The 144179-nt window shown below is 39.0% G+C and overlaps 2 protein-coding genes across 11 annotated transcripts in view; both read right to left on the bottom strand.

The window, feature by feature from the left end:
• The window catches only part of BICC1 (BicC family RNA binding protein 1), a 266280-nt gene extending 231776 nt beyond the window's left edge, over positions 1-34504 (bottom strand). For 4 of the 5 annotated variants that reach the window (XM_070262741.1, XM_023643462.2, XM_070262742.1 and 1 more), the window contains exon 1: positions 34060-34504. In XM_070262741.1, coding sequence (XP_070118842.1) covers positions 34060-34249 — 190 coding nt within the window. In that variant the 5' untranslated portion in view covers positions 34250-34504. Of the gene's footprint in view, positions 1-33722; positions 33862-34059 lie in introns of those variants that run through there. The other variant, XM_070262753.1, reaches the window with a different exon arrangement.
• Positions 34505-48508: 14004 nt separating this feature from the next.
• On the bottom strand, positions 48509-141863 carry TFAM (transcription factor A, mitochondrial). 6 transcript variants are annotated; one of them, XR_011437229.1, is made up of 11 exons: positions 141349-141725; positions 140662-140780; positions 139324-139394; positions 138759-138908; positions 134995-135090; positions 129208-129264; positions 102801-102863; positions 75136-75208; positions 68083-68198; positions 48868-48949; positions 48509-48629 (listed from the first exon to the last, which is right to left on the bottom strand). XR_011437229.1 is itself a non-coding variant. In XM_070262733.1 (8 exons), exons 1-8 carry the CDS (start codon positions 141447-141449, stop codon positions 101952-101954), a joined length of 678 nt encoding a protein of 225 aa, XP_070118834.1. In that variant the 5' UTR covers positions 141450-141725; the 3' UTR covers positions 101540-101951. The 6 variants fall into 6 exon arrangements, 3 of the variants coding, with proteins under 3 accessions (XP_070118834.1, XP_070118827.1, XP_001503432.1); XR_011437227.1 differs by lacking the exons at positions 48509-48629; positions 48868-48949 and adding an exon at positions 65625-65811 and having other exon boundaries at positions 75121-75208; XR_011437235.1 differs by lacking the exons at positions 48509-48629; positions 48868-48949 and adding an exon at positions 65625-65811.
• Between the last annotated feature and the right edge of the window lie 2316 nt (positions 141864-144179).

The raw sequence follows: 144179 nt of genomic DNA, 5'->3' as shown, positions 1-144179 counted from the left end.
TTTTTGATCTTGATGATCAGAAGAGAAAATCTGCCTATTTACAGTGATGTTTTTAGGACTCCTGCCAGGATTACTGATTACTCTACTTTTTAACTAACTGGGTGAGCACCTCTCCCTGACACCACACAAAAGCAATGCTGTGAAGCAGGAATTAATTCAATCAAATTGGTGAAATATCTAGGACCATAAGTTGCAAACCTTTAATATGCTACTCATGTCCTGAGGCCAATTGCCTAATAAAAGCCCAACAGCCTCCATTCTCTTCAGCTGTAAAATAGAATTCTAACATCCATGAAGTTGTCACAACTACAGGAACCAAGAAAGTGCATTATAACAAGTCTCAGGAGTTTGTGGTTTCTCAAGGTAAATCAAGCAAAAATATGAAAAAAATCTTAAAAAGGTACTTTTCCCCCAAGTAATTATCCTAGATCTAATCAATTTTAACTAAAATAATTTTATTCTCCCCACTATGTGTGAGTTACTTATTAGTTCTTTTACTTTTTAAAGAAAGATGTAAGTATCACAAAACTGAACATGAAAACTGAATGAGTTCACAGTTTAAACATTTAGTTATGTTCTTGATCAGACACAAAGCCAGAAAAGAAACAAACATAACAGAGTTAAGCTCATGGGGAAATAAAACAGTATAATATTAACATGCATTATGGGAAAATAATTTATACCAAAAATTAAATATAATTCTAACAAAGGCTGGGGAAGCAAAAAGTTCACATGTAATTCATGTAAGAAGTTAAAAGTCAGATAGTTAAACCAACATTAATACTAAATTTTTAAATTAGGTCCTTCATTTTTGCAGCATCAAATGTTCCTAACATATGGGTCCAAACACAAAGTAATTCTTATCTCATATACTCTGTCCTAGCAAACAAACCAGCATTTTGTCTAATTCTTGCCATTTCTTTATACTTTCAAAACTACTGCTATTTAGGATTGCATCACAGGAAAAACAAACAAAAGTAGGAAATTCAGAAACAACAATAAAATAAGAATGCCTGTTTGTCTAAGACGTTTATAATGAATGGTGCATTTAAAAGAGAATCTATATACTGCAGGCTCTTTATAAAAAAGTACACAACTACATAATTGGCTAAAGCAATGAAGTTCCACTTAAATAGCTTAAAACTTTCCAATTTTCACCTTACCTTTGTGTGCAGCAAGACAGGAAAAGACGAGATTTAAAGCCCAGAGACCTAATTCTGCTCAGGCTTCTACAGTAAACCAGGTACGATAACTTGAGCTAATCCTTTAAACCACCCTCTCTGAACCCTGGCTTTCAGCAACTATGGAATTAGTATAACCTCTACAAATCTTCATAGCTCCTTCTGATTCTAATAAGGGACTGGCAACTCTGAATTTAATCAATTCCTGCCTTCTACTTGGCGCCCAATAAGAAACCTGTCCATTTAAAATGTTGAGAAAATATAATTCTTTTTAATATTAACTATTTTTAATACACATAGTAAAAATTAAAATCATTTTAAAAACCCTTGTTCTAAGCCATCCAACATAGTCCAAATGCAAATTATTCAATGTTTTTAATTCTATAGGTAACCATTCGCCTCAAATATAGTAGGTAACCTAGAAGCTAAAGCTCTTCTCACACGAGGAGGACTCCCTCTCATCCAGACCCAGTAGACTGCCACCTTTAACTTTCTGACAATTTTTGTACTTTATTGGCAAAACTTCTAAAAAGCTAACCTCGAAAATGACACAAGAAGTTTTAGCATACAAAATGAGCATTAAACCTTGCTGTCCATTAAAGAAAGCTAAAATAGGGGGCCCCACATCCAAAAAATAATTTGTCTTGATACATTTTATAAATGTTTTCAGAACATTAATTTCTGAAATTAATCCACACAGTGCTCTTTGCACTAGTCATCTGTACTTGTATAAATTTCCTATTGCTGCTATAACAAACTACCACAAACTTAACGGCTACACAAATTTATTATCTTACAGTTTTCAAGGTCACAAGTTCAAAATGGTTTTTTTCTGGGCTAAAATTAAGGATTTGGCAGGACTGCATTCCTTCTGGAAGCTCTAGTGGAGAATGTGCGTCCTTGCCTTTTCCAACTTCTAGAGCTCTCCTGCATTCCTTGGCTCGTGGCCCCTTCCATCATTAAAGCCAACAACGGTCAGTCAAGTTCTTCTCACGTTGTATCCCTCTGACTCTCCTGCCTCCCTCTTTGACGAATCACCCTTGTGATTACACTGGGCTCACCTGGATAATCCCATTTTAAGGTCAGCTGATTAGCAAACTTAATTCTCCCTGCAACTTTAATTCCCTCCTGCCAGGGTAACATAGTCACAGGTTCCGGGGATCAGGAGGTGCAAAACTTTAGGAGGCCTTTATTCCACCTACCACAACATCTGTTACATATTTATTGAGAGAGCGTACTAACAGAGTGCAGAGACAGACAAGCCCCGCGGGAGTCAATTTAATGAGGATGACAAAAAAAAAATAAAACTACAATTCAAGGGAAAAAACAAAGAGATAAAAACAGGAACCTTTAGCAACAGAAGGCAGACGGATGGGGGAGTTTTTAAAATTATAGTTAAAAATACAGCTATTGAAGCCACATGCTATTAGAGATAATAGTTTTACACACATGAATATCATCTTGAGGAGAAGCACCTAGTATAAACTACCATAAGGAAAGAGGTCAATATCGATCAGAATTTTAGAGACTGCTGGGATTTTAAGAGATCATCTAGTCACTGAAACTAGTGGTCAACTGAGACCCAGAGAAATTATAACTTTTCTAAGATCACTTGGCTATGTAATTTCAGAAATAGGTCTTTAAACCCAATTTCTTGATTTCTGGTCAAAATATTATATGAGATAGCAGAAAGAATAAATTAAGTTCAGTACAGAGTGTTTAAGAAATAAGAGTAACATGTAATTACACTTTGACAATACCAAACACAGATTTTTCTAATTATAAGTCCCGTGGCTTAAATGGTTATAATGTTTAGCTATTTGGCAAATTCACTTTTGTACAATACCCTATTGCTCAAGAATGTTATAAACATGAGACACCATATTTCATTCATCTAGTTTACATTACTAACATGAGTTAGATACATCTAGTTTACATTACTAGATACATTACCAATGCGTCACTTAACGACTGGAATATGTTCTGAGAGAAGTGTTGTTAGGCGATTTTGTCATAGTGCAAACATCATAGTGTACTTACACAAACCTAGACGTTACAGCCTACTACACACCTAGGCTATGTGGTACTAATCTTTTGGGACCACCATCGTATACGCTGTCCGATGTTGACTGAAACGTCGTTATGTGGCACATGGTGGCATATCATTGAAATCTTACTATATGCCAGGCAAGTCCTAGGTGAAAGGGATACAGCAGTGAACAACAACCAAAAAAGTCCTCTTATGGATCCTCAATTCTAGTGAAGGATCAGGGGAACAGACAGAAAACAAGTGAAAAAGCATATCATATGTCAGAAAGAGGATTGCATTTACTATTACAAGGATATGAAGGAAGACTAGAAACGTGCATTCTGAGTGTCACTTGAAAACAAACATGATGTGGAATATTAAGAGTTTATGACAAGATGAAAGACCTAAAAATTAATACCAATTAAAATCAAAATCAAGACAGTGTGGAACTGGCAAAAGAACAAATACATAGATTAATGGAACAGAATAGGAAGCCCAGAAATAAACCCATACAAAGGCATTGATTTTTGAAAAAGGCACAAAGGCAATTCAATGGAAAAACGATAGTCTTTTCAATAAATCGTGCTAGAACAATTGGATACCCATGTGCAAAAAAAAACCAAACCCAGACCTAGACCTTACACTTTACAAAAAAAATTAACACAAAATGGATCATAGACCTAAATGCAAAATGCCAAACTATAAAATTTCCAGAAGAAAACATAGGAGAAAATCTATATGACATTGAGTTGGGTGATGAGTTTTTAGATGCAATACCAAAAACATTATCTATGGAAAGAAAAGATAAGCGGGACTTGATAAAATTTAAAACTTCTCTGTGAAAGATACTATTAAGAGAACAAAGTACAAGCCAAATATTGGGAGAAAATATTTGCAAAACACAACTGATAAAGGAGTTGTATAAATAATATATAAAGTATTTTTAAAACTCAACAGTAACAATCCAATTTAAAAATTGACCAAAGATCTGAATAAATACCTCACCAAAGAAGATTTATTACGTAGATGGAAAATAAGCATATGAAAAGATGCTCAACATCATAGATCATTAGAGAAATACAAATTAAAATAACAATGAGATACCAGTACACATCTACTAGAATGGCTAAAATTCAAAACACCGACAATACCAAATGCTGGGGGAAATGCAGAGCAACAGGAACTCTCATTCATTGTTGGTGGGAGGGCAAAATGGTACACAGCCACTTTGGAATACAGTTTGGCAGTGTCATAAAGCTAAATGTAGTCTTATCACACAATCCAGTATCGCATTCCCAGGTATTTACCCAACTCATTTGAAAATTTATGTCCACACTAACACTTGCATGAGAATGCTTATCACAGCTTTATTCATAATGGCCAAAAAATGGAAACAATCTCAATAGGCAAATGTACAAACAAATGGTAGTCTTTCATACAATGGAATACTATACAGAAAAAAAAGAACAAACTATACAAAGCCATGCAAAAAACATAGATGAATCTTAAATGCATATAGCTAAGTAAAAAAAGCCAGTCTGAAAAGGCTACGTACTATATGATTACATTTATGTGACATTCTAAAAAACGCAAAATATAAAGATAGTAAACAGGTGAGTCATTGCCAAGGGGTTGGGAACAGGTGAGGGTTGAAGAGGTAAATAAAGTACATGGGATTTTTAGGACGGTAAAACTATTCTGTTATGATATTATAATGGTAGATACATGACATCGTGCATTTGTCAAAACCCATAGAACTTTACAGCATACAGAGCAGTCCTTAACGTATGCAAATTTTAAATTATTTAGGAGGTTGAGGAATCCCAGGATGGAACACAGACTGTGACAAAGGAATCTAACAAATGTATGAAACAAACTCACTGAAGAGGGAAGAAGGAAGGTGCTGACCTGAGTATCCTCATAAATAAGTGCACTATGTAAAGCTAAAGGCAAAAGGAACTGCACATGAGCTCTGCTGATAAAACTATTTCTCACAGGGGATATCAGTAAACAATTCTAACCACTACATACTGTATACTGGAGTTGAACAATTAAGTAAATGAATGGTGGATCCTAAGACCCAGATTTCTCTCTGTAGGAGAGAGAGTCTACACACAGGCAAGGGGAGAAAGCTCCACCAATCCATGTGGTAATAGATTAGAGTTGGTGCAATCAGTATGAACTCATGTTTAGCTTAATATAGATACATACGGATACAAAGAGAAATATTTATAAATATGTGTCTATACATGCATTACCATAAACAATATAGCTACTTGCTCTGTCAGCTGGAAAGCCCTAGAAGCAACACATCTCAACAACAAGCACACCAGATCTTCATTTCTAACACCATTCTCCAATAAATGAAACCAGGGGTGACCAGCCCTGTCGCCGAGTGGTTAAGTTCTCGTGCTCTGCTTCAGCGGTCCAGGGTTTCACTGGTTTGGATCCTGGGCTCGGACATGGCACCGCTCATCAAGCCACCCTGAGGCGGCGTCCCACATAGCACAACCAGAGGGACCTACAACTAGAATAAACAATTATGTACTGGGGGGCTTTGGGGAGAACAAGAAGAAGGGAAAAAAAAAAAAAGACTGGCAGTAGATATTAGGCCAGGTGCCAATATCTAAAAAAAAAAAGAAGCCAGGAGTCCTTGAAGCAATGGCTGATTCTAGGGCTGGAGCAAGGAATATAAAAGATGAGCATGAGTATCTTTAGTGCCAGAAAGTAAAAAGTGCTCAAAAAAAAAAAAAGGCACAATGATGAGCGTATGTCAGAGACACAGGAACCAACTAAAAAAGCTCCCAGTGACCAAAGCTGGAACAATCTGAGGAATAAAATAAAGAAGTATTGCATAATAACACAAAGTATAAAATAAATATCCATGGTCCATACTGATATAAATGATTAAATAAAGAAATAAAAGTAGGAGAAGAGACCAGTTTCCCATGCAGAAGAATTCCAAAATATTATGTAGATGTTCTTCTCTCAGGGAGACGCAGCATAACTCCCCACTCAAGTGTAGAGTGCACGCAATGACTTCCTTCCAAAGTGTCCAGTACGGAAAGGGGAAAATTGAAAAAGAATAATGTTACAATGGACAAACCTGACAAACACTATGTCAGCCAGGTGATCAGCATGAGTAATGGGTCATACTGATAGTGTACACCCTTGATATGATGTAATGAGAATGGTACTTCACCTCATTGATCATCCTCCCCAAAACACATAACCCAAGTCAAATCATAAGAAAAACATCAGGGGGCCGGCCCGGTGGCGCAGCGGTTAAGTTCGCACGTTCTGCTTCTCGGCGGCCCGGGGTTCGCCAGTTCAGATCCCAGGTGCGGACATGGCACCACTTGGCACGCCATGCTGTGGTAGGCATCCCACATATAAAGTAGAGGAAGATGGGCATGGATGTTAGCTCAGGGCCAGTCTTCCTCACCAAAAAGAGGAGGATTGGCAGCAGTTAGCTCAGGGCTGATCTTCCTCAAAAAAAAAAAAAAAGAAAGAAAAAAGAAAAACATCAGATAAACTCCAACTAAGGAACACTCTACAAAATACCTAACCAAAAAAAAAAAAGAAAGAAAAAAGAAAAACATCAGATAAACTCCAACTAAGGAACACTCTACAAAATACCTAACCAATACTCCTCAAAATTGTCAGAATCATCAAAAACATGGGAAGTCTGAGAAACTGTCAGCCAAGAGGAGCCTAAGGAGACATGACAATTAATGTCATATGGTCTCCTACATGGGATTCTTTAACAGAAAAAGGATATTAGGTAAAAACTAAGGGAATATGAATAAAATATGGACTTCGGGTCATAATAATGCATCATTACTGGTTCATTAATTGCGCAAATGTACCATACCAATGTAAGACATTCATAAGAAGAAGAAACAGGGTGTGGGATATGTGGGAACTTTCTATACTATGTGTGCAACCATTCTGTAAATCTAAAACTGCTCTAAAATAAAAGGTTTACTTTTTAAAAATTCTACTAGAATGAATTACAAATTCTTACCAGTGAAGAAAACAAAAATCCTCCATTATTTCCCCAGGTACCAACTTAACACATCCAAACGTCTGATTCATTCCTTAAATATTAAAAATAAAAGCTGATACATTTACAAGGCAGGAGACCAAAATGTTATCATTTTTTAAAGTCTCTCATTAAAAAAAAAAAGGAAAAACATCCTCTGGATTGCAAAACTGATACTTTAATATTGACTTTTTCTTAAGCATTTGAAACTACTGATAAGATAACAGAGTAAGAAAATAAATTACAATAAGAAGACCATTCAATTAATTAGATAAAACTGTGGTCAACTGTGAGTGGCATTAGGATCTGGGTTTTTCCTGCAAGTGCAAGAGCCATTCAATACTGACAGCCCCAGAGCTGACCCCTACAGGACTGGTCACTTCAATGCCCTGGTGGAAGTGACGTTCTATAAACCAACTGCCACCTGGAAGAGCATCGAGCTGGCTTCAGAGACCCTAGAGTGGAGGCTGAAAACAGGTGGTATTTTATTTTGGCCTGTAAATTTTTTTTAATCTGAACTTATTGTCAATAATAAAAATTGGAAGACTGCATGTAAAAATTCAAATTTCTACCCTTTGATTTGAACAATGGGAAAACCTGGCCACACCCGGCCTGCATTCCCATAGACAACAAGCTGATGCACCAGAGTAGAGGCCCTTAGGCCACGCACAGCCTCTCCAGTTTGCCTTAACCCTCACCACTCCCCATTCTTAGTATTCCAGCTTCACATATTACTTACTTTCAGCTCTACAACCTTTCACCCTAACACTCCTGGAATCTGAAAAACAACAAACTTGGAGACACAGCCACAATATCCGTAAGCTATTACAAATAATAGTATTTTTATTTCATGACCCAGAAGTATTCTGAATTATACAGGAAATAATGGGCAACATACCAAAAACACCAAAACAGTAATATTGGCTTAACTCTAGTTCAGGAAAGAAATCATGGATTCAGATGGATGTGTAATAGATAAAACAAAATACAAACAGACACACTCTGTTAACTCCCATCCACAGACCTTGAAGAATATGGAATAAATAATGGGACGGTCATGGGCTCATTAAGTGAGACAAAGAAGAAGAGGGCTGTGCACTCATTTGGACTTCTTCTCTTGGAACTGAAGTAACAGGCAGCCCAACTGGGTTGCTGCCTAGAGTGCTAACCTTTTGGAGGCTCTACAACCAAAACATCACTTCCTGCAATAAAACGGTATTCACCAGAACCTGACTCAGAGAGGATGCTGTATGTTTTGGAGAGAATAACTGGATAACCTTCTGGGATAGAAAGTGAACTCCACAAAGGACATCATCAAGAGGCTTCTAGAGAGAGCAGAGCTAGTTAAACAGGTGGTGGGTTTGCTTTGCTAGGCAGAGTATGCAAGTCTAGGCAGCAGCATAAAAACGCCTGGAGCTCCCACCAGAGGGCTAACTTCTCCACCCTTCTCCCACATAATGCCTTGCCTCTCTAGGCAATGTTTGTCCAGTAAATATCTAAAGAATATGAGCCAAGTCGTTAGCCTGAATGGAGCACCCACTTATCTTGACCATTTTCTATTTGCATTACATATCTCCAATAAATTTAAAGGAAAAATTTGAAGTCAAGCAAGTTCAAGCTAGTCACAAGTATTCAAATCTAAGAGACCAGATGGTGAGCAAATCTCAGATGCAGAAAAACAGTAAAACAGGTTAACATCAAACCTTGTATTTTCAAGCCTAATCAAGGAGTCACAAAATATCTAAACATCTCATGGCCACAGTGATATACACTCTAAGGATAAATCAAAGTCAAAAATTTTTTAAATTTTTAAGAATGAAATCATTCTTAAGAAATATATACACATTTAAAAGGATAATTTTTAAATCAACCTGCAAGAGCAGATTTATGAAAACGTAAACATACTTATTTAATTAAAAGCCAACAGTACACGAGCACACCTATACATCTTAAACTAAAAGATGACTAAACCTAATGCATATATAATATCCATTGGATAATTCACAGCCTAATTCACCGTAGGATTTCCTTAAATAGCTACATCATATAAGACATTCAAATTACAGCTTAATTTAGATATTTGTGGAACATGAGTTAATAAAATGTTTTCCAATGGACTGTTTTACAATTTTTTAATTTGTTTATTTTTAATTGTGGTAAAATACATGTAACAGACAATTTACCATTTTAACCATTTTTAGGTATATAGTTCAGTAGCATTAAGGACATTCATATGGTTGTGCAACCATCAGCACCTTCACCTCCAGGACTTTTTCATCTTTCCAGTCTGAAACTCTACCCACTAAACAAGAACACTCAACTTCCCCTTCCTCCCAACCTGGCAACCTCCATTCTACGTTCCGTCTCTATGAATTTGACTACTCTATGTACCTCATATAAGAGGAATTATACACTAATTCTCCTCTTGTGACTAGCTTATTTCACTTAGCCTAGTATCTTCAAGTTTCCTCCATGTTGCAGCATGTGTCAGACTCCAGGGTTCTAAAATAATTACCTTAGACAGATTCTGCCACTGTAATTGCTGTCTAGGTGGAGAGACAGGTTCCTGGTGCTTCCTACTGTGCTATCTTCCCCTCTCGCTCTTCTATTCCATTGTATTACACTTTGCAAGCTCTATGAGAACACAATCCATGTCTATCTAAATAGGAACACTATTTATAGCAAATCAACTGAAAAGGCAGATATTTTGATATTTAAGAAGTTACTATGAAAGAATATGCTTTTTAAACTTGTTGCCATAATTATATATCTAGACTATTTTAAAGTTCAATTCTAACCAAAATAGTTTTCTTTCAAAAAACATCAAGAAATAATACTGTAAAATGGAAACCATTAATATAAGTACAGCCCATTTTATGAGAAATTCCTTGAAAGCCAAGGAATAATTCATAACAAAAGAAAACCACAAAGTTCTAAATCAATCCCCTTAAAAGTTATTCCCTCTAAAAATTAATGACATGTTTTCCTCCATATCTTTAAAATTAAGATTAGAAAAACAGGAATCACTTGATGGAAAAAGAAAAAAAACCTGAGAAATTCCACTTCCAGTAATGATAGACCAAGTAATATGGACCCTCCCATTGTGGTTAACTAGAAAAGATGGCCATAATACAAAAAAAAAAAAAAACTGCTTAGAGGCAGTAGAGAATTAACAAGAGACTGAAGAACTGCCAAGCCAGGATATACTGGGGAACAGAAGACCAGGAAGGTGAGGGCAGCATGTGGGGCCTTTTCCCCAGGAACATGTGCTGATTCACAGTGGGGTTGGGCTGGGGGGCACATATGAGAACCCAAGTCATGCTCCTGACAACCTCTCAGCTAGAAGCTAGAGTCAGGCATTAGACTAATGTAACATTACACTATATGGAATACATGTGTCACCAGACTCCACAGTGAAATGCTGCTGCACACTCACCAGAATGACTACAATGAAAAAGACTGACAACACCTATTATTGGCAAGGTTAGCCAGCAACTTTGATTATAGATAGAGTGCAAGGTGGCAGGACCACTTTTGAAAACTAATTGGCAATATCTTCTAAAACTACACATACTCTTACTATATATCATTTTCATTCCTAGGTACACACCCAAGAGAAATTAGTCTGCCAAAGGACATGCACAACAACATTCACAGCAATTTTACTTACAATAGCCAAAAGATAAAAATAACAAAATGACTGTCAGTAGAATAGATAAATAAATTGTGATACATTCATATAATGGAATACTCCAGCGGAAAAAAAGAACAAACATGCAGCAAGAAACATGTTCAGATCAAACTTCAAAAACTGGGGGCTAGCCAAGTGGTTAAGTTTGCATGCTCTGCTTCGGGGCCAGGGGTTCACCAGGTCAGATCCTGGGCACAGACCTATGCACCTCTTATCAAGACAGGCTGTTTGCAGCATCCCACATAGAAGAACTAGAATGACTTACAACTAGGATATACAACTACGTACTCGGGCTTTGGGGAGGAAAAAAACAAAAAGAGGAAGATTGGCAAGAGATGTTAGCTCAGAGTCAATCTTCCTCACCAAAAAAAAAAAGCATACCCTAAAAAAAAACTGTGAAAACTGGTTTCTAGCAGAAATTGCATGACAAGTAATACTAAAGGAATTTTTTCAGAGTGAATGTAAATATTACATAGAAACTTGGATGTTCAGGAAGGAATGAAGAGCTCAAGAAATGGTAAATAGATTCACAAATTTTTCTTAATTTCTTTAAAATACATATGACTGTTTAAAACAAAAAAATTATAACATTGCACTCTGGGGTTTATAATGTAGGTAAACATAACACACATGGCAACTACATTGTAAAGGATGGAGGATGTGGTAAATGGATCTATATGATTGTAAAGCCTTTCCATTTACCTGAAGTGGTAGAATAATAACTCTAAATAGATTGTGACAATTTGAGGACGTATAGTGTAATCCTAGAGCAACCATAAAAAAAATAAGGAAAAGAGCTATTGCTAAAAATTAGCTACTAGATATCTGTTAAATGGAAATTTTACAAGTAACCAATTAACCAAAAGAAGGCCGACAGGAAAAACCAAAGAACAGGCCATTATATATTTATCCAAACCCACAGAATGGGTACCACCAAGAGTGAACCAGAATGTAAACTATGGGCTTTGGGTGATTATGACTCAGCAATAAAGGCTCAGCAATTGTAACAAACGGACCACTCTAGTGGGAGATGTTGGTAATGACTAAGCATATGTAGGAATAGGGAATATATGGGAAATTCTTCTCAACTTAGCTGTGAACCTAAAACTGCTGTAAAAACTAAAGTCTACTGAAAATAAAATAAAATAATAATATAAAAAACAGATGAGACAAAAAATAGTGTAAAATTTTACAGATGTAAATCCAACTATATCAATAATTACATTAAACATTTGTGGAACTAAACACTCCAACTAAAAGGCAAGGATTGTCAGAATGGAAAGGATAAATGATGGTATGTTCACACCATAGAAAACATTCAGCAACGAAAATCAATCAACTATAGCTATATACAATATGGATGAATTTAAAGTTTTGAGGGAGAAAAGTCAGATCCAACAGATTATATATTGTATAAGTGTATTTACATGAAGTTTAAAAGAAGGCAAAACCCAACAAGATATACAGGAATTCATATACGTATAGGTGACAAAATTATATGGTAAACTAAGACAAATACTACCATGCAAATGAGGAGAGCTGTGACCTTCAAGGGTGAGGAGGCGGGCATGAAGGGAGTGCCTCTGGGGGCTGACAAAATTTTCTTTCTTAACGTGAGTGATGTTAATAATTTATTATTCATTTTTGCTACATTTTCTGTATCTGTGTTATACTTCACAATTTAAAATGTTAAAAACAAAAAATTACTCTGAAGTGATTGACTAGATTATTTTATAACTAAAAACTGTGGGTTTGAAAACATTAGGATGGAAACAGCCACAATAAAAGCACCAAAAAAAACCCCATGCATTTATAAAGGGCACTCACAGTGATAATACACAGAACAATTCTATCCCCAAAATTCAGTGTCATAAAATTCTCAAATTTATAAACACAGTAAACCATATAATGTCCCTTGATTAGCTATTTTCTAAACATGAAATTCATTTTTGGAATAATAAAAGCTTATCAAAGTTTATAAATTTCTCCAAAAGGTTTGCATTCTTTATTATCCCAAAAACTTTATAACCTTATATTAAACAGTAGTGTAAGACTTTTTAAATGACATAGCTTGGTATATTATGAGTTACTGGAATACTGGACAACTTAAACAGCCAATAACACAACCGAAAGAATGCTAGTTTTATATAGTTTCTTGTTTTCTTAATTAAAAATTACTGTGAAAATCACTGGTCAGGGCAGTTTAACACCCTTCACTATCTTAGCCCACAAAATTCAAGTAGGTATAGAATTTTTTCATCCAAAGATTAACCTTTCCCAACCTCCAGAGCAACAAGAAAAATACCTAAGATTTTAAAATAGCTTTCTTCTCCTCTATCACTAACTCCAATATCCCCAGTCAGAGGTCTGAGTCAGCCAGGTATGTTCTCACGTTGGTTGGAGGTAGTAAACACGGACATCCATGGTATGCCATGGAATGTAGAGGGAAACCCAGAGGGATGCTTCATCCTCCACCCTTCCAAGCACTGACTCAAGTGTCTCTTCTACTGATGACAAAATGAGCACAATAAAAAGGCACTTACACCTTGGGGTAGTGGAAAAACTGGTCATTTGAACACATCTGTCTCTTATCTCGAGAAAATTTAACTCCAATATGTGTAATTTTGAGGTTTTTCGTTTTCATTTTTGTTTTTTGGTGCTGGACGAGAGTACTAGGTTCGTTTCTGATTCTGCCTTTCCCATCTATTAGGTTTCTGGTGGACTCTAGTGCTACAAATTCCACAAACTCATGAACTCCTGAATAAGAAAAGACCTGATCCGAATTTATGCAGAGGGGGATCAGAGGTCCTGGATCCGCTTCCAAATCTAACTGCTTCATCATCATGGCCAATCTTCATTTTTCCACTCGCAAAACTGAGAAACTAATTTCTTATGAGTGCTTACGAGATACTAAGAAACATTCAACTGTTTAAAGACTAATTAGATATTACAGCTAAAGAAGTATATCCTGACACAACATAATAGAGACATACACTGTACTAGTTTGTTAGTGCTGTGGTAACTAAGTACCAAAAACTGGCTGACTAAACAGAAATTTACTGTCTCACAGTTCTGGAGGCTAGAAGTCCAAAATCAAGGTGCTGCAGGGTTGGTTTCTTCTGACGGCTATAAAGTATGGCCGATTCTCCCTATGTGTCTTCACACTGTCTTCCGTTTATGCATGTGTCTGTGTCCAAATTTCCTCTTTTTTATAAGGACACCAGTCATACTGGATTACGATCCACTCTAATAACCTCACTTTAATTTGATTACCTATGTAAAGACCTATCTCCAAACAAGGTCACATTCGGAGATACTGGGGGTTAGAACATCAACATATGAATTTTGGATGGACACAACTCAATGTATAACACAGACATGTAAGTATGCGCGTGTGTGGGTATTACATATACGTGTGTATATACATTATGTATATGTATGTATATAGAACCATTCTTATCAATTATCAAGAATTGCACTGTTTTTCATACCATTTTTGAACTGCCTCATACCCCTCTTACTGTGTATTTGAAACGCTCACAGTGTTACACACTTCTACTTCTTTCCTTTCTAGATACATAACACAGATCACACATCCATGCTTCACTGCTAAATAGAGGTGTTTGAAGCCAAGTAGCCTGAAATAAACATTCAAAAGAAGGCATATTTTCCAATGGAGGTAAAGATTATAGTGTAACCAACAGGAATGTGCAAGCTAGCAATAATTTAATTTAGTAGCTGAGCCAAACCATGATAGTCCACTTTGAAAATACGGAAACTTGAGAAAGTGATACTGTTACAATTGTTAACTATGGAATGCAAGGACGTTTCTTTTAAACTTCGAGTTACACAAATCCATTTTGTATATTTACTTTTTAAAAGAAACGTCTATTCAGCACATTTGGGATTTGAGAACTTGAAAATAACTGAATCCTTTTTCCTGGTATGAGCATGTTAACACCAAATGTAAATGCTATTATGAGGGTCCAGTTACCGCAGGATTCTGCCTTCGTGCTGACTTATTTTTATGCATCTCTCAGAAGGAAATCCTCATGGTTCAGGTTTCAATGGATGAATGCTTTCACCCTCGTGAACTATAGAAAGTGCTCCCTTTTTAAACTATTAACAAAAGATAAAGAACCAGTTTGACTCTTCAAATGCCTTTGCTCCTTCATTTTTAAAACTTCTGAACAGTTTTTAAAAGATCATGCATGTTCATAAAGGTTTACCTAAAGCAAATCTGTCTTATCAGGAAAAAAATCAGATAACAGCACTCAGGATTTTTTCTTTTTTCAATTGTGGTCAAAACCACATAACATAAAATTTACCATATTAACCATTTTTAAGTATGCACTACAGTAGTGTTAACTATATGCACATTGTTGTGCAACAGACTTCTAGAAGTTTTCCGTCTTGCAAAACTGAAACTCTATATCCACTGAACAACTCCCTTCTTCCCCCTCCTCCCAGCCCTTGGCAAACACCATTCTACTTTCTGTTTCTGAGTCTGACTATTTTAGATACCTCAAGTAAGTGGAATCATGCAGTATTTGTCTTTTTCTGATGGCTTATTTCAGTTTCTGCTTAGCATAATGTCCTCAAGGTTCATCCACATTATAATATATGACAACATTTCCTTCTTCTCAAGGCTAAATTACATTCCATTGTATGTATATACCACATCTTTCTTCATTTATCTATTGACAGACATTTAGGTTACTTCCACCTCTCGGCTACTGTGAACGCTGCCGCAGTGAACATGTGTGTGCAGATAGCTCTTTGAGATGCTGTTTCAATTCTTTTGGATATACACCCAGAAATAGGATTGTTGGATCACGTAATTCCATTTTTAATTTTTCAAGCAAACTTCATACTGTTTCAGGGCAGCTGTACTATTTTATATTCCCACCAACAGTGCAGAAGGGTTCCAATTTGTCCTCACCAACGTTTGTTATATTATCTGGTTTTTTGAGAAGGGCTATCCTAACAGGTGTGAGGTGATATCTCATTGTGGTTTTGAATTGCATTTCCCTAATGATTATTCAATGCTGAGCATCTTTTCATATGTTTGTTTGCCATTTGAATATCCTCTTTGAAGAATGTCTATTCAAATTCTTTGCCCATTTTTAAATTATATTGTTTTTGTTACTGAGCCATAGGAGTTCTTTACATATTATGCACATTAATTGCTTATCAGATATGGTTTGCAAATACTTTCTCCCTCTCTGTAGGTTGGCTTTTCACTCTGTTGTTTCATTTGCTGCGCAGAAGTTTTTAAGTTTAATGTCACCTCATTTGTCTATTTTTGCTTTTCTTTTTTTTGAAGAAGATTAGCCCTGAGCTAACATTTGCCACCGAGTCTCCTCTTTTTGCTGAGGAAGAATGGCCCTGAGCTAACATCCGTGCCTACCTTCCTCTATTTTATATGTGAGACGCCTGTCACAGCATGGCTTGATAAGCGGTGCATAGGTCCACACCAGGGATCCGAACCAGTGAACCCCAGGCCACAGAAGTGGAACGTGCGAACTTAACTGCTGCACCACCAGTCTGGACCCTATTTTCGCTTTTGATGCTTGTGCTTTTCATGTTATAGCCAAGAAATAATGGCCAAAGCCAATGTTCTGAAGTTTTTCCCCTGTTTCCTTCTAGGAGTTTTATAGTTTCAGATCTTTCATTTATGTCTTTAATCCATTTTGAGTTAATTTTTGTATATGATGTAAGGTAAGGCTCCAGCTTAATTCTTTTGCATGTGGTTATCCAGGTTTTCTAACAGCATTTGTTGAAGACATTATCCTTTCCCCATTGTGCACCCTTGGCACCTTTGCAAAAGATCATCTGACCATATACGGGAAGGTTTATTTCCAGGTTCTCTATTGTGTTCCATTGGTCTATATGTCTGTCTGTATGCCCGTACCATACTGTCTTGATTACTGTACCTTGGTAATATGCTTTGAAGTCAGGAAGTGTGAGGCCTCAAACTCTGTTCTTCTCTCTCGAGATTATTTTCACTGTTCAGGATCCTTTGATATTCCATATGAATTGTAGAATAGTTTTTTTCTATGCAAAAAATGACAGTGATCTTTTGATGGAGTTTGCATTGAATCTGTCTATCACTTCGGTAGCACAGACATTTTGACAATATTAAGTCTTCCAACTGATGAACATGATGTCTTTCCATTTATTTGTATCTTCTTTAACTTCTTTCAGCAATATTTTATATTTCTCAACGTGTAAGTCTTTCGCCTCCATACTTGTTTATTTCTAAGTACTTTATTCTTTTTGATGCTACTATAAATGGGATGTTTTTCCTAATTTTCGTTTTGGCTTCATCATTGTTAACGTACAGAAACACAACTAATTTTGGCATATTGATTTTGTATCCTGCAACCTTGTTGAATTCAATTATTAGTTTTAACAGTTTTTTGGTGGAATCTCTCTATATACAAGATCATGTCATCTACAAACAGACACAATTTTACTTCAACCTTTCCCACTTGGATGCCTTTTCTTTCTTTTTCTTGTCTGATTGTTCTGGCTATAACTTTCAGTACTATGTTGAATATAAGTGGTAAGAGCGGTCATCCCTGCCTAGTCCCTGATCTTAGAGGAAAAGTTTTCCGTTTTTCACCATTAAGTGATGTTGGCTGTGGGCTTTTCTCAAATGGCCTTTATTACACTGAGGTAATTTCCTTCCATTTCCAGTTTGTTAAATGTTCTTATCATGAAAGTATGTTGACTTTGTCAAATGCTCTTTCTGCATCAATTGAGATGATCGTGTGGGTTTCGTCCTTCATCTCTTAATGTGATATATTACAGTGACTGATTTTCATAGGTTGAGCCATTCTTGCATTCTAAGAATAAATCAATCCCACTTGGACATGATGTATGATCCTTTTTAATTTGTTGTTAAATTTGGTTTCCTAATATTTTGTTGAGGATTTCTGTATCACTATTCATCAGGGATATTGGTCTGTAGTTTGCTTTTCTTGTAGTATCTTTGATTTTGGCATCAGGATAATGGGGTCCTCATAGAACGAGTCTGGAAATCATCTCTCCTCAACTTTTCAGAAGAGTTTGGGAAGAATTGCTGTCAATTCTTCTCTAAAGGTTTAGTAACATTCTCCAGTAAAGCCAACTGAATCTGGGCTTTTCTTGGTTGGGAGGTTTTTGATTACTGATTCAATCTCCTTACTAGTTATTGCTCTGTTCAGATTTTTTATTTCTTCAAGACCCAGTGTTGGTAGATTGTATGTTTCTAGAAATTTATCCATTTCTTCTAGGTTATCCAACTTGTTGGCATATTATTGTTCACAGTATCTTTTATGATCCTTTTTATTTCTGTGGCATTACTTGTAATGTTTCCTCATTTCTGATTTTTGTTGAGTGTTTTTTCTTTGTATAGCTAAAAATTTGTCAATTGTATTGATCTTTTCAAAGAACCAACTTTTATTTCATTGATTTTTCTATTCTCTATTTCATTGATTTCTGCTCTAATATTATTTCCTTCCTTTCACTAACTCTGGGTTTAGTTTGCTCTTCTTTTTCTAGTTCCCTAAGTTTCAAAGTTAGGTTGTTGATTTTAAATCTTTCTTCTTTTTTTAATGTAGGCATTTACCACTATAAACTTCCCTCTTTGTAGTACTTTTGCTGCATCCCATAGTTTTGATATGTTGTATTTTCATTTTCCATGTCGCAAGATATTTTCTAATTTTGCCTCAGTTTTCTTCTTTGATCCAGTGATGGTTCAGGAGCGTGTTATTTAATTTACACATATCTATGAATTTTCCAGTTTTCCTTTCGCTACTGATTTCTAGTTTCATTCTACTGTGGTCAGAAAAGATACCTGGTATGACAAGTATCTTCTTAAATTTGTTAAGACTAGTTTTATGGCCTAACATGAGATCTATCCTGGAGAATGTTCCATATGCATTTGATAAGAATATGTATTCTGTTATTGAGTGATGTGTTCTGTATACGTCTTTTAGGTCCAATGGGTCTATCATGTTGTTCAAGTCCTCTCTTTCCTTGTTACCTTCTGTCTGGTTGATTTATCCCTTATTGAAAGTGGGGTGTTGAAACCTCCTAATGTTATTGTATTACTGTCTATTCCTCCCATTAATTCTGTCAATATTTGCTTCATATAATTGGGTATTCTGCTGTTAGATGCATATATTTATAATTGTTCTATCTTCCTGGCAAAGTGAGCCTTTTATCATTATACAACGACCTTCTTTGTCTCCTGTGATAGTTTCTGACTTAAAGTTTATTTTGTCTGATGTGAGTATGGTCATCCCTGCTCTCTTTTGGTTACCATTTGCACAGAATCTTTTTCCATCCTTTCACTTTCAGCTTGTATATATCCTTATATCTAAAGTGAGTCTCTTGTAGATAGCATACAGTTGGATCATGATTTTTTAATCCATTCAGCCACTCTGTGTCTCTTGATTGGGGAGTTTAAATTGTTTACATTTAAAGTAATTACTGATAGGGAAAGACTTACTACTGCCATTTTGCTAACTGTTTTCTGCTTGTCCTGTAGGTATTTTGTCCCTCATTTCCTCTCTTGCTGCCTTCGTTTGTGTTTCATTGATTTTTTTTTTATAGTGACATGTTCTGATTCTTTTCTCATTTCTTCTACAGGTATTTTCTTTAGCAGAGAGCTTTATCTTTTCATATGCTTTTGTGTTGCTGTACACTGTCCTTTTGTTTCAACTTGAAGGACTCCCTTTAGCAATTCTTGTGAGGCATATTTAGTGGTGAGGAACTCCCTTGGCTTTTATTTATCCGGGAAGGTCTTTATTTCTCCTTCATTTCTGAAGGACAGTTTTGCTGAATATAGTACTCTTGGTTACAGTTTCTCTTTTTCTTTCAGTACTTTGAATATATCCTTCCACTCCCTTCTGGCCTATAATGTTTCTGCTGAGAAATCTGCTGATAATCTTATGAGAACTCCCTTTTAAATAATGAGTCATTTTTTTTCTTGCTGCTTTCAAGATTTTCTCTGTCTTTGACTTTTGACAAGTTGATTATTATAATGTGTCTCAGTGTGGACGTCTTTGGGTTCATCCTAGTTGGAGTCTTTTAAGCTTCTTGAATTTGGATGTCCATTTCCTTCCTTAGATTTGTGATGTTTCCTACCATTATTTCTTCAAACAATCTCTCTGCTTATCTCTCTCTTCTCTACTGGGACTCCTATATTGGGTATATTGGTCTGTTTAATAGCATCCCATAAGTCCCTTAAGCTTTTTACGCTTAATTTTCTTCTTTTCATTTCTCTGATTTGATAATTTCAAATGAATGTCTTCAAGTTCACTGATTCTTTCTTCTGGTTGATCAAGTCTGATATTGAGCCCCTCTAGTGAGTTTTTCAATTCAGTTATTATATTCTTCAGCTCCAGGATTTCTGTTTTATTCTTTTTTCTAGTTTATATCTCTTTGTTGATATTCTCATTTTGCTCAAGCTTTGTTTCCCTTATTTCATTTACTTGTTTATCTGCGTTCTCCTGAAGCACACTGAAGTTCTTCAAGACAATTATTTTGAATTCTTTGTCAGGTAATTCGTAGATCTCCATTTCTTTAGGGTCAATTTCTGAAAATTATTTTGTTCCTTTGATTGGGTCATGTTTCTCTGCTTTTTCATGTGCCTTGATTTTTGTTGTGATTTTTGCATTTAAAAAAAGACCCATTTCTCCCAGGCTTTACAGACTGGCTTTGCACAGTGGAAGACTTTGACCAATCAGTCTGGGTAGAGATTCTGGGGGCCCCTCAAATCTTTTATGAGGATGTGACTTCTCTGGGTTAGTCTACGTAATTTTTCAATTAAAGGGAACTGCTGGTTTCTTTCTCATGAGGCTTTAGTCTCTGACTACCTCTGGTGTCTGTCTGCAGTACTGTAGGTTCTCTGGCACTGCCACAGGCTGCTGAGCTATTTTGAGCTCAGTTGCCCCAAGGCAGCCAAAGTATGCCAGTTACCCATTAGTGCTCCAAGTTAGGTGAAATAGAAATCAATCCTTCAAATAGCCCCCCAAAAAGCTGGAATATTGGACCTATGTTCCACTATTCTCTTTCCCTTTCAAGGGAGAAGGAGAACATTGGGCTTTTCCTTCCAACTGCTAGCTTTGCTGGCTTGTGGGAGAGGCTGATGTAGATTAAGTGAAACCATTTTCCTTACCCATTTCAGTGCAGCTGTTCTTGGTTTTGAGTTTGCCTGGGCATTCTCATAACAGCTTTTTGGACTGAAGATTGTTGTTAAGTTGGTATTTCTGTTGGGGAAAGAGGTCTGGGGTTTCCTATTCCACCATCTTGCTGACCACAGACAGGTTTATTTCCATAATCTTATATTACTGCATACTCAACAGAAACACACACAAGAACACTCACCAAGAATCTACAGCAACGGCTTTTCTTTGATTTAGAACAAAGCATATGAAATATTTTAAACATCCACTTCTCTATCTCCTTTTCTGAATTTTTTTTGCATTTAAAGTATATAAAGATAATGTACTGTACACACTATCTTATACACCATCTCATCTCCACTATACTTCATCTATGATTCCAGTCAGACCACAGTAAACAGCTCTGTGCAGGTGTCAACCCACTTTGTGCTGACAGTGCTTCATCTCAAGCTTACACAAGATGCACTTCTCACTGCCTGCTCTGAGAGCTTGCTGGATGCCCACAGGGGCCAATAAGTCACACATATGTAACCCAGAAGGGCAAGGTAGACAATCGCCATGGGGCAACCCTCAATCCTCTTCAAAGAGAGACAGAAGCTGACAGACAAATGCTTCTTTTAGTCCTTTAGACAGATGATTTAGGGATGTAATCTCTGGGACTCACCAGAAACAGCAGTTGCCCTCAGAGGTAACTAGGTCAATAATGCCCTCAAAGGTAACCAGCTCATTATATCAGCTTTGCCTTCTTCCTCCCTGTTTAACTTTCCTTCTTCCCTCACCTCCTCCCCTTGAAAGTACTTCCCCAATAAACTAGCTGTCACAAGCCCTTATCTTGTGGGACAGAGGTAGGTGACCCAGGCTAAGATGCACATGGAGTAGGGCCTTACTCTATGGGATGATCTTTTCTGTTCTGTGAATAAGTAGAGGTAAGTTTCCGCTCTTCTACTAGACTGTATTCCTCATAAAGCTAAAAGGCCTCATTCACTTGTGCAGTCCCATAACATGACCTCACGATTTTTTTAAACACATACAATGATTTCCCATTGGGTTTTTCAGATGGCCTCACTATTCCCAAATGATTTATGAGACAATTTTCATAAGCTTGAAAGCTAATCACTTATGCAGAACATCCTTCAAATTCAAATCCATTTTTATCATATTTTGTTGCTCAAGCCTAGTTGTTTTGACTTGGTCAAATATAACTTTCCATAGATAATGCATCCCAGATGTCCATTCACTGATAGTAAATATATAGTTGAAGGCAACATTTCTGTTTAGGTAACAATATGACTGCCAGAAATGTTTTACTAAAATATAGATCCCAGTAAAAAAATAAAAACTCTACAGATCTATGCTAATCTTGGGTTTCCTTTTCCCATATAAAAAATATTTTAATTTAAGAAAAACATTCCCCCTGGCTTAAAATAAACATATTTTTATATGATTTCTTTTCCAACACTTAAGCTAAACTTATATTTTTCTGGCTCTTTAAATTAAATCATTATAATCAAGCAATTTAAAAGATAAAATCTTACCAAAATATTGACTCTGCTTTGGAACAGCACTTCAAAAGCTCAGAATATAATAAAGGGACCAACTCAAAACATAGATAATACAAGCTTCATTGATCGTCTATACAAGATAAGAGAAATATTGTGTTAGTTCTCAGTAATCAACAAGAAACTAAAACAATTCTGAAAATACTTAAAATTTGGACATACAGATGTCTTTTTAATTGAGATTTTAATCTAATGAACATTATTACATTTCCCTGCTATGTTTCTCTAGTGGTTTAAATGATGGGTATAAATCGTGGCACATGAGGCTTGATAACTGGACAAATTGGGAGAGGAGAAGGAAAATGTGACCGAAAGATGCCACTCAGGGAAGCACACAATCTCCTTTATTCATCTAACACAGTATCAACACCAACAAGTCTCAACTAGGGTTTAGGCACTGTTATCGCCGCTCAGTTACAGTAGAAAACCTGAAATTAGCTAACATCTAGCCCACAGAAGACAGGGCACTGCAAACCTGACTGCCAAGATGTCAGAAAGCAGAGCTTATGAGTTAGCTCTCTCATGAGTGCTTGCTCCTCCAGAGCCAAGACTCTCCAACGGTCCTCATTCCACTACTTTCCCCATTTGCTATGTATCTTCATGTGTGTGGTACAAATCAAGACAAATTCCTACCAAAACTACTCATGTATGTAGAGCTAAGTCAGCTTCCAACACCACACACCAAGTACTACTGGGCTTGTATACTGGGCTTGTATTTGTAGACTGTACAAAAGACTCAGAATATTGGACCTGGAAGGGATTTTAGGGGCATCTAATCAAAAACTCTGAGAGGTTAAATGACTTGTCCAAGGCAACAGTGTCAGTGGCAAGACTGGGTCATGAACTCAAGTCACCTGACTCCTGGTCACCCATTCTGCTGGGAGTGGCTTACTTCCCTCTAACGCAAAATACCTCAATGAGTATCCTGGTACAATGAGAAAACTAACATAAAAGACCACTCCTTTTAAGAAAGGATTAGTATCTGAGATGCTTTAAGATCATATTTAAACAAGTACCTGGAGATGTATTATTGTAAGAACAAGATAATTCAGCTTCTGCAACTAAATAAATTGAAAAATTATACTAACCTTGATAAATTTCAATGTATAAAACTAATCCAGATCAGACACAGATATAAATTATTCAACAGTAGCCTCACTTGAATTAACTTTTGCATATCCTCATTCAAAGCTCCACACTAATGTCCCATTGCTAAGAGTACAACATTTTACACAGCCCCTAGACTGAGGGTGAAGACAGACCACTTTGCATGTGGAGAATTACTCTGCCTTGCTTATGTAAGGCAGAACTGTTTGGTGTTTCTAGGTCAACCACATGTCCTAGCTTCAAAGTTCCATTCCATGAGGTCAATGCCAGGTCCACCAGGCCAAAATGGGACAGAGGTTCTAATCCAGACCCATCATGGGTCATTTATTCTCTAAACATAGCATGGCTACTTTCATAGCACTAGGCTAGATGTTGGAGAGGAACAGGAGATGAATTTGAAACATACAGACTATTTACAAGGGATCAACTGTGAGTCAACTTTACAAACATTACCATATAATCTTCACAATAACCTGAGAAAAGAGGCATTATTAGCTCCATTTGACAAAGAAGGAAACTGAGAAAACTTAACCTGAGCTAGTAAAAGGCAGAGCTTTGGAGCATTCTCCCTGGGAATTCTGACCCAGCTCTGTGCCTACCACCACACTCCTCTGCATTTCAGCAGGGACCCGGGGGAGCACTGTAACCTATTCTGGAGCACACTTCATCCTCCTGGGCTCAGATCTGACCTGTCACCACACTACACAAGAGTGTAGACTCCACAACAAACCACAGAGGAAAACTACAATCTAGATCCACTCGGAATTCCAAAAAGAAACAAGGGCTTACAGACTTTTTGTCTGTAAAATGCAAATCTCAACAGCATCTCTATCTCACAGGTTGTTGCATGAGAGGCTGACAAGACTGAACAGGCATAAAACATCAAGAACAATGTCTCACACACAGTAAGTGCTTAAAGTCAGCTGCTGCTTTTAAAATCACCACCATTCTTCAGTAACCATATTTCTCAATTTTTTTTCCTTAGAATAAAGTTCCAAAGGAGAATAAAGTTACACAATCATGTTCACAATAAGGTGGTCTATACCACATTTTACTATATTAGGTTAAAATGCTGAGGATAAAACAGTAGTTAATGCTACAATAGCAGCTACATAAACTCTGTCCAAATGGTCAAGGACGATATTTCAAGGTAGAAAAATAAAAATAGCTGTTAGGATGGGGACATCACTGATGATTATTTTTCTTTTTAAAATTTCCCTTCACATAGCTTTTTAAATTTCTATAGTAAAAAATGTGTGATTTTAAGTTATTTCATAATATATTAAATAGGTGTCTATTACATGTAAGTTAACAGGAGTCTGTAAGGAAATTAAATGCATTCTGAGCCTACTGCACAATAAGATACTATATCCCCTCCACAGGAATATATAGGTTTGTGTTCTTCCTTCAAGTCCCTTACAACAAGCCACTATAAACAACATCATGCCAGTTATAAATTATGCTCCTAGACTAGAATGCTTCAAGATGGTTCAAGAACATGGAGAAAGCACTAGCTTCAAGGGTAAAAGGAATCAAAGAAACAAAAGGATCTGAATCGTCTTAACTTTGATCATCATCCTCTAACTACCTCATGATGTTTCTCAAAGTGTGGTCCTGGGACCACCTACATTAGACTCACATGAGATTCTTTTCAAAATGCAGATTCCTACCACCACTACGACTCTCGAACCTACAGAATCAGAATCTCTGAGAGAGGCCCAGAGTTTGCTTTTTTGCACAATCTCTTCAGGTGATTTTTACGCACACAAATTTTAAGAACTATTGAGTCACAGACATGAAAATCAGGTAAGATAAACATCATTCAAACTTTTCAGTGAAAGAAACAAACAGAACTCTAACTCTGGATTGCTAACTCAATTACTTCCTAATTTCTCACAACCACCAGCTCAAACAAGCCAGGTTGTAGGATCATAGGCACAAGCAGCAGATATCCTGCGGATCTGTTGTCTCTTCTGCTTAACCTGTGAGTCTTTCTAGAAAATAATTCTGCAAACTTTATCAAAAGCCTTAAAATGTCTATGCTTTTTGCCTCAAAAATTTCACTAGTAAGAATTTTTCCTATGAGAAAAGTCAAGGATGTATGAAGCGTTTTTAGGCAAAAGTGTTTGGGGCAGTAGTAGTAATATTCCTCATCCGCCATTTCTTGACTGTGTGCACTGGATTCCGGCACTGTTGGGTGCTTTACATACGGTATTTCTAACCCTCACAACCTAGAAGATACTTTTATCTCCATTTTAGAGATGAGAAGACGGAGGTTCAGAGAACTTATTCCTTACCCCAGGCCACACAACCAATTGATAGAGGCAGGACCTGAATCTTGGGCAGTTTGAGTAGAAACATTAGGTTCTTCCCACTACCTGGCCACCTAAAAACATTATGAAATGTCATAAAGTGCAAGCAAAGTATGATATGTCGAGGGAATATTTTATAGCCATTTAAAAACGTGTTCTTTAAGAATCTTTAATGACCTGAAAAATATCCATGATACAACATTAAGTGAAAAAGAAGTGAAGTGTGATCCTAGTTCAGAATTTAGGGGACCCAAGTCACACAAGGGTAAGCATCCCCAAAGCCTTACACAGTATCTAACATATGGTAGGAACTCAATATCCGTTGCAAAAATAAATTACGTATGGGCAAAATTTTTAAGGATCAGCAAAAAAACCCAAAATATTATCAGTGGTTATTGCTGGATTCTGGACTTAGAGATGACTTTCGGTTTTTCTTTTTTTTACACCAGTTTTTACTTTCAAATATTCTATAATAAGTTTGTATTACTTTCATAATTAGGAAAGAAAACAGCAATGGCTAATTTTCAAATCCAATCATTTAAGCTTCTTCCTATACAAGAGATGTAGTTAAGCTCCAGATCAACTCAATATGCAGACTAACACATGGTTTATCTTATTCACTGTAACAGAGAAATGACTTTATAGCTAGAAAGTGAGCATTATCCGTTTTATATGCCAACATCATAAATGGTAACAGGATTTAATACCTGTTACAAACATAAATGTTTTCATCACCTACAGTTATTAGTAGCTTAGTAGGTAGGAAATGGATTTATAAATGTATAGCATCCACAAAATGCTTCTATTATTGGTGTGTGCATTTTGGATAATGCCATAAAGGCTAGCACCACACAGATTAAAAATCAACTGTGGTGGCTTTTGCAGCATAACAACGGTTTCTTGCCAAGCTCATCCCCCCACACTGCAAAAACCGTTATAAATTAGCACTAAAATTGTGCCTCATCCCGGCTAGTTTATTAAGCATTTTTTATTTTTATTTATTTTTTTTTTTTGAGGAAGATTAGCCCTGAGCTAACTACTGCCAGTCCTCCTCTTTTTGCTGAGGAGGGCTGGCCCTGAGCTAACATTGTGCCCATCTTCCTCTACTTTATATGTGGGACGCCTACCACAGCATGGCGTGCCAAGCGGTGCCATGTCCTCACCCAGGATCTGAACTGGCGAACCCCGGGCCGCCGAGAAGCGGAATATGCACACTTAACCACTGTGCCACTGGGCCAGCCCCTTAAGCATTTTTTAAAAAGGAATCTGTATGGTCACTATTATCCCATGTATTTTTTAAGAACTAAATTTTGAAATAAACAGAATAAACCAAGGATGAGACAACTGGTATATTTTATTAGCTCATCATTCTGTACAATCTCAAACAGCAAAACATGGCAAAAATCTGATGATAATCTTACTATCAAACTGCCTCCAAAATGACCTCATCTTCTGAACAGATTCTGGCTTTCTTGGCCAGATTATACTGCAATGACCAATCTACGAAAAGCCAAAAGGGCAGAGGAATGAACTACATTGAACCTGCCGATTCTAAAAGCAATTTGAGATGGGTGGTGGGCAGGAAGGAAGACAGAGAAAGGATATCTTGGAGTAATATAAGGTAAAATGGACATTTGTATTCCGTTGTGTAATTTTCAATTAAAAAAAGCACTTGACGGGGCCGGCCCGTGCCAGAGTGGTTAAGTTCGTGCACTCCACTTCAGTGGCCTGGGGGTCACAGGTTCGGATCCTAGGTGCAGACCTAGCACGGCTCATCAAGCCACACTGTGGTGGCATCCCACATAAAATAGAGGAAGACGGGCGGCAGATGTTAGCTCAGGGCCTCTCTTCCTCGCAAAAAAAAAAAAAAAAGGTCACTTGACATGGTGAAAACAGTGGAGGAAAAAAAAGATAGAGTACTCAGTGGCCCTAGGTCCTGCTTGTAAAAGGAGTAAGAAGTAACAAGATGAGAACAGTTTCACAAGATCAAAGGTATCTCCTCATTGGAATTTAGGTTTATTCCTGGATTATGCCAAGAAAGAAATTCCATCTACAAATAACATTACCAAATAATCTAGATTTCTAGGGATTATCAATGCATGCCCAAATCTCCAATACAGGTAGGCTTTTGCCTCAATTACAGCTTGGAATTTCTGTCACAGCGCCCTCGGCTCCACCCATTGTGGGGAAGTTACGGGCTGGATCTCTCAGTGTCCATTCAGACCCACTTCTTCCTTGCCACTTCTACTAGAGAGGCTGGAAAAGCAGTTACGTTCCCAGAATCTCTTGTAGCAAAGAACAGCCAAAGAAATACAAACGGAAGTTCCAGCACAGAGAATTCCTTGTCACATAAAAAGGCAAAATCTTGACTGGAAAACAATTTTTGTTCTCCTCCCTTTTCCCTGCACAGACCACTGATGTACCTCAAGGCACAGCCACAGCCAGACTAGGACAATGAGGCCAAAAGCCGGAGCCTAAGGATGGCAGAGGCAAGGAGGGAAGTCGCTGGGCTCCTTAAGGCCCCCTCAGCAGCTACTGGGGCCTGGACCTCTTAGCCCCAGATTTTTTGTTGGGTGAGAAAAATATACCCCCAGCTTGTTTAAGCCACTTTATGTTGGGATTTCTATTAGTCGCAGCCAAATACATTCCTGCCTGTTAAAATCATTGATATGACATTCCTTTCTGTGTTTTAACTTATCAATGATCAACTTAACCAAAACCCCACAAGTCTTCACAGAGATAAGATTTACCGAGCGTGTGTACACTTTCTGAGAGGGCTTATTCCATGCCCCCAAGCACAGCCTGTAATGTCCATCTCATTTCCTCCTCACAGGACTCTACGAGAGGCAAAGTCAGGACTCTAATCCATGCCAGTCTGATGGCAGTTCCTGAGCTCTTTAAAGCTGTCAAGCTATCCAACCTCTGAGGGATTTTTTCATTGAGTTTGTAAAGCAATCTTAACGTTCAGTTATGCTCTCTGACTCAACTACAACCGTCCTAACAAACTTTCTGACTGGAGGAAGACTTTCACTAAAAAGTAAATCACCCCCTTCCCCTAAAAGAAAGATTCACATGCAGTTTTTAAAAAAAACTGGCAAGCACTTGCTTCCTAGTGTTTTGGAATCACATGGCACAGCACTGCCGCGGCACGAACGGTTACTCAGCACCACGTGCCTGGCGCTGGGCGAAGTGTTTTACACGCATCGTCCCATTCAGCGCTCGCAACATCCCCAGAAGACTGCACTGCCATTGTCCCTATTTCACAAGTAAGCAAACAGAACATTCGCCCAGGCACAGCATTTGCTTTGAAAACGTCTCTTTCTAGATGCCCATAAATGACAAGTTCAGGGCAACATAAAACTAGAAGGGGGATTTTGCTGCCAGTCTTTAGGAAAAATATCAGAAGTGACTGGCTCAGGACCGTTCAAAGAATGAAACACATTCAAGGCAAGAACAATTATAATTAAGAGGATATAAACCCCTCTCATCCTGAGCAAAATCTAGAATTCCACACTCCTGTCTAATGTAGTTTTACTCGGTCTGTACTCACTCACCTTTACAAGGGGCTGATATACTCCGCACACTGTGAGCTACCAGGTGGGCCAATAATAATCTTTAGATAGCTGTGAATATTCATTTATTGTAAGAGCATCTAATTCATTTTCCAATATACTTGATTTTCATTTTCAATATAAGAATGTGCATTTTATGAACTATGGTTTACGACGAATATGGTTATTAATTTATTCAGCACTTCCTATGTGGCCAGCACTGTGATGTTTCACATACATCTTTTTTCTCTTAATCGTCACAACCACCTAAGGTTGCAGGCACTATTATTAACACCCCCTTTTAGAAATGGGGCTGCAGGTGACACACTTTCCCAAGCTCCCTATTAAAAGCTAACACATCCAGGTCTGCCCAGAGCCCTGTGCCTTTAACCACTAAGCTTCATAAAGTTATTTGACTGGTTCTCGTTGTTTATTAGCCTTAACCAAGCATTAACTAGAAAACCATATTAAGCTTAGCTCTCATTTATCTTCACTTCCATTACTCTCCCATTTTCATATATTTTTGCTTCCTATTTCTCCCTGCTCCCACAAAAACATCTAAGACAATCTTTACTAAAGTTTGCTGAATTAAAGAAATAACATAATTGCTGCTCTTATTTTAATCAATGATGTGTGATAACCTAGTTTCGTGGTTAGTTCTGCTACTCAAGCAAGCAGCAGCAAATGACCCCCATTGTGCCTATCATTGTAAAAACGCAACATGGTTTTTAAATCTTTAACAGCAATATCCTAAAAGCCCACCAGATGTCAAACTCGGTTCCTGACAATAGGCCATTTCTCCCCATGAAATATTTCCTCCTTTCTATGATGAAACACAAGGGATTCAGAACTTTGAAAATGCCCATGCTTCTAAATTTTATGTATGAATTTTTAATTGTATGACACACATACATGTTTTTCAACATAAAAAGAAAAGTCTAACAGTAAGACGTAAAACAACCAAAAAAGAAAGTATAAATATACAAATTCCACATTTGCCTCTCACAACTCTGGCAAACACCAAGACTGTATTTCTAACTCTTTTGACCCATTTATTTCCCTCTTTCTCCGTGACTTTCCTCTATACCACTCTCCTCCCTCTTTACATACCGTAAATCATATTTCATTGACTTAAATGAATCAACACTATTATCTCACATGAAGCACGAAATCTAAATTTTGAAGATCAGTATTAAATAAATTAAAAACTATTTTTCTTTATCATTAAACAATGCTGTCCATGGCATCCATTCCAATGCTGACCATACTCATCAAAAACCTAAACTTTAAAATAAATTCCCATTTAAAAAACCGCTGACCTATAAAATCAATAATCTTCATTTAGATTTGAACAAAACCGTCAAATGCTACGTGACTGTTCTAAAGCAGTTATTAGACAAAAATAAAAACTAGTGATTTCCCCCTACATTTTTGGCCTGGTGGTTTTCATGCGTATCAATTCTTTGGGTATTTAATGATCATCCAAGAATGGTATTTCATTTCTTTGACCACTACCCTACTGCCCATATTTCAACCTCACTGAATTTTTGGTCCATTGCGTAAAAGAATTTCTCTACTAACAAAAATACAACCCATTAAAGATTAACTTGCCCCCAGGACAGTCTCTCTGGAAAGAAATTCCAAGCATTATAAACACCAATCTGCACCACGCAGACTTAAAGGCAGATAATTTTATTTATCCTGATTTAAATTGGAAACCTGCACATATTTTAAGGCGATTATAAAAAGAAAAATGGCAAATCCAAATTCACAATAATCAGAAACCCAACCAGGCAAATACAGACTTTACTTACTTGGCACTTTTCAAATGAAAAAATTTCCACCCAAGAATATCTGACAATAATAGAATATTTGTTGATTTACCAAACTTCCTACCTTGGTCTCTATCTATTTTCCTTCTGTAATTACGAAACTGCAAAATTCTTTTGTTCCTGAAATATTTAAGTATATACTATATGTCAGAAATGGTGATAGGCACAGGAAATCTTTTGAACCCATGCTGTAATATTTATTATTAATAATAATAAAAGCAACTGATATATATATTAAGCTCTTATAATTTACCAGTGTGGCAAGTTTTAGCTTATTAGGCATTCTCGCTTTTAATTTCTCACAAAACTCTAGCGTCCCAAGGTCCCACAGGGATTTGAACCTGGGTCTGAGTGATTCCAGTGCCCACATTTGCTATAACCACCTGGTATAAAGCAATGAGGCACATGATTATGTTTGGTTCAGAAAATTAGTCTTCCTCCTTCAGACACGGTGGTTCTACATAATGCGACACCAGGAAATACGCATCACAAAACGCCTTGGTACACTGTGCTCTGGGTGCTACTGTCAAACGTGTTCCAACTTCACTTTCTTAGAAGGCATAATTCACTTACTGGTGATTTTGGAAAGTTAATCTAACCACTATGTTCAATCACTAAAGAATTCTTTGGGGTTGGATGTGAATATTTCATGATATACAGGTTGTTGAAGAAATGTTAACTCTGTCAAGGCTTTCTGTGAAAGAAACTTTACCACTGCTAAGCAATTTGAAACCACCTCATGTCAGAATATCACACCTCTAAAGGGGAGAGCCTTCAAATTTAAAAAAGGCCCCACTCATATTTCATTTTATTCTAAATGAAAATGAATTAATTCAAAAAAGAAATCCACCTCTAAAGCTCAGGTTATGCATGAGGGCTTCCTAGAAGCTAACGTCACTGGATGTGCACAGGTCTAACAGGTAAGGGAGAAGCAGTGCTAGAATATCCATCTTTCGCATCACTCCAAACCCACGTAGAAAACAAACTGGAAATCTGTTGAAAGGACGGGTCTGTGCTCTATCAGTTCAATCCAAACAATCTCACGACAATATTTTTGTGAGTAAATTTAATATTTTGTTTAATAATCAGAAATCAGGCAAAAAGAACCATAGAACAAATGAAACAACCAAAATGGGTTCCTGAAATGCAACTGGGGCTGTAATTCCCAAATCCACTTTGCATATTCTCACTTGAACAGTTTATCAACGAAGTGACTCTCCAGAAAGTTAAGTAATATAAGGGGGAAAAAAGGCAGAGGGACAGAAACATGACAAGCACTGGGGATGTTTATCAATAAAAATAAGCAACAAGGGAGATGAGTTTGAGGCTCATCCAAAAACGCCTGCCAAACACTCCTGCTATTTGTTTCCAGCAAGTTATTGTTTTGGAAAACATGTTGTTCTCTCTTAAAATAACCTGTTTAATTGTTCTAAAAAGCCACTGCAGTTCCACAGAGGCCTAAACAGCTCCCACACTGTGATGCATCGACTGATAAAGTCAAAGTAAGTTATGCTTAAAGCCACAAAAGAAAGTTCGAAAGCTCCAATCCTCCCTTGATATAAGGACACTAGCTACTGAATGAATCCACCACGGTGCCCTTAGTGAAATCAATGCCCGGTCCTCTACAGTATTTTAAGAATGACAGTCATTCAAACTACCTTATTTCTTTGGATGAAGGAAGTGAGCCACATTGGTGGTTCAAGGTAGGCTAGTAATTAGCATTTTTAAGGAAGGTCAGAATGACCTTGGACATTTTAACATTCTGAGAACTCCAATCATCTCATTAACAATCAGAATTTGTTTCCACTCGGATCTGGTTAAAGCCGTTATGCCTTGGAAAGTCCCAGAGAAACGAGAGGGTTAAAAAAAAAAAAGTCCCAAGTTGTGAAAGACAAAGTCAGACATCCATAGTACAGGAAGATTTTTATGAACTGAGCGTAACTCAAGATGTGTTTTATAAGCCTGTTAGGAGATGAACACACACTGTCCTCCAACCCAGCAGCACTGCCCTGACACAATCCCCACGCTTTGGCTGCTCACCCCCGTCCTGGCCCCTCTTAACGCCCGCGTGGAGGGTGGGGGGGCGGGAACTCCTGTCTTAAGCCATGACATCTGCAGAGCGTTTCCCAATAGCGAGACAAGGCCCCTCAGCTGGAGGAAGTGGATACTGACACGAGCAGAGAGGGACAGAGCTAGAACTCAGGGCTGCCAGGCAGTGGGAAGAGAGTCACGCATACTTTGTGCGGTCCCAGTGGCTCCGGATGGCACAGCCCAGGTGTCCGGACAAAAGTTGACATCTCCGAAGTCCAGAACGCAACTTGGGCGCGCCCGTACAAACTCGGCCTTCGGCTTCCCTGAAGCGGGTCAAGTCAGCACGGGGCTCCCGGTGCCTGTAGACCTGGGAGGCGTGGAAGGGTGGGGAGCCCCGCGAGGGCTCCACTCCCTGGGTGTCCTCCGGCCCCGCGGGGGAGGGGACCGGGGAACTACGTCGGCTGTGGCCCGGAGTGGCGGGCGCTGGGGCAGGGAGGAGCGGGGGGCTCGGGCGGGGATCCGAAAACGCGGGGGGATGCCTACCTTGTAACATGGCCTCGAGTTTCTTCCTGTCCACGCGGAAGCGCTCCTCGCTCCACTCGGGGCTGTGCAGGGGCGCCCCGGCCACCAGGTCGTCCTCGGAGCCGGGCACGGGCGAGTCGGTGCTGCGCTCGCTGTTGGAGCCCGGGTCCGACTGCGCCGCCAGGTAGCCGGGCTCGCCCTGGGCGGCCATGGTGGGCGCGCGGCGCTCGGGCTCCGGCCGCTCTGCCTGCGCCGCCGCCTCCGCTCGCCCGCCGGGCTCGACTGGCTCCCCGGGCCGCGGCGCTAGCTCGTCCCCACGCAGCCGCCGACGCCGCCGCCAACGCCGCCGCCACGGAGACCCCGGCGCATCCCAGCCCCGGGCGCCGCCCCCGCCGCCGGCCGCCCCGGCTCCCGGCCCCGGTCCCGGGCCAGTGGCTGCGCCGCCCCCCGGCAGCAGCGCCAGCGCGGACTGAGCGCGCCGCGCCTCCCGCGCCTCCATCCGCAGGGCTCCGGCGCCTCCTCCCCGCCCGTCGCCCGGCCGCCGCGCGCTCATTGGCCCGGCCGGCCCACGGGAGCCTCGGCGGGCGGGCGGCCCCTGGCGCTGGCACACTCGCGCGCGCACACTCACCACGTACACACTGCCGCTCCTTTGCACTTACACGGGTAAACCTTGTCCCGCACGCATCTTCTCAGAGTTCTTCAAACACGCTCGCCATGTTCAAGCACAGCACCCTCCCGAACGCGCAAGAAGTGCACGCACAATCCCCTTCTATTTCCATACACACGCTACCCCCTAAAACTCAGCCCCAGTCGGTCCCAAAAGTTGGAAACGGGACGGAGGAGAAAAGAGAAGGCTTGCGGAAGAAACAGTATCCACCTCTCTCAGGCATCACTGCGGTCATTGCTTACAAGCACTTCATTCCTCCACTAAAGGTTCAAACCAGACTGTTCCCCTCATCCCAGCCAAGCGGCTTACTCTTTTTATTGTGAGGGAAGGGATTTTTTTTTTCTTAAATGAGGTGAGAACGGAGTCATTTTGTGTGTGATTCTCAAGGAATAGATTCAGCTGACTTTAAAAAAAGAAAAGGAGGGGCGGACAGAGGCTCTGAGGTTGCAGTGTTGGTTAGCTGGATCCAGTGGGCAGCTGAGAGAGGGCTGGCTTGTCAGGGACTGAGGGCTCTTCTCTGTTCTCAAGGTTAGTCTCTCATAGATGACCAGCAAATGAACCTGTGATCCTACCTGCCCGGGGCCAGCCCACCCACTGCCACTCTCAAACTTGGACTTCAGGCACCAGGGAAGAAGAAACTGGCTTGCACTAGGAATGCCTTGGAACTCTATTTTCCCGGTTCACACTGATTCATACCCTCTTTTGTTTTGTAACCAAAAGCAGAAAGATTTTTTTTACTTTTTCTTTGCGGGGGTGGGGGGTGAGATAGCAGTTTGTCACTCTGCCACAGAGGGAGTCTTACTGGCTCGCAAGGGGCAAGCCTATCATTGGCGCGGACCCTGGATAATTCTGTACCATGCTTAAGGTTAATAAAAATTCTTATAGGTTCAGTTGCCTAGGTAACAAGAACTGACTGTGCTGGGTATTGTTGGGTAACAGATGGGGAAACTGGGACTGTGGGAAGTCAAGTGACATGACTAAGGTCACCCAGCAGCAGATAATGGAGCCAAGAATCGAACCCAGGTCTGTGTATCTGACACACAACACCACAAAACCCTGCTTTGTTGACTCTTGCTCAGAGTCGCCTCCTGGAGACCCGGAAGCAGAGGAACAGCTTAATTGCTTCCATCACTACCATGTGTTCCTTCTCTGAACGTATTAATTACTGTGCAAAGCACTAATTTAGCACCAAAATAGGTTATCAAGGAGCCTTCCATCAGGGATGTTTACCGTCTTTTTCTGTCAGCAAATATTTTGGGGGAGCCCATTATGTGCTGGGCACTGTGTTAAGCCCAAAAACTAGTTACCAAAACCAAATACCACCCCTAGGCTCCTGGAGCTGACATTCTAATGAGAAAGATAGAATGGTGACCAAAAATAAATAAATAAATCACTCAGACAAAAATATAAAATTGCACCTGCATTAAGCATTATGAATAAGAGACTCAAGATGTGAGAAAACTTAGAGTAATTGGATTCAGCCACAGAGGTCAGCAGAGGCTTCTCAGAGAAAGTGACTCTGGAGCGGAGAACAGAAGTTTGAGAAGAAATTAACTGGGAAAGAAAGGGGAGGGAAGAGCCTTCCCTGCAAATGAACTTTGGTCATAATAACATCCCTAAAGGTAGATATTACAATTAGCCTTGTTTTCTAGTTGAGGATACTGAGGCACAGGAGGTAAGATAACTTACCAAGCACGCACAACTAAGTAAGTTGTAGAATCAGGATTTGAACCCAGGAAGTCTCCCTCGAAAATCAGACTTCAGGGGCTCTATGCTTACCCACTAAACTATATTGGCTCTCAGTAGGATTGGCATAAGCAAAGATCCTGTGGTTGGAGGAGGCAGCATGCATTCCTCCACTGGAGAAACTAAAAGAAGACCAGCATAGCTGGTATAAGAAAACAAGGAGTTAGATGGTGCTAGCCCAGGCAGGAGAGGTAGGTAAGGAGTAGAGCATGTAAGCCCCACCAGCCAAGCTAAGGAGTTTTTGTCTTTATCCTCAGAACAGAAGGAAACCATGTAGAGGCTTTAAGTAAAGAATGATATACTTAGATTTGCATTTTAAAAAGATGAGTGTGGGGCTGGCCCAGTGGCATAGTGGTTAAGTTTGGCATGCTCCACTGTGGCAGCCCAGGTTCACGGGCTCAGATCCTGGGCAAGGACCTACACTATTCATCAAAGCTATGCTATGGCAGGGACCCACATACAAAATAGAGGAAGATTGGCACAGATGTTAGCCAATCTTCCTCAAGCAAAAAAAAAGAGCGAGAGAAGGATTGGCAACAGGTATTAGCTCAGGGCCAATCTTCCTCACCAACAAACAAAAAAAAGATGAATGTGGCTACAGTATGGCAAATAGATTGAGAGTCAAGGATAGAAGTAGTTAGACCAATTAAGAGACTATCTAGGAAGTTTAGATAATAAATGCTGGTAGCTTACCTAGAGTGGTGAAGATGTGAGAGGATTTGAGAAACACTTCGACAGTAAATATCACCAACTAGATTTGTGATGGATTGGATATCAGGTGATGGAGAGGGAAATGTCAGGAATGACTCTAGGGTTCTGGCTAACATAACTGAAGAGAGATAGGTACCATTAACTGAAATAGGAAACACTAGAAGAGGACGGACTACATTGGAGGGAAGATGAATTTGAATTGGGCATATTGAGTTTGAGGTGCCATTAAGACCCCCAAGAAAATATGTCAAGTAAGCAATTGGATATATAGGTCTAGAGTTCAGAAAAGAGTTCTTGGTTGGAGATAGAAATGTGTTATTTATTTGTTTATAGGTGGTAATTCCAGCCAGATGCATGGATAGGAATGTCTAGGAAAGAGAAGAGAATTAGAAGAAAAGAAAATAAAGAGCATTTCACAAATTCTATCATTTAGCGATCAAATAGATGACAGCATAATGGAAAAGGAGATAGAAGGAGTAGTAAGAGAAGAAGAAAAAAAACCAAAAAGTTTGTCATGTAAGCTAAGGAAAAAAAGTATTTCAAAAAGGAGAATGTGATCATCTTTATACAATACGGGAGGTCAAAATTTTAGATGGAGGTCACTGGGACCGTAGCAAGAAAGCCAGAATGGAGTGATGGAAGAGTGAATATAGCTAATGAAATGAGGAGTGAAGACAACAATTTGGGAAAACTCTGGCTGAGAGGGGAGGAGAGAGCAATAGTTGAAGGATAACGTGAGTAGAGGAAAGGCTGTTTGTTGTTTATTGGGTTGGTTGACTGGTAAGTTGGATGATTGATTTAATGGGTGAGGTTTAAGCATTGGAAAAACCACTGGAAATGATCCAGTTGACAGAACTAGAATATATAAGGAAAAAGAGAGGAGAGGTTGATATTATAGGGCTTTGAAAGTGTAAACAGACTAGATTCCAAGACACAAGCGGAGGAGAAACAGCTCATCAGAAGATGAACACATGGGTGTAAATGTAGGTTAGTTTGTAGGTCTCATTTCTAGAACACAAGGGAATCCCATCTGATGGCTTTTATTTTCCCAAAAGAGTACAAGTCAAAGTTATCTGTTGAGAGTGTGGGGGAAGTGTGTGTATGTGTATTTAGAGGTTTTAAAATAGCCTTTTGCATCTGTAAAAGAATGAATTGGTACTGTTGAAAGTCCAGTTGATGTTGGCAGTCATAAATTTATAATGGGATCAGTCTCCTTGTCCTGATTTTCTCCACCAGTGTTAAGCTTCTTGGGTGCAGGTACAGAGAAAACATAGGAGTCCTGACAAATGGATGAAATACCAGGAGCTGGAGGCAATGGAGCAGTGCCTGATGGAAGGTAGTTTCCAACGTGGAAAGTTATACCCAGCCAAACTATCAATCAAACATGAGGACAAATTCATTCTTAGCCATGAGAGGTCTCAAAAAAGACTATTTTCCTTATATTCTATCTTAACAATATACTGAAGATTGTGTGCCACCAAAACAAGGGAGTAAACCAAGATGAAGAAAAAAACAGAAAAACAGGAGATCCAGCACATGATAGAGGCAAAGGTGCTCCTCAGGATGATGGCAAAAGGAGAACAAAAATTGGAACAGGTCAGAAGTGTCAGGATCAAGATTTCTGCTAGATTAACTGGCTATAATTCTTGAAGAGTATGAACATATTCAGAGGAGATTAAGACAGTTGGAAGAGACTCTGGGGTTAAATTTGTGATTGGTTCATAGAAAGCTATGGTCCAAAAAAGAAAAAGATAATGACTCCAAGAATAACAGAACATTATGCAGAAAAGTCGAAGTAGTCAGAGTATGCTACATGGCTGAGCTGTAACTAGCATTTACATAGTTGTAATTATGTAAACCATGAATACTGATCTAAGCTAAATTATAAATATAACTAGGTTAGGAATTTGGGGGATTGGGAAGTGAACATGTGTGTAGTGGGGCTTTCAGGCAGCAGTGGTAAAAAAGCAAAACCTCCTCTGCTTTAGGGGAACATCAATACATAGATAATCACTGAAACTTTTCTAAAATCAAGAAATAGCAATTTAAGCATATGATTTGGAGATATGGAGGTAAAAATAGAATCAAGCTCCAAGTATCAGAAATGGTTGCCTGTAGGAAATGGGAAATGAGGGGAAAGCATATGGTCCTTCTGGTTGCTATACAAGTCTTCTAGAACAATTTGATGTTTTAAACCATATGGGTGCATAACTTTAATTTTAGGAAAGCTAATGAAGTAACACGTTTATAATACCATTATTGAAATGGTTAATAAATAAGAGAACCTTGAATTCACGACTTCTGAGTCCTGTGCTCTTCCTACAAAACTTGAACCAGAGTTAGAATAATTGACACTATTTTTGTTTTCATTAAGTATATTTGTTTTGTTTGTCTTCATCTTCCTACATCATTCGAGAAAAGAATAATTTTAAATTCACTCAGAGGTATAGGAGCAGATCGGATGCCAGGTCATCAATTGCGTAGATTTTTTTTTAATGTAGTAAGGCTCTCGAAAAGAAAAATCATGGAGAAAAAATCAGATAACTAAGATCACATTAAATCTTCAAGTTCACAAAATATGAAAATCCATAAGCGATTTCTTTTTAAAAACAGGAAGTAAGTATTATCTTACATTTACTTTAGAAATTCATGTCTAACTTTGATTAGTGGTCATCTGATGAAAAAACTCCTCTGGGAACATTTGAAAGTAAAATGGATTGGCGTTCTTTTCCAAGCACTCTTAATTAGTTTCCCTGAATTAGTTTTTTCTAAGGCCAAAACAAAACTATTGATCCTGAACTTATGTATTTTTGTGAGCGTTTCAGAAGTTTACATTAAAACTACTTTTCTATTTTAACTTAAAACTTGGCATTTCGATTATGTTTGAATAATCTCAATATGTGGCCAGATGTTATTCAATTAAATGGCATACAAAGCTAATGGCCGGCCCCTGTTTAACAATCCCACCTCATTCTGTTTGCCTTTCACACTCCAACAATACTGAAGAACTTGTAATTCCTGGTCTAGTCCTGCTCTCATATCTAGAGCTCTGTGCTTTGCAAACAGTATTCCTCCAGCCTCTCTCCTATTTTGTTCCCCTGGCCTTCACAAACACCCCACCACCAGGCCAATTTAGGTACTCTTTGTCCATTGTTTCCAGTGAATGCTATGCTTATTCCCATTAAAGCAATTATCTTTGCATTTATTATCATTATCATCATCATCATTATTATACATCTGTTGTCTGAGTTCCTGAAGACAGAAAATGTATCTTTTCACGTTGTGTCTCCAGAATCCAGCAATTGCCTAAAATAGGTTGACAAGCTTTTAACCATGTACCTAGAAACATATGTTTAGAAATTATTTTGTGATACAGTTTGGATAATTGTGTAACCAGAGAGTAACTAAGTCGATGAGGAGCATAAAAAGAGAAGTTAACCTCTAATGCTAGAGTTAAAGCAGCTGATACGTAGGAACATTCTCTCCATTTGCAGCTGAGGAAACAGAGGCCTAGAGAAGTGAGAAGAATTGATTAGAGCGCCACATCACTTGAAAGTAAACTTAGAATCATCGATACTGAGTCGCAAAAATTATCTGGTCCAGTCCTTTTATTTTGCAGTTCAGGAAACTGAGACTGAAAGATTCAAAGAAAAATAAAGTTGTACAAATATGTGCTTAAAATGTGTAAAAAAACTGATTTTCATCAAAGCATAATCCACAGAAACAATTTGTTTTATTAAAATATTTCTTTTTTCACAGCCAGCCCTAATGGCCTAGTAGTTAAAGTCCAGCACACTCCGCTTCAGCACCGGGGTTCGGTTCCCAGGGGCAGAACCACGCCACCTGTCTGTCAGTCGCCATGCTGTGGCAGTGGCTCACATGGAAGAAATAGAAGGACTTACAACCAGAATATGCAACTATGTACTGGGACTCTGGGGAGGGAAAAAAAAAGAGAGCGAGGAAGATTGGTAACAGATGTTAGCTCAGAGTGACTCTTTCCAAGCAAAAAAAAAAAAAAAGATTCTTCTCTTGAAAAAAAATTTTTTTTTTTTTTCATTTTAACTTTTTACTGAAACTTTTTGGCCAAAACTCTACGTAGCCATGGTATGGTGCAGTGTATTTTGGAGATTAGTTTGCTCTTAAGTGAACGTTTTAAAATCGTATAAATTTTCCCTGTAGTGTCAAGTTAAAAGCACAGTAAAGTGTTAGATATTCTATTTTAATGCCTTTAGAGTTGGTTCTAGGAGAAGGCTCATTTGAAATAAACATAAATGAAGTAATAAAGGAAGATAAACATACCACGTATAATGCCAATGTTCTTTCAGACTAATAATAATGCCTAACATTTTTTGAGTATTTATAATTTGCTGGACACTGCTAATTATCTCATTTGGTTCTCACCACACTCCTATGAGATTGGTACAACTACTGTCTCCATTTTTAAAGAAGAGAATAGCTAAGGCCTGGAGAGGATAACACACCCAAAGACCAACAGTATGGCATGGTTGTGATTCAAACACAGAAACATCCGACAGAAATAGTGTTCCTAACTACTACAGGAGGCTTTCTCTCCTATCTGTCTGGTTACATGTAGGTAATGTTAGAGGTGCAAGGAACCTAAGGTTCATTGAAGCTGGTAGTTTTCACAATTGAAAAATAGAAACTGTCTTTCAAATAAACTCTAATGCAGAATGCTCTTACAGAAAACTAGTAATAACAGAGTTGTCCAGTTGAAGAAGGACAGGAAATTCTCACTAGCTCAACCTTTTCCTCCCGTAATTTCAGGGTTCCCAAGGCTCAGAAAACTACTGATCTCATTCTCTCCACACACCCCCCACCATATTTATACCTGGGTACAAATGAAGTATATAGAGCCAAAGTGACCTCCCCAAATTTCACAGCTCAAAGCATCAAGTCATGTTCAGGTTTCTATCACTTTCCCATCAGAAGAGGAGTAGTTTTGTTTTCCAGAGGTCGAGGGCAAAGGATATGTGGTTGCCGGAGGGCATCCTAGGATTCTCTGACTATTCCAATAAAATAGACTTCTGATAAAAAATATTCTGAAAAGTAAAAATTTTCACTGGAGTTTCAACACCCCAATGCTTAAAAATAACAGTGAAAACGTGGGTCACTGAAAAGAGAATAGAATAGATCAAAATGGAAGAAGAAAGTTAAGCAACAGGCGGAAGAATAGAAGACGAAAATGAACTTTCCCAGTCACTTACCTGAATTTTTAACACTGCCCTACCCTCAACTCTGACAAAACGGAAAACAAGAAAAAAGCTAGCAGTCCTGTGTTGAAACTACCACCCATGGAGATATTTAAGCCTCAGCCCCACAGTCCTGCAGTTGTCCAAATTTCAAGGCACATGTTAATTGTGCTTTTGATCTACAGTACCAATATTTTACCCTGTCATCCAGGATACCTGCACTAACATTCACACGTAAATTTATTCTCAGACCCCCTGGGACTGAAGAAGATGGAATGTTTGCAAAAGACAGCAGAGCAAGCATGTGCAAAATTGTACCTTCCTGCATTGTTTTTTCTTTTGGACGGGCTGACACTCTCCAGGCAACATGACTTTTAGATATAGCCAGAAATGAAGCCTACAAAGCCATGAAAGCATCCAACCTTCAGGGATGTGAGAACTGGCTCTACTTCTAACAACACACACTCAGCTACAAGGTAAATTCCACCAATGCCACTTACGTGCTAAACCTCACATCCAATGAGCAGAAAAAGGTTCCAGAAATGAGGGCCAATGGAGCATTGAAAGCAAGCCTTCCTGGGCAGCTTGTGAGGCAAGAATGGTTCATAGCAGGAAGAGAGTGGGTCATTAAAGGAAGGATCAGGCCCCAAATCTGCAGAAATGCCAGTGGGCAAATACATGGCACATACTCCACCACACCCTCAACCTCCTGTCATGGCTGACATTGATCACAGCCGGCCTCCACTTCAGCTAAGGAAATGCTTTTCAATGCGCAGTCCAAAGAGCCAAAACAAATCATTTTGGAATTGGCTCTCGACATAAAACTCCATTGCCATGTTGGATCCAGTACTGTGGTTAAAGGATTGGAAGACAGATAGTCATTCAGTTGGACACAGGCTGTTGACCCCTCTTTCAGGGGAGGTGAGCCGAAGAGCAAAAGAAATAAGTATCCTACTCGTTATCCGTCAGCTGTTCCCTTTAGGATTCCTGTATTTTTGTACATCAAAAATGAATGGGAATCAAGTTGAATCTACTCCAGGCTCAGACTGTGGTAGTGAGTTGTGATCATGTAGAAATATAAGTATATACCTGCTCACAGTCCTAAACTGGACCTCAGGAGACTTAGGTTCTAATCCCCATTCTTTCACTGCTTCTGTCACTTTAAACAAGTCTCTTAATTTTGCTCAGCCTAATTTCGTCATCTGTAAAAATCAGGAACAGGTTGATTTGGACTATGTGAATTTTCAGGTTCCTTCTAACTCTAGATTTCCATGACCTAAAGAAATTGCTCACTTATTACTCAGTTCAGCAACAGGCAGTTTTTAGTTGAAAAAGTTTCCTTCAGAGAAGAATGAATAGAATCAAAGAAAAACTGGAAGACTGCCAAATTCAATGTGGTGGAAATAGTAACTTGTTACCGTATAGGCTGATCAAAGTCAGTGTCACACAGAGGTAAAGAATACACACACTGGAATCAGATCCCCTGGGTTCCAGGGCAACTGGGACACATTACTTTTATGACCTGCATATTAGTTATCTCTTGCTGTGTAACAAATTACCCCAAAATTAACAGTTTAAAACAACAAACATGATCTGTGGATTTCTGTGGATCAGGAATCCAAGTACAACTTAGCTGGGTGCCTCTGGCTCAAAATCTCTCACAAGACTACAGTCAAGGCATCACCTGCAGTTGTGGTCTCATTCAAAGGCTCAACTGAGGGACAGTCTACTTTGAAGTCACTCATGTAGCTGTCAGCAGGATCCAGTTCATCACAGGCTATTGGGCTGAGGGCCTGAGTTCCTTGCTGGCTATTGGCTGGGAGCCTCCCTCAGTTCCTTCTATGTGGGCCTCTCCTAGGGCTACACACAACATGGCAGCTGGCTGCCATCTTAATGAGCAAGCAAGAAAGCAAGAGTGAGTGCTCAAGCCACAGTCTTTTTGTGGGTCAGTCTCAGAAGTGACATGCCATCACGTTTTCCACACTCTATGCACTAGAAGCAAGTCACTTGGTCCAGCCCACACTTGAGAGGAAGGGATTGCACAAGAGCATGAATACCAGGAGGCAGGCATCATTAGCACCATCTTAGAAGCTGCCTACTGCAATCTGGGACTAAATATTTTACCTCTCTAAACCTCAGTTACCCCTTATTTAAAATTGGCGTAAAGGGGTCGGCCCTGTGGCCTAGCGGTTAATTTCAGCATACTCTGCTTCAGCAGCCCGGGTTCAGTTCCCAGGCACAGAGCTACACCACTCACTGGCAGCCATGGTGTGGCAGTGACCCATGTACAAAACAGACGAAGATTGGCACAGATGTTAGCTCAGGGCAAATCTTCCTCAGCAAAAATAAATAAATAAAATAAAATGGCCATAAAGTAGCTACTTCTAAAGGTTGTCGTAAAGATTAATGAACACATTCAGTACCTGGAATGTAGTAAGCTCTTAATAAATGATGGATAATTATTTTTAACAGTTGTTTTGTGCATAACTAGAAAAATTGAGAAACTTACTTGAAGAAAGAAGACATATTCATACATCTGAAAAGATAAATAAAGGAAGATTGAGATGGTGTTAGCCGTGTATTTTCTGAAACTTCCTGAATCCTCTCCCACTCCCAACCCCCAAAAACCCAGGCAGAACTAGTTTGCAAAACCAAAAACCCACCAAGAATATACACAAGAAACCTAGATGACTATGTATCCCCACAAACCTCAGAATAGAGGCTGTGGGGAAAGCATAAGGAGAACCCCAAAACTGCCACCAAATACTCAATGGAAAGCATAGAAAGCTAATCTGAAACTGGGTAGGAGTCCTGCAGGCTCCAAGTCGTAGGTGAGTGCAATGAGATGGCAAGAAGTTCTGCATGTTGGTGTTGAAGCCGTGTGGACCCTGTGAACTCTCAAAACTAAGAAGCCAAAGCTCTCTTCCAAGTTGAATCCCTATATAGAGGAGAAACTTCTGGAAATAGGATAAATTAAGTAGGAGAAAGAAATAGGGGCAAAGGAAGAGAAGGTCAAGACACAAGTGGAAGAAGGGAAGAGAGAATGCAAATTTTAGAAGTATGGGGCCATATATGTTTATCTAAAAGTGAGCAACAGGAGTGGATTGAGGTTGAATTATGAGGGAAAGAGGAATAATGCAGGAGACATCCCTCAAGATAATGAAAACATGCCAGAAAGACCTGCCCTCCAAAGAGGCGAAAACTGTAACTTGAAATTTCAAAACAAGTGAAAAGAAATGTTTTAAATAATAGAAGCTATAAAAGAAGACATAAGTCAAAATTGAAAAAACTCTAATATGAATGGAGAAAATGGAGATTTGAAAGAGAGGATAAAGAACTAAGGGGCCAGCCTTGTGGTGCAGTGGTTAAGTTCATGCGCTCTGCTCTGGTGGCCAGGAGTTCACAGATTTGGATCCCGGGTGCAGACCCACACACTGCTCATCAAGCCACACTGTGGCGGCATCCCACAAACAAAATAGAGGAAGGTTGGCACAGATATTAGCTCAGTGACAATCTTCTTCAAGCAAAAAGAGGAAGATTGGCAACAGATGTTACCTCAGGGCCAATCTTCCTCACCAAAAAAAAAAAAAAAAAAACTCAAGAAAGAATTAAAATAAACAAGTTTAAATTAAAGAAATTAACACTACAGTAGAAGAAGCTAAACAGCAAACAAACACAATGGATAATACCTGAATAGAAATAGAAAATGGAAGGAGAAAAGTATTTTAAGTCAAAAAGAAATAACGAAAAATATATTTTTAAAGAGATTGGAGAGACAGTGATAGAGATAGAACATGGAGGGAGAACTTCTACATAAATGGAGTCTCCGAAGAAGAAATCAAAGCAATTGGGTAGAACAAACACTAAAAACCGTAAGTTAAGAAAAGTTCTATGAAATAAAAGATGACATAAATCTATATATTTAAAGGAAATTTCCTGAACCTAGGAAAATCAACCTAGAATAGTCAACCCTGAGACATATTCTAGTAAAAGATATTAGATTTTAAATAAAAAGAAAAAGATGATTTGGGCTACCAGGCAGAAAGACCAAGTGATTTATAAGGAAAAATAATAATACTGTCATCAGACTTTTCAACAACAACACTTTATGCCACAAGACAAACGAATAATATATTTAAAGTATTCAAGAAGAGAAAAATTATGGTATTCACGAAAAAAAATAGGGAAACTCCCACATCAAGGATTTTACATCTAGCTAAACTTGTTTACTAGTATAAAAAGGCTACAGATAAAACTGTTATGAATGTACTTAAGAAATATTGCTCCCATGAACCCTTCTTACAGAATCTTCTAAAGAGTCTATGCTCTCAACACACAAAATGATTTGGGAGATATCCAACACATGGACTGAACATTAAATATATATCACTTGTAGAACTAAGCCTAAATGACGGTTATAAAGGAGAGAGTGTAGTATGTAACGTCCATATACTGACAATGTTGATACAGTATCACTGAAAGAAAGGCGGAAGAACCAGGAGAGTATATGAAAGAAAAATCTAAATAAAAAAGAGAGAGAGAAAGAAAAGAAAGGGAACAAGATAACTAAAAGACCATACACAATCATCGCCCTCATGCATACAGGCATTAATTGTTATGTCATCTTTCTTTAGCAGAAATCAGGCATAAGAATATCTATGAGAATTGTTCCAAGTCTTTTGCCTTTCAATAGCTCTGTATTCTGCATTATGAAGAAGAAATTTGGATATGAAAAATTCCAAAATGAAGACATCTCTATGGTCCCTTTCTTAAAAGTATAGTCCAAAGCCATCTATATTAGAATCACTTAGAGCACTTATTAAAAATGCAAATTTATGGGACTCTTCCCAAACCAGTTGAATCGGAATCTCACAGTGGGAGATGGAGGGAGAGTGCTTGAGAATCTACAGGTCTTCCTCAACTTACAATCGGTACATCCCGATAAAACCGTCATAAGTTGAAAATATCCTTGTTGAAAATGCGTTTAATACACCTGACTGACTGAACATCATAGCTTAGCCTAGCCTACTTTAAATGAGCGCACAACACTTATATTAGCCTACCGTTGGGCAAAATCATCTAACACAAAGCCTATTTTATACTAAAGTGTTGACTATCTCGTCTAATTTATTGAATACTGCACTGAAAGTGGAATACAGAATGGTTGGATGGGTACAGAATGGCTGTATGTGTATCGGTTGTTTACCCTCCTGATTGTAGGGCTGACTGGGAGCTGTGGCTCGCTGCCACTGCCCAGTATCAAGAAAGAGTATCTTACTGCATGTCACCAGCCCAGGAAAAGATCAAAATTCAAAATTAGAAGTATGGTTTCTACTAAATGTGTATCACTTCTGCACCATCGTAAAGTCAAAAAAATCTCTAAGTCAGGAAACATTTTTATATATTAACATGTTTTCCAGAAGGCCCAGAAGTCATTTGAAAATCACTATTCTAGATTTTTACTCCAACAAAACTTAATCTCTATGTCCAAATATAATCCCTTTCTCTAAAGCCAGGTCCTCTGGCTGGAGCTCCAGTTACAATGGCATATAGTCAGTGCCTGCAATATGTCTTTCATTGAAGTAATAAGGTATCCAATTACATATTCCTTTTTTTAATAAAAAGAGAAATTAAGCCCTTAAATGACATTTTTTCCTCTTGAAAATCAACAGGAAAATTCCCAGACCCATCCTTCGATCCATGCTAAAATACATTGTTCAAAAATCTAAACCACCCAAACCCCACATATTTGTGATTGAATCCCTCCCTCAAATATGTTTCAGTTACTGCCATATTTTAATTCTAAGCTAAATTCTACCATCAGTTATACAGCTCAGTGTTCCCTGATTATAGCACATACTTGGTGAAAACAAATGGAATCTGTATTTAATTCCTATATTAAAACTGCTTTTGCATAGTATAATTTGCATTTTATAAGGTCAAAGGCAAAACGGCTAAAATAACATTCAAAGGGAGCATGTGATTAGCTAAACTGAAGGGGAAATAGTGTATTGTATTGTATTTTGTGTATCTCAAGGTCAGACATATGAAAGCTTAGCCTATCCTTGGCTGATTTTTTCAGTGCCAACAAATTGAATACAGTAATTGCTCAAACCAACAGTAAAAAAACTTGCTCTTCTTGGCAAAGACCTTTATATTTCTGAATTCTTTCTTCTTTCTTTTGGCGCTGATACCACTGTGGTTTTGTTCTTACTCTTCCACTGTTACAATATCTCTGACGTTTTCAGCTACAATATCTGATCCACAAAAAAAAGGAGATGGAAGGAAGAAGAATCAATGGAGACTATTTATCTGTGTTCACTGTCTACTTGATAGATAAATTCTCATTTTTAAGATTCAAAAGACATTTCCTCCATGCATACTTTCGTAACCATCCCCATTCCAAAGGCAGAATTGCCCACCCTCTAACGTCTTCATGGCACTGTCTACCTGATTATATCATGGTATCTGACAATTCAGTTACTGTGTACTTACCCATCTTCATCTATCAGATCAGACGTCCCTGAGAGCAGAGTCTCTCTCTTTATATTCCCAGCACTTAACACATTTGACACATCTCAGGCACAAAAGAAAGTGAGTGAATTAATGTTCTACTTTAGAACAAAACTGAATAAAAAGTAGAAAAGATAAAACAATCACGTGTTCTGCTCAAGCACAAAATAACCGAGATGATTTCTTTCTTGCTTTTTTCTCAAGTGGCCTGGCTGTTTTGCCACCAAGACATGGTTTTGCATGATTATTTTCATGGACTTTAAAAGGAGAGTCACTCTAAGGAATGAATTAAATAACAGAAGTAGAAAAAGGGAAATAGCCCTTGGTACACGGCAGCTATTCACGTTTTACAGCCATGTGCTACCAGCTTGATGCTGCTTCTAAATACGTCTGAGAACGCGGAGTTGGGTTAAATGTTCAAATTCTTGAGTCAAATAATGCAAACTTTCCACCAACTTATTTAAAAATATTAAATTGATATATGAATTTCTTCAATTTTAAGCTGTTCTACCAAAAGAGTTTTTAAAATAATTTTGGAAACTATTGCTACTAATTTATTGACAAATCAATTGGATTTACGCACTAAGCATAGATTAATGGGGAACCCACTTACCATGAACTTATGCTTACTTACTTAGGCAACTTTCTCTTTCATAGGCTTCTTTGCTTGTGATTATGAATTAATAACTCATAACCAGAGAAACAGGAATGTCGAGATCTCCTCTAGCACTCTGTGACTACAAAATGGGAATCACATTTCTATCTAAGCATTCCCCGTGCTGGATAAACTGTTGTCTCTCAGCTACAAACCCACCCTGTTATATTCTACTCCATGAGGCTGGGACTGGGGCTCTGTAAATGCCATTTCTCTTTTTCACTTTCTGTTAGGTTCTGCAAATGGAAGCTATAGAGGGAGACAAGAACTCTGGAGGAGGAAGAAAGGATTTGCTCCTTCTGTTGTGCCTCCTCTTCCTCTCATTGCTGTCCCAGCAATGTCCTTTCACCCCAGCAGCAAAGTTTACTTCCAGTTTTGAGCTTCTTCCATCACTTCCAGAAGCAGCCTCATACTCAAAGTTCCCAACAGCAGGTGGGGGCACCCCCTCTGTGAAGGTCTTATCCCCAGCTTCTCAGGGCCCTTCCAAGCTTGCAGGTTTTGCTAATCTAACTCTTCTCTTTGTTCCCCCAGCCAGGGAGTCACAGCTGCTCCCCACAAGTATTCATTTGTATTACCATAATGTTCTCTTTTGCTTAACTCCAATACTGTTTAATCAATTTCCTGTATTGTAGTCTCTCTGTTAAAAATAACTAGTGTGTTTTTTGTTCTCTTGACTGGGCTCTGGTGCCTTGTTTGATTGTGGTTGTGAATGTACAATTCCTACATAAGAAAACAAAACTATACGGCACCCTTTCAGATGACTGTGACTGCAAAGGAGCGTCACATTTATATTTAACTAAGCACTTCCTCACCTGCTAAAGCAGGAGCTTAGTTCCACCTCAAAGGCTTCCTCCAAAAGGACATTATATATTGTCACACATCAATCTATTAGCACGATCCATCATAAGACATCCACAGTGTAATGTTCCAGCTCCCACTTATCCAGGTCCACTTCTGTAAAACTGCTTCGAAGACATCTCAATGTTCACGTCTATGCCAAACGTACAGTAACTGGATGGCTCCAAAACTGTCAATTCTTCCAGACTTGCAGTGTCCATAGATAAATAGGAAATGCCAAAACTTCCAAAGAGTGACATGGAACCATGTCTATACTGTATACTGTTAGGTTAAATAAGCAGATTTCGGAACAGTATTTACAGTATTGTGTTATAAATACATGCTATATTTTAAAATCTTTATTGTAAATAGTGGAGGAACAAGAGGTTGGATGTATCTGTGTTGAAGTTAAGAACAGTGATTATCTCTGGATAAATAAGTTCATAAATTAAAAACTTTTCTGCTTATTTGTGTTTTCTATTTTATCTTCTAAGAAAATATAAATTATCTTAAAATTAGGATTTTAAATATATATATATACTGAATTCCAGATGATCACACATTTCTCAAAATCAATTATTATGCATCTTCCTACCAAAGAGAATTAAATTGAACAAAATTTTTCTGCTGAGAAGTAAAAAACAAACCTCTCAAGATATCAATGTCATAATTCCCAAAGAGTGAGAAAACCAGCTCCCTACCCTGTTTTAGAAACTATACAGGGCCGGCCCCGGGGCCGAGTGGTTAAGTTCATGTGCTCCACTTCGGCGGCCCAGGGTTCGGATCCTAGGTGAGGACATGGCACCGCTCATTAGGCCATGTTGAGGCGGCGTCCCACATCCTATAACTAGAAGGACCCACAACTAAAATATACAACTATGTACTGGGGGAATTTGGGGAGGAAAAAAAAAGAAACTATACAGAGGTTAGCTTTCAGATGCTTGGTTTAAAGTTCTGAAATTAGTATCCCAAAGTATAGTCAATTTATTCTGTTAATCGTGTGACTACACTGTTTCATGGAATTAAATATCTGATGCTCACCCTTATGCTTCAATTTTGTTTTTTAATAAAAAGTTTGGATCTATCCATAAAGATAATAAAACTGAAAGTCAAAGAAACTGCTTTTTAAAAATCGGCTAAATTCATTTGTCTGGGAAGCTGTTTACCCAATACATGACTTCTGGTCTGGTTCACCCATTTTTCTGTTTTTGGCATCAACAGAACCCTTTATTGTATACCACATAATTACAACCATTTCTAGCCAGCCAACACATATTATTTGTGCCAAGGGAAAATAGTACCTTGGTTTTTCTGTCATAAATGTAACAAGGTTTTTTGTTACATTTAAGAGATTTTTACCCTAAACTTTCATCTTTTATTTTCTTAGGATTGATACTTTTGCTAATCACTAATTTCAGGGTGGTAAAATTTGCAACATTATCTACTTTTGAAATTTATTTTCTATATGACTTTTGATGGTGAAATGAACCTATCTGTAAGTATGTCCCTACTTTAAGACAAACTATCACTTGGAAATTAAAATTTGCAAGACGTAAATTGGGGGAGGAGGTTGATTATTGTAATTCAAAAGAGATGCCCGCATATCATGAACGTATTGACAGAGAAGAAGGAGAAGGTGTTGATAGGTGCAAATTAGGAGAAGGGAAGAAATACTTGAACCTTAAGTGTAGTGTCTTTAGAAAAGTAAAAAGCTAACGGAAATTATAAGTCTATGAAAAGGCAATATGATATAGATTCCATTTATTAAAAAATTAGTGAATAGCAGAATTTTTAGGAACAGATATAATAAGGAAATCGACTCTCTCCTGTAGTGGAAATCTGCCCTTCATTTAATAACACATTGAACAAATTGAGCGTCTGCCTTGCTTCAAGGCGCTTTACAAAATAGTCACTGATGATGAGCATGGGGCTATGGCCTAGCAGGCCTTAAAATGAAAAATCAGGAATCTACTAGCATCATACAAAAGAAATGTATCAAACCATTTAAAATTATTGGTGGCATCAGTGATACCCAAGTTTTATGGTTCTTAGGCAAAGCTAACACTGGGGGTGGTGGGGCTTTGATGGGTCCAGGAGGGTCTGCTGGGAGCCAACAGAATCTACTGTTTCTATGTGAGTCATCTTTTGTTTTTCCAGAGACATATCAAATGTCAGGAGAGCATCCCCAGATGTGGGGTCTAGCAAGTAGCATGGAATTTTACTATGCATATTGAATGCTCATACTCAGAAGTTGTCCCATTGCCAAATGGCCCAATCTATCTGCAATTTGGCAGGGAGAATTTGCACCAACTGTGAAGAAAAACTTGGAATCACTGAAATAAAAAAGAAAATTGCCATTGAGTTTGAAAATAATGAGTTGAAAAACCAAGTGATCACTAAATGGCAATGTTTATTTCTTAATTAAATGGTATCTGTATCAATCTTAATGTGATTTTAATGTAATTAATAGAAGACATTTATTGATAGTTTATAATGTGCCAGTCACTGTTCTGAACGCTTTATATTTATTGCCTGATTTATTGCTCACAACAATCTTTTGAAATAGGTTCTTTTATCATGGCCCCCTTATAAATGAGAAACCTGAAACAGAGAAAAGGGAAGCAATTTAACCAACCACACACGGGTAATAGGCCTCAAAGCCTACCCACTAAACAAGCAGCCTTAATAATTAGTTTGAATGCCCTGTGTTTCCACGCCATGGATGCTTTAAAGTTCAGCCATTTTTTAAAAAACTTGATTCAAGGGTTTTTTCCCCAGAACTTTAACAGATCCTATCTGCCAATTTTCCAGTTGATGAGTTTCTATATATAGGCCTTATCTTATGTGTACCTCTCACATAGTTTGAAAAGTTTACTCTTCTAAGCAAGTACAAAAGTAGCTATTTTCAAGACTGATTTGAGAAGAATTTTTTTCCATAAGCTACTTTTTGAGCAGATCATGAGATTCTCAAAATAGAATAAAAATAGCAAAGTTCAAACCCATTTTGGTAACAGGAGCTAGAAGTATGCATAACAGAGGATGGTTTAGCTTTTCCTCTATGTACACTTCAAAAACATCTGAAAAGATTTAACCTTCTCAAAAAAATACTCACCTTTGGGCTGAAACCAAGTAGAAAGAGCTTCAGTTCCAAAGGAAGCATTCTTTTTAAAAAATTCTGAGTGAATTAGACAAGGCAATTGCCTGGAATTTGGTTGCATACAAAGCTACATTTTGTGCCCACACGTGCTCTAGTGTTGATTTCCTGCTCAGTCAGCACTGATAGTTATTATTCTATAAAATAAATGTTTGCTTCTCAGGGCTATAAATCCTGAGACCACCTCGGAATCTTTAATGGACTTCATCTCTTACAGCAGAAAGGAATACAGTCCTTTTTCTTTCGGTGCAGGGTTTAAGGGGTGGTGGAAGAAAGATATTGCAATATTTTCCCATCTTCCAACCGAACCCCATATCTAGTGGCAGCTTTATTATATCCTCTATGGGAAGCAATCGATACCCTGTCGATAATATATGCCATATATCCTTGTTTTAAAATCTCACCAGTTCAATAATAGTTTTTGTCTGTGGGGGAGGAAGAAGAAGAAATACTCCAACATAAATCATCAAATGAACACTCTGTGAAGCATGACTAGATATCAGACATATTAAATTATGAAAAAAATATGTCTTAGCATGGAAGAGATTTAAGTAACTTGTTGAATTGAATTAAACTGAAATAAAAGCCATTCAAAGAAGAATTAGATCTAGAAGATACTAAGCCCCACTTTTTTCTCTTAAGTTATATAAAAGATGGCAGCCATCGCTGCCACAGCTTTTTCTAAGAGAATCTACTCCCACCCCAGCCCCTACTGCATCCCTCATCACAATTGATTGGACGGTGAATGGATATTTGACACAATCTGGGCCAATCAGATCTTTCCATCCTGGAAATTTGAAATTAGGATACTGAAAGACTGGCTCAATTAGCTGGGGAAGCCACGTTTCAAGACATTAAAATCTGGATCAGTGTCTCATGGCCAAAGTCATCACATGTAAGTCAAAGTTGTAGGGGAGCGGGGATAGCCAGTGTGCAGAGAGAAGCACAAGAATGCGAACCATGCTGCCGTTGGAAGTCAGTGGAATAGCCTCAGTTTCCAGGTTTTCACTTTCGTTGCCTGTTCAACTCAGCTGTTCTTAATTTGCTGCCCCTTGCTAGTTTTAGAAAAATCAATTCTTTTTTTCTAAAATGACTGGACATTTTTTTTTAACAAACGTCCCATTTTCCATTCTCAAGCCATTACTTGTTGCCTTCCTGGCAGCCACAATGTAATGGTCATGCATCCAGGTGCTATCCGCTACAATATTACATAGCAGGATCCAAACAACCAAGCAAAGGTGAGCGACGCCCAAGGTTTTATCATCTAAGCCAGAGCTGGGTCCTAAGCCAGCTTTTCTTTACCACCTAATGAAGTGAAATCCTCTCCAAATCTGGTCCTGTTCTGCATGCTTCTGACAATAAGCTACATTCGCTTGGAAGGAAATATTGACTGTTCCCAAATTATCTTCCCAAAGTTTGTCAGTACACATTTTCTTTCCGAAATAATATTTTTAACGTTGGCTGAGTTTCAAGATTAGGCCTGTTTTACCTATCATGAATCTGAAACCCACTTTGTTTATTAAGAAAACAGTGCAATACAATACTGTAGTAATGATAGTTATTAAACAAAACAGTAAGTTGAATAAGAACTCTTTTTATGTATTTTGAATGTTGGGTTTGAGGAAGAGCAGATTTTATCGGAGGTTTTGTGCTGATTCCTAGGAGCAAGTCTGGATATTTTCAAAGGCTTTTCAGAGTTTCAGGAAACCAGCTCTTCTCCATTATGCTTAATTACACCCCAAAAGTTAACACCACCAGAAAGAAACAACGTGAACCAAGATGCCGTAAACTGTTCTCAGTGGTTGCCTCTTGTGGGGGAGGCTACATGAGACTTTCTCTTTCTTCTTCATACATTTTAATATTGTTCAAACTTTTTAAGCCACCATGTATTAGTTTTATAATCTGAATAAAAGCAATAAAAATATAAAAACCTTTGTAGCCTCCTTTTCCTGCATACTGTTGTCTTATCACAGTGTCCTGTACTTATTATTTGTGATCAGAGTCATTTTGAGATTCACAGATAGAAGAAAGATGCACTTTATTGTGCAGAGGTGGAAAGAGAGAGAGAGAGCTAAAGAAGATTTGAGACAGCTGGCAGATTCATCTGAGGTGGAAATATCCAAGTTGTGTTCTGGCTGGGGTGCCATCACTGGGAGAAAGGAAGAAGGTGATAGAAAAAAAGGAAAATTCTCTGCCTTCAAATATCTAGGATGGTTTTCCGGAACAGAAGAGCTGGATGAGAGTGTCCTCCAGGAAGACAAGAGGTAGAACCAATGTACACAAGGCTGGGATTGCCACAAAGTGGGCATTTAGAACCAGAGGAAATACCTATGCAGACAATAGGATCAGCCTTAAATATGAAAATAGGAGAGAAAGTGGATTTGAAGACACTCTTCCCTACTCCACATCAATTTACCCCATGAAATGACTTTGCTCAACTTCTTTCAATGTAAGAAGGGTCTTTATGCTCTGCAAGAATAAATTGAAGAATGCAAACGCTCTTGGGAGAGTAACTGAAAATCATACAAATACCAGTAATTAATATTAAAAATTATATATTTATAGAGAATATATTTGCCGTAAGGGTGAAAAAACTGTAATATAGTGCTTGATGAAGGGAGGAGGGGCTACCACAAGAAAATGATAAAAATAGCTGTAATTTCTTGACTACTTGTTATGTGTCTGACAATGAAAAGACTTTGTGTGCATTATTCCATTTAATCTTCTCAATATCCCTGTGTTTGATGAGCAAACTGTGGTTCAAGATTCCCAAGGCCATGAGGCTAAAAAGACAGCACTAAGACTCAAAGAAGAGAGTCATGGGAAAAGAGATCCCGAGGGCACTATGCAGCTATGTCCCAATTTGACCTGAGGATGGTCAGGATATCATTTAATTTGAGAAAGAGAAAATTGTGGGGAAGCAAGGTTACAATATCAATTGTAGTAAGGGTGCTGAAAATGAGGTGGGACAATTTTAGGACCCGCAGGAGGGAAAAGGGTGACCATTCTGCCTCGTCCAGGCCCACCTGAACCCAAGGCTACCCTCAAGTACCAAGTGCAACTCTCACTTGTTCCCACAAGTGTAGGGAGAGAACACAGAACAACAGGTGTCTCTTCTGTGACCAAGAAGGCAGGAGACACCCTCCTTGTTCAAGGGGATAACTAAATTCACTATCTTATCATGCCTCACAGCCATTTCATGTGAAAGAAAGAGAGAGAAAGATGTCCAGGCAGCAACATTGAACCACACTAATGCTTACTGACTGCCCCAGGCCATGGTCAGTGTCTCCATCCTCCCTCCCATTCTGTGGCTTGGAGTTGTCATGGGGCACTTTTTCACAGGGCACAGCCCTTGTCATTTTTGGTCCTTCCAGCTCCAAACACATCCTATTGCTTCAGGCTCTCAACCCACTGTAACTTGTAAGTCATTTTTGGGAAATGATGACACATAGATATGCTCTGGATGCTCACTCAGACCCACTACTCCTCAAACACATGTGATGGGGACAAACACCTCAGTCCCATTTCCTCATCAGTAGAACGAAGACATTGGGCTCAGTGATCTCTAAGATCCTTTCTAAAAAAAAGAAAAGAAAAAAATGAATAAGTGAAAACCTTTCTAAAAAAAAGAAAAGAAAAAAATGAATAAGTGAAAAGTAAGAGAACAGTAACTATTAAGGAAAATCGAATAAGTAGTCAATATATATTCTTTCAGACATTTCCTGCGATGAGAAAGTATTCTCTCTCTCTCACACACACACACCAAGTTGAAGATATCATAGATTTTAATATGCACCGTTTCTTTATGTACCACTAAGAAAGGAGAAAAATGCTACCAACTAAACCATGACACATCATTGATTGTAAGATGCATCCCAGTTTCAGAGATGTTAAACTGCAAAACAATATGGGTCCTAGAATCGATGAAACGCAGTGTGTTTGTGTGCGTGTGCATTTGTGTGTGCGGGGGCGGGGGTTGAGAGACTCTCACTTCTTACAGTAAGTGCTGACACATTATTGGCATTTGCTACAACATACCTGTATGACTCTATTGCATAGTACAAAGTTCATTCTCATCTCTCTATTTTATTTATCCCACTTTCCATCTATTGATGGCTCTTCACACCTCCACTCCAGGCTCCCCGAAGCCTCAAGCTCCCACCTCATTCCCAAATGTCCCTGAAACTTCCTAGAAGCATCTCTTACTCCTAACCATGGTAATTTTGACTTTTCTAGCTCTTCCGTCCCTTCAAAAATAATTCAGTGCTACATCTCATTCTCTTAGGCCTTGCTAAATGTTGGAATAAAATTTATGAAGTAATTATAACTAGAGTTTTCATAGTGGGCAATTAAATTTTCAGATGTCAGATTTTCATCTTAATGTAGGCTTTCTTACAAAAGAAACCAATGTGCATTTATTGAGGAATAAAGAGGGTGGTATATGGAGAGGAAGAGTTTTGTTCCCTTCAAATCCTACTGCTTTGATCACTATTTATTGCCTCAAATATGTAAGTGTGGGTGGCCCAGCTGCCTTCTTACCACAGGGGTTACCAAAAGTCTGGGGAGAAACCTCACTTTCCTTTGTCTCTTGCAGGAATGCAGAGGCAAGTCTCAGAAATAAAGTAAATCTAAACAGCTACTATGACCACCACAGACGCACTGTGGGCTCACGCTCCTCCTCCCCCTCTTTTCCATCCTCCTTCACCTCCTCCTCTTGCTTCCCCCTTTGACTTGGCTCCTCAGAATGAAAGTAATTCCCTTTCTCCAGGATCTGTAGAGGAACCCTATGCTTACACTTTGAATACTAATCACATTTCAAGTTGTAACCTAATTTTGGACCCTTATTTATTTTTATTTCTATATTATTTTGCTGTAATAGATACAACTTGGAAAGGCATTTTACATTTTCTTTAAATAAGAAAAGTGTTAATTAATGAGCACTTTACACCTTTTTAGCACTTTTCTCCATTTAGAAAGTGCTTTTGTTGGTACCCAAACACACCACTCCTGGGAAAAAAATTTGATAAGATTTCTATGGTGGGCAATAAGTCAATATGCATCAAAAACCTTAATATTGCTCTTGAGCATTAAACCCAGAAATTTCACATCTAAGAAATTATTTTAAGGAGAAAATTTGAGATAGATACAAAAACTAACATTTAAGGCTATTCATTAAGTGCATTTTATAATTCAATCAATGTGAATTTGGTTAGATAAATGCTAGTGAATCCAAATGACGGACTCATTGGCAGCCATTATATGTCATATTGTTCAAGAATATTATTGACATAGGGATGTTCATAATAAGTTGCTAACCCAAAAACACATGCTACAAACAAAATGTTCACTGTTACACCACTTTCACATGGTGTAAAGTTTAACATGTTTGGAGTCAAAGACATCTTGGTTCAAACTTTGATTCCCACACCCAGTTCTGTTACTTGCTCCTTAAACAAATGTGAGTAGGTTATTCAGCCTTACAGAGCGTCAGTTTCCTCATACATCATTTAGAAACAATAATATCCACCTCTTAGGGTTTTTGTGAGGGTTTCTTTAAATAACATATGCAGAACCCTAAGTACATGGCCCGCCACATAATAAGTGCTCCATAAATCATTCTCTACAATGAAAATGGGTGTCATTTGGGGTTTTTGATTACAGGTAACAGAAATAAATTTTGGCCAACTTAAAGGAAGAGGAATTTATTGAAAATAATGAAGGAAGGTTGGAGAAGCAGGCTTGGAAATAGGCAGAAATCAATTCAGCTTCAGGGGCTAGAGAGCAGGAATTGTCAGATTGGTCTCGTAGTGGAGTCTGGTAAGGATGTTGCTGCCAGCAAAAAAGAATGCCAACCCCTTCACTCACCAATTTCACACGCTCAAAAGTCAAAGTCCCAGCAGAGAGCTTCCAAGGGCTGAGCTGAAGCCACTGCCCACCTTCTGGCTACAGGAGGCAGGAAAGGGACAGTCTGGGCCTTAGGGGCACAGGCAGCTGGATTTTCCATCACAGCAAGATTACACACAATGGTGGTAGGTTGACTCTCCCAAAGGAAATCAGGGTCCTGTACTGAAGGATGGTGCGTGCTGCTGCGTGGCCATAAAATGGTAAATGTTCTTGTATCACCTAAGCACGAGGTGATTTTAAAATGGGAAAAATATAAATCAAATATTTATTTTAAAAAGAAAATAAAAGAAAGCTCTTCCATGTACATGTGACCATCAAAAAGTCCTGTGAGGAAAGCAGGAAAGAATTATTTTCATTTAATAAAGAGAAAGCAAGACTCAGGGATGATAAAGGACTCGCCCAAGGACTCTGCGCTTGATTTGGGGAAGAGCTGAAACAGAGTCCTGATTCACGGTCTAAGACTCTTCCCCAGGTAGCCAGAGACACTGTCAAACATTTCCCAGCCTTCCCTGCTTCCCAACCCTAAACTTCAAAGGACACAGATCACCAGTTGGTGGCATTTCCTGTTCATATGACTTGCTGGTCCCCCTGCTGCTTGGAGTTCAGGCCCTGAGCCGGAGTCACTGCTGGAAACAGCGCAGTTGCCGCGGCTGAGGGTGGCTGGGAGACCTGGCAGCCGGCCTCCTTCACACTCGCAGAGGGAGAGGGTGCAGACCCGAGGGCTGAGAAACCACTGCAGAAAGGAGTCAGGCTGGAGGAAGACAAAAGGCAGGAGCCAACCTGGAGAGGAAGCGGTATGGAGAGCAGGCGGTGGGGAGACAGAAGGAATGATTTTTTTTTTTAAGCCAAAGAATTAGGAAAACTGTTAAATCAGCCAGGAAGGGGCCCAGTGATTACCAAGATCTCCTGCACCTGGGTGTAGAGAAAAACGTTAAAGCCTCACAAAACTGCCATCCGCCTCTCTGGAACGAATCACCTTTCATGCTTTCCCACATATTTGACATCGAAGTTACTGAGCACTGTTCTCTGCTTTTTCTCTCTCCTCACTGCTTATAGAAGAGCCCACCACCAGAAAGACAGAACCAACTGCAAACTCCCCGACTCCACAAGTTACGATGACAGCTGAAGAGTTCTTGAAAGATCCTATTTAGGAGTCATCTTACCTAATATATGCATTTTTCACTTAGAGAAACTGAGGCACAGAATTACAAATATGGCCACAACTATTTATTTACTTTTAAACGCTTAAAAGATGACTATCTAGACCAGGAATTGGCAAACTTTTTCTGTGAATGGCCATCTGGTAACTATTTTTGACTTTGAGGGCCTATGGTCTCTGCCACACCTACTCAGCTCTGCCATTGCAGAGCAATAGTGGCCATACACAATAAAGAAATAGGTATGGCTGTGTTCCAATAAAACTTCATTGACAAAAACAGGGTGTGGACCAGACTTGACCAGTAGGCTATAGTTTGTCGACACCTGATCTAGACCTAGTTATTTATTAAATTTCATGTGAACATCCCAGAAAGACATATGAACAAATGGTAGACATAAATTAAATTCTCATAGGAGTGATAATAATAATGGCTGCAATTTCTGAAGCACTTCCTTTGGGGCTTTCCACATTTAATTGCTCCACGAGTCCTATGAGATGGATACTATTGTGCTCTCCATTTTTTCACGTAAGAAAATGAAAGCACCTGCAGGTCAAATATCCTACCAACGGTCATACAACTAGAAGGTGGCAGTGTCAGTGCTTGAACCCAGATCTGTCTCACTTCAGGATTCAAGTGCCTAACAACTATACTAGATGAAAGAGTACAAATACCTGGAAGGCAGAAGAGAATCCTATGTCAGATTTCTCACAAAGCATTGAATGTTCTCATGTTATTCTGAAGGAGACTTCCAGCAGTTTAAATATTTAATAATGCATCCATATCAGCAACTTGGACGAAGCACGTGTCTGTATCTCTCCCTTTCTTCCTCTTTCTCCCTGACACATTCATTTTGTTACCTCTTTCTCACGATCTGTCTGTTGGGCTCTCTCTAGCACACATTCTAAGATTTAAGGAAGGATATTAGCTGGAGCCCACCCACCTCAGTCACTGGAACGTGAAAGGTCTCTAACACTGAGAGGAAGTCAAGCCTGAAGGGGAGAAGAGGACAGCTCTTGATGATTATCCTAAATTTTTGAGGCCAAACCAGGGAAGACTTGAGGAAATGACTCACTGAACCCAGGAGAAAGAAAAACAGCCGAGTGATGGCAGGAGAAAATGAGGATAATATAGCCTTACTGTTAAAGTGAGGGTTAGAAGTCCACAGAGACCCAGAAAGGAAACACTGAAATGGCTGAGTTACATTCCTGAAACTAACATGCAATATTGTTTTATCAGGCTTACTGCTGTTTGGGCCAAGAATGAGGCAGGAACAGATTTCTTCTTAACAAAGACATCATCTCATGTTCTTTACTGTCCCCAGATTGTCTCCTCTGCTGGAGCCCTAAGAGGAAGCCACAGCCATCTCTGTCCCTTCTATTCTGGAATCACAAAATTGGCTGTTTCTGACTCAGATGCTGAGATTGGTGTGACACATAGATGTACTACACTGCAGCCATTAAAAATCTCCTAACCTCTGTACTGAGCCCTAGAAAGGACTTGGAGCCATCAACACTCCAGCTAAAAAGCAGCCTGATAGGAAAAGTTGATGGATGTTTTCAAGCATGAATACAGTTGGCTTTCACTTAGTAGAATATTAGAAACAAAAACAAAACTGTGAGGTAAGTAAACTTTGTCCTTGGCCTTTTCCTAAGCATCTATCAAATTGTCACTGAATTAACTTTCTTAATGCAAAGCTCTGATCATGTCACTCCTGTATGCGCAAACCTGCAAAGTTAACACACAGCATTGGCAATGGGGCTGTGAAACAGGCACTTTCAAATGTTGTGGGGGGAAGTGTAAATTGGTACAGTCTCTAAGGAGAAGATTTTGGCAATGTCTCCAAAAATTAAGAATGCACATATCTTTGATCGAAGAATTTACCCTACAGCTGTGCTTGCTTTTGTATGAAATGAAGTATGTATAAGATTATTGGTTGCAATATTATTAGTAAGAATAACAGATTAGATACATTTCTGCTCCTGGATACAATGTAGGAGTTCACAGCAGGTCAAAGCTCTTGCTGCAACAACTAAAAACAAATGGATAAACTGAAAGAAACATGTTAAAGAAATCAAAGAGCTGTGGAGAATTAGATGTACCAGAAGTCCAGAAGGAAAAGCCCTTCTTAGGGCTGGGAAGACATAGACACACAGGCTTTCAATCAAAAGCCTGGAAAAACCATGTCTAAAGACAAGGACAAACCTGGGGTGGACAGGATCTTGCTAAAATTGTAAATCCAGCCCTACCTGAACTCAGTCTATGACTGAACTGAGGTAATTCACCTTGGGCTCTATCTGCCTAACAAAAAAAAAAAAAAAAAAAAAAAAAAAAAATCCCTCTCTGGTGAAAGATATCATAAATGTCCATTCTTTTATACACAATGCCCAGGATACAGTCAAAATGTTTTATTCATTCATAGAAGCAGGAATGGTGATCAACAATCACAAAGTAGAATAAAATAAACACAAACTCACAGAGGATTGGGATAATGAAGCTGCAATAAAAGCACAATACAATAATTATGCCTAATATATTAAAGAAAACAGAAAAAAATGATAAAGGATTAAACTGAGAATCAGAATCTACAAAATAAAACAAATTGATATTTTAGAACTGAAAAATACAATTTCTGTATTTAAAACTGATTGAGTTGAGTGTCCAAATGCATTACTGAGATGACCCAGAGTAGTAATTATGGAAAGACTGGCAGTGGTGGTAATTATGGGAAGACTGGAGCAGGGGTAGTAACAGGAGGTGTCTAGTAATAGTAATAGCAATTGTGGCTAAAAGATACTAAGCACTTACCTGTGGTACTCTGCAAAAAACTTTGCACATGCAATTTCACAGCACAGTTTTGTAGATGAGGAAACAGAAGTGTAGACATGAAGTAAAAGAGTGAAAGCACAGTGAGATGGAGTATCAAGTGGGATTATCTGGAGAACAGCTTTCTTCCCAGCCTACTGGCTGGTTGTGATTCTCATGCTCTGGGATAGAATGGGACTAAAACAATTGTCATTTTTTTCCCAACAAAAAGATCCTGCCAAGACAGGGGGTCAGCTTTCTGCTTCTCCCACCAGGACCTGCCTTTTTCAACAATTAGACCATAGATCCATCCATCATCTCTACTTGCCGAAGGCCCTCAGCACCTTCTGAAACATACACACCCACTCAGCCATGAGGGGTGAGTAGGTACAGAGCGCATGGGAGAGCTCCCAGTTTAATAGAAGGGACGTCTCAATGAGATGGCCAGTCTTCAAGCTCATATAACAAAAATCTTCAAAGAGAACATGGAAATTCACCTTGTTCACTTACTGATACACGACCCTGAAAGGATTACTATCCAGTGTTTAGCAATATGCCCATAAACCCTTGCTAATTTCAAATAACCATTTTCCATTGATCTCCTGGAAGTTGAAAGAAAAAATCACATGCAAGTGAACTGAAAAAACAAACAGATGAGCACCACTTGTTTCTACACTTTCTCCATTCTAATGAGGCATTGGTCCAAGAAACCACATTCCTGCCCTTAGAAATCAGCTGCCAACATGAATGTGATTCTTCAGCTATGAGAAAATGTCTTTTGAAGGGTACAGGTTGGTTAATATTGGAAATTCTTATGTACTTTGGGAGATAACAGTATTTGCTCTGATAAGGACCAGTACTTTTTTGCATTGATAAGGACCAGTGCTTTTTTTCTTCCTTTTTATCTGGACTTGTCAAGATTCAGTCATGTCATTTTGCATTTTTCCTTTTTCTCCCTCTTGCCTTTGACCTCTTTGGGAGTAATTCCAGTTACGTGTTTTCCTGATACAGTGGTAGATATAATCCAGTATTGACGTTCCCTATGTTAAATTAAATCTTGAGACTTAGAAAAAGTTCTCATTTAGGAACAGTAAACAAAAGTTACAATGTGGAGCAGCTACAAAGCAAGAATACACTAAGTGTCAATGCAAGTGTTCAGCTTGATGACTTTGAAATCTCTTATTGTAAATCAATTCACTGGTGTTAAGGTTTACACTTCAAATAGAAAGAAGATGGGTGGATAGAAAGAAAGAAGAGAGAGAAGGGAGGGAGGGAGAGAGGAAGGAAAGAAGAAAGGGAGGGAGGGAGGGAAGGGAGGGAGGGAGAGAGAAGGGGAGGGAGGGAAAGAAGATTAGGGAGGAACAGAAAGAAAGAGAGAAAAAGAGGGAGGGAGGAAGTAGGGGAGCGAGGGAGGAAGAAATTCAAGTTGGGATTCAGATACTTGGCAGAGTAAGTCAATTTTGAATGGCAAAAAGAAAATAAAGCCAACTCTGGAATTTCCAGCTACCTACTGGTTACTGTTTGGAGAGAATTGCTGGCTGACAGATGGAAATTTACTCTCAGCGAAAGGTCTTACTCTGTGAATTCAGTGAGCTTAATACTTAAGATATAGACAGTTCTCAGTAAATGTTTGGTAAATAAATAAATGAACAGGTAAATGTACCAGTTTCTTTTTGTATGTTAGTATAACTGAGAAATCCAAAATCACGTAGAAAATCTTAGGTGCCTAAAGCATATTAGATGGAAAATGTAAGAAAGATGACCAATGAGGACCTAAAAGATCTGGATGCTGGTTTGGGGCTTGCTTTGTCATTTCACTTCCTGGGTCTCTAGATTGCAGAAAGCAGGAACTCATCTATATTGTTTTCTGCTGTGCCTTTGATGCCTAGCTCAGCATCTAATACAAACTAGATAATCAATATTTACATGTCACTTCCTCATCTGTAAAACTTAGTCTCCCCACATGAAAAGTGAGGAGGTTGGCACCAAGGCTTTCTGAGTGCTCCTCCCAATTCTACGTCACTGTGAGAGAGGATATCTCCTCCCAGTCCTCATTTCGTCTCCCACTTGTTAACTTCCACTGCCCAAGTTGTATGGGAAGGCAAATACAGGTGGGTGAGGTTCCAACATCCTTCCTCTAATGTTACACCATCATCCCTCTGAGCTCTTATTTCCACAAGAAAAACCACAAAAATGCAATCTTAATTGAAAACAGTGAATCAATCAATTACTTCATTGTCTATTTTATAAAATGAGTTCCAGAATCACCACAGACCTCCCAATCTCCCAACCTCAGCAGCCGAAGATTCCCAAAACTTTCATATTAGGTGGTTCCAGCTACTCTTCCCTATTGAAGAAGCCAAGTGACATTCTTTCTCCCTGTCTTCTGAGGGAGCTTAACAGCAATAAACAGCCTGGAAAAAAACAGCAGCGACAATGATCCATGTACGAGAGGAGGGTGTCCTTGAAAGAGACTAATTCTCCACACTCCTAATGTGAGGCTTTCCCCCTCCTTTCATAACACATCCCCCAGCAAGAAAAATAGTAGCAAACTCTGAAGCATGGGCAAGAAAACCTGTGAAATTGACAGCAGAGATTCCTGTTCCTCCAGAGAGGGAGGGGACCCACCCACTCAGAAGACCCACGTTTCTCCTCTTTTGGGGACTCCTTTCCTGAGAAGGGATGGCTCCAGCAGTGGCTCACCCTAGGTGATTATGGGGTAATTTATAGTATCCTAAGGAGGGTCCTAGTTCAGCGAGCCAAGAACTCCGATTTGATCTCTGACAGACTGTGTGACTTTGGAAAATTCACTTTTCTCTCTGAGCTTCAGATTCCTCAATTTTTAAAACTTCTTTGTCCTTTTAAGTAGTTATGACATTCCTTTTTAAAAAATACTTATGTTGTATACCTGAAACTAAAATAATGTTATATTTCAATTATTCCTCGATGAAAAAGTACTTTTCTTACTCTAAAAATGATATATAATATTGTAGACATTTTTAAAAATACAGATAAAAAATAATTATTCATAATCCTACCCCCAACTGTAATCATTGTTAATATTTTTGTGTATTTCTTTTGGCGGGACTACTTGGGATTTTAGTATCACTGAATGTATATCTCCCGGTGTGGGTTGCTCCTACCATGCCTTTCTGAGGCTTGCACTTGTGCCAACAACACTATCCATATACTAGGCAGTTTGATAACTAACTCCCTGTAGACTGGGACATAGTCTTCTTTTTTTTTTCAATTGAGGTTGTAATAGTTTATAACATTGTGAAATTCCAGTTGTATGTTTTTATTTGTCAGTCACCCTATAAATGTGCCCCTCAAGGCTTGTGCCCACCCCAAACCCCTTCCTCTGGTAACCAATAAATTATTCTCTTTGTGTGTTAGTTTATCTTCCACATACGAGTGAATCATACAGTGTCTCTCTTTCTCTGTCTGGCTTATTTCACTTAAAATAATACCCTCAAGGTCCATTCACGCTGTTGCAAATGGGATGATTTTTGTCTTTTTTATGACTGAGTAGTATTCCACATCTTCTTTATTCATTCATCCGTTGATGGGCACTTGGGTTGCTTCCACTTCTTAGCTATTGTGAATAATGCTGCAATGAATACAGGCGTGCATAAGACTCTTTGAATTGTTGATTTCAAGTTCTTTGGATAAATACCCAGTAGTGGAATAGCTGGGTCATATGGTATTTCTGTTTTTAATTTTTTGAGAAATCTCCATGCTGTTTTCCATAGTGGCTGCACCAGTTTGCATTCCCACCAGCAGTGTATGAGGGTTCCCTTTTCTCCACAACCTCTCCAACATTTGTTGTTTTTTGTCTTGGTGATTATCGCCATTCTAATGAGTGTAAGATGATATCTTAGTGTAGTTTTGATTTGCATTTCATTGATGATTAGTGATGTTGAACATCTTTTCACGTGCCTATTGGCCATCTGTGTATCTTCTTTGGAAAAATGTCTGTTCATATCCTCTGCCCATTTTTTGATCAGGTTGTCTGTTTTTTTGTTGTTGAGTTGTGTGAGTTCTTTATATATTATGGAGATTAATCCCTTTTTGAATATATGATTTGCAAATATTTTCTCCTAGTTGGTGGGTTGTCTTTTTGTTTAGTTCCTGGTTTCCTTTGCCTCTTTACTCTGATGAAGTCCCACTTGCTTATTTTTTCTTTTGTTTCTCTTGTGCAAGTAGACACGGTATTCAAAAAGATCCTTCTAAGACCAATGTGTGACATAGTCTTTTGAATGCCCTTGGTGATATGTCATCTGAGACTGGTTGTAAATATTGGAAAGGTCACTTGAATACAAATCTGCATGATGAGAAGGATGATCAAGCTGGCTACCTCCATTTGGTGTTGCTTATTATTATTATCATCATCATCATCCTCACTATAAAGTTTAAAGACTGTTTTTCATCTTTCTCTGGAGTTTCCAAAATTTCTGATGCTTACATGTACAGGAGAAGAATAAATTTCATTATTTTAAAGCAATATTTCCCAAAATGTGTTCTGTGGCACTGCAGATACTGGAGAAGTTCCCCCCAAAAAAGAGTTCTGTGGTCGAAACAGTTTGGAGAAAGCTGCATACTTTATCTACTCCCTTAGGGCAAAGAAAACCCTTTAAATTTAATTAGCTGTGTTTCCTAAACTTACTTGAGTTCAAGACACTTACTTGGTAATGACACATCAGTTTGCCTGTCAATCAGTCACGACGGGCAGTATAGTTTGGTGGACAAGCAGACTTCTATGGGCACATAGCTTAATCTCTCTGAACCTCAGCCTCCTCTTCTGCAAAATAAAGATTAAAACTTTACCTCCACCACAGAACTACTCTAAAGGCTAAATCAAATAAAACATGTAAAGAATTTAGACCACTGACTAGCACGTAGCAAGTGTTCAAAGAAATGGGAGCTCTTATTATTTATTAGTTGGAGTAGAAGAGAGGGCGAGGAGAGGATGAGGATGGAATTTAAAATGTGTGGAGAAAGAGAAGGGTAATAAGGGCAGTGATTCCTCTTAACCGAGATAGCAAGTTGTTGCCCAAACACAGGACATCCATTTTTGGCACTGAGGCAATCTAGATTCCAGAGAATCCCTCCCAGTACAGAACATCTAAAAATGTTTTGTAAAATATAAAATTCATATTTTTAAATACATGGTAGAACTAGGGGGAAAGAAGAGGAAATAACAAGAAAGCGAAAATTCGAAGAAGAAAGCAAGCACAGGAGCCTCCCTCCACTGGGCTCATTCTCAAGTTTTTAGTAACTGACAGTTTGGGTTTAGTGACCTGTGCTCAAGTGGCAAAGGACAAATCCTGAGACCACCGCAATGTGGGAAGGTGTAGTATACATCACTGTATACATTTAGGAGCCCCTAAAAGATAACTAGGTCAGTGAATGAAATAGGAAGAAAAAAACCCAAAATATAAAGGGACGAGTGGTGGGAACACCTTCTGTCTCAGCTTTAGCTCTAGATGGAAGAGAATCTAAAGAAAAAATCTCTCCTGATAATTCCTAACTCACCATGAATCCATCCTCCCTCATATAAGCTAGAACCCATATCATAAGCAGTCTCAGGTTGATGGCGCCATACAACACCTGACAGGAGCAAAACCAACCCTCTCTTAAGAAACACACTTCAAGACAGGTCTCAAAGATGTCCCAGAGGAATCTGACTACGCAATTTAAAAACTCTCTAAAGCATATTTGGAAAGAAATTATCATCATCATGAAATAAATAAACTGCAGGTCATCCTCAAACAGACAGCAGACGCTGGAATTACCGGATACCAAATACAAAATAAGTTTAAAGGACTATCCAAAAGTATTTAGGGGACCAGCCCCATGGCCGTGTGGTTAAGTTGGCATGCTCCGCTTCAGCCCAGGGTTTCGCCACTTCAGATCCTGGGCGTGGACATGGCACCATTCATCAGGCCGTGCTGAGGCAGCGTCCCACACAGCACAATCAAAAGGATCTACAACTAGAATATACAACTATGTACTGGGGGGCTTTGGGGAGAAGAAGAAAAAAAGAACAACAACAACAAAAAGATTGGCAACAGATGTTAGCTTAGGTGCCAATCTTTAAAAAAAAATTTGAAGTATCAACCTTGATGAGCCAGAGTGAAAAGGACCAAAGAAAATGTCTGAAGATAAAAAATTTAATAATTAAAATTTGAACCTCAAAGGAAGGTTTAAACACTGGTTTAGGCAGAGACAAAGGGAAAATTAGTGATCTGGAAAATAGATCTGAAAAATTACACAGAATGAAGCACTTTATTTGAAGAAGAGACCACAAATCCACCACCATATAGTGAGAGATTTTAACATATGTCTCTCAGTAATTGATAAAGAAACAAATGAAAACTGGTAAGGCTGTGGGAGATTTCATCACATAACCCACTAGTTTGGATTTTGTGTGTGTTTGTGTGTGTGTGTGTGTTAATGAGGAAGATTGGCCCTGAGCTTACATCTATTTCCAATCTTCCTCTTTTCACTTGAGGAAGGTTGTTGCTGAGCTAACATCTGTGCCAAGCTTCCTCTATTTTCCATAGGATGCTGCCATGGCGTGGATTGACAAGTGGTGTGTAGGTCCACGCCTGGAATCCAAACCTGTGAACCCTGGACCACTGAAGTGGAACACACGAATGTAACCACCATGTCACTGGGCCAGCCTCTAGATTGGCTTTTTGATGGCTGGGAGGGATGGCCTCATCAGCTGCCAGTCCCTCAGCGCTTAGTGGGAACTATTTTACCTGGTTCTTCTGCCGCGATAGCTAGCTTAAAATGACTGAGGGAAGGATATTTTAAAGCTACCTCAAGCCTCACCTCCCAAGAAACCTTCCCACAAGACTCTCCTGAAACTAGACTTCAGTAAGGCTTACATTCCTGTGCCTCCTGGTTCTTAATGATTGACACTCCACATAATTCCAGTTGTTTTCTCTTTTATTTTTATTTGACTTTCAATGTAATACATATACATTATTAAAAATTTCCAAAATACAGATAAAACCCCCACCAAAAAAAAGAAGAAAATTAAAATGACCCATGATCCCGTTATTCATAGATAAGCGTTGTTACTGTTTTAATATATTGATTTCAGTTTTTTAATGTGTAATTTCATTCATTCGCTGTTTAAAAGACGTACCACATGCCTTACACTGTTTTAGCATTTGGGCACCAGTAGTGAAAAGTAAAGTCCCGGTTTCATGACACTTACATTTTTTCTATACTTTCATATGTGTAAATACGCATACATTTCATTTAAAAACAAATGAAGAGAAAAAGCCAAATGAGATCATCAGTTGGCGATTATTCATGTATCTGTAATTCCCTCAGTGAGGAACCAGATGGCAGTAATGACTACATTCTTCACATCACCTGGCAGGGTATCTGCTGCTAGAAGGCACTTAACAAAGATTTGTGGATCCAAAAGTTGAGAGTGAAAGGGAGCAGAGAAAAGGCAAGAAGCAATTGGGATCATGGGTCTCTCTTACCTTTGGGCTGACCCTAGTGTAGCTCTCAAGAGCTGGTACAAACCAGCTCCAGCACACCACTGCCCAGCCCTAGCCCTGTCCCTGACAGGACCCTTACATCCTTCTGCCTCCTAGTTCTGCTGGTGCCCTGAGGAACAGGACCTTCTCTCAGAAGGAAAGAGGAGTGCAGAGAGAGAAGGCTGGGATGCCAGAGACCAACCTCACCAATTCCTCCTTTTGATCTAACCCGCTTTCCTTTTCTTAATCCTGTTCTCATCTCTGGATAATCAGGGAGTTGCCTAGAACAAATGGAAGACCTACTATGCACAAGACTGTGGTGTGGATTCAGAAATCACAAAATTGTGATCCTCACTTTCCGCCAGCTCACCATGTAGTGGCGGAAGGGATCAGAAAGATTGCTAAGCAATCATAAAAAAAAAAAAATTGGTATGGAGCCAGCCCTGTGACCGAGTAGTTAATGTTCTGCACGCTCTGCTTCAGTGGCCTGGGTTCATGGGTTTGGGTCCTGGGCACAGACTTACTCCACTCGCCAGCCATGCTGTGGCAGCATCCCACATACGAAATAGAGGAAGATTGGCACAGATGGTTAGCTCAGCAACAATCTGCCTCAAGCAAAAAGAGGAAAATTGGCAATAGATGGCAGCTGAGGGCCAATCTTCCTCACAAAAAAGAAAGGGTGTGTGTGTGCACAGGACCTGGGCAATCCAGACTTTGCCTCCAGGAATCCTCCAGTGGCCTCATCCCAGGGATGATTTGCCTCTAAATCAGGCAGTGAGCATTTCCCCGAGCTATGCAAAGTCCTTCTTTCCCTTCTATCTTTGCTGTTTTTTGGCTCATAGAATCACTAAATATTAACAACCTTTAAAAAGATCCCAAACCAACTCATTCCAATGAGACTAAGAGTTATCTAGGAATCGAAGGGACACACTGAAGCTCATCAAGATAAGCCTGCTTCTATGTCACAGCCTGTAATTTCTTTGTCCAAGTTTTGGGGGTAACCAGGTCACTAACAATAGCTTTTCACATTTCTGATAATCTTATGTAAGAGGCAATGTTTTTTAAGTTTGTAGACACATGAAGCAAATAAGCTGTTGGAGAGGTTTGTTGCAAAACTGGAAACAAAACGTATCTCATAGTTTACAACGACTGGGAATCAAGGGTTGGGAGGTGGCCCAAAAATTCTCGCTTCCTGTCAAAAGCACATTCAGCTCAGTGGGATACATTTGTCTGGTTGTGATATGTTAATGATCTCTGTTGTGTATTTACGCTTGAAATTTTCACTGATTCCTGTTATTTCAGACCGCATACGCCCACACAACTATGGTTACTTGGAATCCTTGACTGGAATACATCAGGAGTAATTGGGCTGGTATGCCATCTTTTGTTGATAATTGGAAACTTTTGGACGCAACACAAGAAGTTAACAAATTCCCCTGAACTTAGCCATATGTTTGAGGAGTTATGGCAACAACAATTTTCTGCATGTTTCTAGCTGGAACTCAAGAAGGACTTTGTGACTACTGCACAGGTCTAACTCTAATGGTCTCCAGAATATTATTTCATAAGCAGAAACAAGATCCTTGCCTAATAAATTATTCATAGACCTGGTTGGGACCCCATATTGCACAAGATCTACTCAAAAGGCTTTTTTTTATTAAACTACAGTCAGACCGCAGGGCAAAGATAAAGGTTTCCATTGCAAGGCAAATTAAACACTCCATCCAATTTATCATGTGTACTGATTTAAACTGGAGGACTCAGTGAGATGTTAAATATTTTCCACATCTGATTATAAAAGTGAGAGAAGAAACACAGATGGAGATGATTGCGCTTTGGATGAATTTGGGAAACCAAGGAGACTTTATTTTTTAATATACCACATTTTCCTCTTAAATACCTAGTGAAAGAGATGTTTCTCTTGAAAAATCTATCAGATCAAAACTAATCAGTCAAGAGGAGGAGGCAAATCTGATTCCCAGGATATAAAAACAAAAATCTAATTAAACAGGAAAGGTAAACACAGTAAAAGTTTTTAAAAATATACCCCTAAGACTGGATATACATCAGAGAAAGCAAATTTATGTAAAGAAAACATGGTATAGGAATTGTTCAGATAATGTGAAGTAACAGCATTATCAATATCAGATGAAGTCAATAAAAACAAGATTGGTGAAAACTTTAGCTGGGCTTTTAGTAGGGTCATAGCTTGGTGGAAGGGAGGGGCTTGGTTAGTCTCGTGAGCTTGGGACTGAGAGCCAAAAGACAAAGCTCCCAATCTTGCTTTGCCACTAACAAGCTGTGTGATGTTGCATTACTCACTGATCCTTTCTAAACCTCAGTTTACTTCTCCATAAAATGGTGACGCCAGGATATATTATCTCTACTCTTTCTACCTATGTTAAAATTTAACTTCTTGCCCTTTCTCCTCTTCCTCACGTTTCTGGTCTTATATCAAAAGATATGTTTTTAAGAAAATGAAGAGTGTGTCATTAATAGGATTTTATATTGAAAGCTACCTGCAAACAAAAGGCTTCATTCGTTGGGCCATTTTTTTCAATCATTCAACAAAATTGATTTGAAAACCCAATGCCTGTTGTAAACCAGATACTGTACAAACCCACAGAAGTCTTCCATATAAGGTGTGAGAGTGAACTGGACAAATTATTTGCCCTCAAGGAGTTTATTGTCTGGTGGTGGGGACAGACACATAAATAGATAATGTTAATAAAAGGTATAAGTAAATGGTAGAGGTAAACACAGCAAGCCTTGGGAGGATGAGGAAAGGATATCCTCACATCTAGGATGGGGAAGGTTTCCTAAAAGAGGAGACACCTGAGCTAAAGAATGAGTGGGGCGTTACTGGGCTAGGTAGAGAAGAAAGATCGCCAAGTATAGAAGAGCAGAAGTGGAAAGAATTACAAGCTGTTAGGAGTTGCTAGAAGGTAAAGCACAAGGTAATGACAGCATAAAAAGTAAGCAAGCGCTACATAGTGGAAATCCTGATGTGCCTCGTAAAGGAGATTCATTTTACCCCATAGCTCAGTGCTTTGCTAAGAAATCTAGGATGCAAATGCACCAAAATTCTAATATGGTACTAATAAAAAGAAAATCTGAATTTTGGACTTAATCTAGATCTATTTATTCAGAACCTCTAGGGATGAGGTCGGGGGTTCTGTATTTTAAAAGAAGAATCCTAGTATTTCAGATATGACCTAAAGTTTGAGAATCATTTGTATTAGATATTTTTACACCCATTATTTTCACTTAATTTCCACCATAATACTATGAGTTATGGGAGTTGGGGCTCAAAAAAAGATTTCGTTTCCTAGGAGAGCAAATGAGAACAAGATAGATATTATGTGCTAAATAATATGGAGATAAATGGATGGTGATTATCTCAGGAACAGAGAATAAAACTGGGACTTGGGGGCCAGAAATAGGTTTCAAAATGGGGATTTCATCTCTATCACAAGGTAGAATATCCAGGCAACAGACTGAAGCATAAGATCAGATATAACAAATACTAGTAATTGAAAGCACTTCCTAAAGTCTCAGTTTTTATTCTGTAAAAGGGGAATCATAAAATCTTTCAAAGGACCATATAGAGTCTGAGGCAATACCCTACTTGCAAGCTACAAGGTTAGCCTGACACAGTTTCATGGATGCTAACAGAAGACACCAGGTTCCCGTGTCAGAGACAAAGGACAGTTTATGACTTATGTCAATAGCAGTAGCCAGAAGGTCAGCATTTCTGTGCTGGCCCCCCAAGGCCCATTTCCCACAGAGATATGCAAAAAGTGTTATGTTACAGAAGAGGAAACTTGAGTTTGAGGAACCTGAATCTTTTATAATGGTCAATAAACATGCCTATGCTTTGCTCTGACAGGAGACACTATCTCTATCTTCCAAGGCTGTTTGTTATACAAACATCCTTCAAAAACTAGTCTGGAACAAAGGGGAGCCAGTGCCTCACTCACAATATGTGCAGAAATGCAAGAGACCCACAGAGAATTATCTCCCCATCACATATACCTCATAGGCTGATACAGTAATTAAATGGAGTAAAGCACATAAATTATTTAACAAGGAGTTTAGAACATAGAAATTTCTGGGTAAAAGTAATTGCTATTATTACGGTTATAGTAATTGTCATTTGGGTTTTTGTCGCTGTTGTTAAATATCACTCAAATTAAAGCTGGTTTATGGTTTACCTACCAGCCTGCAACTTACCTTGAGCAAGAAGAGGATCAATCCAGAAGCTTGGAGTAGGGTGAATCTTGCAGGTGGGACTAGATGGCCATGGCTGGGGAAAAGAGAGTGAAAAGGGCAGAATGGTCACTGGAAATATGGCCCTTAGGAATCTCAGTGGGGACCACACGGTCAGGCCTCTGTTGTCAGAGGCTTCACCCTCTGCTATTTTGTTTCTTTCTCTATCCAAACAGAATCTGAAATTTCCTAACATGGCATCAGCCTACCTGGTATGCTTTGCAGCATAGAGAGGAAAGAACATAAGAAGTCTTGGATTTGAATCCAAGCTTTGCAACTTACCAAAATTCTTTTTTAAAATATAAAACAGAATAACTGACATTTAAATCTTTTGTATTTCCACTACCCAAGATGAGCTTTAGGCAAAGTGATGAGTTTGGACATAGGAATTCAGTCTCTTTGAGGTCCAGCCTCTGATGGCCACTGCCCAGGGGATGGTTGGCCTAGATCTGCTATTCATGGCCTAGAATATAGGTTTTACTTATCCTTTATCTCCCCAGGCCATTTGGAAGTTGTAGTCCTTGTTTAGCTTTTTCACAGGATTTAATCCTTTCCATCAAAATACTTAATGGTAATTTCAAGTAGCTCAGTACCTTGCTAAAGGCCAAAACTTTCAACCTACCCCAGAAGCACAGGCCAACTGCTTGAATGATGGGCTGGCCTATTTATAATTTAATGACTATCGCAATGTATTATTTTCAGAAGCTCTTCCTGGGCATGTAAGTCATTTCCCGGTGGAAATGGTCCTTTCTTCTTGCTCTTCTTGATTTGTCAGGAGATAATTGCTTGCCATGTCTTTGCAGACTTCAGGGCCTGTGCCTCTGATGTAGTATGACATTTTAGAATGGCCACTAGGCTTGGGGTCAGACAGTATGGGTCCAAGACCCAGCTTTATCACTTCCTAGTTCTCTGGGAGACAGCATCTAGAGGGGACGAACTCAGGCAACCCTGGGTCTGAATCCTAGCTGTTCACTAACTAGGTGACTCCTGGCTGACCACATAAACTTTCTGAGCCTCACTTTTCCCATTTGTAAACTAGACGTGATAATACCTACCTGGTAGAGTTTCCTGTGAATAGTTAACGTGGCATCCTGCCTAGCACAGTGCTTCTCATGTTACAGCAGTCACTCAACAAGTGTGACATCCACTCCAGCCTCAAGGGTCTCATCTTCCTCTGAACTTACAGCACTTGATAACCCCAACAGTAGTGAAAAACTCACATGCCTATGGGGCCCAGCACATAATTGAAGTCAGTGAGTACAAGAAAAATAACACTGCAATTTTCAGGATACAAGGCAATTGAGAGTTGGCCTCAGCAATGGGAAGAAAATAGGGAGGGCTGAGGACTGTGGAAAACTGGGGAATGTGTGTTTCATCTAAAACACCCACCACTCCAGCCCATAGTTACTCTATACAAGGACAAACCCATATTAATAGATCTGTTTTTTCAAAAGAAATCAGAAATCTGGATTTTTAGGTAAACAGTCTCAATTTTTAAATATTGGCTCACTAAAAAACAAACACACGCACAAATTTGGAGCCCAAACAAAATACTTCTATGAGCCTAGTCCAGCCCACCAACTAAGAGACTCTGTTTAATCCCATTTGCTTGCATCACTTAAACCCTGGACTTAAATTACTACTTAGCTCTTTTTATTTTATTGTATAATTTTCAGCGCTCAAGTTCTGTCTCCAATTACATCTTGTTAAGCTACTTGAATGAGATATCTGAGAGCAGAGTTGGTGTCTTACTCAGGAAATAGCCACAATTGGTAAACTCCCCTTTGGGCTATATCCTTTAAGCTCTTGAAATGGCTTGCTTCCCTCCAGAAGAACTTGTTGACTTCTTTCTGCCATGACACAGGAATACAACAGCTGGCTGCCTCTGGGAGGTTGAAAATAAACAGGTTCAGAAGCTCTGAGGACAGCAAATGGGCGTTGTAGGTAGAGAAACAGCCCAAAATAAATACAGCTGTTGAGGCGGAAAATTCTATTTACTTTGGCTCTTTTGAGGTCTGCACTGGGGGAGGGAGAGTTGCTCATCCTGAGACTTTTCATTTACTGATGATGGAGACCCCACTCAGGGGCTGGCCCCCAGAGCTAAGCACATTCGTACGAGCCATTCAGTATACACTTGATGATTAACAGATCGACTAGATAGATAACTCAAATGATAGAGAACATTCTAGCAAAATGAAGATGATGACTTAAAGGTCTCTGCACTGGAGGGCCTGTGTTAATATCCTTTCTAGTTTGAAATATAATTCACATCGAATGTTCTTTAACAACTAGCTTTTGTTTGTCATGTTGATGTAATAGAAAAGATACTAGTTTAGGAGGCAGAAAATCTTGGCTCTAGTCTTAGTTAGCTAAGCTGTGTGATCTTGGTAAATCATTGCAATATTCTGGGCCCCAGTTTCCTCAGCGATGAAGTGAAGGATTTGGAGAGAAGGTCTCCACTGGGAGCAGTGGAGACAGTGTGGGATGAGGAACCAGGAGGGCCACCTTCACAGCCTGGCTCTGACCATTCTTTCCTGTGAGAACTTGGATGGCAAAGAACGTAATCTCTGAATCTCTGTCTCCACCTCTGCCGGGCAGGACTAATCACAGTCTCCTTCCTGATGCTGCAACTGTGAATTAGTGAGTAGAATTTGCAGGAAAGTGCTTTGTAAATGGATATGCAAGCAGAGACATCAGTACCAGACAGACCTAGCTTTGAATCCTGATGACTTCCCTGTGCTGACGGAAAGGTGACTTAAGACTTTTAAGTATCATTTTCCTAATTTACAAAAGGGAAATAATAATACCTACTTCATAGGGTTGTTGTGATGTTTAAATTAAGTGAAGTGACGTCAGGAAAGTGCTAGACAGGACCTGGCACAAAGTGTCTTAAATAGTTATTATTATTGCTAGGAAACCATGAAAGACACTGATATAAGATCGCCATTTCAAAATTCTATGATTCTGATTGGCTGACTCCCAAACAAAACTTCTTTTTCACACTTTGATATGACGCAAAATTTGTTTCTCTCCCTTCCCAAAAAAAAAAAAAAGAGAGAGAGAGTATTAAACAACAAAACAAAACAGAAACAGTGATCCAGTTTAAACTGAGTGTGAACCTAGTTGTTTTCTGAAGTCTGGGAGAGACTAGAACCGAGACATTCAGACACCCAAGACCAAGCTTGGCTTTCCTTGCAAGGGCCTGCTGCCCTGAGGTAAAAGGTAATGGGAAGCTTTCCCTCAGAAAGAAAAGATCACACTCCCTTCTTCAGAGGGGGCCCCAGGGAAATACTTGGGTCTGCAGTGGTCCAGGAAGCAAAAGTAAAAATCCCAGACAGGTACTATTGCAAATGTGTTCTCAGGGCAACGTTCCAGGCTTCTGTAAAATCCAGGTCACAGGAATAACTCTTTATCTAAATGGCTCTCCAGACCTTGCCAATATCACAGGGTACACTTGACATCAAACGGCATCCAGATGGCAAGAAATGGGTTGAAACTCTCCTCACAAGACAACTGAATGAATCAGTCATTTATTCATTGATTTACTCACTTAAAACACAGCTATTATGAGTCTAATAATAGGCACCACGCTGGATGCTACAACCATACACAAAGCAAAGTCCCTTCTCTCAGTGATGATCTGAAATATAAAGAGTCTCACACATCACTCCGAGGGCTTTATAAGTCAGGGCCCAGAGAGGAAACATTAAGATACATGAAACAATATTAAATGTGTCTACTCTACCACAGATATCTTACTGCTGACACTTTATCCCCCACAAAAGGGAAAGACTAATTATACACATAAATATGTTCATGAAGTATTATTTATAGTGTTAGCAACAATATAAATGTCAAAAAAAATTGAATAATGGTTCATAAAGTTGGGGTGCATGAAATAACGGAATGCTATGCAGACATTAAAAAGGATATAATTATGCAGATTAGAAAGATGAAAATTGCTTATTCATGTGAGATGATAAAAATAATACAAAATTATGGCATATCAAAGACATTCAACATAGAGTTTGATTACATCTCTGAAAAATAAACATTTGTTTCTGAATAAGACCTGGAAAGGAATATAAAATATTTGTAGTTTTATAGGATATTGGAATTTTGGATGTTTTCTCCCCCTTTTTCTAGACTTTCTACAGCATTATTACATGTGTAAGCAAAATAAGAGGTTGACACATGTTGTGATTTGAATGATGGGAGAAAATGTTTCTTATCCTTTTAAATATCTCTTTCTGTACCATATCACTGGATACAAGGTTTATTAGTTAATTCTCTTTCACATCTGGTCCCTTTCTGCATTCTCATTGACACTGCTTTAGTTCAGCTTCTCAGTTCACTTGACTCCTACAGTAGCCACTAACTCACCCATGTCCCCATTTTCAGACTTCCCAGGTGTTTCTTCTTTCAATTAAAATACTTCTTTTCCTCAAATATTCTGTCCTGGTGATTAAATGACCTATCCCCAACACACCAGACCTGCACGTGTATATCATGTCTGAGCCTCAGTCTTCCACCATCCCTGACATTAGAGATGCAGGTACAAAGCATAAACAAACAGCTTCCTTTCCTATATTTCACATTTCTTCTCTTTGGCATGACTAATTCCGAAGTCTTTCCATTTATACCTGGGGAGCAGAAGAGGGTACTAGGTAAGACTTCAGAAGCTATTCTTCAGCACAAGAATAGCTAAGACATATCTGAAGAATTAGACTACAGTGAGGGGACTTGTTAAAAGCCAAAATAAATAAAATAGGGTGGGTACTCTCCTCCCAGTAAGGATTGAGTAGCTCCTTTCAGATTAATCCTTCAGGTATAACAACTAAAATTCTGGAAAAAATGTATAAAACAACTTCCTGGAAGAATCGGAAAGCAACTGAAAGCAGGAAGAAAATGGAGAGGAGTCTACACTTAGATGAAGATGATGGAACTGGGTGAATTTTCCACTTTTAAATGGATTTTTATTTGAGGGCAGTCATTAGCTGGTTAAACTCAAATAGAAGTCTGTAATCTTAGCGGCTTGAAAAACCAAAGAACAGAGTTTGGGGCCAATATAGTAGCTGAAAAGTTAGGGGAGAAATCCAAGGGAGCAGAGAGCCAGAAAAGGGAGAGTCCCAAATTCCACATACAAATTCTCCCCAAATCTCTGGCTGATCTCTGAACCACACAAGTGTGGAGCAGACTCTAAGCCGTCCTGCTAAGGCTTCAGGGGTTAAACAGAGATTTCATTGGCAGGGTAGACAGAGCTGGGAGTTTGAGGTGAGCAAAGTTAACTGCCTTCAAAGTCAACATTTGCAGAAGAATATAACAGAATTTAGAGACTGCAAAATATCATTTACAGTGTCTAGGATGTAATCCAAAATTACTAGACATGCAAAGAAATAGAATAATGTGAGGCATACTCAAGAAAAAGGGCAATCAGTGGAGAGCAACTGGCCAGATGTTAGAATTAGCAAAGATTTTATTACAACTATCCTCGAGAACACAGAAGAAAAGATGCTTATAATGAATGAAAAAGTAGAAAATCCTCCAGCAGAGAAACAGTAACTATTTTTTAAAATGGAAATTCTAGGATGAAAAGATGTCTGAAATTTAAAAATAAGAGATTTTCCCCAGAAATAGATGGAATGACAAATAAAACAGAATAAAAAGCTCAGAAGCAGACCTATGAAAGTGTGGAAACTTGGCACATAACTGAACTGACACTGAAGATCAGTAAGTAAAAAACAGACTATTCAACAAAGTATATGAGTTAAATGGACATCCATACTAAAAAAAACAAGAATGGATCACTTCCCCACACCATATTTGAAATCAACTCTAGATTGATTAAAGATTTAAATGTAAAAGGCAAAATTTCAATAATTTTAGAGGATAATATAGTAGAAAAGCTTCATGACCTCTGGGCAGGTAAGGGATTCTTAAATAAGAAACAAAAAGTACTAAACAAAAATTATAAATTGATAAATTTTAATACATTTTTAAGATTCTAAAGCTGGACACAATAGCACGTATATAGAGTAAGCTACTGTTTTTATAAGAAAAAAGAGAAAATGAGAATGTATATACAGTTATTGTTGAAAAGAAGCAGAGAAAAGATAACATTTACAATGGCTGTAAATGTTTATCTATATGGAATAGAGTAACTGGGAACCGGGTGGAGAGTGAAGAAACAGGGATCAGGACTTTCTGAGTAGATATATACATATATATTTGTATGGATTATTTAGTAAATGTGTATATAGATATAGATTATTTAGTAAATGTGTATATATTCACCTATGTTGGGCCTGGGCCTTGCTTGCTCAGCCAGAGCCCACAAGCCCATTGCAAACATGTGTCCCTCTGCTTCCCTTCCGGGCAGGATGCCCAGCTGCTAGGCTTTGTAAGGATCCAAGGCCTGGCCAGCCCAGATCCTACCTTATTTCACTCAAAGAACATCACGTCTCAAAGGAACACAGAGCCCCTCCACGTGAGCTGCTGTTCCGGGGAAGGCTGGCTGTACCAGGGACAGCCCCTCTTGGCAAGCGTATAGAACCTTGTATCCCCTGCCTATATAAGAAACTCCTTCCCCACCCATGGTAGCAGGTGCACATTTCCGTCCAGCCAGCTGCCACTGGACATCCCTGTAAGTAACTCAATGAATCTCTATGTCTCATTTGCCGTCTTTGGGTCTTTCCTTTGCTCTCTCCTCAACCTACCCTCCACTGCTCACCCAACTGGGTGTGCAGCCAGACAACCCATAAAATATGTAAATATTGGAAATATCTTTTAAAGTTAAATCAAAATGGATTTTAAAAAACCCAAACTCTAAAATTGAATACGAACAGAAACAAATGCTTCTACCTGTAAATCAAATTGATAGAACACTTACCGTACAGCGAAAATAATTTAAGTAACTTTTGAACACAAGACTTTCACTGTTCCCCCTTAGTGTGATACAGTCTAAGGATAAAAAAGAACTGCAAAGAAATTTTGAACTCTGTTTAGAGATTTTCTTTTAATAAGGGTACTGGTGGTGTTGCTCTAAAACTGTTTTGTGTGCATTGTAGGATAGAGAAAATGAGAAAATGTTGATTGTGGGGTTTGGGGGAAGCAGAGTTTTCACTACGAGAGAAAGGAGATACAAAAATGGAATGGGAGAAGATAAGAAATAACCCTGTGGTACTGGATTTGAATTAGAAGTAGCAGCAAGAACTTGGGATTTTTTTTTTTTAAAGGAATTTCCTAGCACTTTCCCCTGAAAAGAGCTAGAAACAATGAGGCACAGTAGCAATGAGCACATCTGGAGCAGAGATGTTGTATCCTAAATCTCATTCCCCACCACAAGGAACCAGAACTCTTTGGAGAACTGGCTGACACCAAATCAAGGACAAGGAATGTACAAAGTAAACCTGGAACATCACATGGTGCCAGAAAGCAAGTATGTGCTGAAAGATGAGTGGATTCATGTTGTTATCAGCAGCAGAGCTATTTTCCAAATAAAAAATTATTTGGAACACTAATAAGTAAAAGAGACAAGGTAAAACTATGAGAAGTGTTGGGGGCTCAGATCTCCGATCATTCACCCTCCGTCTCATCTCACATCCCCATTTGGTGGCAGCCCCTGAGACCCATAGGTTGAGAACCACTAGTCTATTGAAAATATCTTGGGTTTAGATATCTGGAGACCTGGATGCTAGCCCAAATTTGGCCAAACACTAGCCATATGGTCTTAGGTAAATATTTAGTCTCTCTGGGCCCTATTTACTTATGTGTAAAGCAAGGCTAAAACTACTAATTTACTTATTTCACAGTTGTTGTGGGGATCAAAGAAGAGGATAATTGTGAAAATGCTTTCGAAGGTTAAATAGAATGGTTCTATAATAGTGTAATTTATTATAGCCCATAGGGCGTTGAGACACATTCTTGTACACCATTTGGCTGCTGTCATTCTTAGCAGTTGCCAAATGGCAATGTAGTAGTAAGGGATTTTTAATACATATTAGGGGAAGACGTAGGTTCCTGACTAGCCTTCCTTTGATCACGAATTAACTAGTCACATACTGTGTCAGGCATCTGACAGCACAAAGACAAAGACACAAGATTAGGATCTCAAGGAGTTCACTGTCTAATACAGGAAAATTAGCGTAAATAAAATACTTGCAATGTGCTGTAAGCACAATGCTGGGAACATTCATATTACATTTGTAACCAGAAGACAATACAATTAGCAGTGCCAGGATTAAGGGTAGAGAAGGTGGAAGAGAATGCTGCATAGAAATAAAGTGCCAATGTAGTAAATCAGCTGGCAAAAATTAACGAGTAATGGGGACAACCTGATGGTGTAGTGGTTAAGTTCGGCACACTCCACTTGGGTGGCTCAGGTTCATGGGGTCAGGTCCTGAGCACAGACCTACACCACTCATCAACTCATGCTGTGGCAGCGTCCCACATACAAAATAGAGGAGAATGGGCACAGATGTAGCATGAGAAGAGTAGCTCAAGGCCACTCTTCCTCAAACAAAAAGAGGAAGATTGGCAACATGTGTTAGCTCAGGGCCAATCTTCCTCACCAAAAATAAAAAAATTTTAAAAATTAAATTAATGAGTACTAACTTGGAGTTAACGATGGCAGACTGAAAACATGCATCTACTTTCACCCACCCTTGAAACCCTCACTGACCCTAAAGTAGCATCCTAAATCTAGCAGCACAGCAAAAGGATATAATATAAACCAACATGGGTTTACACCAGCAATCTAAGATTGGTTTAACACTTAAAAAACAATCAGTCAATGGAACTTGCCATATTAACAAGTTAAAAAAGAAAAATCATTTGATCAATTCAACAGATACGGAAAACAATTGATAAAATTCAACATTCTTATGTGATTAAAAAGAAAAGGATCAGCAAACTAGAATGGAATGGATCTTCCTTATCTGAAAAAGAATAAAGAAAAATAGATTTGAAAAACCCATAACCATAATTTTTAATAAGGAGACACTGAAAATTATCCCTTTGATATCAACAACAAAATAAGGATATCACCATCCCACTTCTTGTCAACATTGACATAGGGGTCCTAGCCAAAACTACAAAGTGAGACAAAGAAATATGTGACATAAGGATCAAACACAAAATATAAACGTTATTATTTGCAGGTGATAAGATTGTATTCATAGAAATACAAAAATAATCTAGAGATTAAATTATTAATTCAGTTTGGCAAGGTTGTTAGATACAAAATCAATACAAAAATTTGTTATTTCTAGAAGATCCAAGATGGTGCCGTGAGTAGTCCTCTTTGTCTCTTCCCCTTCGAGTCTACAATTATTTGGACACTCATCGCTTAACAAAGGATATCCAGATAGCATCTCAGGACGTCTGAGAGACCCACACGACTATACATCGGAAGGCGTACAGATTTCCCTCTGGGATGAGGTGGAGATAGGTGAAAACTCTCCGATCCCAACTGAACAGCCTAGTACATGCAAGCAGCTTTCTTCCAACGGACGCCCCCAGAAGATCAACACACACCTAGGGCAGGAGCGAGCACACACCAGAGGAGCGACGGTGGAAACAGGTGACCAGAACCCTACCTAAACCCTCTGCAATTACTCCTAAACGTAGAGGGAAACTCTAGAGTTACACACTTGAGCCTGCGGGGAGAGTCTTGCCCCGCCATTGGCGGGGAGATCCCGCCTGGTGTCCACGGCGCCCGGAGGGTCCCAGAGAGAATCACAGAGGGCGTGGCGGCCCCCCAGCTGCCACTGCCTGCACAGCCGGACAAGGGATTGCCGGAGATCTCAGAGAGGACTGGGGCTGGGTGGAGCTCCAGAAGCCAGCTCCGCGGCCCAGGGGGGAAGCTCCAGAGTTCCGCCTGGGCAGCAGACAAAACTCTCTGTCTGCCATTAGCGGAGGGGCCACACCCAGCAATCACAACTCTGGGAAAGTCCCGGAGAGAATCCCAGAGGGCTAGGCGACCCCCAGCTGCCGTTGCCCACCCCGTGGGGCAAGGGATTGCCTGAGATCTCAGAGAGGACTGGGGCTGGGTGGAGCTCCAGAGGCCGGCTCCGCGGCCCGGGGGGGAAGCTCCAGAGTTCCACCCGGGCAGCAGACAAAACTCTCTGTCTGCCATTAGTGGAGGGGCAACGCCCAGCATCCACAACACCAGGAGGGTCCCGGAGAGGAGAATATCAGGCAGGGCAGCAGCTGACCAGCTACCACTGAAATCAGGATCTCTGGCTATCCCTCAGTCAGGGCAAAGGGCTCCCCGAGTTCCTGGGGAACAGAACTGGGGCAGGGTGGAGTTCCAGCGACCTGGCTCCGTAGCCCAGGGGGAAAACCTACAGGCTCACAGCAGCCTCAGTGAAAGCCTCTGCACAGCACTAGTAGAGAGCACCCATCCGGCAGCCACAAGGCTGGAAGACCCCGGGACAAAAGTAGCATAGCTAGGTGAGCTAACCACAGACTGTAGAAGATGCCAATAGCTCTGCTACGACCCATAGTGGACAAGTGAGATTTTGTGGTTGCTGACAGTGACGGAGTGGCAAATATAAGTGATCCTACCCCTGGCCGCTGGAAAAGCCCATAACACTGTTGCAGACCCCAAGGAGGGAGCATGTCTAGGTGGGCTGCAACAGTAGGCACCAGCAGCCTGAAGCCCCCCCGTGACGGCCCCCACGGCAGAAGAGGGAATCCAAAGGACCACTGTGACTACGAGGAGGGGCCCAGGCCCAGTTAACAACTGCGGATAGGGTTCCTGGTTGGTGCAGTATAAACAGCTGCTCCCCCACTACACCAGCAGAAACAAGTGGAAGGAGCAACTAATCTCTATCTCTATGCGGAGGCACAAATCTACAACATCAAGCAATATGAAAAAATACATTAAATCTCCAGAACAGAAGGAAAACAACAAATACACAGACAACAGTCCCAAAGAAAATGAAATATATAACCTAAATGACGATGACTTCAAAACAGCCATCATTAAAATACTCAATGAGTTAAGAGAGAATTCAGATAGACAACTCAACAAGTTCAGGAGCTATGTCACAAAAGAGTTTGATACGATAAAGAAGAACCAAACAGAAATACTGGAAATGAAGAACACAATAGAGGAGATTAAGAAAAATCTAGATGCACTGAACAGTAGGGCCGATAATATGGAGGAAAGAATTAGCAATTTGGAAGATGGGAATATAGAAATGCTGCAGGCAGAGGAGGAGAGAGAAGTAAGACTAAAAAGAAATGAAGAAACTCTCCGAGAATTATCAGACACAATTAGGAGATGCAACGTAAGGATTATAGGTATACCAGAGGGAGAAGAGAAGGAGAAAGGGGCAGAACACTTATTCAAAGAAATAATGGCTGAGAACTTCCCAAATCTGGTGAGAGAGATGGATCTTCAGGTGACAGAAGCCAATAGATCTCCAAACTTTATCAATGCAAGAAGACCAAGCCCACGGCATATAGTAGAGAAGCTAGCAAAAGTCAACGACAAGGAGAAAATACTAAGGACAGCCAGGCAAAAGAAACTAACCTACAAAGGAACCCCCATCAGGCTATCAGCAGATTTCTCAGCAGAAACTTTACAGGCTAGAAGAGAGAGGAATGATATATTCAAAAATCTGAAGGACAAAAACCTACAGCCGAGAATTCTCTACCCAGCGAAAATATCCTTCAAATACGGTGGAGAAATAAAAACTTTCCCAGATAAACAAAAATTAAGGGAGTTCATTGCCACAAAACCTCCTCTTCAGGAAATCCTCAGGAAAACCCTCATTCCTGAAAAATCAAAATAAGGAAAGGGGCTACAAAACCAAGAGCAGAGGAGATAAGTAGAAGGACAACAACAGACAGTAGCAGCTCTTCATCATAACAGATTAAACCATGGGACAAGAAACAAAGGAAGTTGAAGAAAACCAGAAAACAAGACATAAAATGGTAGTGGTAGGCCCCCACATCTCAATAATCACTCTAAATGTAAATGGATTGAACTCTCCAATCAAAAGACACAGAGTGGCAGGATGGATCAAAGAACAAGACCCAACAATATGCTGCCTCCAGGAAACACACCTCAGCCCCAAAGACAAACACAGACTCAGAGTGAAGGGATGGAGAACAATACTCCAAGCTAATAATGAACAAAAGAAAGCAGGTGTCGCTATACTAATATCAGACAAGGTAGACTTCAAAGCAAAACAGATAAAGAAAGACAAAGAGGGACAATACATAATGATAAAAGGGACTCTCCACCAAGAAGACATAACACTTATAAATATATATGCACCCAACAGAGGAGCACCAAAATTTGTAAAGCAACTCTTACCTAAAAGAAGACATCAACAACAATACAATAATAGTAGGAGACCTCAACACACCATTAACACCAATGGACAGAACATCCAGACAGAAAATCAACAAGGAAATAATAGAATTAAATGAAAAATTAGACCAGATGGACTTAATAGATATATATAGAACACTTCATCCAAAAACAGCAGGTTACACATTCTTCTCAAGCGCACATGGAACATTCTCAAGGATTGACCATATTTTGGGAAACAAAGCAAACATCAATAAATACAAGAGAGTTGAAATAATATCAAGCACCTTTTCTGATCATAATGCTATGAAACTAGAAATCAATTACAAGAAAAAAGCAGAGAAAGGTGCAAAAATGTGGAGACTAAACAACACGCTTCTGAACAAACAATGGATTATTGAAGAAATTAAAGAAGAAAGCAAATATTATCTGGAGACAAATGAAAATGAGAACACGACATACCAAATCATTTGGGATGCAGCAAAAGCAGTCCTAAGAGGGAAATTCATTGCAATACAGGCTCACCTCACTAAACAAGAAAAAGCTCACATAAGCAACCTCAAATGACACCTAATAGAACTAGAAAAAGAAGAACAAACAAGGCCCAGAGTCAGTAGAAGGAGGGAAATAATAAAAATAAGAGCAGAAATAAACGATATTGAAACAAAAAAGACAGTAGAAAGGATCAATGAAACAAAGAGTTGGTTCTTCGAAAAAATTAACAAAATCGACAAACCTTTAGCCAGACTCACCAAGAAAAGAAGAGAGAAATCTCAAATAAATAAAATTAGGAATGAGAGAGGAGAAATCACAACAGATACCAATGAAATACAAGGGATCATAAGAGAATACTATGAAAAACTATATGCCAACAAATTGAACAACCAGGAAGAAATGGACAACTTCCTAGACTCCTACAACCTCCCCAAACTGAATCAGGAAGAAATGGAGAATCTGAATAGGCCAATCACAAGTAAGGAAATAGAAACGGTAATCAAAAACCTCCCCAAAAATAAGAGTCCAGGACCAGACGGCTTCTCTGGAGAATTCTACCAAACATTCAAAGAAGACTTAATACCTATTCTTCTCAAACTGTTCCAGAAAATTGAGAAAGATGGAGTACTCCCTAACACATTCTATGAAGCCAACATTACTCTGATCCCCAAACCTGACAAGGACAACACAAAGGAGAACTACAGGCCGATATCACTGATGAGCATAGATGCAAAAATCCTCAACAAAATTTTGGCAAACCGAATACAGCAATACATCAAAAAGATTATACACCATGATCAAGTGGGATTTATACCAGGGACACAGGGATGGTTCAACATCCGCAAGTCAATCAACGTGATACACTACATCAACAAAATGAAAAACAAAAACCACATGATCATCTCAATAGATGCAGAGAAAGCATTCGACAAGATCCAACACCCATTTATGATAAAAACCCTCAGTAAAATGGGTATAGAAGGAAAGTACCTCAACATAATAAAGGCCATATATGACAGACCCACAGCCAACATCATACTCAATGGACAAAAACTGAAAGCCATCCCTCTGAGGACAGGAACAAGACAAGGGTGCCCACTTTCACCACTCCTATTCAACTTAGTACTGGAGGTGTTGGCCAGAGCAATTCGGCAGGAAAAAGAAATAAAAGGAATCCAAATAGGTAACGAAGAAGTAAAACTCTCGCTGTTTGCAGACGACATGCTCTTATATATAGAAAACCCCAAAGAATCCATAGAAAAACTATTAGAAATAATCAACAACTACAGCAAAGTAGCAGGGTATAAAATCAACATACATAAATCAGTAGCATTTCTATACACTAACAATGAACTAACAGAAAAAGAACTCAAGAACTCAATCCCATTCACAATCGCAACGAAAAGAATAAAATACCTTGGGATAAACTTAACCAAGGAAGTGAAGGATCTATACAATGAAAACTACAAGACTTTCTTGAAAGAAATTGACGACGACATAAAGAGATGGAAAGACATTCCATGCACATGGATTGGAAGAATAAACATAGTTAAAATGTCCATACTACCTAAAGCAATCTACAGATTAAATGCTATCCCAATCAGAATCCCAAGAACATTCTTCACAGAAATTGAACAAAGAATCCTAAAATTCATATGGGGCAACAAAAGACCACGAATTGCTAAAGCAATCCTGAGCAAGAAAAACAAAGCCGGCGGAATCACAATCCCCGATTTCAAAACATACTACAAAGCTACCGTGATCAAAACAGCATGGTACTGGTACAAAAACAGGTCCAGAGATCAATGGAACAGAATTGAAAGCCCAGAAATAAAACCACACATCTATGGACAGCTAATCTTCGACAAAGGAGCAGAGGGCCTACAATGGAGAAAAGAAAGTCTCTTCAACAAATGGTGCTGGGAAAACTGGACAGCCACATGCAAAAGATTGAAAATTGACCATTCTTTTTCACCACACACCAAAATAAACTCAAAATGGATCAAAGACCTAAAGATTAGGCCTGAAACAATAAGTCTTCTAGAAGAGAATATAGGCAGTACACTCTTTGACATCAGTTTCAAAAGAATCTTTTCAGACACTATAACTCCTCAGTTGAGGGAAACAATAGAAAGAATAAACAAATGGGACTTCATCAGACTAAAGAGCTTCTTCAAGGCAAGGGAAAACAGGATTGAAACAAAAAAACAGCTCACTAATTGGGAAAAAATATTTACAAGCCACTTATCCGACAAAGGGTTAATCTCCATAATATACAAAGAACTCACACTGCTTAACAACAAAAAAACAAACAACCCGATCAAAAAATGGGCAGAGGACATGAACAGACATTTCTCAAAAGAAGATATAAATATGGCCAATAGACACATGAAAAGATGTTCATCATCGCTAATCATCAGGGAAATGCAAATCAAAACTACACTAAGATATCACCTTACACCCGTTAGATTGGCAAAAACATCCAAAACCAAGAGCGACAAATGTTGGAGAGGTTGTGGAGAAAAAGGAACCCTCATACACTGTTGGTGGGAATGCAAACTGGTACAGCCACTATGGAAAACAGTATGGAGATTTCTCAAAAAATTAAAAATAGAAATACCCTATGACCCAGCCATCCCATTACTGGGTATCTATCCTAATAACCTGAAATCAGAAATCCCAAGAGTCCCTTGCACCCCTATGTTCATCACAGCATTATTTACAATAGCCAAGACGTGGAACCAACCTACATGCCCAGAAACTGATGATTGGATAAAGAAGATATGGTATATATACACAATGGAATACTACTCAGCCATAAAAAAAGACAAAATTGGCCCATTCGCAGCAACGTGGATGGACCTCGAGGGTATTATGTTAAGCGAAATAAGCCAGTCAGAGAAAGATGAACTCTATATGACTCCACTCATAGGTGGAAGTTAACATATTGACAAGGAGATCTGATCGGTGGTTACCAGGGGAAAGGGGGGGTGGGGGGAGGGCACAGAGGGGGAAGAGGTGTACCCACAACATGACTAACAGTAATGTACAACTGAAATCTCACAAGGTTGTAATCTATCATAACATTAATAAAAAAAATTTATTTCTATATATGAGCAACAAACATTTAGAAAACAAAAGTTAAAAGAATATGCCATTTATTATAATATCAAAAATATTAAGTAATTAGGAATAACTATAACCTAAGATTTGTAAGACTTATATGGCAAAGACTGCCAAATTTTAATTAAAAAAATTAAAGGAGACATAAGCAAACAGATATACTATGTATGTGGATTGGAAGACTTGACATTGTAAAGGTAGCAGTTCTCCACAAATTTATCTAGGATTTCAATGAAATCCATTCAAAATCTCAGTAGGTTCTTGGAGAGATATTGACAAGCAACTTCTAAAATATATATAAAACACAAAAAGCCTAGAATACACAAGAAAAAATTACAATAGGAAGAAATTAAGACACTAAAAAAATGAGGTAGTCATGCAAGGATATGCAAATAGATCAATAGAATAAAATATGTCTGCTCCAAAAACTGACCTATAAGTATATGGATACTTGATTTATGACCAAGGTAATACTGCAGATTAGTTAGAATGGGTGGACTTTTCAATACTTAATGATAGGAAAGTTGAGCATTATTTTGGGGAAAATGATATTGGAACGTTTACCATGAAACAAAATCAATTCCAGTTAGCTCAGGGCACTAAATAGGAAATGCCAAACAATAAATCCTTTCAGAAGGTAACATAGGAGAATATTTTTAGAACTTCAGGGTAAGAAAATATTCTCAAACAAGACACAAAAAAAGGATAAGTTTAATATTAAGAAAGATATTAATAAATTTGACAAAATGTAAATTAAGTACTTCTATTTATGACCATACACCGTTAAAAGAAACGATGACAATCCAGGAGTAATGAGTGCCCTTAGCATGTAGATTGTGATCTCTTCATATCATTTCTCCAAAAAGGGAACCAGGGCACCTTATAGAAATGGCAATTCTAAATTTGCAAGAGGAAACGTACAGGATGAATGTGAGACATCTTGTCCAGCCTGAAAGAAAGAAAGTTATCGATGGCTATTAGAGTCCAACCTAAAGAACACAGGAGCCAATTAGAAGCCTTCATACTGGCCAAAGACGGGATAACTCAAGCATCTAAAAAATAATGACTACACTGAATTGAGGTACATCAAATATATACAAACCCATGTATTCAGAATGATACTCCAAAAATAAAAACTCATTGATCCGTTTTAGAAATTGCTGGAGCATGAAATCTTTACTCTAAAAACGATAACTAAAGGGAAAAAATAAAGTTTTTGTACTACTGTCCCTGTACACTGTACTTCAGGTTAATAAAATTAGTGACCAAGGAAATTTCTTCTTTATAAATGAATCAGAGCTAGCAAATGCAAGAAGAATGACAGTATTAGAAAATCACCAGTTCACAACCCCGAATGAAATAATTCCTCAAGACAATGTTAGTGATCCAGAAATAAGTGAAAAGTTGATAGAGAACTTTTTAATGGACGGATCACATTGACATCATCTCAACTCAAATCTTAGCGTGATGAAGAGTGGGAAAACCGGGCATTTATCTGTCTCCAGGCATGACAGAGAGGAGCTACATAGAATTACATCTATATATTAGCAACAAAGACTTGTAAATTGAAATTGGAAAGCTTGCCATTTATAATAACAAAAAAAAATATGAAATACTTTGGTGACCATGGGTTAAGCAAAGATTTCTTAGATATGACACCAAAAAGACAATTCATAACAAGCAAATTCATAAATTGGACTTCATCAAAATTCAAAACTTTTGCTCTTTAAAAAATGCAGGGTTTTTAAATGAAAATTAAATTAAATTAAAAATGAGAATGAAAAGGCAAGCCACAAACTGGGAAAAATCTTTGCAAAGCACATATCTGATAAAGGACTTGTATTCAGAGTATATAAAGAACTTTCAAAACTCAACTATAAGACAAGAAACAACACAATTAAAAATCAGGCAAAAGATTTAATCAGATAATTCACCAAAGAAGATATACAGAGGGCATATGAAAATAAGGGAAACATTATTAGTCATTGGGGAAATGCAAATTAAAAGCATAATGAGGTACTGCTACATACCTATTAGAATGGCTAAAATTAAGAAGACTGACCTTACTGTGTTTGGGCAAGACTGTAGAAAATCTGAAACTTTCATGCACTGCTGATGGGAATGCAAAATTGTATAGCCATTTGGAAGAGATTTGGGTAGTTTCTTTAGAAGTTAAACATACACCTATAATAATATCCAGTTATTTTATTCCTAGGTATTTACCCAAGGGAAAAGGAGATACATATCCACACAAAGATTGCACCTGAATGTTTATAGCAGCTTTATTGTTAACAGCCAAAAAGTGGAAACCACTCAAATGTCTATCAACAGGTGAAGATAAACAAATTGTGGTATATCCACACAATGGGATACTGCTCGGCAATAACAAGGAGTGAACTAGTGACGCAACAACACGGATGAATCTTAAATTACGTATGCTGAATGAAAGAAGCTGAATAATACAGTACACACTGTATGATTTCATTTACACAAAACTCTAGAAAATTCAAACTAATCTACATAGAAAGAAGATCACTGGTTACTTAGGGAGGAGCAAAATAGAGGGATTACCAAGGGTCATGAAGCAGGTTCCTGACTGCTGGGAGAAAGGGAGTCAAAATGTGGGAAGAGAGAAAACTAGAACTATGTGGTGTTGAATTAAAATTAGAGTTATCAATGTGAACTCATAGCTTTTAACGCATAGATTGATAGTGAATAAATATAGATGTAAATATGTATTGTTATGTGTGAACATTATATATACATATGATATATATGTGCATACATATGCACATATGTACATATAAATATATGCATACACATACGTATATTCTTTAGCTATGTCCACTAAGACCTCCAACAGTAATGAGCACATCTCGTGCTCAGATCTTGTTCTCTAAATATCCACTAAACGGAAGCTTGGAGTTAAATTTCTTGGAGAAATAGCTGGTTCCAGAGTAGGGGAAGGGAAAATAGAAGATGACTCTGGAACATTCTTCTTGTGCCTGAAAAATAAGGAATTTCTCAAAGAATGATGGTGACATGGCAAAAGGGTAAAGAACCATCTTGAAGGGACTACTACTGGTCAAATCTGGGATGATTTGAGCAGCACAATAATAATATATTCAAGCACTATAACCTACTGAATAAAATTGGAAATCATGATTCAAAATTAATATAAATTTTAAAAGGAATAAACTGAAAGTTTTGTGGGGTATGTAAATGGGATACTTCAATATCTTCAAAGACTCTCCCCACAAAATATCTATTAATCATAAAAAGGAAAAAAGTACACTCTTTGACGTCAGTCTTAGCAGCATGTTTTCAAATATCATGTCTACCCAAGCAAGGGAAACAAAAGAAAAAATAAACAAATGGGACTACATCAAGATTAAAGAGCTTCTGCAAGGGAAAGGTAACCAGGAACAAAACAAAAAGGCAACCCACCAACTGGGAGAAAATATTTGCAAATCATATATTCAACAAGGGATTAATCTCCAAAATATATAAAGAACTCATACAATTCAGCAACAACAACAAAAACAACCCAATCAAAAAATGGGCAGAGGATCTGAACAGACATTTTTCCAAAGAAGATATATAGATGGCCAACAGGCACATGAAAAGATGTTCAACATTAATAATCATTAGGGAAATGCAAATCAAAACTACAATGAGATATCACCTTACACCTGTTAGAATGGCTATAATCACCAAGACAAAAAATAACAAATGTTGGAGAAAAGGGAACCCTCACATACTACTGGGGGGAATGCAAACTGGTGCAGTCACTATGGAAAACAGTAGGGAGATTTCTCAAAAAATTAAAAATAGAAATACCATATGACCCAAATATCCCACTACTGGATATTTATCCAAAGAACTTGAAATCAACAATTCAAAGAGACTTATGCACCCCTATGTTCATTGCAGCATTATTCACAATAGCCAAGACGTGGAAGCAACCCAAGTGCCCACCAAGTGATGAATGGATAATGACGATGTGGTATATATATACAATGGAATGCTACTCAGCCATAAAAAAGACAAAATTGTCCCATATGCAACAACATGGATGGACCTTGAGGGTATTATGGTAAGCAAAATAAGCCAGACAGAGAAAGACAAACATCTTATGATTTCACTCATATTTGGAAGATAAACACACGGACAAAGAGAAGAGTTTAGTGGTTACCAGAGGGGAAAGGTTAGGGGGTGGGCATAAGGGGTAAAAGGGTACATTTATATGGTGACTGACAAATAATAATGTACAACTGAAATTTCACTACATTACAAACTATTATGATTTCAATAAAATGAAAAAAACTAAAAAAAAAATTTAAAAAAAAGGAAAAGAGTAAATTTAAGTTGAGAAGCCTAGCAGACTTAACCACCTTAATCAAGTGATCGAAATGAACAACATCAACAATGGAACAAATAGAAATTATGTGCCACCTGGTAAAGTGATGTAACATCACTTTTATAGTTTTCCTGCCAAAGATGCATAAACTAAATCTAACCAAGAGGAAACAGCAGATAAACTCAAATTGAAGGACAACCTACAAAATAACTGAAATGTAATCTGTAAAAGTGTTATGGTCACATAAGTCAAGGAAAGATTGAGTAACTAGTCTGAAATAAAGGCCACGAAGGAGACAGGACAAATAAAGGCAACGTGTGATTCTGAACTGGATCCATTAGCTATACAGGACATTATTGGGACAATATGCAAAACCCAAATGGACTCTAACGATTAGATGGTACTGTACCAATGCTAATTTCCTGTCTTTGATGGTCATATTGAAGTTGTGCAACAGAATGTTCTTGTTTAGAAGAAATACGTACTTAACGATTACAGAATAATGGGGCATTATGTTAGCATCTACTCTCGAATAGCACAGAAAAAAATGTTTTGTACCATATTTTTAACTTTTCTAAAAATGTGCTTATTTCAAAAAATTTTTAAGTAGAAAAAAAGTAAGCCACAACAAAATCGGTAGTGTGTGATTTCACTTTTACAAAGTTCAAAAATAATAGGGATGCACAATTGGGTGGCAAAACTAAACTGAAAACCAAGGAAATGAATACATAAAAGTTAGGTTATTGGTGCCCACCAATGGTATGGGAGAGGGTTATGATTGGGAAGGGAAGTGCTGGGAGCTTCTTGGGTGCTAGCAATCTCGTATTGTTTGACCTGGGTGATGGCTAAACAAATGTTCCTTTTATAACCATTCATTAAATTGTTTTACGCACATTTACGTTTTATGTATTTTTCTGTTTGTTGTATTTCACAGTGTGAAAGTTTTGCAAAGGAAATTTTAAAAAGAGGGTAATAAACAAACAAATGAGACAATCACTTAACTGAAACCATTGGAGAGTAACGTATTTCAAATTTTAGATTCATTTGTTTTCCAGATTTTAGAAATATAATATGGTGCATATGATATGTATTATACAACTTCCCAAGTAGGTCACTCACTCTAATCAAACACATCAAAATTTCTGCACCAAAGCATCTAAATAATCGCACCAGGTAGCATAAATAAAAACTGTAAGTAGCCACAGCTACATTTGGGACAGAAGTCGCTGTGAAATGAGTTTGCTGCCAACATAAAATTTTGTTATATTTTATTTTGTTTTGGTTTTCAGAGTTTTTTAAATTTTGGAATTGCAATAAGGGATTGTGAACCTGTATTAACTTCAAAAAATGTGTAGAAAAGGAAAAGTAATCATTGTATTCTACACAGTTCAGCTGTGAAAAGCATTTATATAGCAATAATGACATAATGTATATTATTCAACTCAAAACAATGGTATAACCATCCTGGGAAGATTGTACTAGGAGTTAACATTGATAATAACTCATTTCCTGAAGACTAGAAGTTTCTATGTATATAAAGAGAGCTAAATCCTTATCTTCCCTAGATAGATATTGCCTAAAACTGAAAATCAAGAGGTAGCAATGCAAGAATATTATTTCGCAATATGGAGATAAATACAAAAATCATATTCTAAAAAAAGTTGTTTCTAGGTTTTTGGAAATGAGGAAAGTGGTAGGAGGGAGGAATAGGTCTGCTATTTTTCATAAACAAACCTCATGGATTTGACTTTCTAAATTGTGTGAAAGAAATGGTGTAAAAGTATTTTTCAAAGGTAATTGTTACGCACATGGTATGTGCAGGGTGCTGTACATATGTAAGATACAGAAACTAGTCTCACAGCATTCTATCTCGGGTGTCAGCCATGTACCCACAAATAAAATGACCAAGAATACCAGATATATATGACAACAGTCACTGGAGGTTTAGCCGGCAGGAGTTCAGAAGAGGGAGAAAGTGCTCCTAAAAGAGGAGGCAGAGAAAGGTTACTGGCGGGGGTGGGCTTGAGCTGAGCCTTAAAGATGACTAGAGTCAATACTTTTGCTCATACTACACTAAGCCCTTGCTGATGAAAGGGCTTTCTGCTCTGATCTGGGATTTGGATATCTGACATGAAGACTTCGGGGAAATGCTGTTTTTGATGGTGTCTTCTATTGGCAAAGGAATTCCATTAAATACAAGCCAAAGGAAAGTCAAGGAACCACAACAAAACAAAAATGCATCTTTCTAACCTATTAATTCCAAAATTAGATGGTTTCTACTACGGAGCAGTAGTTCTCAACTGGGGGCTACTTTGCTCCCCAAGGTGCTGTTGGCAGTGCCTGAATACGTTTTTGACTGGAGAAGTGCTACTGCCATCAAGTGGGTAGAGGCCAGGGATGCTGCTAAACATCCTACAAGGTACAGGATGGCCTCTAATGACAGAGAATTATTCCGTGCAAAATATCAGTAGTGCTGAGGTTGAGACACGCTGTGCTAGATCATCCAGTTCTGTTCCCTGTGCAGTGACGGCGTTAGGAAGAGGGGGAACAGGAACCAACACATACGCTGTATCTTCAAAGATTCCAGGAAAACCTCCCAAGCACGCTTGTGTCCACCAGCTGGTTACTGGTGCCCTACAGCTTCCCATAAAAAGCATTCCTTTGGGTTAAAACATTGCATCTCTAGAAGTTCTCAAGGAAGAGGTGACCCACTAAAGCAGCAATATCAAATGAGTTTCATCTTAATGCTGAATCTAATAAGTTGGAAGTAGCTGTCAAGAGTACTATGTTAAAAAGAATTCTGAATCTCATCTGGGTTCAGAATAGAAAAGGACCATGGTAGATTCATGCTATGTAAAGAGATGTAGGAGAAAAAGTGGGGACATATCCTACAAATTTGCCTTTGACATCTTCTATTGAGTTCAATTATCAGGTCTACTTTTAAGCTTAGTAGAGAGTCGTGGGAGAACGTAAAAGTAAGTTTTGTTTTGGTTTGGTTTTTTGGTGAGGAAGATTGGCCCTGGGCTAACATCTGTTGCCAATCTTCCTCTTTTTGCTTGATGAAGATTGTCGCTGAGCTAACATCTGTGCCAATTTTCCTCTATTTTTATGTGGGGCACTGCCATGTCATGGCTTGATGAACAGTAGGTAGGTCCGCACCCAGGATCTGAACCCACAAACCCTGGGCCACTGAAGCGGAGTGTGTGAACTTAACGATATACCACTGGGCCAGCCCCAAAAGTAAGTTTTTTTTTTTTTTTAAAGATTTTATTTTTTCCTTTTTCTCCCCAAAGCCCCCCGGTACATAGTTGTGTATTCTTCGTTGTGGGTTCCTCTAGTTGTGGCATGTGGGACGCTGCCTCAGCGTGGTCTGACGAGCAGTGCCATGTCCGTGCCCAGGATTCGAACCGACGAAACACTGGGCTGCCTGCAGCAGAGCGTGCAAACTTAACCACTCGGCCACGGGGCCAGCCCCCCCAAAAGTAAGTTTTGATAGTAGAATTGAAGGTGAGTGTGGTAGACAGACTAATGACCCCATAAAGATGTCCACGTCCTGATCCTCAGAACCTGTGAATATCTTATGTTATGTGGCAAGAGAGAATTAAGGTTGCCGATGGAATTAAGGTTGCTAATCAGCTGACCTTAAAATAGGGAAATTATCCTAAATTATTCAAGTAGGCCTAAAGTAATCACAGGGACAAGAAGTGAAAGTGGAAGCAGGAGAGTAAGAGTCAGAGTAAAATGTGATGACAAAAGTGAAGTCAGAGATGATACACGGTATGAGAAAGACTCAACCAAACATTGCTGGCTTTGAAAATGGAAGGGAGCCACAAGCTATGAGGGAATCTTCTAGAAACTAGAAAAGGCAAGAAAAGGGACTCCCCTACAGTCTCCAGAAAAGAATGCAGCCATGCTGAAACCTTGATTTTACCCCAATGAGACCATTTCAGACTTCTGACCTTCAGAACAGTAAAATAATAAATTTGTGTTTTAAGCCCTAAGTTTTCAATAACTTGTTTGCAACAACAGGAAACTAATATAGTAGGGAAGTACAAAATTTAGGGGAAAATATCAAAACAAGTAGCAATATTGGGTCAAGTAGGGCAGATCAAGGTAGGGCTCCATAGCGGTGAACTCTGGTCTCCCGGAGGAAAACAGGCAAGTACTGAGAACTGGAAGATGGGAGTGATAGATCCTTGAAGGAGAAAGAGGTCCTGGGAGAAAACAGTCTATGACAGACTTGACTTCTTTCACTGTGTTCCTAAACACAAACCCTGGACTTGAGTCCCCAGAGAAAGACAAGAGAGAGCAGGTTTTCCTTCTGGAGTTTGGCAGAAAGATTCCTGAGGACAGGTAGAGACTTGTTGAGGAGCCCAAGAGAATCAGTCACTTCATTGTTCCCATCAGGTACTCTCATTTTCCGAGCTTGAGCCCAGCCAGCGTCTTACCTGAATTAATGTGAGGGACAGCCTTCCCAACCAGCGCATGAGCTGCAAATCTGGGACATTTTTGAGGTTTGACTCCAAGCTTTCTGCAATCCTTGAATAATCGCCATCCACTCAAACCAATGCTAGTTTTATTTGTGTAAAAACTCTTAGCCAGAGTCCTTTATTACTCCCAGTTATATGATTGATTACTTTAAACCACACCAGCAGTAGGATAAGGCATCAAAAATAGAAAAATCTGCTTACGCAGTCTTTGGATCTGAAAACCAAATGGAAACGTTAATATCTTAAAGCTGAAAGCAGTTACTGGATAAAACTCCTGAGGAACCTTGAACAACCTATTGAACCAAAACAACATCCTGTCCCACAAATGCTTTCAATTCATGTTGTGAAATAAAACAGACATCATGTTTTTACCCTTAGAACATAAAACATAGCATTGAGCTTCCAGGGCCTTGAAATAGATATACAATTTCAGAAGGGGGGACAAATAAGTCTCTTCAGTTCTGTTGAAAAATAATTATGGTTTTGTATTTATTTTTTTTCAGGTTGAACCTATTGCCAGATAATCATTTCAAAATGAATCTCTTTCCCAATCCTCTGGAAAAGAATGCTTGGCATGTTTTGATTGGTCAGTGTGCCATCATGCATTTTATGAGCTCTTCGCTTAATCTGATGTTAATGTATTCTTTCCAGGCAAAGGAGAAAGACCATGTTCAGAGGTGACAGCAGTGGCACCTGAATTGCTCAACAGATATTGACAACCCTGTCCTCTTCTTTTTTTTAACCACATTCTTCCATAAAGCCTTCCTTGACTGACTGGCTTCAACAGCACCATGCACTTCTCCATCGTGGCCTCAATGCACACATTCAGTGTCTAAGTGAGTAATAACCTATTTGATGTCTGTCTTCCCTGTCATATTGTAAGCTCAAAGAGGGTAAGGACCATGTTGGTCTTATTCTAGGCCCTGTTCCTAGTGCCTAATACTGTGCTTGGTACATAGTAAATTCCAATAAATATATTTTGAGTTAATGAATGAATGAACAGGCAATTGCTTCCTTCCCTAAGGGCTGGGCAGTTTAATCCCAAGATACCTAGGTGCTTTCAAAATAGCTCTTTCTAGACAAACACAAATGACATGGAAATTTTCTAAATATACTATTAGTTAAGGAAACATTTCTTTGTTTGTTCTGCCACACTAAGAAAACACTCTTATCTGGCAGTCTCTTCAGCATGTTTACACTTAGTGTTTATTTAGTGTTTTTTGTTTCCTAACTTTTTGTTAATCTTATATCTTATTGAATCATACTATTTACATGTTTTTACCTTGCATGCTCTTAGACTCCCTCTCTGCCTGCTGTGGTTTTTAGGTGCTCCACATGAAGGACCTTAGCAGTCCTAGCTTCAAGTTAGCATTAAATGCTGGCATTGGCCCATCCCAGGCCCGGGTAAACAGAGGTCAGATAACTGTCTGATTTTAACAGAGAAATGGGATCCTCAAGAAGAATCTCTCTGGTATTAGACATGAGATAGCAGAGAAATGGCCAAATTTGACCTTGAAGGTCTGTTCTCTCCCTTTCAGAGTTCTTCTTGTGATCAAATAACCAACACAAAGTAGGTAAATTTCCAAGGAGATGGTTTATTGGTGCATGATCTCAGGTTTCGAGAAATAGGGCTTCCAGGGAGAAGGATCAGCGAGGGCAATGTCATCAGAAGAGGGGAAGAGGTCAATCTAGGCGGAATTATGTCTCTGCTCAAAGCTGTCGCTTATCTTATACCACAGTTCAACTCTTTCCCTCATCCCTTTCTCCACTCTTCAAAAATGTGAGTTTTGGTAACTCTGTTGGCCTTGCTTCTTATCGCAAAAAAAAAAAAAGTTTTGCTATTTAGTGACTGGAATACAGTTTGTTGTATGGATTATATTAACAAAAAATTATTGTGCAAGTGGGGCCAAAAGCATTACTATATAAGAGTTCACAACTTCACCCCTCTGTGACTGTGTGCCGGCCTCCAGGCCTTCTGAGAAGCTAATCAGGACAATGGTAGAAAGATCTGAAAATTGGAAGATAAAAGACAGACTGAGAACATGTATATTTTTAATCTCAGAAAGAGAAAAAAGAACTTACTGTGTTGTGGGAGAAAAAAAGGGGGAAAGACCAGAATTCTGAGTGCATGCAGGGATGAGAAAGAGATGCGGTGAGCTGACAGTCTTTGGGAAGAATTTAGCGTGGGTAGGGAATTGAACAAGAGATGAAGAAATAATTTTAAAGACTTCTGCTAGATATTCTTTTGATGTTCTTTTAAAGTCCCTGGTAAATATTTGAATTACCTTCTGATTAGTCTCGGCCGTCAAACTTGTGTTCATTGGAATGTGATGCATCACACAGACTGGACCACATGGGGCCCCATGTTTAAAGGGGCTCTCGCTCCCTTCCTTTATCCTTATATATAAAAGGAAACCAATACAAGTGGAACCCAACTAATCCAGAATTTCCTTAGCTAATTTAACTTTCATCTTCCCAGAGAACTCTTAGGAGAAACAAATAAATGAAAGGGAATTATACAAGAAATTCTGCTAGAACACACATACACAAACTGTTACAGGATATATACATTCCAATCTTGAATACTTTCTACATCTACAACTCTAATCTATAAACATGAACACTCAACTAATGTTCAGAATGATGACCTTGAGATACTTCTAAAATCTCACTTTTTGTACACACTAAAGAAAGAAAAATAACCAAAAGAGATTTTGGCATAAGACTCAATCCATTCTAGCCCTGAGCATTGTGGTTAAAGGCAGTTTGGCCACCTTAAAGACACAGCGTACAGTTCAAAAATGGATTAGAGACTGGTCACTTATGGCCACCTTACCTTGATACACAAATCATTTTTGTTGTTTCTTTTCTTTAAAAGATGGGACGTTTTGAGCAGCACCTGAAAGAAGCACATTGGAATCTCTCTGTATCTTGAGGAAACTCTAAAACACTGAAGGGCAAAGCAACTAGACTCTTCTCTTTCCCACTGGAAACTTTTTCCCAAAATGACCCATTTCTACCAGTTTTGTTTATACTTCCTAAACCAGGACATAGAGGCAGGCCCTCACACCCGCACAGCATTTATAGGCATTACTGTGGCCAGTTTTTTGGGTTTTGGTGGGGTTTTTTTTCCTCTTTTCATTTCTGTTGACAAGAAAGTCCTGAATCCCAACTTCTCTCAATGGCTTTCATCCCAGGCCACACAATAGGCAAAAGCCTGAGTCCCAGGACCTCCCGAAAACATAGAGATGCCTGGGAATCTGAAACAGGTACCACTGATTATGTTAGCAGTAGAGGCCTTTTGTTTTCATTTGCCACTGTTACTTAAACAATTCTGTAGACATGACTTTCAAGTCCCCTCTTGATCTTTTTTCCGCTGACATATTTACCCTGATTCTCTCCTCCTCTTCTCAGGCTTTGGCTCTTGACATCTCTGCTAGAATTGATATCAACACCATGGCTGTGTTTACGTCTCTCCCCAGGGCCAGGCTCACTGATGTGGGAAGTGGAGCTCTGGGAAGTGGAGCCGAGGAGGCTGAGTCATCGGTCATCATTCCCCACCTCCCCGGGTCTGACCAAAATGACAGAGGCTCCTCTCACTAAAGTGTCACTGGGAGACCACAGCAGAAAGGAGGTGGAGGACTGCTCCTGTTTGACTCTACCCACTTTAAGAAAGGACACATTTTCCGCAGAGCAGTGGGGAGATGTTAGGGTAGTAATCTCAGTGCAGCTTCCATTCCCTTTTGTCCTTCAGGCCACAGCTTAAATGTGAGCCTTTCTAAATGGGTAAACCCCTTTGGAGAGCTATGAAAGCTGAACATACACATACTCTGTGACCCAGTATTTCCACTTCTGATTACATATGTCTATGCATCTATACCATAGGTTCATATTATATACTCATATTATATACCATATATTCCATATATAATCTATGCATATAAATAATACAAATCCATTCATGTGTTCACCAAAAGACATGGACAAGAATGTTCATAGCAGCATTATGTATAATAACTAAAAACAGAAACTAAGTAGCTACCAACAGCAGGGGATAAATAAATTGTGGTATATTCACACTATAGAATATCACACAGCAATGAGAATGAAACTACTATAACAACACACGATAATATTGATGGATACCACAAATACAATACTGAGCAAAAGAAAGTAAAAGAGTAAGTAGTGTATGGTTTTGCTTATATAAAGTTAAAAACTAGGCAAAATTACTGTATGCTGTTAGAAGTCAGGATGGAGGTTATCATTGGTGGTCATGACTGGAAGGGAGCATGAGGAGGTCTTCTGTGCGCCGGTAAATTTGGATTTCTCGTCCATGTGCTGCTTACTCCCATGTGTTCACGCTGTGAACAAGTTATGCACTTTTCTCTTTGCATGTTATACTTCAAATAAAAGCTTTTTTAAAAGTCATCTTCTTATACATGCTACAACATGGATGAAACTTGAAGACATTATGTCAAAGGAAATAAGCCAGACACAGAAGGACAAATATTGTGTGATTCCACTGATATGAGGTACTTAGAATAGTCAAATTCATAGAGACAGAAAGTGGAATAGTGGTTACCAGGTGCTGAGGGGAGAGAGAAATGGGGAGTTATTGTTTAATGGGTGCAGAGTTTCCGTTTGTGATGATGAAAAGTTCTGGAGATGGATGGTGGTGATGGTTGTATGACAATGTGAATGTACTTAATACGACTGAATCACACATTTTAAAATGGTTAAATGGTGAATTTTATGTTATGCATCTTTTAACACAATAAAAAAAGTTTTCTTCTCATTGCAGACTTTCCTGATCATCTCAAGTAAAGAACTACACTTCCAATTATTCCTATCAAAAAATCATGTTTTATTTCCACCATAGCACTCTGACTACGTGCTGCTTTCTTGTTCCTCGTCTATTCTCAGCCTCCTTATTGTCAGCGTCTACTAGAATGTAAGCTCATGAGGCTAGGTATCTTGTCTGTGTCATTCAACTCTATCTCCCAGCTCCTAGACTACTACTTAACATAGTAGGTTTTCAGTAAATGTTTGATGAATCAGCAAGGTTTCTGGGTGATCTGAAGCAAGTTATGAAACACTATGGCAAATCCTTTATTTACTTATTTATTCATTCATCCTACAAATATTTATTAAGCATTTATGCACATATTGTGGGGGATTCAAAGTGAAATGAGGCAGCATGTTCTTACAGAAATGAAGCTTACTAGCTGTTGCAAGTAGCAATAAAATAAAACAAGTAAAATAAAATAAAACCCAGGCTTTGGCCAGCTCTTGGGTAGATGCTAGTTCAGAACAGCATACAGACTTCAACTGAATATGACAGATCAGATTGTCTAGTATTAGCTGCTTCCAGAGTTTGTTGAAAAGGATTCTGAGGCCCTGTCTGGACTCAGCAGAAAAAGAAATGCCATAAAAAATTAGTGATGTCTACCATGAGACCTTAAAATGGGGAATGGTGGTATTGATATCATGGATTTTGTCATTCTTGGGCTTGTTGACTTCTTATCAAGGGTGTTGTACGTGTGATTCAGGGACCAGATTGAACCTGAACTAACAGATGAATTCTGAGTCCTTTCCAACCTGGGAGTCTATGAGTCCAACAATTGGAGGATATGACTAGAGAGCGCCTGATCCATAGTCTTGAAATCCTACGCAATATAGCATCTGATCAGGGAACCTACTGAAGGTAGAGGAGAGAAGGTATGGAAGTGGGCCAAGATCATGAGATCCACTGGTCATATCACATACTGCTCCATCCACAAGCTACCAACCTGTTAGAGTAGTGAAATGACCTACTGAAGTACTAATTTCTAGGCAATACTCTGCAAGAATAGGATGCCACCCTGCAGAATGCCATGCACACACTTAATCAGAGACCTCTACATGGTGCTGTGCCCCCAATAGGAAGAATTCTTGAGTCCAAGAACCAAGGGGTGGAAGCAGGAGAGGCCCTACTTAACATCATTTGTAATGACCCACAGGGGACTTGGTGCTTTCTGTCCCCACAACTCTGGGCTCTGCAGGAATAGAGGTCCTGGTTCCAAAAGGAGGCCTACCCTTGCAAAGGAACATAGTAGCAAAGCTCCACTGGTCCATAAGACAGCTCCCAACGGGAACTTTGGGTTCCTTATATTTGGGACCAGCAAGAACAGGTATCATTGCCTTAACAGAAGTTATTGACCTTGATTAGTAGCAGGTAGGGTTGCTGTGACACAACTGGGACAGGGAGGAACATGTGTGGAACTCAGGTGATCCACTGGGGCACTTCCAGTTGCTCCCTTGTCAAATTGTAACTGTGAACCAACAAGAGCAGCCATCATGACCTGAGAAGAGTGTGATTCCCAGGGGGTCAGACTCCTTAGGAATTAGCATTTGGGTCAAACCAATAGATAAGCCATGGAGGCCAGAGAGGCAATAGCTGAGGGAGAGTGTAATTTAGAATGGATACTGGAAGAGGACAGATAATGAATACTAGTTGAACCCTATAACTCCCCCATTAGGAAGAAAGGCTCATTGGAACCCTGGAGGAGCTGCTGCCATGCAGCACAAGGGATGGACAATGGCAACCATTGAGATTTACCAGTCAGAACGCCTGTCAGGAAAGAACTTGCGGGCATTCTCGGCTATTAGTGCTTTCAGGATCTGCCTTAACTTTCAAGCGGAAGCCACTCTCTTCCAAGGCATCCCCCAACGAACGACAGCCCAACAGGGACAGTAGTGCCTGGCCATTTTTGCATATCTCTCTAATGAGCAATTTTTGCTCTGGAGCTCCCCATTGGATTGGCTGGGGTTTTGTCGGATCTGCATCGTGGTCTGAGGTCTCCCTCCTCAACATTGCTTCCTCCTCCTTTCTCCTTGCAGGCGTCAGAGCTACATCCCAGTCTGAAAGCTCTCCCTGCCAAACCCCACTTCTTTTCTCTTTTGTCTTTCACAGATACCTCCAAATAAACTTCTTACACTCCCAAATTTGTCTCAAGGTCAGCTTACTCTAGGACCCAAATGACACAAATGGTTTCAAGTATAAGATCCAAATTTAATGCCACAAGGGCCAACACTGCAAATTACAAGTGTTCGTTCGGAAACAACTTACTTATTACATCAACAACTATGTGTGGTGGGCTGCAGGATAACGGACAGCAGGACTTATCTACTTAATGATCATTAATAATCATTTTGAGAAATGCAGAGAAGGCCAGTTAGAAAGAAAATCATAGTTGAAATCTGCTGAATAGTTACTATGTACCAGACTCTTCACATGTAATTTCCCACTTACTCCTCACAATGCCTTAGGAAGTGTGTGGTGTTTTAATTATTCTCTTTTACATAGAACAAATGGAGATTAGTTTGATTGCCCAGTGACATGATTAGTAAGTTAAAGAGTCAGAATTTATATCCAGGAAAGCCTAAGCTATTAACTACTACATCATTCCACTCACCCAGAGTTGATTTCTATTGTTTACAACTGAAGAATCCTAACAGATACGAAAATTGGTTGCAAGGAGCAAGTTGTAGGGAGAAGACCATCAGGGAACTGTGCAGTCAGCGAGACAAATTGAGCCCCATCTCAAAGGCTCATCTATGCTTTTGCGCCAAGAGCCTCAATATCTATTCCTAAAAAGATTGCTTACCATTTTTGCCGGTATAAATTAACCAACTCCTGCAATGTTTTCAAAATACAAGCTTCCTTTTGCGATGTCTGGTTTTGCACATCATCCCAAGGAAAAATGGGATCTGGTCCTAGTCCCCGGCCTGCTGACAGTAGATTAACATAAGGGGATTATTAGCTTCCAACTGGAAGAGAGTGTCAGGATGGCAAAAAGAACAGTTTCTATTGACAAGGAAGTAGAACTGCTTCTGTATACAATGAAATTTCAATGGTGGGTTTTAAGAGAGATTGAGTATGTGGAAATCTCTCATTCCTTTTCCAGTTCTGACAGCACCCTCAGCCCTGCAGCTACAAGCGTTAGGGATCCTTGTAGCGTGCTGGTCATAGAAAATTGAGAGCTCTCAGTTTGTGACTCCATGAAAATCAAACTCAGAGGTTAATTTTGCAGGTTTTAGGTTTTATTTGCAGTCTTGTAGAGTATGTTACGTAAAAATCGGGACATTTATCATTAGAGTCCACTTACCAGAGACTCTGTATTCAATATAGTAGCTGGAGTAACAGTGTCATTCTACGAGTGGCTGGTATACTGGGGATTCACATAAAGGGCCTTCGGACTTTAAATACTCCAAGAGCAGCTGTTGAAAAGCATAAATAAGTAGAATGTGTCTTGTTTAGTATCTATCCTGTCAGGCCAAATGGGTTTAGCTGTTTCTCATGCTAGTGTGTGAAAAGTGTCAGGGAACACATCCCAGCTGTGCCTCATCCACAGGAAGGTATGGAGAATAGCTGAGGAAGTTGGCCGGCATCCTCGGATCTGTAGGTTCCTCAAGCCAGAGATATCAGAATGCGTCAGCCAGTGTGTCTCTGTGGGGCCAGGAAGCCACACTACACTAACGTCAGTATGGTTACTTTCTAATGAGACTTTGTAAACCATCTCCCTGTCATCTGCTGGGAAAATGCTTATTGAATGAATTATGGCTGTGAACTTGATCTCCAGCATGCAATCCAAGAGATCACCACCTCACATCCATTGTATTAAAGGCAGTGGTGGGATCACAGTTGCTTACTTTAGAAGTGGGGCAAGGCACACAGGAAGACGAAGCTTATTACTCCCGAGCTTTCACGGTGGTATTTCATGTCAGTTCACCTGAGGGTTACAAAGATCAAAGAGACACAGATCACAGTGCCATACGTGGGCTGCAGCTTTTGCTTACCTTCAGCCAATGTATTATTCAGGGGTCCGTTTTAGAAAACAGAAACTTTAGCTATTTTAAGCAGGAACATATTTAAGAAACAGAGAATTGAGTGTGTATATAATATTGGAAGTGCTGGAGAGGCAAATTTGAGGTGGGTCCTCCAGGAATGCCTCCCAGACAACAGAGCTGGCTTGCCATAATCAAGAAGGCGGAATCAGGAAACTACTCTGGAACTGTTAGCTCCAGAAATGCACAGCCTAAACAGCAATCTTGGAATCATGATGCCCCACTGCTGCAGCTGTTGCCTTCAAAGTCACACTGCTCCTGCCAGACTGGCATCAGCAACAACTGGATGTCCAGCATCCGATGCTTTGACCCACATCCAGCAAGTGACTGGACATTGTGATGCTACTACTCAAAGCCTAACCCCTCCACACCATGCTTGCCTGCAGGAAACAGAAGCAGCAACAGTGCTTCTCCATGTACATTTCTGTCTTCCAAATGTCCCACAAGTACATCTGATTGGCCCAACTTCAATTACATCTGGAACTTTAACTATAGGGAATGGGGAGATAGAGTTTTTGGCTTTCCAGCCTATGTGTCCCGACAGCATCCTAAAGGAGGGGGAAGGGATGCTGAGCACTAATCCACTATGAACCTCAGCCAGCTTGCTGTGTCCCTGGAGGAAGAAGGGGGCAGTGGGTAGTGAAAAGACACAGGTGAGGGCATTTCCTGGCTGGAAAACAGAACTGGAATCAGGAAAGAATAGAGAAAAGCTTAGCCCAATGGAGCATTCAGGCAGGTTTGGCGTGGAGAATTTTTTCAGTCTTTTTGGAATCCCTATCAAATGCTGCCCTCTGATGTTTATGGAATAAACTACTTTTGAGAAACGCTGAAACACAGCCTGATGAGAGAATGCCTCTAGCTGTAGTTTTCTGGGGTGAACAGCTATGGATGTCTGAACCTCATGGAAACCGGGAAAAATTCACTGAACTGGGCACCAAAACTACTTCCAAATGATGCGGCCAATTGGCATTCAGGTCAAGTTTTGCCAAGGAGTTATTGACTCTGACTCTAGAGGTAGGTTATTTTTTCCTGTACAATCAGAGCGGGAAAGTTTTAAGTATTCCTTGTGGTTCATGTGATGATCAGGAAAGCAGATAGCACCTAAATTATGAATCATTTATACAAATTATGGATCAAAGGGAAGATTTACATTTACTCCATGTTGACTCTTTTATGAGTTTAATTTATTGCCAGTATTGTTAATTGACTTTTCTTGGTTTGTAATCTGTCTTTAGAAGGTTCCCCCAACCATTCCACCATAGCAGATGGGGATTAGGAAAAGAGTAATATCACTGATTTTCAGAATTTCATATGCGAATAGGAATAAGTTTGTCAGCAGAACAAAACACAGTTATGAATAAAGTATTGCTCAATGCCACCAAGAAATGATGGCCGCTATGTTTACAGTTATTAAATCCACAGCTATTAATTGTGATCCAAAACACCTGTGAGAACGATGGATTAAATAATAAAATCTATGGATTAGGGCTTGTCCCTTGGACACACCAAGCATGCTCCTGCCTCAGTGCCTTGACCTTTTCCCTGCTTGGAGCATGCTTTCCCCGATATTGCATCCAAAGGAGTGTGGTTCTCTCTAGTTCGCCTTCCAAGCTACTAAAGTGGTAAGGTCCAGGGTCCATGCTCATCTCCTTTTTGTCGTAGTCATCACCTTTTCTTCCTTCTTCCTTCCTCATGAGACCATTTTGTGGTAAACCGGAGCTATGGTTTGGGATCTTCGGATGGGTGAAGTTGGGTTAGAATAGGCCCTGTCTAAAAGGAGCTTTAGTCAACTTTATGTGAGTTGTCTATATTGGGGTTGGGCAACAAAACCCTCCCATCTATCAATCAACTGTTACTTGGTTTTCCTTTGCTAATCTTCCTTGATTATATGCCTTTCTTGGTTACCCTTTGGTAGAATTTAAATATTAGTCTCTGGCCAAATAATTTCTAGTAGCATCTCAGTCTCACTCTAATCTCTAATTGGATCCAGGCTAGAGAAGCCAAGGAGATTAGTGAGAAAGGGCATCATGACTGGAGTTGTAGCACACTTTTCTGAGAACTGTCTCCACCCCAAGACCACCACCTCTGAGAACCTCTAAATATTTGGGGACTCTGACAAACAGTATGAAACTATCCAAGTTTGAGGTTAGAGCAGAATGAAAACATGACAAGCTGGAGATGCTCAGAAGAAACCACTTCTTACATTGCTTTATGCAGATAAACCTTCATTTTCCAGGTGCCTGAGCTGTCCCCATTCCCACTTCTCTCTTCAGTCCTCTGGCATTAAGGGAAAGGCATTTGCAAACAAGTCACTGCAGAGATCAGAGCGTTCCCCCTCTGCATAGCCTGGGGGACATGCATCACGCTCTTCTCACTCCACTGTTTACTTTCCCACTGGGGAAGAGATGGACTCATCTTCAGGATGCAGTGATGAAAGGCCTCAGAAAACAACAAGATTGAAGCTGTGTGGGGTCAGGGCTGTGTGTAATCAGTCATTAGGGGGCCCTGATCTGCTGATCTGCTTCAAAGCTTTGGAATTTGACTTAAGGGATGTCATCCTGCTGGGTTCACAGAAGAAATTCCCAGGGGCTAGAAGTGAGGTCTAGCCACAAAAGTGAGATCATAGATGGAGAAACACTTAGAAAAGAGTTTGCACTGCTGTTGTTATGATAATGACAACAAGAAGAAGTCAACCACAAGGAGCCTCCCAAGATTGTCAAATCCTCCATGTTGAGTAGTTTAGTCATAGTACAATCACATGAGATAGATATCCCCTCAAATGATCATTCATACAATTCTGTGTATTGTATACACTGTAGAGTTCATGTGCACAATACATGAGTATTGTAACATCATTGTTTTGTCATTTATCTTTATTTCATCATTAGTTTTCTTTCGCCATTTATTTTTCATTTATTTCTTTTGTTATTTTTAGATGTGATTCAGGAAAAACAGAAGTGCAAATACATGTGCAACATTTATACATTTTCCTATACCACTGGTTTATTATTCTTTTCATCAGCTCTGTGATATTTCTCAAACCCATCAATAGTCACAGTTTCATTTGCAATTTAAAAAGTTCAAATTACTCAGTAAACTTTCCCAATTTATATTTTATTCAGGAAAGAACAATGTAACCTTTATTATATACTAGATGGGTGAGAACTTGAGCACTGCATTTTCACAAAATTTTGTTCTGAGACACGTTTCCTGACATGTAGTGCTTACTGTATAAGGTACTGTTCTAAATGCTTTATAAATATTACTAATTTAATCTTCAAACAAGACTATCAGGTAGGTGCTCTTCTCACTACTCCATGTTGACTCTCAATATTGCTGTCAAAGTTAGACTTCTGACCCTAATTGAAATCCATCTTGAATTGAAATCTCCCTGTACTATCTAATTCCAAGAGCAAGGGGTCTCAAAATCCAAATGCTCTGTGGCCTCCCCAGGGCTCTCAGAAGACAGAGTTTTTCCTACACATCGTACTGCTCCAGGTCAGTCCCCACAACTGTATAGTGTCTTGACAGTTCCTGACGGAACTGGAGTCCTTCCTTGCACCCTGCCCTTCTTGACATGTTGCCCAGCCTTTGCCCTACAAACCCTCTCTTGGGTGTTGGTCTACCCTAGCCTCTGCCTGGCTTCCTGAGGCATTACTGTTGCTTCCACTTGTTTTTATTTTACCTATCATCTGCATTCCCTCTGAATACTGTACATCTTGACTTCACCCCACTCTTCACCCCATGGATGGGACCTCCTAGAGACTGTTGTCTACTTGATTTCTTCCAGAGTTCAGGAGGCCCTTTAAATGCTGACAGTAACCCCCCAACTGGCCCACTTCTGACTTTCTATCTCCATTTCTTGGGTCTGGGTGCTTAACACATGTAGTATAGAATCTACCTAAGCTATGACACTTTTGTGTCAAAGGTGGACATTCGTCTGATTTAGAAATGATAAAGGCTCTGAGAAACTAGATCTTAGTGATGTGACTGAAAGCATAAAGCTCTCATGTTATACAAAGAAGAAGTTGAAATGTAACAGAAGTCCCAGAGGAAGGTTAACACCCTCCCCCAACACCTCCTGCTTCAGAGTTATGTCCTATTCTGGTTCATACCTGGTCTACGTTTTCAGTTTATGTGAAGAATCATCTATTGAGAGCCTGTAGAATTTTGTTCCCTGAGATAATGGTAGTGTACTTCAAGTTGGGCAGCTCAACACATCCATACAACTATGCTAAATTTACTTTCCCTCAAACTTACTTTTCCTCTTAAGTCTGGCATTCTGATTGTAAGGAAGAAGAGTGAGTGCTTAGCTTTAGAGAATCCTGCCTCATATTCGAGACCCTGCATTATCACTGGAGCTGGTTCAACAAATGGCTGTATGAGCGTTCCTCAATTCCACAGTATTCATAACCTGCTGGTTTTGTCTCAAAAACACTGAATCAACCTCTTTGAAAGGAAAGGTTTCTGTTTTTGTTTCAGACAGGGTACCCTCCCAGAAGTCCCTAAAATGGTTTAACACGTTTACTGAGGGATCTCATTGACCCAAATAGACTCTAATGTGAAAAGTCTTCCGTTTCAAGTCTACTTTCATTCTTTCTTTTCTTCAACATTTACTAGTGCTGAGTATACGCGAGGCAAAATTCTATGTACAACAGAAAACAAAACAAAGATTTCTGTCCTCAAGGAGTTAAGATCCTAATGGCAATAAATACTAAACATAATGAGTAAATTACATAGTATCTAGAATGTGTTAAGGTCTATCAAATAAAGAAAAAGCAGAGTGGGCAGAAGAGATGGGAGTATGAAGATAGCGATACAAGTCTCCATTTTAAAGGGTATTCGTTGACTTAAAGGAAGGAAGCGAGAGTCATGCCCCAGAAGTGGGTGCACGGCCCGGTGGGGGAGAGGTGGGTGGAATGAGGTGAGTTAGGGGTAGACTAGAAAAGGAGCGCAGATAGCAGGATGGGGGTGAATCTACAGCAGCCCTATCAGCTTTGATTCAAAAATAAGAGACAGATTTTTACTGGCTTGAGTAGGGATTTATTTTTCTGCATATTTCTAATAAAATTTTACTTTTTAACATTTATAAAAACTTGGGACTATTTTTATTGACTTTATTGATGTATAATTTAAACTGTACCATTCAATGAATTTTGGTAAATGGTTACATCTGTGAACTCACCACAACACTCAAGCTACAGAACATTCCCACCATCCCTAAGAGTTTTCTCATAACCCTTTGCAGTCCATCCCTCCCTCCACTGCCAGCCCCAGTCAACTACCAGTCTGCTTTTTGTCATTGCAGATCAGTTTGCATTTTCCAGGATTTTTATATAAATGGAATCATACAGTATATACTCTTATATGTCTGGCTTTTTTCAGCATGATGCTTTTCAAATTCATCCATGCTAATGTATATATAAGTATTTCATTCCTTTTTAGTGCTGCACATTCCATTGTATAAATATACCATATTCATTTTATCATTTCACCTGTTGATGGAAATTTTGTTTTTTTCTCTCAAAACAGTAATATATTAATGTTGCTTTCATTAATTGTGTTCCAATAGTTATTATAACGATCTCACAATCCAGAAATTTTATGTACTTAAAGCCTGTGGACACAGGAAATTTTAAAAGTTCAATCCAAATTTATATACATATTTTCGCTTCAGAGAATTATTACAGGATAATAAATAAAAGACATTTAAGCATGAAAATATATTACATTAGTAGGATAACATTCTACGGCGGGAGTGGAATGGAAAGGAATGATGGGAAATTTCCCAGTGATCGGAAGTTTTGTTATATGTTACACTATTTACAGCCCATTATATATATTTAAAGAAGTGATGTGACGTTTATCTTTTTAAGTCAATATTTACAATATGCTAGAAATTTAATACTTTTCAACTCTTCAAACTTACAAAATTTTACATATCAATTTCTAAATGTGAATGTGAAAATTAAAGGAAAAAAGTTTCAAAGTGTGAGTACCCCTTCTCTCAGGTCCCATCCTACAGGCTGCTCTTTAATTGGTCTGGGGCGGGCAGGAATGTCATGATTTTTAAAGTTCCCCAGGTGATCCTAATGTGCAGCCAAAGTTGAGAACAGCTAGTCTAAAAATAGTAGACTCAATAGAATGACACCGGACAAGGAGTAGAAAAAATGAAAGCTGCATTGTTTACCATTTGCCTAAGAGTTAGCCATCCGGCAAGTAATTGTTTGCAAGGTTTGTAAAAATATCAAATCAACAGTCCTTACAAACTTAAGCACAAAAATGTTAACTGATAACCATGGCTGATGACTATGGTGCCTTCCAATGATAAAATGCCATTGTTCGTAAGGCACTATGCCAACCATTCTAAGTAAATGGAATTATCTCCACCGTAGATAGTGCCAGGCCTGCAACATTAAATCACAGGGAGGTAGGGTGACAAAGAAAAACTCCAGCAGGGAGTAATTACTTATTGACTGGCAACTGCCCCTGGCCTCATCCACTGGCCTTTTTTCACAGCAGTATTTCTTTTTGTTTGCTGTCCAAAATTTCATCGGCAATTGGATTTTGTGTTCTACTTCCCTATTTCTCCTCTATTCTCTTTTTGCGCCTTAGCTATTTTTTTCCTGCTCTTGTTTTTTGTTATGGTTTACAGTAGTGTTCAAAGATGGGGCTAGGATCTGAGCTCAAGGCTAAATTCCATAATTAACTAGCCATGTGACCTAGTAAAATAATGTAAGATGAGGGTCACTGCTGCCCTGTATAGTGGGGGGAATAGTAGCCTCCAGAAGGACATGGAGGGTCCCACGAATATTACCTTACCTGACAAAAGATGTGACTAAGTTAAGGGTCTTGAGAGGAGGACTTTATCCTGCATTATCTGAGCGGAATTTAGATGCAATCACACATGTGCTTCTGAGAGAAAGGCCGAGGGGGTTGAGACACATACACAGGAAAGAAGGTGATGAGAAGACAAAGCAGAGAGAGATATAGCCATCACACACCAAGGAATGGTGACAGCCACCAGAAGCTGGAAAGAGCAAAGAACAGATTCTCCCCTAGAGCCTTTGGAGGGATTGCGGCCCTGCTGAACCTGTGATTTCAGACTTCTTGCCTCCAGCACTATTAAGAGTAAATTTCTGTTGTTTCAAGTCGCCAAGTTTGTGGTAATTTGTTACAGCAGCCACAAGAACTAATAACACTCTGGTTTCCTCCCAATAAGATAAGGAATGTACAAGTGCTTTGTAAACAGAAATGCTATATAAATATAGGCTCTCCTTACTGGTCACTTTCCATGGGGACTATCCTGCCCATTGCACGTTTAGCAGCATCCCTGTCCTCCATCCACTGAATGCCAGTCGTGACAATAAAAACGTCTCCAAAGGCCAAATGCTCTGAGGGACAAAACTGCCAGCCCTCGCCTTACCCCAACCAGGTCAAGAACCACTTATTTAGAGGATGATCACACAGGACTGGCCAAAGATCTATCTGGCATGGCTCTACTACTGGTAGATAACCCCCAATCTCCATTCACACATTAAAATCTGTTCTAGACCTAGAGAGAAGACATATCTTGTAGTAGCCTGCTAATTCATCATTAAATTGGACTTTTTGATAGTTTCATCAGTGTTCCTCAAATTATGACCAATATTCAATTTGCAGCAGAATCATCTGAGCTTCTTGTTGACCTACTGAGAGACCCAGGAATTAGCATTTCACGTTTTGCAGATGATTCTTATTTTAATTTGTTAGTTAAAGACTGGTTTTGATGAGCTTCAGACTCCAGGTGGATGATGTTCTTTAGTCTACACTCTTGGTTCTGGAATCTGATCCTGGTTTACCCAACAAAGTCCTTCACACTTGCTGTCAGTTGAACACTTGATTTTAGATGGTACAGCCTAGCCTCTGCCTATACTGACATCTCAGATCCTACATCCTCACTCACAGTGCTGATGTACACCTGTCTGTCCCCAGTAGTACAGATCTCCTTGGGTGCACATATAAGACTCTGTGTTGAGAATTTAGCTAAACTACTCCATGATATTGCTGCCTCAACATCCATTTTGTGTGGCCAAGTGGCCTGTAGTGGCCTGGAACTGACACTAGCCCCTCCCTCAAGTACTTGCTCTGGTAACAGCCCAGAGTCACAAGTAAATGTAAGTTCCTGATGCGACCCCCCAACACCCTTGTAATAAGCACTCTCTCCCACCTCCCAGGGCCTTCCCCTTGTGCACCCCTTAGATAAGATCCCTTAAGAAGCTTACCAACATCTAGCTCTTTTTGGTTTGAGTTGGCCAATCTGACCTTAGCCTGGAACTTCAAAACACTCCACCCGAGGACCCTAATAAAAGCATTTGCCCCGGGTCCTGCCACTCTCTCTCTGCCTGCATGGCCCCTGTAGGCATGCTATGTATCTTCTCCAGGACATGTGAGCAATAAACTTCTCTATTTCACCTTCTCTTGTGATCTTTTGTTGAACTCTGGCTCACGGTCTGATACCCCAGGGGTTCTACTTAACAAATGTTAATTTAATAAAGTCACAACACTGTATTTATCTCTGTACAAATGAACCCTTAACTCTATCCAATGTAGCAACTCTCTTGACCCTCCTAGCTTCAACACTTTTGTGCATGTGCCTACATTCTAAATCTTGGCCTTGTCCTGCCTCTTTAACCCCAGAAACAAAGTCCTACAGGGGCCAGAAATCCACAGATCTAGGCAGAGAAGTGGTCAAGTTGAAGGAAATCAGCTCCTTCTTCAACATTCTCCATTTTGGTTGCCCAAAGAAACTTGGGAATAGGGGCCGGCCCTGTAGCTGAGTGGTTAAGTTTGCACACTCTGCTTCAGCGGCCCAGGCTTTCCCTGGTTCAAATCCTGGGCGCAGACATGGCACCGTTCATCAAGCCATGCTGAGGTGGCATCCCACAGAGCACAAACAGAAGGACCCACAACTGGAATACACAACTATGTACTGGGGAGCTTTGGGGAGAAGAAGAAAAGAAAAAAAAAAGATTGGTGACAGATGTTAGCTCAGGTGCCAATCTTTAAAATAAAACAACTTAGGAATAACCTTTTATATCTTTCTTTACCTTACTTCTCACACTCCATCAATTTTCAAGTCCTGTGGATTTGACCTCTTAAACACCTCTTGAATCAACCTAATTCTTGCCATCTCCAACATAAGGGCTTTGAATGTGCTGTTTCCTCTGCCTTTCCACAACTACAGAAGATTAACTGCATAGTGGCCACTTCACTCTTAGGTTAACCCACAACCACCCTTCAAAATTATGTCAAGGACAAATTTATATATCTGCCAAATTCAAGTTAATATGAAGATGCCATTGATGACACAGAATAACGGAAATTAATATCAAGGGCCGACCCGGCAGTGCAGTGGTTAAGTTTGTGTGCTCTGCTTCAGTGGCCCAGGGTTCAGTGGTTCAGATTGCACGCATGGACCTATGCATGACTTATCAAGCCATGCTGTGGTAGGCGTCCCACGTATAAAATAGAGGAAGATGCGGACAGATGGTAGCTCAGGGCCAGTCTTCCTCAGCAAAAAGAGGAGGATTGGCAGTAGATGTCAGCTCAGGGCTAATCTTCCTCAAAAACAAAGTAAGAAATTAATATAAAAAAGCACCAAATTCAACGCAATCCCTATCAGAATTTCAGTTGGCTTCTTTGCAGAAATTGACAAGCTGATCCTAAAATTCATATGGAAATGCAAGAGATCCATGACAGCCAAAACAATCTTAAAAAAACAGAACAAACTTGGAGAACTCACACTTCCCTGTTACAAAATTTAATACAAAGCTACAGTCATCAAGACGGTGTGGTACTGGCATAGAGATGCACATATATATCAATCTAATAGAATTGAAACTTCAAAAATAAACCTAAATATCTGTGGTCAATTGACTTTTCACAAGGGTATCAAGACAATTCAACAGGGAAAGAACAGTCTTTTCAACAAACGGTGCTAGGACAATACATACTTACATGGGAGAGGATGACACTGGACCACTACCTCACGCCATACACAAACATTAATTCAAAATGGCTTATAGATCTAAATGTAAGAGCTAAACTATAAAACACTGAGAAGAAAACAGAGGGAATAAATCTTCATGCATTTAGATTTGGCAATTTTTTCTTAGATTTGATACCAAAAGCATAAGCAATGAAAGAAAAAATAAACTGGACGTCATCAAAATTAAAACTTTCATACTGTGAATAATACCATCAATGAAGTGAAAAGACAACCCCCAAAATGGGAGAAAATATTTGCAATTCACGTATCTTATAAGGGACTTATATCTAGACTATATAAAGAACTCTTGAAACTGTATCATAAAAAGATAAACAACCCAATTTTAAACAGGGCAAAAGATCTGAAGAGACATTTCTCTAAAGATGATATACGGGGGCTGGCCCTGTGGCCAAGTGGTTAACTTCATGTGCTCCATTTCAGTGGCCCAGGGTTTCGCTGGTTTGGATCCTGGGTGCGGACGTGGCACCGCTCATCAGGCCATGCTGAGGTGGCGTCCCACATAGCACAGCCAGAGGGACCTACAACTAGAATATACAACTATGTACTGGGGGGACTTTGGGGAGAAGAAAAGAAAAAAAAAAGACTGGCAACAGATGTTAGCTCAGGTGCCAACCTTAAAAAATAAAAAAAGAAGAGATACAAATAGCCAATAAGCACATGAAAAAACGCTCAATATCATTAGCCATTATGTAAATACAGGTCAAAATCACAATAAGATACTGCTTCACACCCACTAGGATGGAGATAATAAAAAAGACATACAATAACAAGTGTTCTATAGAGAACAGGTTGGTGATTGCCAGAGGTGGGGGTAGGGAGTAGCCAAAATGAGTGAAGGTGGGCAAAAAAGGAGAAACTTCCACTTATAAAATAAATAAGACCTGGGGATGTAATGTGCAGTGTGGTGACTATAGCTAATAATACTGTATTGGTATTTGACAGTTGCTAAGGGAGTACATCACAAAAGTTCTTATAAAAAAATTTTTGTAACTATGTGTGGTGATGGATGTTAACTAGGCTTGTGGTAATCGCTTTGCAATATACAGTTATCAAATCATTATGTTGTATATACCTGAAACTAATAGAATGTTATATGTCAATTTTATGAGAATTAAAAAAAAAAATAAGTGTTAGCAAAGATGTGGAGAAATCAGAACACTCACACATTGCTGGTGGAAATGTAAAGTGGTGCAACCACATTGGATATCAATGTGGTAGTTCCTCAAAGGGTTAAAGATAGTGAACATACGTCCCAGCATTTCCTAGGTATATACTCAAGAAAAAACAAAAACAAACATCGACACAAAAACTTGTACACAAATGTGACAGCATTGTTAGTTATAATAGCCCAAAGTGTTACTCATAATAGCATATATGTTCATCTGTTGATAAATGGATAAACAAAATGTGGTATATCTATGCAAGGGAATATTATTTGGCCATAGGAATGAAGTATTTATACATGCCTCGACATGGATGAATTTTGAAAATACTTTGCTAAGTGAAAGAAGCCAGTCACAAGACTACGTATTGTAGGCTACTACATATTGAAGTAGGCTTTCTGAAATTTTATCTTTCAGATTTCAAAATGATAGGGTAACTAAGAGTGAGGGCTCTGGAGTCAAAGTATCTAAATTCAAATTGTGGCTCTGCCACTAGAAAGTTACTTAACATCTGGTTACTCAGTTTCTCATCTGCAAAAATGGAAATGGTAGCACCTACCTCATGAGGTGGCAGTGAGGACTACATTAAGTAAATTCATGTAGAGTGCTTATAGTACCTGTAACACAGTAAGCACTCAACAATTAACTAAAATGGAAGACTGAATACAATGGTTGAGAGTCAGATCAAATAGGATGTGAATCCTGGCCAACCCCTTAAGAGCTCCAGGACCCTGAAGTTCCGTTCGTGGTATTTTTTCTTTCCTAAAAAGATCTGTAAATACTTCAGTTCTCCACTTAAAACATATTTAAATAATACATAGAAATAAAAACATCAGTCAGAAGGGTAGCAGAAGAAAAGCAAGTCTCGCTTCCTGCCCTCCCTTCGCTATTTCCACTTCTTAGGCTCCACCCACCCCACTGTTCAGGTTTCAGCTGCTATGAGGATTACACCTATAACTCTACATATCATTGTACCTCCATAATTTTATTTATATGTAATATCTCCATAAAAGATGAAAATTTTAATCACTTACAGTAACACTACTCCTTCCCCCAATTTTTCTTATACTTTTAGTTCTTCCATTGCTCTATAACTTTAAATAAAACAAATTTTTCTCTTGACCAACCAAATTTAGAAAATATCTCCACTTCCTTCCAAATTATTTGCATATTTTTACTTTTGTAGTTTGTTTCTCTAGGAATTTATCCATTTCATTCAATTTGTTGGCATAAAATTGCTCGTATTTCTTTAAAATTCTTTTATTTCTGTACAGTCGGAAAATGCCCTCTTTAATTTCAGATTCTAGTAATTTGAATCTTTTTTTCGCCCCAGGCCAATCTAACTAAAAGATTTTGTTCAGTTCAGTTCAAATAACCAACTTTTGGTTTCATCCACTTCTATTACTGTTCTTTTATCTATCTTGTTAATTTCTATTCTAGTACTTATTTCATTCCATCCTCTTGCTCTGGGCTTAGTTTGCTCTTCTTTTTCTGCTGTCTTAAGATAAAAGGCTAGCAATTTTGTTGACTTGCAATCTTCTTTTATAATGTAGGCAGTGGCAGCTGTACAGACCTCTCCGGCCACTGCTTTAGCTGTATCCCATTGTTTCAGTATGTTGTCTTCACTCTCAATCATCTCAATATATTTTCTTTTTTTGGTACCATTTTGTAATTTATTTTTTCTATTGAGGTAACATTGGTTTATAACATTATATAAATTTCAGGTGTACATCATTATATCTTGATTTCTGTATAGACTACGTCATGTTTTCCACCACTCTAACCTCTGTATCTATGTGTTTGTTGTTGCTGTTTTTATCTTCCACTTATGAGTGAATCATAAGGTATTTCACTTTCTCTGACTTATTTTCCTTAGTATAACACCCTCAAGGTCCATCCATGTTGTCACAAATGGCAAGATTTCATCTTTTTTGTGGCTGAGTAGTATTCCACTGTGTATGCATACCACATCTTCTTTATCCATTCATGCATTGACGGGCACTTAGGTTGTTTCTAAGGTTTGGCTATTGTGAATAATGCTGCAGTGAACGCAGGGGTCCAAATATCTTTTCAACTTAGTGTTTTTGTGTTCTTTGAATAAATACCCAGAAGTAAAACAGCTGGATCATACAACAGTTCTATTCTTAGTTCTGAGGAATCCCCACACTGTTTCTCAAGTGGCTGCACTAGTTTACATTCCCACCAGCAGCGTATGAGGGTTGCCTCTTCTCCACATCCTCTCCAACACTTGCTATTTCTTGTCCTATTTATTACAGCCATTCTAATGGGCACGAGGTGCTATCTCATTGTATTTTCTATTTCTCTTTGACATGTTCTTTAGAAATGTGATGTTTAAATTCCACATATTCGTGAATTTCCCAAATTTCCTTGTTACTTTTTCATTGTGATTATTCTGCATGAATTTAATCTTTGTAAATTTTTCGAGGCTTGTTTTATAACCTAACATATGGCCTATCCTGAAATGTTCCATGTGCTCTTAAAAAGAAATCAAGTACGTCTGGCCACACATGGGATAAAGGGAAAAAAGTCCTCGGTCAGCTTGATTCCACGCTTCAAGCAGCATTAGGCCTAACGGCAGAGTTTAAATAAGGAATTCAACACCCAGGGAGGCAGCATTTCTTTCAGAGGAAACACATTTTACTACATGTGTTAAAAGCAGCCTGAGGTTAGCCAGAAATAGCCCTCACCAATCTTTTTCTTACATCACAGCATACAAAAAATGCTAATATTCACAAGGTATAATGGAGTAAACAAAGAAGCTACTTACGGAGCTCTGGCTCTTTCAGGCAATAGCCCAACTACACCAACAGGTGAGAGGAATACATACCCAAACACACTCCTAACTAGAGTGACCATGTGGCCCAGGTTGCCTGTTTTCCAGGCATAACTATTAACAGTCTCCACTTTTTCAAAAACCTTCCAGCTCGGATAACTATGATTACCCTATCTATAACCCACTCACTACAGGTCACTACCACCAGGTTGGGAAGCTCTGAGCTACAGCACTATCCCACTAAGAGGATCTCAACCCTAGCTGCACATCATTCCACTGAGAGAACCTTTAAAATACACCAGTGCCCCGTCTTGCCCTCCAGATTCTGGCCTAGGTATCTGCATGTTTAAAGCTCTAGGGTTGATTCCGTTGCGCAAGGGTTGAGACACAGCACCTAGTTTAAACAGAGCACACCACGTAGTAGCGTATCACTCTACTTTCCTCACCTTAAGCAAAATACTAACTGGGGAGAAACAAATGAACTCTCTTTAGTCGGTCCATTTGTACTTACCCCTCTCCCGCCCCACCAATCCCAATTTCTCTCCAACCACCTCAAGGGTTAATCTTTGTTACCAGCCCCCACTGCTCAGAACTGGCGAGACTTCCATGCTTCTACTTACATCACCTTACGTGGTTTGCTCATATCGGCACCAATGAGCATGTTGCCCTACCTATCTTCCAAAACCACCTATAAATTGCTGCTTTACTGATGGTACTATTTCTTGTTTTCTAACGTTGCTATTATTTCTCTACTCATTTTGCATCTTTTTAGTCACTTTAATGAAACTCTGGAAGAGTAAAAGAGACAAGGGCTTTGTCTCACCATTTTTAAATCTTTTTTTCATCGCTTGGTTTTTATAAAGAGCAAAGGCTAGTTCTAATTATTTTGTTCATGTACATTTTCTTCTTCTTACCACTCAGCAGCAAACTGAATCAACGATCAATTTCCATTTTCCATAAAAAATAGATCCCTTCTGAATCCAAGATAACACTGTCAATAATAGTATTGGCTAAGAGTTGTGACATGTCTCACCATCCATTCAAATAGTCATTCAGACTTATTACAACAGATAAGTAGGAGCTTTGCAAATGTAAAAACTGAGGGTGAGGGGATAGCTTTGGAGAAATATCCGGAATTATTTAAGTCTAAGTAGTATTTGACATTAAACTTACATAAATTCAGATGTTATTAATGTCAAAATTAGAAGAAAACTTCTATACTTTTAACAAATTTCCACTATCCCATCTAGGTCATCTAATAGTCAAGGTATAAATTCCAGCCTGCAAAAACTATTCGCATCTGTAAGTATCTATCATCAGTAAAATTCTTGTTAACCATTAGTTCCACAACTACTGAGGACCTGTTCTGACTGTTGACTGAGTAAAAAAATCCAAAATTGAGTAAAATGGTCATAATACTTTCAGAATTTCTAAATGATTAATAAACACACTTGGACCTCTCCTCTCATCACTTAACCCTATCCAAGATTTAAAGTACAAAATTTCAGTTAAAAAAAAGTAATTTAAGAACCTTTGCGGGGGTATAACCAAATCAAGTTTTTTAAGGTGAAGGCTGGTAGGTGGCAGCCTATATAGTAAAAGGTCACTGTGTCAAAACTGTACCCCCTCCTTCTTCCCCTATCTTATACATGATTTGTTGGGAAGGAGGAATGAAACTGGATAAGCTTTAAATTAATACAGGCAAAAAAGAATAAATTCAAATATTTTCTTGCAAGTCACATATGTAATCAGAAACCATTATGTAAGGGTGATTTAAAAGTTAGGGTGATTTAAAAATGTTTAGCTTACTTAAAATTCTTGTTTAGGATCAATTTTAAGTATTTAGCCCCTTAGCCTGGAAATGTACTAGAAAACAGTTGTCTATGAAATATAATCAATGATTTAATGAATTACCAAAAGTACTTTATTTGTGAACAATGTGAGAGACTGATGATACTAGCTTTGTATAGTTTTACTTTCTGTTTGGAAAGTTTTACAAATTCAAAGTAATAAATATGTTCATTTTCTTATGCTTTCCACAGGTTCAATTTAAAAGACTATTACTGCTTTAAAATTTCAAGAAACATAACATAGGTCTGTGCTTACAACATTTTCAAATTTGTCTGTAAGAGTATGGTGCTATGAAGAGAAGAAGGAAGAGTGGCTGTGAGGAGAGGAAAGAAAGGAGAAAAAATTCTTACAATAAATATTGACAAAATTAAGAAAAATAATGGATACTATCATAACCACATAAAAACTTCTTGCTGCTTTAGCACAACCTGGTGGTGATTAATTTTAGGTACAGTAAATGTCAAGAAAAAATAAAATTTTCTAGTTACTTTAAACCCACTTACAGCAATATCATTTTAATTGAGAAATTCAAATATACACATTCAGAGCAACTGTAAAAAAAAAATGCCTTGTAAAAAAATGGCATTTCCAAAAAAAGAGCCAAAAGTCATAGCAAAATTACATGATTACAGTAGGCTCAAATTTGCACGCAATTTCCTTTAGGTAAACATTAGAAAGTAAAATAATCACACAACCCTCTGTCCTGTCATCAAATTATTTCAAAAAATCTAATATTGGTATTCCAATCAACAAAAGTATAAAAGTCTTTTCATGACTAACTGATCAGAACAGCATAAATACTATTTTGTTTCATTCCTTCAGCATCTTTCCTTCTAGCACTCTTCTTTAGCTCCTACAGCAATTACTTCATTGGGTCAACTTAAAATACGTCTAAAAAGTAAGGCTTTATATGAGTTGCCACTGGTTAATGATACAAGTTCTTATTCTTTATAAAAGAAAATCTGTGTTAAATATTGCTAAACTGGATGGCATTTGTTATCCAGCATACCAGTCTTCAAGATGGACTGAGGTTTATTAAGAAAGGCATGGAATCAGATTATCCTAATATTTAAAGTATTAACAATGACATTCTTTTAGAAACAAAGAAAACCAAATAAAATTTGATATTACCATAAAATGGTTTTGCTCCACCTCTTTTCTGTTTTACTTGTTTCCCCTATATTAAGTTGTAAATACTTGAGAACTTACTAGACACTCAACTTTCCAAAATATTTGGGAAGATATGACTTGAAGGTGTACAGTATAAAATAGGTAGTGAAATGCTAAAAGAACTCAGAAGATGGTAATTGCAAAGATGTGTTTTATACTGCATTTGTCCTGCAGGTTATTTATTTACATAACTCATTTCTCTACCTTACTCATTCTATTCTATAATATTCATTATAAACACTGACTCCCATGTGCTCCCTGGGCTCCTCTGAAGCACAGTACACAGTAAATGATTTGAGTGATGACATTCTCCATTCTCTCAAGGATGGTACATAATCAGTACCATTCTAGATGCCACAGGGAATTACCACTTATTTCTCACCTGGAAACCCAAGATTGTGATAGACTCTAGCACACGTCTTCCCCAAACCCTCTTCCTAAAAATAGCCCAGCCTCAGATCCATATATTTATTTTACTATCGGCAGACTTTGTCCTGTATTCATAACCACAGGAGAAAGTTGTTTGAAAACACCCAACTTTATATATTTAAATCTTATTCTTCCTCTTAAGTTATATTTTTCTCTTCAGTCCCTACCTTAGCCAAGTTCAGAATATAACAAGTTATTTTTTTTTGTGACTTTTTACTTATTTTCTAACCACAGACAAGAAAAACTTTCAGTTTTTCTGGAGATCTGGAATCTACAATTTCTAAATATTTTGCATAATACAAAGTACATATAAATTTTGAACTATCCTATTCCCAGGAACTGATGATGAAAGAGAAATTATTTTGCTCAAAAATGTAGTGTGGGTTTTGAAAACCTTTGCTTGACTCTCCTAAGAGGATAATCAAATGCTAAAAGATGGTAAGGTTTTTGTGAAATGCGCTAAGTGGAAAACTCTTAAGGTTCATTTTACCCAGCCATAGCGAATAATTTGAGAGATCTCATTTCACACTATATGAATCTTTTTTATTACACTGCCACGTAATTTGAAACTAAAGATTGTTTCTCCTTGCTAACACTGTGTAGCAAGTTTGTTTAGCTTCTTTAGTGATTTGACCTCTTTCCTCTTAAGACAAGGGTGACAAAGATTCTAAAATAACAAACTCTAAAACAGTTAAAAAACCATCCCAACACATGAGTATGTTGGAACACTAGTTATGCTACACTGTACTGTAGACCATGGTTGGTGAACTTTTTCTGCAAAGGGTCAGACAGCAAACATTTTCAGCTTTGCAGGCTACACTCTCTGCAGCAATAACTCAACTCTGCCATTGTAGCACAAAAGCAGCCATAAACAATAAGTAAAAGAATGAGTATGGCTGTGTTCCAATAAAACTTTATTTATGCACACAGAATTTCATATTCATTTTCATGTGTCTTAAAATATCCTTTTTTTTTTTTTAACCCTTTAAAATCATAGACACAATTCTTAGCTCACAGGCCATGAAAAGCAGGTAGTGGCTGGATTTGGCCCATGGGCCAGAGTTGGCGGTCCCTTACACAGGCTTTTATCTATTATGCAAAATGTTTAAAAATTACAGATTCCAAGTCCAGAGGCTTTGGAGACTTTTGCTTTTTAGATCTCTCATTTTAAAAGAGACAAGTTCTCTACTTTCTGGACAAATATACTCACAGGAGAGAGAGAAAATAATTCAGAATACAAATCCTTACGTAAAAAAAGAAAAGTTGTAAAATGAATGTTTCACCCTACAACATATAATTAGGCAACATTTTAAATTTCTATTCTATGCAATATAAAACAATATGCATAGATTCGGTACATAATTTCTTAGTTTTCACTTTAGGAAAAAAAACAATGAGGAATAGGTTTATAAACCTCTCCATCGCTTTTATAAAAAGTTGCAACTGAAACCGGCAATCCCTTGCATGCACAACCATCCACCGTGAACATATGAGTTATACCTAGGAATTGGAATTTACCTAGATGAGTTCTGAGTGCTCTTTAAAAAATGCACAGTTATATCGTAGAACACTACAGCTTCTACAATTTGGGTACTTTTGAACAGGAAACTCCTGCCTCCATAATATAAGGAAACAAGAACACTCTTTCCATAGTCATCAAGTATAAAAAAACTTAACAGTCTGGTGTGCCTTTATCAAAGGTAAAATAATTCACAGCTACATTTCATGTACTATTTTGATGCTCAGTAGTTCCTAAACACAATATAAATTTCACATGAACTTTCACCTGTCTGGGTTTCCCAAAGCAAGATACTAATACAAAATGTACTGAACTGGCAGAAGTCCATGGGCTAAAGAAAAAGAAATTAAAATATAAAATGTTTACCAACTTTATCCTTTCTAATTTTACAGCACCTTCACGTATTGGGACCTAATTGGTTTCTCATGTCTATCTACTGTGAACATAACTCAATCTTCTATTTTAACACTCCTCAGTGCCATCTTTTGCTTGGTGCTTCACTTTGCGACGTATAAGATCATTTCGTCCAACTTCAATCATTTGTTCTTCCCAAGATTTCATTTCATTATAATAACGAATTTTGTCATCATTAGCAAGTTGAATATATACCTGAGAAAAAGTATAATTGTTAAAATGATTTCTTTACAAGAGTCTTTGCAATTAATTTCTGGACTACTTCTATCTATACTCTAGAAATTACCTTACTATTCTACAACTATAAAGGGGTATTGGAGAAGGAATGTTTTTATGAGATAAAAGTTAGGTGATAGAGGTGTAAGAGATAAAGATTTTGCAGGTACTAGTGAAGCTGTTAGAATTTCAGGGCTTGGGATGTGGAAAGCAGTAGACGCAGAGTATGACTGTCATTGGATACAGTGGACACCCTAAGTTATGAGTGCCATCATTTTTTTTTTTGTTTTGTTTTGGTTTTGTGAGGAAGATAGGCCCTGAGCTAACACCCACTGTCAGTCTTCCTCTTTTTGCTTGAGGAAGTTGTCACTGAGCTAACATCTGTGCCAATCTTTCTCTATTTTATGCAGGATGCTGCCACACCATGGCTTGACGAGTGATGCTAGGTCCGAACCTGGGATCTGAATCTGCAAACCCCGGGCCAGTGAAGCAGAGCATGCGAATTTAACCACTACACCACCAGGACAGCCCCAACATCGTTTTTGAATACCAATTTTATTTGCAGTCCAAAACTACCAAAAGAAAAAAGCCAAATTGGTTCTTCTAAGAATACGAAAATAATTTAAAAATACTTTAACTGTGTTATAAGTAATACAAGCTTGTTTTCACGTGAATCAAGCCTTGCCCTAATATATTCTCTCACAGATATTCTAACTAGATACTTGAGACTAAAACCATTCTACTTACTTGCTTTTGAGAACTAGAGAGATTTTTCCAGTTTTCATTTACAGTCTTCAGTTTTACCTGTAAAACAACATATGTTTAAATACCAGATATAGGGACTTCAGTGACTAAACAAAGATCTTTCTTTTTGTGAGGTAGAGTGGCCCTGAGCTAACATCTGTGCCAATCTTCCTCTATTTTGTATGTGAGAGTTGCCACAGCATGGCTTGATGAGCAGCACATGGGTCTGTGCCCGGTATCCAAACCAGCAGACCCCAGGTGGCCAAAGCAGAGCACATGAACTTAACCATTACGCCACTGGGCCAGCCCCAAGATCTTTTTATTATTCATTCCAACAAGAATCACAGGCAAAGCCTCATCAATTCTTAACATCTTTTCTTTCTAAATAAAAACTATTAAACTGTTAAAATGTACAAAAATAAATGGAATGAAGATATTTACCTTTTATTGAGATATAACTGATATATAACATTATATTAATTTCAAGTGTATAATATGATTCAATATTTGTATATATTGTGAAATGATCACCACAAGTCATTAAAATCCATCACCACACATAGTTACAAAACTTTTTCCTTTTTTTTTTTTGAGCAAGACTAGCCCTGACCTAACATCTGTATCCATCTTCCTCTAGTTTATATGTAGGACGCCTACCACAGCATGGCTTGCCAAGTAGTGCCATGTCTGCACCCGGGATCCAAACCGGCGAACCCTGGGCCGCCGAAGTGGAACGTGTGAACTTAACCACTGTGCCACCGTGCCAGCCCCCAATTTTTTCTTCTGATGAGAACTTTTAAGATCTATTCTTTTAGCAACTTTCAAATATGCAATACAACATTTGTAACTATAGAAACCATGTTGTACATTACATCCCCAGGACTTACTGACCACCTTCAACCATTTTGCCCACTCCCCACCTCTGGCAACCACCAATCTATTCTCTGTATCTGTGTTTGTTTTGATCATCCAGTATCTTTCTGTTTAACTTCTTTCACTTCGCATAATGCTCTCAAGCTCCATGCATGTTGTCACAAATGGCAAAATTTCCTTCCTTTTTTTTTGTGAGAAAGAGTGTTCCTGACCTAACATCTGTGCCAATTTTCCTCTATTTTGTACAGGGGATGCTGCCTCAACATGGCTTGATGAGTGGTGTGTAGTTCCGTGCCCAGGATCCATTCCCATGAACCCTGGGCCACAAGAGCAGAGCACATGAACTTAACCACTAGGCCACCAAGCTGGCTCCTTGATTTCCTTCTTTTATGGCTGAATATTCCAATGTATATAAATACCACATTTTTTTTATCCATTCATCCATCGATGGACACTTAGATTGCTTTCACGTCTTGGCTACTGTAAATAATGCTGCAATGAACATGGGAGTGCAGATATCTTTTCAACTTAGTGTTTTTGTTTTCTTTGGATAAATCCAGAAGTAGAATTGCTGGATTATACGGGAGTTCTATTTTTAATTTTTTGAGGAACCTCCATGCTATTTTCCACAATGGGCCACAGCAATGTACATTCCCATCAGTAGTGCACAAAAAGTTCCCTTTTCTCTGCATCTTTGCCAACACTTATTTCTTGTCTTTTAGATAACAGCCATTAGCCATTCTAACAAGTATAAGGTGGTATCTCATTGTGGTTGTGATTTGCATTTCCCTGATAATTAGTGATGTTGAGCACCTTTTCATGTACCTGTGAGCCATCTGTAGGTCTTCTTTGGAAAAACATCTATTCAGATCCTCTTCCCGTTTTTTATTCATATTGTTTTTGTCTATTGAATTGTATGAGTTCTTTGTATATTTTGAGTATTAACTCTTTATCAGATATATGATTTGCAAATATTTTCTCCCATTTGGTAGGCTGCCTTTTCATTTTATTGAGTTTCCTTTGCTGTGCAGATATTTATCTTTTTTGATTCAGAAATATTAATATTCAAGTATAACCTACATTCTGTCACAGACTAACTTCAAAGACTAAGAGTTTTTATTTCTTTCCTGTAGCTTAATATTTTCTTCTAAAACTTGTGCCAAAGTGTTTGGATATAGTCATAGGACGAATAAAAGACCAGTCCTTAATTCTTCTTAGCTGAATTTAATAACGTGACTTTGAAAAAGTCATACTACCTCCCTTAAGCGTGGTTCTTCATCAATAAAATTAAAGGGATGGAAGGATCTCACAGATGGAGGAGGAGCAGAGAGGAGTCAGCACACCTCATACAACCTGTGCTGCTGCTCCCAGACAGCAGAGACTGGAGGGAAAAATGAGTGGGCGGAGAATGAGGGGCAGAGGTGGAGATGGAGGGTAGACAGGGAGTCTGAGGGAGAGAGGGACACGTTCTGAAAAGTATTTGTTTAAAGCTAAGAGGAGATCATCATTGATTTTAAGAAGCAGAGTGAGAATAATGAACTTCATTGTTCTGATCAGAACTCTGATTAAATTTTATTTTCCTATCAAGAAAAACAGAGATACCAGATAGTATCTGAGACCACATAACCATTATGTTTTGAACATTTTAAACTAACCTTTATAAACACATCTAATATATTCAGGGACAGTTACTCACTAAATAACTGAACTGACTCTTAGCTTTGGAAGAAATTGCTTTAATGCTCTGAATTCTTTCATAACTGATCTTTTTGCTTATATTTAAGCCATTAAGTTTCATATTCACTGAGTTCAACAATAATTTATGAAGTTGCATGCATAAATAATCTCATCTTTGACCTAAATAAAATAATTCATTAAAAAAAATTAAAGGGACAGAAAGATGTTTGCTTTCGCTCCTTCCTAAAACTGTATTCGAGGCCTTCTACCATGTGAGGACACAGTAAGGAGGTGCCAGCTATGAACCAGGAAGGCCCTCACCATAGGCTACCATGATGGGGGCCTTGATCTTGGACTTCCCAACCTCCAGAACTGTTAGCAATAATTTCTGTTATTTAAAAAAAACCAACATTAAACAGAATTTTTTAAGGCATAAATCCACATGGACAAAGACAACAGGAGAAGGCACCATCAACACAAAATTGTGGAAGCTAAAAAGCAGAGAAATGGTAACTGACTGACCTAACCCAAGAAAGCTAATTCCCAAGCTGGCACTGGGGAAAGCCAAGAAAAGCAAACGGATTTACAATGCAGAATCCCCAAGTAGGTCACGAACTGGCAGCACCAGATAGGTATAAGATAGAGGTGAATGTCAGGCTAAAAACAGGAAGACTGATTGAAAGTCTGTTTAAAAAGAGTTTTTAAATCCCCACCATGGGTAGATTCAAGGACATTTATCATAGCAAAAGGGTAAAACAGAGTTAGTCTGTGGAGATGAGGTACAGTTGGGGGCAATGGTACCATTCTGAAAACCGGGAGATTAAGTGAAAATGTATGCAGTATCCTGAAAGAAAAGCAAATAGGCTAAGAGAAAACAATACAGAAAAGACAAGAAAATTAGAGAACCAGTTCAGAAGATGCTTAAACAAATAACAAGAGTTCTAGAGAGTCAGGACAAAGAAAAAAGAGAGGGAAGGTGAGAAAAAAGAAACCAAACCACATTCAAAGGACCAACAATCAAAAAGGCTTTATACTTCTCAAAACGCCATACAAGAAGCTACAAGAGAAAGAAGCAATATTTCGTTGTTGTTGTTGTTGAGAAGATTTGCCCTGAGCTAACATCTGTGCCAACCTTCCTCTATTTAGTATGTGGGTCACCACCATGGCATGGCCACCAACAAGTGGTGTAGGTCCACGCCCAGGAAGCAAACCTGTGCCGCTAAAGGGGGAGTGCACTGAACTTAACCATTATGCCACCGGGCTGGCCCCAATATTTTTAAAATTTTGGAAGAACATGATTTCTACCCTACAATTCTATACTCAGTCACACTACCAAACAAATGTAAGGATAGAGACATTTTTAGACATGCAAAAACTCAAAAAAACTAATCTCTTGCATACCCTTACTGGGGGAGATGCTATAACGGAATCAGTAAACCAAGAAAGACAACAACAGAAGAAGCAAAAGCACCACAAGGATGATGATGAAGGAGGATCCCAGGATGTCAGCTGTGCACCAGGTACAGAAGGCAACAACCAAACTGGAACAAATCAGAGGCTCCAGACTGAAACTAAGAGAATACCTAATGCACCTAAATGTACTGAAAACTGGTGAATACTGAAGAGTTTTGGGATGAATTGACATGACATAAAAAACTAAGCAAACAAAAAAAATAAGGCAATCAACTTCAGGGAAAGTTGCTAGTTTTCCAAGAAAGAAAAAAACAAACATAGCAAATGGCACAGCTCAGCTATGAACAGGGTTTACATAATCATAACAACATAAATAATTCTGATTTAACCAAAATTATGACTACTATATTGGGAGGTAGGGGGATGGAAATGTGAACAGTGGGATGAGAAAGAGTTAAATGTTCATCTTAGTGAGAACTAATGCCTAAAACATAGGTAATGCTTAAAATTGAAAAAAAAAATTAAGAAGTAACAATATAAGTATGTTATTTAGAGATATGGAGGTTGATAAATACCACAAGAATCAGCTAATACAGTAGAATGTATTTGCCTCTGGAGTAAGGAATGTGACAGGGCAGTGAAAACTGGTATCTTTCATAACAAGCCTTAGTTTGATTCTTTAAACTATGAGGATGTATAACCATTATTTTTTAAATGAATGAAAATGATATAGTCAAGTTAATTTTAATTTCTAGGGACAGCACCCAGCCATTAAGTTTCCCAGGTGATTCCAAGGTGCAGTCAGAATTGAGAACCACTAACTTAGGAGGATTTTCTTTCTAATAATCTTCTTATACTGATAAGAAAACCAAATCCAAGGTAAGTTAGTGACTGAGCAAATTCCAACTAAAAAATTAAATAGGCTTGCATTTCAGTAATGTAGGGCCATGGAAACTGAATTTAAAACACCAAAGGGAGTAAAGCAGTGAAAGCCAGGGAAGACTATGTTACATACACACACTATTTAATCATATGTTAAACAGGATTTGTAAAATGAACTACAGATCCAAATAACCCAAAGAGGCTGAGAGGCAAAAACCTTCATCTCAGATTGACAAGAACTAGAGATCTGAACATACACTTTTCTTACCATGTCATATTATAGAAGGAAAAATACAATTGCCAATTTGGAGCTTCTAAGAAATAAACAAAGGAAAGACTAAGTCACATTAGGAATGACAAGCTTTTTTTTCTTTTGACAAATTTGTATGATGACATTCACATATATAATCCATTCCCATGGCTGTAACCAAAATTTTATTAAAGGATATAACATGAAGCAGTAGGTTATACTCAAATCCTAGCACAAAATATTATAGCTCTAGTCCCATTCTTTCCCAGTGATTGCAAAACAGTTAAGAAGTGCTGGATAAGAAAAGTCTCCAGAACTTTAACACCTCTATAAACTTGAAAATTGTATACGTTTTTTAAAATTAAAAAAAGTTGACAACCTACAACATAACTGACAAACATTAATGTACAATTGAAACTTCACAAGATTGTAACCTATCAATAACTCAATAAAAAAAAAAAGTTGACAGTATATACATTGGCAACTACATACTCAAATTAATTGTGTGGTAAGAAACAAGATTCTTTTATAAAAGAGATACAAAAAGAGGGGCTTATTTATATATAGCACTTGTTTATAGTAACTTAATACTTTTCCTCACCATGTGACATACAGCACCCCTAAAATTTCCCGTCTAAATATTTTAAAAATTAAAATAAACAAAAACTTAAAAAACAAATGCAACTCTGTCTTACCTGTGATGGACCATCCTTAGCTTCCTGGAAGCATTCAGATATAAAAATGTTATAAGCTGAGCGAGGTCTTTTTGGTTTTCCAAGCATTGTTAACTCCTGAGTAATAAAAATAGAAGAGTTAGATACAGTTTTAACCTTTATGAGACTTAATTTTACCTAGAGAAACTTTATTCACTACATTCACTTATTCACTTTATTCACTATGCATTACAGAATGTTCCTTAAAGTGAAAGTTACGATTCTTATATTTAGCATGTGATTATTCCCTCTTGGGGTCAGAATTTTTTGATAACACTAACTTTTGAAAATTATAATAGATTTTACGAGTTATTTCCTTTAAATATTATTTTTGTGTTCTCCACAAACTAAAAAACTGAGCACAAATGTACAAAATCTTTTTTAAAAAGACAAAACAATCTCAGTTTCATCCTTACAGGACACTACCATCTCTTTAGCCAAATCACTACATGCCTCTACCACAACTCATGACCACTGGAGTATCTGTTTAATCATCCATCATTTCACTTCCTTCTCTGCATGTCTCTCAACCTTTAAACCTCAATACATGTGTTACTAGGTATCAAAAGGAGGGGAAGAAAAGACGGAAAAGAATACCCAGTATCCCTTGCTATATAAATTTAGAGTTCAGAGAATGAGGGATATTGAATTATCCTAACCTATTTAGTTTCTGAATTTGGATAGAGACTAGCACCTATACTTTATAAAATTATGTGGCTTTTAATGGCAATTTGATTATAGTCAGTAACAAACTCAACTTTTATTCATAAGTAAAAGGAGGGCTCCTCTGATTTACATCTAGAGACCACTTCCTTCTTTTGAACCTTTCAGTCATTAAACTACTGTAGACTCCAGACACTTTACAACTTCACTATTTTCCCTTCTTTTTCTTTTCTCTCTCTTTTTTTTTTTTAAGATTCATTTTTCCTTTTTCTCCCCAGAGCCTCCCCGGTACATAGTTTTGTATTTTTAGTTGTAGGTCCTTCTAGTTGTGGCATGTGGGATGCCCCCTCAGCGTGGCTTGATGAGTGGTGCCAGGATTCGAACTGGTGAAACCCTAGGCTGCCGAAGCAGAGCCTGTGAACTTAACCACTCAGCCACATGGCCGGCCCGTCCCCTTCTGTTTCTAGAACTACTGCTAGGGATTTCTCTCTTAGGTACTTCATTTTCAACTTCTTGATTCCCACATTTCTCACCTGATCTCTAACTAGTTGGTACCGGGAATCTTTAATGGGAAGAAAAATTCCGACAGGGAGTGAGAATGGAAGTCAGGGAAAAAACTCTCAGGCTGCAGGTTTCCGGTTCTACAGATAAGAAGCTTGGGAGTCACCACTCCATCCTAACAAGAGTATAAAGCTGAAGAGACTGAAAAATCAACAACTCTTCTTAGATTCGTAAGAGAGAAGAGGACACAGGGCAAACTGTTCCCCCAAAATTGGAGAGACACACAGGTGAACATATGGAGCCGGGGCTTACTGGAGCAGAGACTCAGGAGTGGAAAGCACTGCAGGAACCGGTGCCAGGGCAGGAAAATCCAAACTGTAATTAAGGAATTGCTGGAGGCTCCATGTGGACAACTCTGGGAGTTTAAAAAATCCCAAGGGACCCACTCATACTAGGGCGCTCACAATATTGTGAGATTTACCTCCAGGAGCTCAACCAGATTGCCACAGTAAATGTTGAGAAAAATCTCCTGCTTCCCGAAGCGGGAGAGGAAAAGGAACCATTTTGAAATGTCTGAGCACTCTATTATTCTTAAAAAGCCTGCCCTCAGGGGGAACTGTTAACCAGAGCCTAATCTGCTACAGTATTATCAGAGCCTAACTGACCTGAGTGAAGGGAAATACCCAACTCCACCCACTCTAGACATCCTGTCTCACCTCAGGGGGAAAGAAGAAACTGAGAAACGCTTGTGAAGTTCACACACCAAAGCACAGGCTCCCTAAAAGTCTGGGACCTAATCATAGGACTATAGAATGCTTCCCTTGCTCCCACACCTCACCACCACACTACTAAGTGCTATTTACAGCAGTTCCTTTTACCTAGTACATTATCTCTAGCTATTAAGAAAAAATTCCAAGGCACACTTAAACACAAAAAACATAATTTGAAGACAAAGCAAGCATCAGAACCAGACATGGCAGGAATGTGGGATTATCAGACGAGGAATTTAAAACAAATATGATTAACATGCTAAGGGCTCTAGTCACCATGCACGAACAGATGGGCAATGTAAGCAGAGATGGACATCCTAAGAAAGAACCAAAAAGAAATGTGAGAGATCAAAAACCCTATAACAAAAATCAAGAATGCCTTTGATGGGCTTATAGGTAGACTAGATAAGGCTGAGGAAAGAATCTCTGAGCTAGAGGACATATTAATAGAATCCTTGAAAACTCAAAAGCAAAGAGAACAAAGACTTGAAAAAAAAAGAATATCCAAGGACTATGGGACAACTACCATAAGTTTAATGAACACATAATGAGAACACCAGGAGGAGAGAGAAAAGAACAGAAGTATTTGAAAACGGAAACCCCTTATATCTGCCAATTCCCATTTCTGGTCCTCCACTCTTAGCACTGGCTGGGTGCACTGAGGAGGAAGGGAGAGCAAGCTTTAGTACTCACCTCGCCAAATACTACCCCGTGCAGAGACTGTATTTCTCACTCTTAGTATCTTTTCTGGCTCACTTTTACTAATTGGATCAGCAGCCTTAGATTACCAACATTGTCTTGAAACTAGGTGAGTCCTCAACCCTAGGGCTAGGAGGGTTTAAGACATCAGGGGCAGGGAAAGATATCTTGGCAACTCACATTAAAGGCTGGAATCTGCTTTTTCAGAGAAATAGCTTTAACTCTGATGACCATTTTCTATAGTGTATGTACTGGACCAGTAAGCTGACCATCTCACACCTAATACTGGTTCTACAAAAAATAGTCTCACTTTACGGGGCTGGCCCCGTGGCCGAGCGGTTAAGTTTGCGCGCTCCACTGCAGGCGGCCCAGTGTTTCGTTGGTTCGAATCCTGGGCGCGGACATGACACTGCTCGTCGAACCACACTGAGGCAGCGTCCCACATGCCACAACTAGAAGAACCCACAACAAAGAATATACAACTATGTACCGGGGGGCTTTGGGGAGAAAAAGGAAAAAATAAAATCTTTAAAAAAAAAAAAAAAAAAAAAATAGTCTCACTTCCCAACAATGGAATTTACGGGATTAATTCCTTAAGCTGGGAACTATAAAATCTGAACCATGTGGAGTTTTTAATGAGGAAAAGTAGGATTTCCCCCTAAAGGGACTTCTTATTTGATAAGATACAATAGGCACTTTTCCTTGATGTGTTAATGAATTCAGTCTATTCAGCAATATTCAGAATGAAACTCACCATTACCTATATAACCATTCAAATCAGTAGGTTATCCTAGACAAGATCCAGAAGCAAAAGTTCTTGCTATTCTTGATTTGGCTGTCTCATAATTCTGTTCCCACAGCCTTCATGCCAGTCCTAACTACATGCCTTAAATTCGGATACATCTGAAAGTAGCAACAAGGGTTTCCAAGATAGACTCGACAGCAAGCGGTCCTAGTGGCAGAAGAGAGCTACCCCATTTTTTCCTAACTGGAGTGCACCTGATGACATTCTACCACATAGACACAATAAAAATAAGAGAAAACTACCAATACTCATAGTTACATAAATTTCAGTTCTTTGCCAAAGGAAAAGAATATTTCAATGATACTCACTCTCTTTTTTATTAATGCTTTCTTTTTTAAACGTTTTTGTGTGATTTCTTTTTCCAAAGATACCATCTGACTTGGAGTTAGCTGTTCTTGAAGTCTGTTTATCTCTTCTTTGTATGCCTGCCAGTCTGCCCTGTAAGCATCTTCATATATCTATAAATAAAAAACCCAAATAAAAAGTCAATAAACTGTTGCTGGCAAATTATACACAGCACATCTGCCGGGGAAAAATAAGTGTATGACTTCGGATAAAGACAGACTAAACCACCAAGTGGAAATGTGCTCTGAGATCACACTTATATGGATTAAAACATGTATTTTTCATATACATGCTAACCAAGGTGAGAGTCTAGCAATTAGCTTTCAATTTCAAATTGCTGCCAATCCTTCATCACCACCCCCACACATCCATATTCTCATCATTTATGTGGATCAGAAGGTATGAAGTTCCTTTGTACATAATGGATGTTTAAAAAAACCTCTGGGTCATCTGGTCCCTTAAAGGCCATGACAATTGCTCTTAACCACAGAATAACTGGTCAGCATTGTTGAAAATCTATATGCTTACTTTTTTCTCTGAATCAGGAAGTTCCCTCCATACCTGGGCGATTTTTTTAATTAGTTCTGAGTTTTTCGCATCTATAAATTAGAATAAAATGAAAAAAGATGTCACAATTTTATGTCTAAGGATTAATTTCTAAAAACTTCCAGGAAAGCATTATCCATTAGCTCTAAAAGTTAAGTTTTATTAGACACTTCTCTACCACACACAACTTAATACAAAGGTTCAGCTTTTCTTTAACCAACCAATTTAAATATAATACTATTTAATACTTTATCCAACATTGTTAAAGTCTGTTATCTAATAATTAAGGAATATATCACATACGATCAAAATGGTCCTCAGAAACTGATTACTAGTTTAAGAAGTAGGGTAATCAATTTATTCAAGTCTTTTACTTCACATTACAATCAAAACATTTTTTTCAAGTCTTTCAGGAATTATTAGTTCATAAAACCTAACAACAAAATATAATCTGGATTCATATAACACCACTTTATATTTCAATTACAGAAATACCATTTGCAAACAAACTATTCTAAAATCAATTCACTATTCCCCATTTTTTCCTTCATCTTAACTGGAATGAGAGGGTGTAAATGATTTAACAAATCACTTGTTAGTTTCAACTCCTACATTTTAGAAGATGTGAGTACTTAAGCATGCCTCTTACACCAACTCTTTATAATGTGAGAATTTTTATTATAGCTCATTTGATTTCCACAAGTGCCCTGTGATTACTGCATGTGAAAGGCCTTTAGAAATCATAAGCAAAGGTTAGCTATTGTTAATTTAGTTATTATCTTTACACTATAACCACAAATGAAGGCCCCACAGCCTTTCTAGGGAGGCAACAAACATCCTACCTGGAAAACTTTCTTCAGGAACCCAAGACAAGAACTAATTTTCAGTGAAAAAGCTCTCGAAATTAACAGTAATTTGTATAGAGCTTTACAGTTTACAGAACACTTCCAGAGAAGTTATTTCTTTGCAACTTCATTAACAATTCCCTGAGGCAGAAGGAGCTAAGCAAGAGATTAAAGGACTCTTCAGTGGTCCTCTAAGGCAATGGCAACTAGACCAAAATTCAAGTTTTCCATCCTCTTCCCCGGGGGCTTTTCACTCTACATGCTGCTATTTCTAAAATACCTTTCATCAGTTCCCAATTATATTTAACGCATTTCTATTTGGTAAAAAATATGTCATAACTCCTATTTCACAGCCCATCAAACCGAATGGTTAGGTTTCTGCAGTCACTGGATGCTTTTGTAGTGCAAATCAAGTTAACTGCTTAGTGGCCTCTTTGTTACATCAGAATAGAGTACAAGCCCCAAAACTCCTTACCTGGGTTCTGAGCTCTAAATATGGGTAGCTGTTCTTTAGAAAATCGAACGTATGAAGTCATAGGCTTCTTTGGATAACTACCCAAGGCGGACGAAAACCACCTCGGCATATACGCAAAACTACATAGAAATAAGAAGAAAGTAACCAACGTCAAATATTTAAGTGCCAATATTTATACGCATATGAATACAGACTCTCAAATAACATGTCATCAAGATACTATCTAGCATCCGGCACCTCCGACAAGAAAGCTAGTGACATTTAAAATCCTGTGCTAAGCAGAGGGAAGAGCCTCAAAACTGAGTCTCAAAACCCTCACCTCCTAGGAAGGGCAGAGGGGCGGAAAGCACCTACAGTCCAGCTCCCGGGCCCCGCCTCCTGAACACCTAGATGATGGCGGGAGACTTTTGGCGCGACTTCGCAGAGGACGCTGAACGTGTGCTCCAAGGCTGGACAGCTGGGAGGAAGGGGGAAGGCGGAGGATGGCCGGAAGCAAGGGGGGGGTACTCCGGGAGGAAGGCCTGGACTCAAAGCCATCATCCCCTCAGCAAGGTCGAGGTCTGAGTCAGAAGGCCAAGGTGGCCCTCACCTCCTAGAAGGGACAGAAAGTGGGGGAAAGCGTCCACAGCCCGACCCCAGCGCGTCCTGAGCCCCGCCGCCCGGTGAAGCGCAGGCGAGCGGTCCTACCTGAAGGGAGAGCGCAGCCGACTTCCACAGCTCGCGCACAGGTCCGCTCCGGACTTGCTTAGGCCGCTCAGCACGCCCCACACGCCCCGGAGAAGCGCCATTGCACGCGCCGACAAGGCGGTGACCGGGCCACCTCGTAGAGCCCCCTTGCACAACAGAGCAACCCCAACCCAGACAACTTGAACCCGCGTGCGACCCTCCTGATTTTGCTATCATGCCCGCCACTGGCGAGGCACTATGGGAAATCGGATAATACCCGGCTGGTAGATAGGGGGCGGGGCAAGGCAGAATTGGCGCAGGCGTCGTAGTGGCCTCCCCGGTGGGCGGGACTGCGGAGAAGGAGGAGGAGCTCCGGGGCGGGGAAGGGAATCCGCGACCCAGCTCGGCTGCGGAAGGTCCTGGCCCTGCCGGGGGCGCTGCTGAGCCGCGTCTGCCCCCGGCCGCCACCCTCCGCTGTTGGTTCCTCTCTTGGGCCGGGAGGCTGGTGGAGACGCGGCGGCGGCCTCACCCCGACTGGACACTGGCTGGCGTCCGCCTGTGACGGCCGGAAGGGCCGGTGCGTAACAGACAGTTCACCTCCAGGACACGGGCTAGCGGTGCGGCCCGCGCTGCTCTGAGGTCAGGCAGGCGGGGGCTGCAAGCCTGGCAGAGCCCTCCGTTCAAGCCGGAGCTGGAGCTGAGTCCAAAACTGCTGCCGAGGGCGGAGGGCGGGGGGGGGGGAGGGGGGCGTATTTTCAAACCTAAAAACGCAGTTTTCCGGGCATTGCCGCAGAGCCTGATTCAGTATGTCTGTGTGGGGCCCATGAATCTGCGTTTTAAGTTCCTCAAGGTTTAAGTTCTAATGCCAGTGGTCATAGGAGCACGTTTAAAGCAATACTGACCGAGACCATGGTCCCATCCACTGCCACTATCGCTGACCCCAGTCTTCAAGGCTGACATCCAACCCTGCTTAATCCGTGGGGAGGAGTCTTTGGCTAGCTAGTTGTCCGGCGACTCGAGTTCTAGCACCAGCATTAAGGTTAACCCTCTTGATCCGGGAATGTCGCATCCCCTCTCTGGGATTCACTTTCCCACACTGCAGATGAGGATGTTGCACCAGATCAGAGTTTTCCCAACCAAAGCTCTGAGAACGCGTGACAAGTACGCCTTGAGATATTGATTGACGTGCTGTACAACCATTTTCTGTGTAGAAATGGCGTGAAAAAGATTGGGAAGACCCAAACTAAAGATACGTAAGGCCCTTTCAGCTTTTTCACTCCAGTTATTGCAAAGATAGGCACCTCCTGAGACAGCCTTCCTCTGGTGGATAGCTGTGATTGTTAGAAAAGCCTTAGCGGTGTAAAACCTATTGAGATGAGTCCAGGGTCTTTCTGTAGCTTGGAAACATTGGCCCTTTGGTGCCACCGAGGACAAAGCCCACTTCCTCTTTTAAGTGGTAAGCAACTATCACCACTTCCCTTTTCATAGACTCTCAGGATTGAAAGGGACCTTCTAGGTGATCTGTTCAAACCTCCCATCTTGTCATGGAAGAAACAGGGTTTCTTTTTTTCCTGAATGCATACTATGTACGAAGCCCCAAACATGGATGAAAGACACACCATTCCTCCTACCCCCTGGAAAGTGTAGTGGCAGAGGCAAAGAAATAAACAATTACAATACAGTGCCAAGATAGAGGTAAGGATAGCATAGAATTCCTTATAATTAGATTTTAGCTGACTTCTGAAATAATTTGTTTTCTCTATATTTTTCTACACTGTTTTTGTTCCTTCAAATTTTTGATATACAAAATTAAATTCTTTTGGATATTTAAAAAATCTTTTTGTTGTTTTAAAGTGTCATTTTGATAAATCTTGCTATAAAGCTCTTATAAATCAGATCAATAACATTGGTTTTCATCAGATACCAATATTTCTTAAAACTTGTTTACATTGCAGTGATTTTATTCCAAATGTAGTATTTACAAAGAAAATATAATTCTATCTACTTAACCTGTCTTAGAACAGAAAGGCAAGTTTTCCTTTATATTTACTTTATAAAACATGGAGATTTACCATAGCCTTTCCCAGGGTTCTGTCCCTTTGTTTTAAAAGTTCATCTACTCCCATGACTTCACCTATCAGTTATAGTCTCCTGATTCCTATATGTCATGTTAAATCTAGACTTTTCCTTTTAGTCCCATATCCTTATAACCACTCTCTTCTGACATCTTTACCATGATATCCCACAGGTATTTCAATTTTCCCTGAACAGAATTCACTCTCTTTTTCTTATCTTGAGCTCCTTCTCTTGGTAAGAAGCACCAGTATCCCATTTGAATCATCCAAGCCGATAACTTGATAAATCATCTTATAATCTCCCCCATTGACACTCCTCCTCCTCAATCCACTGATGATAAATATTGCTGATTCTCCCTCATTAACCCCTTAGTAAGTGTTTGCTCCTCTCCAGCCCCATTGCTGTTGCTTTTGTTCAGGCCAGTAGCAGGTTGGTAAGTCAACTCTCCAAAAAGAAAGCTCTGATTTGTAGCATTTGCTGAGATCTATGATGTAAATATTTCCACTGTGGATGATTTCAAACCAACTTGATGTCACTGAACCTGAAGTTGGGAAGAGATACATAACTGGCTCTCCAAGCCAGGACCAACCAGCTCCTGTGGGCCACTGGTTCAGGCGCTGCCATCTTTTCCCAAACTCTTAACAGTAGTTTCCCAACTTTCACTCTTACTTTCCTCCAAACTGTATTCCACACTGTCCCCAGGTCAATCTTTCTAAAAGGCAAATCCCATTTACTCATTTGTTCATTGAGTATGTTTGGAGCACCAACTCTATGCC

The sequence above is a fragment of the Equus caballus genome, chromosome 1 (genome assembly GCF_041296265.1).
Source record: "Equus caballus isolate H_3958 breed thoroughbred chromosome 1, TB-T2T, whole genome shotgun sequence".
NCBI classification, from domain to species: domain Eukaryota; kingdom Metazoa; phylum Chordata; class Mammalia; order Perissodactyla; family Equidae; genus Equus; species Equus caballus.
The sequence above is the reverse complement of the archived record's forward strand: the minus strand, read 5'-3'. Positions and strand labels throughout refer to the sequence as shown.

Coding starts and splice junctions, on each gene's coding strand:
- TFAM (XM_001503382.5), bottom strand. CDS start 141,449: ATGGCGCTTCTCCGGGGCGTGTGGGGCGTGCTGAGCGGCCTAAGCAAG. Junction 140,781..141,348: donor CGGCTGCGCTCTCCCTTCAG/GTAGGACCGCTC, acceptor ATTTCTATGTAG/TTTTGCGTATATGCCGAGGT. Junction 129,265..134,994: donor CTAAGGATGGTCCATCACAG/GTAAGACAGAGT, acceptor GTTGTTTTACAG/GTAAAACTGAAGACTGTAAA.